We start from the raw sequence: 144179 nt of genomic DNA on the forward strand, positions 1-144179 counted from the left end.
GAGGCCGAGACGAGCGGATCACGAGGTCAACAGATTGAGACCATCATGGCTAACATGGTGAAACCCCGTCTCTACTAAAAAATACAAAAAACTAGCCAGGCGAGATGGCGGGCGCCTGTAGTCCCAGCTACTCGGGAGGCTGAGGCAGGAGAATGGCGTGAACCTGAGATCAGGCCACTGCACTCCAGCCCGGGCAACAGAGCGAGACTCCACCTCAAAAAAAAAAAAAAAAAGAAAAAAGAAATTATGGTTTCAGGAGTCTTGCAGCTGGAGCCTACAAGATTCTCACCCTTGCTAAACTGCTCCTAAGATCAGTGCTTGAAATATTTTGCAAGACCCTGTGCTTGGTCAGCTGGCACCACCCAGATCAATAAACTGGCTCATCTGATCTTGTGTTGCCCTCCTAGGAACTGACTCAGCCCAAGAAGGCAACTTCGACTCCCTATGACTTCATCCCTGACCAATGGGCACTCCTGGCTCACTGGCTTCCCCCTATCCACCAAGTTGAATGCTCAGAGAGACCAATTTGAGTAAATAATAAAACTCTGGTCTGCTGCACAGCTGGCTGTTCGTGAATTACTCTTTCTCTATTGCAATTCCCCTGTCTTGATAAATCGGCTCAGTCCAGGCAGTGGGCAAGGTGAACCCATTGAGCAATGATAGCTCACTGCAACCTCAGATTTCTGGGCTCAAGCTATTCTCTTGCCTAAGCCTCCCATGTAGCTGGGACTACAGGCAGGTGCTTCCATGCCCAGCTAATCTTTATTTTTTGTAGAGATGGATCTTGCTGTGTTACCCAGGCTTATCTCATACTCCTGAGATCAGGTGATCCTCCTGCCTCAGTGCCCTAAAGCCCTGGGATTACAAGTATGAGTCACTGTGACCGGCCTTGTACTATCATTCTTACTGGATATTTTAATCTTTTTACTATCCTACATAAAATGTTCTGATTATGTAGTATATAGGGCAATGTAAATAAATCAATCAGTACTTAAATCTCATTCCAGCTCTGCCACTGACTTGCCTCAACTATAAAATGGTGATAATTTATTTCAGAAATATGGTAAAGATCAAATGAAATAATGTATTCGATTTTATGAAAATGTATTACATAAACTATGAAGTATCATTATTTGACATTCTGATATTCTTGGTAATTCAATGTATAAATGTATTTCATTTAACTTATTTTTCAGTTAATTATATTTTTTGAAGCAAATGTATTTTAAAGCACCTACTTTTAAAAATCTAAAGTGGCTGAAAGTAGTGGTAAAGTAAAAAGGTAGCAACAATTGGAATTATGAAGTTAAGAGATTATTCTGGTCATTGTGGATAGTAAGTAGAAATGGTACGAATTTATAGCACTCATCATTTATACATGAAAATAATCAGGTTTACCAAATCAAATCAATGTGAAAAAGAAGAAAAAAAAATAGTAACCTGTTATTGAAGTAATATCACACTTCTCGATATGTACATATTCTTGTTGTGGATATCATATCTGTCTCTTGATTTGATGGTTAAAATAATCAGCTTTTGGCCAGGTGTAGTGGCTCACGCCTGTAATCCCAGCATGTTGGGAGGCTGAGGTGGGAGAATCACTTGAGCTCAGGAGTTTGTGATCAGCCTGGGCAACACAGTGGGACCCCATCCCTACAAATAAGAAAAACGGGCTGGGCACAGTGGAGCATGCCTGTAATCCCAGCACTTTGGGAGACCAAGGTAGGAGGATCCTTTGAGCTCAGGAGTTTGAGACCAGCCTAGGCAACATGGCCAAACTCTTTTTCTATTTAAAAATACAAAAAGAAAATTAGCCAGGCATAGTGGCACATACCTATAGTCCCAGCTACTCAGGAGGATCACTTGAGTCCAGGAGTTTGAGGCTGCAGTGAGCTGTAATGTTGCCATTGTACTCCAGCCTGGGCAACAGAGCAAGACCCTCCCTCAAAAAAAAAACAAACCAAAAAAAAAAGTCAAAAATACAAAAAAAATTAAAAGTTTTCTTACTAAAAGATATTAAAGGGCTGGGCACGGTGGCTTACGCCTGTAATCCCAGCACTTTAGGAGGCCGAGGTGGGCGGATCAGCTGACATTGGGAGTTGGAGACCAGCCTGACCAGCATAGAGAAACCCTAACTCTACTAAAAATACAAAATTAGCCGGGTATGGTGGTGAGCACCTGTAATCCCAGCTATTTGGGAGGCTGAGGCAGGAGAATTGCTTGAACCCAGGAGGTGGAGGTGGCAGTGAACCGAGATTGAGATCACGCCATTACAGTCCAGCCTGGGCAACAAGAGCAAAACTGTCTCAAAAAAAAAAAAAAGAAAAGAAAAGATATTAAATAAGACTTCGTTTTAAAAATCCAGGTGAGGTTTCTTATTCAATAAAATAAATAAATAAAATTAGCCATATGTAGTGGTGAAGTGGCATCGTTATTTGGGGCAAATACCTGCGGTTACTCATCTTGCGTCAAGATTAAGGTAATGGACACACACAAGGAGTGAGTTTAGGAGTTCAGGAGCAGAGGTGTAATAGGCAAAGAAAGAGAAAGGAGAACAGCTCTGTCTCTTGCAAGAGACAGGGGCGCCCGAAAGGGAATTCTGGTCTGGAATGAGAGTGCACCGAATTTTATAGGCAGGCTAGAGAAGGCAGTGTCCGATTTACATAGGGCCCAGAGATTGGTTATACCAGGTGTAATGTTTACATAGAGCACGGGGAAGGCTTGCCACTGCACCCTAATCTTATTATGCAAATTGCCTTTCCACTTGGCCAGCGCGGTGTTGTCGGCTCCTTTTTGTACGCGTGACTGGCAAAGAGAAGGGAACATGGAGCCACCATTCTGAACATGCCTAGTCCCAGGTAGCCTTTTCTATTGGCACAGCTGCCGGCATTCACCTGTGCAAGCTTCCAGCTTGCTTGTCTATGTCTGCAGCTCTTTGTTAGAAAAGAAAATTATTTTGGGGCTGCCTTTTTTTTTTTTTTTCTGAGATGGATTTTCGCCCTTGTTGCCCGGGTTGGAGTGCAACGACGCAATCTCAGCTTACCGCAACCTCCGCCTCCTGGGTTCAAGCGATTCTCCTACCTCAGCCTCCCAAGTAACTAAGATTACAGGCATGCACCACCAAGCCTGGCCAAGTTTTTGTATTTTTAGTAGAGACGGGGTTTCTCCATGTTGGTAAGGCTAGTCTCAAACTCCCGACCTCAGGTGATCCGCCTGCCTGGGCCTCCCAGAGTGCTGGGACTACAGGTGTGAGCCACCACGCCCGGCAGGGCTGCTTTTCATTAAAAGGAAAACCTTACGGAGGACTTCCTTACCCCTACTATCTGCCTAAAAAATTTCTTTTTAACTCCTACATCAGTGGTGCACACCTGTAGTTCCAATTACTTCGGAGGCTGAGGTGGGAGGATTACTTGGGCCCAAGAGCTCAGGGCTGCAGTTGAGACTCTGTCTCAAAAAAAAGAAGAAAAAAATAACAGCTTTTTCCAGTCTTAAGTTGAGAAACATCTAAGGTTGCTTCCCCTTGTTATCCTAAATTAGTAACATTAAAACTACAGTTTCCAAACTGCTGATTTGAAGCATATCTTCTATTTGCATAACCTAAGTTCTTCCACTTGTGGTATACTTTTCAGCAACAATTTTAGCATATGGCAACCACTTCTGTTCCATAAATGCAAAAATACTAGAGTCCTTGTCCTATCACTGAATGTGGGTGTGTCAGAGTGAATGATGGCACCTGGGTGTTGAAACGAAACTTAAATAGTGTTGCCATTGACGCCCAAAGAATACTAACACTTTTACTCCTTTAATGGGAATCTGAGTATAAAATAAGACCATTTTATTTGACAATGTTGAACTTAACCTGAAGGTTTAGGAAATCCCTTCATCTTTTTGTGTTCTAAAAAAATAGCTACTCCCCCATATGAGTTAGACAAGTTAGATAAGACTCAGGGATGCCTGCCTTGTTTAGCTATGACAGTGCCAGACACAGGCTCTCCAAATCTCCATTCCTCGCCTCACAAATAACTAGCTGAAATGTTTTGTCCTCACTGATCGACAGAAACAAAAAGTGTTTATTTCAGCCTGGCCAACATGGTGAACAATCCCGTCTCTACCAAAAATACAAAAATTAGCCAGGCGTGGTGGCACAACTGTAATCCCAGCTACTTAGGAGGCTGAGGCAGGAGAATCACTTGAACCCAGGAGGCAGAGGTTGCAGTGAGCCAAGACCATACCACTGCACTCCAGCCTGGGCAAAAAAGCAAGACTCCATCTCAAAAACAAACAAACAAACAAAAACTAACAGCTATTTACATAGCATTTCCATTGTATTAGGCATTATAATAAACTAGCAATGATTTAAAGTACATGAGGATGTGTGTAAGTTATATGTGAATACTACACCATTTTATATCACAGACTTCAGCATCCGCAGATTTTGGTGTGAAACCAACTTTTTCAAAACTATGACAGTAAGAGAAATCTGACATAGACCACTCAGCCTTGCTTCTGACACCATGGTCACTCCTGGGCATGGGCCAAGCTAACTCTGAGAAGAATTTATACTTTAACTTGAAAGCAAGGACAGTAATAGTCCTTCCCTAAAACTAATGCCCTCCTTGCTCAGGGACCAAAACCTACCACAAGAATAGGATTATGGGAGGGGCTTGAACTCTGCTATGCTTGAACTCTGCTAAAATGTAGGCATAGTTTCCAAACCCCTACTGCTCAGGAGTCACTTGGCCAGAGGTCACAAGATTTGTGACCTCCACAATTGCTCCTATAGATAACATCACTATTGTAGAACCTCAGATTGGTTTTATTTTTAGATGTTTTTCAGATGGACCCCACCTGTACTTGTGACTCATGACTCAACGGCTCCTGTGGCCCTACCCAGAGGTGGACTCAGTGCATGAGGACAGTGTTCCTTACATCTATGATTTCATCCCCAACCAGTCAGCAGTACCCATTTCCTAGCCCCCATTGCCCAGCAAATTGTCCATAAAAACCAGAGCCTCTGAGCCTTCTGAGAGACTGATTTGAGCGATAACTCCAGTTTTTTCCCATATGGGTCAGCCTTGTGTCAGTTATATTCTTTCTCTACTGCATTGCTGCAGTCTCACTGAATTGACTGTCTGTGCAGTGGGTGATTACAAGGTATGAGGGCAGTTGGGAGGGGGTACTAGAACCAATCCCCCATGGATACTGAGGGAGGACTGTAGCAGTCCTCTCCCCACCATAATAATTCTAATGGATTTGGTTTTTAGTTGGCATAGTCTATCTTTGTACGTAGAATTCTAAAAATTGATTGTATATTATTTTATTCTAAAAGGAGATCTTTTCTGAATACCCTACCTCTGCCTCTCCTATCCCTTGCCACTCCTCTTGTTCAGGGCCTTATTAACCTCATCTTTCCCCATCACATTACTATCTAGATTCCTCAGCTCCCATCTTAATTTCTTCCTGCCTCCCTCCCTCCCTCCCTTCCTCCTTTCCTCCTTTCCTTCCTTCTTTCTTCTCTCTCTTTCTCTCTCTTTCTTTCTCTTTTCTCTCTCCTCTCTCTCTTCTCTTTCTTTTTTTTCTTGTTGCTCAGGCTAGAGTGCACTGGTGCGATCTCGGCCCACTGCAATCTCCACCTCCTGAGTTCAAGCAATTCTCCTGCCTCAGCCTCCTGGGTAGCTGAGATTACAGGCGTCTGCCACCACGCCTGGCTAATTTTTGTATTTTTAGTAGAGATGGGGTTTCACCATATTGGCCAGGCTGGTCTGGAACTCCTAACCTCAGGTGATGCTCCCTCCTCAGCCTCCCAAAGTGTTGGGATTACAGGCTTGAGCCACCGCACCTGGCCTAATTTTTCTTATTGCTAGCAAATTAGTCTTCCTAAAGATTACTATGCCAATCTCAGCATTCTTTCATCCTCTTTTTGTTCCTTTTCGTAGCTCTCTGTTGCCAAAGAATAAAGTACAATTTTGTAGCATCGATTTTAAATTTTTCTGCAATGAGGTTTAACCTCATCTCTTCTTTCTCCCATGAACACTTTCAGCTGTTTTAAAAACCTACCTATTTCTAGTCTCACCATTGTTACCCTAATTAACAGAGGTTCTCTAAACAAAAATTATATTTATTTGGGAATAGGACATTGCAATGTGCCATAGTAAATGATGCATAGATGCATATTCAAGGAGGTAAATGAAGACAAAGGTTTTTTTTTTTTTAAACACACCTGTGCTTGCAAAAGATTTTTGTTTTTAATTTTTATTTTTTTATTTTTTATTTTTTATTTTTTATTTTTTATTTTTTATTTTTTATTATACTTTAAGTTCTAGGGTACATGTGCATGACGTTTATATCATGTATAACTCCCCAATGCAATCCCTCCCTCCTCCCCCCTCCCCATGATAGGCCCCAGTGTGTGATGTTCCCCTTCCCGAGTCCAAGTGATCTCATTGTTCAGTTCCACCTATGAGTGAGAACATGCGGTGTTTGGTTTTCTCTTCTTGTGATAGTTTGCTAAGAATCATGGTTTCCAGCTGCATCCATGTCCCTACAAAGGATGCAAACTCATCTTTTTATGGCTGCATAGTATTCCATGGTGTATATGTGCCACATTTTCTTAATCCAGTCTGTCACAGATGGACATTTGGGTTGATTCCAAGTCTTTGCTATTGTGAATAGTGCCGCAATAAACATACGTGTGCATGTGTCTTTGTAGTAGAGTATTTATAATCCTTTGGGTATATACCCAGTAGTGGGATGGCTGGGTCATATGGTACATCTAGTTCTAGATCCTTGAGGAATCGCCATACTGTTTTCCATAATGGTTGAACTAGTTTACAATCCACCAACAGTGTAAAAGTGTTCCTATTTCTCCACATCCTCTCCAACACCTGTTGTTTCCTGACTTCTTAATGATTGCCATTCTAACTGGTGTGAGATGGTATCTCATTGTGGTTTTGATTTGCATTTCTCTGATGGCGAGTGATGATGAGCATTTTTTCATGTGTCTGTTGGCTGTATGGATGTCTTCTTTTGAGAAATGTCTGTTCATATCCTTTGCCCACTTTTTGATGGGGTTGTTTGTTTTTTTCTTGTATATTTGTTTGAGTTCTTTGTAGATTCTGGATATTAGCCCTTTGTCAGATGAGTAGGTTGCAAAAATTTTCTCCCATTCTGTAGGTTGCCTGTTCACTCTGATGGTAGTTTCTTTTGCTGTGCAAAAGCTCTTTAGTTTAATTAGATCCCATGTGTCAATTTTGGCTTTTGCTGCCGTTGCTTTTGGTGTTTTAGACATGAAGTCCTTGCCCATGCCTATGTCCTGAATGGTACTACCTAGATTTTCTTCTAGGGTTTTTATGGTATTAGGTCTAACATTTAAGTCTCTGATCCATCTTGAATTAATTTTCGTATAAGGGGTAAGGAAAGGATCCAGTTTCAGCTTTCTACTTATGGCTAGCCAATTTTCCCAGCACCATTTATTAAATAGGGAATCCTTTCCCCATTTCTTGTTTTTGTCAGGTTTGTCAAAGATCAGATGGCTGTAGATGTGTGGTATTATTTCTGAGGACTCTGTTCTGTTCCATTGGTCTATATCTCTGTTGTGGTACCAGTACCATGCTGTTTTGGTTACTGTAGCCTTGTAGTATAGTTTGAAGTCAGGTAGCGTGACGCCTCCAGCTTTGTCCTTTTGACTTAGGATTGTCTTGGCAATGCGGGCTCTTTTTTGGTTCCATATGAACTTTAAAGCCGTTTTTTCCAATTCTGTGAAGAAACTCATTGGTAGCTTGATGGGGATGGCATTGAATCTATAAATCACCTTGGGCAGTATGGCCATTTTCACGATGTTGATTCTTCCTATCCATGAGCATGGTATGTTCTTCCATTTGTTTGTGTCCTCTTTGATTTCACTGAGCAGTGGTTTGTAGTTCTCCTTGAAGAGGTCCTTTACATCCCTTGTAAGCTGGATTCCTAGGTATTTGATTCTCTTTGAAGCAATTGTGAATGGAAGTTCATTCCTGATTTGGCTCTCTGCTTGTCTGTTACTGGTGTATAAGAATGCTTGTGATTTTTGCACATTAATTTTGTATCCTGAGACTTTGCTGAAGTTGCTTATCAGCTTAAGGAGATTTTGGGCTGAGACGATGGGGTTTTCTAAATATACAATCATGTCATCTGCAAACAGGGACAATTTGACTTCTTCTTTTCCTAACTGGATACCCTTGATTTCTTTCTCTTGCCTGATTGCCCTAGCCAGAACTTCCAACACTATGTTGAATAGGAGTGGTGAGAGAGGGCATCCCTGTCTTGTGCCAGTTTTCAAAGGGAATTTTTCCAGTTTTTGCCCATTCAGTATGATATTAGCTGTGGGTTTGTCATAAATAGCTCTTATTATTTTGAGGTACGTTCCATCAATACCAAATTTATTGAGCGTTTTTAGCATAAAGGGCTGTTGAATTTTGTCAAAAGCCTTTTCTGCATCTATTGAGATAATTATGTGGTTCTTGTCTTTGGTTCTGTTTATATGCTGGATTACGTTTATTGATTTGCGAATGTTGAACCAGCCTTGCATCCCAGGGATGAAGCCCACTTGATCATGGTGGATAAGCTTTTTGATGTGCTGCTGAATCCGGTTTGCCAGTATTTTATTGAGGATTTTTGCATCAATGTTCATCAGGGATATTGGTCTAAAATTCTTTTTTTTGTTGTGTCTCTGCCAGGCTTTGGTATCAGGATGATGTTGGCCTCATAAAAAGAGTTAGGGAGGATTCCCTCTTTTTCTATTGATTGAAATAGTTTCAGAAGGAATGGTACCAGCTCCTCCTTGTACCTCTGGTAGAATTCAGCTGTGAATCCATCTGGTCCTGGACTTTTTTGGTGGGTAGGCTATTAATTGTTGCCTCAATTTCAGAGCTTGCTATTGGTCTATTCAGGGATTCAACTTCTTCCTGGTTTAGTCTTGGGAGAGTGTAAGTGTCCAGGAAATTATCCATTTCTTCTAGATTTTCTAGTTGATTTGCGTAGAGGCATTTATAGTATTCTCTGATGGTTGTTTGTATTTCTGTGGGGTCGGTGGTGATATCCCCTTTATCATTTTTTATTGCGTCTATTTGATTCTTCTCTCTTTTCTTCTTTATTAGTCTAGCTAGCGGTCTGTCAATTTTGTTTATCTTTTCAAAAAACCAACTCCTGGATTCATTGATTTTTTGGAGGGTTTTTTGTGTCTCTATCTCCTTCAGTTCTGCTCTGATCTTAGTTATTTCTTGCCTTCTGCTAGCTTTTGAATGTGTTTGCTCTTGCCTCTCTAGTTCTTTTAATTGTGATGTTAGAGTGTCAATTTTAGATCTCTCCTGCTTTCTCTTGTGGGCATTTAGTGCTATAAATTTCCCTCTACACACTGCTTTAAATGTGTCCCAGAGATTCTGGTATGTTGTATCTTTGTTCTCATTGGTTTCAAAGAACATCTTTATTTCTGCTTTCATTTCGTTATGTACCCAGTAGTCATTCAGGAGCAGGTTGTTCAGTTTCCATGTAGTTGAGCGGTTTGGATTGAGTTTCTTAGTCCTGAGTTCTAGTTTGATTGCACTGTGGTCTGAGAGACAGTTTGTTATAATTTCAGTTTTTGTACATTTGCTGAGGAGTGCTTTACTTCCAATTATGTGGTCAATTTTGGAATAAGTGCGATGTGGTGCTGAGAAGAATGTATATTCTGTTGATTGGGGTGGAGAGTTCTATAGATGTCTATTAGGTCCGCTTGGTGCAGAGATGAGTTCAATTCCTGGATATCCTTGTTAACTTTCTGTCTCGTTGATCTGTCTAATGTGACAGTGGAGTGTTGAAGTCTCCCATTATTATTGTATGGGAGTCTAAGTCTCTTTGTAGGTCTCTAAGGACTTGCTTTATGAATCTGGGTGCTCCTGTATTGGGTGCATATATATTTAGGAGAGTTAGCTCTTCCTGTTGAATTGATCCCTTGACCATTATGTAATGGCCTTCTTTGTCTCTTTTGATCTTTGATGGTTTAAAGTCTGTTTTATCAGAGACTAGGATTGCAACCCCTGCTTTTTTTTGTTCTCCATTTGCTTGGTAGATCTTCCTCCATCCCTTTATTTTGAGCCTATGTATGTCTCTGCATGTGAGATGGGTCTCCTGAATACAGCAGACTGATGGGTCTTGACTCTTTATCCAGTTTGCCAGTCTGTGTCTTTTAATTGGAGCATTTAGTCCATTGACATTTAAGGTTAATATTGTTATGTGTGAACTTGATCCTGTCATTATGATATTAACTGGTTATTTTGCTCGTTAGTTGATGCAGTTTCTTCCTAGCCTCGATGGTCTTTACATTTTGGCATGTTTTTGCAATGGCTGGTACCGGTTGTTCCTTTCCATGTTTAGGGCTTCCTTCAGGGTCTCTTGTAAGGCAGGCCTGGTGGTGACAAAATCTCTAAGCATTTGCTTATCTGTAAAGGATTTTATTTCTCCTTCACTGATGAAGCTTAGTTTGGCTGGATATGAAATTCTCGGTTGAAAATTCTTTTCTTTAAGAACGTTGAATATTGGCCCCCACTCTCTTCTGGCTTGTAGAGTTTCTGCCGAGAGGTCTGCTGTTATTCTGATGGGCTTCCCTTTGTGGGTAACCCGACCTTTCTCTCTGGCTGCCCTTAAGATTTTTTCCTTCATTTCAACTTTGGTGAATCTGGCAATTATGTGTCTTGGAGTTGCTCTTCTGGAGGAGTATCTTTGTGGCATTCTCTGTATTTCCTGAATTTGCATGTTGGCCTGCCCTACTAGGTTGGGGAAGTTCTCCTGGATGATATCCTGAAGAGTGTTTTCCAACTTGGTTCCATTTTCCCCCTCACTTTCAGGCACCCCAATCAGACGTAGATTTGGTCTTTTTACGTAATCCCATACTTCTTGCAGGCTTTGTTCATTTCTTTTTCTTCTTTTTTCTTTTGGTTTCTCTTCTCGCTTCATTTCATTCATTTGATCCTCAATCGCTGATACTCTTTCCTCCAGTTGATCGAGTCGGTTACCGAAGCTTGTGCATTTGTCACGTATTTCTCGTGTCATGGTTTTCATCTCTGTCATTTCGTTTATGATCTTCTCTGCATTAATTAGTCTAGCTGTCAATTCTTCCACTTTTTTTTCAAGATTTTTAGTTTCTTTGCGCTGGTACGTAATTCCTCCTTTAGCTCTGAGAGGTTTGATGGACTGAAGCCTTCTTCTCTCATCTCGTCAAAGTCATTCTCTGACCAGCTTTGATCCGTTGCTGGCGATGGGCTGCGCTCCTTTGCAGGGGGAGATGCGCTCTTATTTTTTGAATTTCCAGCTTTTCTGCCCTGCTTCTTCCCCATCTTTGTGGTTTTATCTGTCTCTGGACTTTGATGATGGTGATGTACTGATGGGGTTTTGGTATAGGTGTCCTTCCTGTTTGATAGTTTTCCGTCTGACAGTCAGAAGGACTGTCTGTTGGTCTGTTAGAGATTGCTTGAGGTCCACTCCAGACCCTGTTTGCCTGGGTATCAGCAGCAGAGGTTGCCGAAGATAGAATATTGCTGAACAGCGAGTGTACCTGTCTGATTCTTTCTTTGGAAGTTTCCTCTCAGGGGTGACGCCACCCTGTGAGGTGTGGGGTATCAGACTGCCCCTAGTGGGGGATGTCTCCCAGCTAGGCTACTCAGGGGTCAGGGACCCACCTGAGCAGGCAGTCTGTCCGTTCTCAGATCTCAACCTCCGCGTTAGGAGATCCACGGCTCTCCCCAAAGCTGTCAAACAGAGTCGTTCGGGTCTGCAGCGCCCCGCTCTTTCCCCTAATGGACTGCAGCTGTGCGCTGTCCGCAGCGGTAGAGTCTACAGAGACAGGCAGGCTTCCTTGAGCTGCTGTGAGCTCCACCCAGTTCGAGCTTCCCAGCGGCTTTGTTTACCTACTTAAGCCTCAGCAATGGCGGGCGCCCCTCCCCCAGCCTCGCTGCTGCCTTGCGGATAGAACGCGGCAGACGGCTGTGTTAGCAGTGAGGGAGGCTCCGTGGGCGTGGGACCCTCCCGCCAGGTGTGGGATATATTCTCCTGGTGTGCCTGTTTCCTTAAAGCGCAGTATTGGGGTGGGAGTTACCCAATTTTCCAGGTGTTGTGTGTCTCAGTTCCCCTGGCTAGGAAAAGGGATTCCTTCCCCCTTGCGCTTCCAGGTGAGGCGATGCCTCGCCCTGCTTCAGCTCACGCTGGTCAGGCTGCAGCAGCTGACCCGCACCGATTGTCCGGCACTCCCTAGAGAGATGACCCCAGTACCTCAGTTGAAAATGCAGAAATCACCGGTCTTCTGTGTCGCTCGCGCTGGGAGTTGGAGACTGGAGCTGTTCCTATTCGGCCATCTTGCTCCGCCCTTGTTTTTAATTTTTTAAATTTATTTTATTTTGAGACAGGGTGTCACTCTGTCACCCAGGCTGGAACTCAGTGATGTGATCTCGCCTCCCTGCAACCTCTGCCTCCTGAGCTCAAGCAATTCTCCTATCTCAGCCTCCTGAGTAACTGAGACCACAGGCACTCACCACCACGTCCAGCTAATTTTTTTGTATTTTAGTAGAGACGAGGTTTCACCATGTTGCCCAGGCTGATCTTGAACTCCTGAGCTCAAGCCATTCATTTGCCTTGGCCTTCCAAAATGCTGGATTATAGGCACGAGCCATCATGCCTGGCTATTTTATTTTATTTTGAGACAATCTCACTCTGTCGCCCAGGCTGGAGTGCAATGACATGATCTCAGCTCACTGCAACCTCTGCCTCCTGGGTTCAAGTGATTCTCCTGCCTCAGCCTCCCAAGTAGCTGGGATCACAGGCATGCACCACCATACCCGGCTAATTTTTGTATTTTTAGTAAAGATGGGGTTTCGCCCTGTTGGCCAGTCTAAGCCACCGCACCTGGCCTGTTTTGTTTTTTAAAACAAGTAATCCCATATTGATTCTAACAACTTCAACACTGTGTTCACTCAATCTCGTTTTCTATGTCTTGAATGGTTTGCTTCCAAAATTTCCCCTCTGGGCTGGGCACTGTGGCTCACGCCTGTAATCCCAGCACTTTGGGAGGTGGAGGTGGGTAGATTGCTTGAATACAGGAGTTCGAGACCAGCCTGGACAACATGGTGAAACCCCGTTTCTACTAAAATAGAAAAATTAGCTGGGTGTGGTGGTGAATGCCTGTAATCTCAGCTAACAGGGAGCCTGAGGCAAGATAATTGCTTGAACCCAGGAGGTGAAAGTTGCAGTGAGCCGAAATCGTGCCACTGCACTCCAGCCTGGGCGACAGAGTGGGACTCTGTCTCAAACAACAACAACAACAACAAAAACCCCAAATTTCCCCCTCTAAATTTCTATTCAGCACAAATGCTATTTCTTCCCTGTTTGGGAAATAATCTCTTTGATTATTCTATTATTATTCCCCTGATACTGTGGCTGTGCTTCCATTAAAGCTTTTTTTCTTTCTCTCTTTTTTTTTTTTTTTTTTTTCTTTTTTTGAGACAGGGTCTCACTATGTTGCTCAGACTGGTCTCAAACTCCTGGGCTCAAGCGATCCTCCCACCTCAGCCTCCCAAAGTGCTGGGATTACAAGCATAAGCCACTGCACCTGGCCCATTCCCTTAAAGTTTTGACACAGTTGTTTTTCATTATAGTATGCTACGTATATTTTTAATCTGCCCTTCTGATTATGAGCTTCTTGAGGCAAGACAGTGTCTTATTCCTCTCTGTATCTTCTCTAGCCCTTACCCTAATACCTTGCATTTGGTAAGCATTCAATATTTGTTCTTTTCATTAAAATGAATGGAAAACAATTTCCTATTTGGCCTCACGTAACATTTTGTGTAACATATGTTTATTATATCTAAACTAAATATAATGTGAAAGTTCAAGACTCAGAAGTCAGTTGAATGTTGTTTGCTGTAAGGCAGAAGATGGAATTTCCTAAAATAGTGGTTACAAGTGAATAGAAAATATTGAACAGGTACTCTTAAGAGTTCTCAGGAGTTGGCTAAGCTTGGTGACTCATCCCTGTAATCCCAGCACTTTGGGAGGCCAATGTTGGTGGATCACTTGAACCCAAGGGTTTGGGACCAGCCTAGGCAGCATAGTGAGACCCTGTCTATTTTTATAAAATTATAAGGGCCGGGTGCGGTGGCTCAAGCCTGTAATCCCAGCAGGCTGAGGCAGGTGGATCACAAGGTCAAGAGATTGAGACCATCCTGGCTAACACAGTAAAACACTGTCTCTAATAAAAATACAAAAAAGTAGCCAGGCATGATGGGGGGTGCCTGTAGTCCCAGCTACTCAGGAGGCTGAAGCAGGAGAATCGCCTGAATCCGGGAGGCGGAAGTGGCTGTGAGCCGAGATCGTGCCAATGCACTCCAGCTTGGGCGACAGAGCGAGACTCCATCTCAAAAAAAAAAAAAAGAAAAGAAAAAGAAAAGAAAAAAATATATATATATGTAATATATATGTATATTCTTTCTTTCTTTTTTCTTTTTTTAAAGAAAGAGTTCTTGAGGGTAACATAGCTACTACATATGAGTGTGGACTCTAGTTTCTGAGTTCTGGCTCTACTAGCTACTAGATGACCTTGAATATATTCTTTAATGTTTCCATACCTCAAATTTTCATATGTGGGATGAGGATAGAAATAGTATCTACCATATAGTTGTGAGGATTAAGGTGGTTACTCTCTGCAAGGCACATCAGATAGTACCTGTCACATAAGTACCAATAAAGTTACCTTCATTATTAAAACTGGCTATCCAAAAAGAGAAAGCTTCACTTTCTTGTTGTTTTCTAATGATCATTTAAGTGAAATAATTCTAAATAATTGATTACCAAACAGCTCCTGAACATACTGGTTTGACCAGAACCTGTGGCAAATGTCAAATAATCAGGTTCAAACAAGTTTTAATCATTCTTCAGGCTTCAATATCTTTGTAGGGGAGTTGAATGAGAATGGACTTCTAAAGTTTATTCACTGATATTTATTCAATAAACATTTCTGGGCCAGGCACCGTGGCTTATGCCTGTAATCTCAACACTTTGGGAGGCTGAGGCAGGCGAATCACCTGAGGTCTGGAGTTCGCGATCAGCCTGACCAACATGGAGAAACCCCATCTCTACTAAAAATACAAAATTTGCCAGGTGTGGTAACACATGCCTGTATTCCCAGCTACTTGGGAGGGTGAGGCAGGAGAATCTTGAACCCAGGAGGCAGAGGTTGTGGTGAGCCGAGATGGCGCCATTGCACTCCAGCCTGGGCAACAAGAGCGAAACTCTGTCTCAAAAAAAAAAAAAAAAATTCTGGGTTAGAAATACAGAAATTGAGGACACAGTTCCTGTCTTTAACTAACTCATGAACTAATATAGAAGACAGTCTTGAAGGACTCACCCAGGTGAGAAATGGAAGGAAGTGAGTTCAAGACAGAGAAATCACAACCATAAAAAAGAATGAAGTAATGTCCTTTGAGGCAACATGGATGCAGCTGGAGGTCATTACCTAAGCAAATTAACACAGAAAAACACAAATACTGAATGTTCTCACTTGTAAGTAGGAGCTAAACCTTGAGTACACATGGACATAAAGATGGAAACAACAGACACTGGGGACTCCAAAAAGTGACGAGGAAGGGCTGAACACTAACGTGTACTATGCTCACTACCTGGGTGATGGGATCAGTTGTACCCCAAATCTCAGCATCATACAGTATAGTATACCCATGTAACAAATCTGAACAAGTACCCTCCAAATTATACATGTGTGTGTATATGTATATACAGACAAATAGTCTGAACACACAGAGCATGGAATATTCAGGGAACTTCATTTCAGAATAATTGAACATCAGGTGAGAATAACTGAATACAGCACAGTGGTAAGAAAGACAGGTGGAAGCAGGATGATGAAGACCTCACATGTGAGGCCTGGTTAGCACCTGGCTTCCCTCAGCTTGCATACCTCATGGCTTTGGTCAGGAAAACAAAAAGCCAGGCGGAAGCCAGGCACTGTTTTGTGTACCTGTCACCCAGTTACTCTGGAGGCCTAGGCAGAAGGATTGCTTGGGTCCAGGAGTTTGAGGCTTCGGTGCCCTGTGATTGGCCTATGAATAGCCACTACACTCCGGCTTGGGCAACAAGGCAAGACCCTGCATATATATATTTAAAAGTCAAAAAAGTGGGTAGCCAAAGAGCCTCTGTGAAATCAACGTTATGTGTAAATTAGACCTCAAGTACCTGCTGTTCCTCAGGTATCTTGAGAAACCTAAATTTAGTCCTTCATGAATGCCAAACAAAAATCAGAATTTCATCTTAAGGCAAGGGGAAACATGGAAGGGTATTAAGCAGGGTAGAACTGTGAGCAAGTTTACTTTTCAGAAAGCAGTTTTGAAAGCAGTGTGGAAAACAGATCTGAGGGGTGACAAACAGAGGCCGAGGTACAGAGAAGACAATGCATTCTGTCTGGAGATGCTGAGCTTGAGGTAATGGTGGACATTTGAATGGTTAAGATGTTAGGACCACAGTAAGACATCAGATTCAGTACTTCAAATACAGTTTCCAAGGTATATTCTGTTCTTAGCATACTCTCAGTCCAATTTCCTACAACTACTATGATTATATGTGTGTGGCTGTTAATTCACATTATAGTCTAAGAAGTTTTAACATAAAGAATGTCATTTTAGCCTTTTTCCATAATCCTACAAGGCAGAGAGGACTATTCTCCCCATTTTGCAGTGAGGAATTATATAATACCTGTGAGGCTGTACATGATTTATTTGCCTAAGATCACACAGGAATGAGGTGCAGTGGCATGCTCTCAGCTCACTGCAACCTCTGCCTCCTGGGTTCAAGTGATTCTCCTGCCTCAGCCTCCTGAGTAGCTGGGATTACAGGTGTGAGTCACCATGTCTGACCACAAACCTAGCTTTTCTGATTCAAGATAGTGTTTGCTCCATAACAGTGTACTGTATATACTTGTAGTATAACCCATCCGTGTCTGCTTTGCTCCCAGCACTATGTTAGTAAAAACTTTTTTAAAATTAGAAGATCAGGACGGGCCCTTGCCTCTGAGAAATAGCAGTATTGGCCAGGCACCATGGCTGAAACCTGTAATCCCAGTACTTTGGGAGGCTGAGGCCAGTGGATCACCTAAGACAAGAGTTTGAGACCAGCCTAGGCAACATGGTGAAATCCTGTCTCTACCAAAAAACACAAAAAATCAGCCAGGAGTGGTGGCAGGTGCCTGTGGTCCCAGCTACTTGGGAGGCTGAGGTGGGAGAATCGCTTGAACCTGGGAGGCGGAGGTTGCAGTGGACTGAGATAGCACCACTGCACTCCAGCCTGGGTGAGAGAGTGAGAGAGATCCCGTCACACACACACACACACACAGCAGTACTGGTTTTTGACAACACTGTACACTGACAATCAGATCTGGCTTCTGGTTCTAATTCTGCCTCTAACCACTTCTGTGATTATATTTTATTAGAAAATAACAGAAACTCAGCCGGGCACAGTGGCTCATGCTTGTATTCCCAGCACTTTGGGAGGCCAAGGCAGGCCAATCACCAGAAGTCGGAGTTCAAGACCAGTGTGACCAACATGGAGAAACCCCGTCTCTACTAAAAATACAAAATTAGCTGGGCATGGTGGCATGTGCCTGTGTAATCCCAGCTACTCGGGAGGCTGAGGCAGGAGAATTGCTTGAGCCCGGGAGGCGGAGATTGCGGTGAGCCTGAGCCAAGATCACACCATCGTGCTCCAGCCTGGGTGACAGACCGAGACTCCATCTTAAAAAAAAAAAAAACAGAAAAGAAGAGAAAATAACAGAAACTCAAGTCAAACAAATCTAAGTCAAGAGGGGGTTTATGGGCTCATGAAATCCAAGGAGGAATTGAACAATCAGGTGTCAAGAAAGGCAGGGCTGCCAGTGTGGTGGCTCACGCCTGTAATCCCAGCACTTTCGGAGGCCGAGGGGGGTGGATCACCTGAGGTCAGGAGTTCAAGACCAGCCTGGCCAACATGGAGAAACCCAGTCTCTACTAAAAACACAAAAATTAGCCAGGTATGGTGATGGGCCCCTGTAATCCCAGTTACTTGGGAAACTGAGGCAGGAGAATCACTTGAACCCATGAGGTGGAGGTTGCAGTGAGCTGAGATCACACCACTGCACTCCAACCTAGGCAACAGAGTCAGACTCCGTCTCAAAAAGGCAGGGCTAGCCTGGGCATGGTAGCTAACGTCTGTCATTCCAGCACCTGAGGAGGCTGAGGTAGGAAGGCTGTAATTCTAGCGCTTGCCCAGGAGTTTGAGACCAGCTTGGGCAATATGATGAAACCCCATCTCTATGAAAAATACAAAACTTAGCTGGGTATGGTGGTGCGTGCCTAACGGGAGGATCCATTGAGCCTGGAAGGTTGATGCTACAGTGAGCCATGATCAAGCCACTGCACTCCAGCCTGTGTGACAGAGCGAGACCCTGTCTCAAAAACAAAACAAAACAAAAAACAAACAAACAAAAGGCAGGGCTGCAGAGATGAAACAAGGGGCCCAAACCTTGTTAGGAGTCTTTCCAAGTCTTGTATCTGTTGCTTTTGGTATGGCAGTTTCACTTTCTCTCACCACTAACCAGCTTTCTCTAAAGGTAGGACATATGTCTACTATGTTTCTAAGTTTAGACTTAAAAGTTTTAACCATTGGAGAGAAACCACCCCAATCTCTCACTGTCTGAAAGTACAAAAATCTCAGGGAACCCACTCCCTGGCCCAGCAGAGGGTGGGAACCCAATCTGTGGTTACCCAGAGGAATGTATTCCACAGAGTTCTAGCAAGATCATCACAGGTGCCAGTTTTCTTCGGTATTATATGAAAGATATAAACCTTAAATACAGGGGATGATATAGTTAGGTAGGATAGAAAGCCATTGTTCCAGGTAGGGGAAAGAAGCCTTGAGTTAGTGATGTAGGTAGTCTATGAATGAAAAGACAAGTCTGATTGGAGGACAAGGCTGAGTCCTTGTTCTCATAGGAAATAAGCATGAATTGCTAGGGTAGGAAGTGATTATGATGGACCAAAAAGCTAAACATAGAATTCGTTTTATTTGAAGCAGCCATTATAGGTTTCTTGTACAGATTCAATTATGACTTCTGAAATCTCACTTCATAACAAAGAAATCTTGAATCACTTCCTAGAATACTCCTTCCTTGTCTTTTTTTTTTTTTTTTTTGAGACGGAGTCTCGCTCTGTCCACCAGGGTGGAGTGCAGTGGCGCTATCTCGGCTCACTGCAAGCTCCGCCTCCCGGGTTCCCGCCATTCTCCTGCCTCAGCCTCCCGAGTAGCTGGGACTACAGGTGCCCGCCACGGCGCCCGGCTTTTTTTTTTTTTTTTGTATTTTTAGTAGAGACGGGGTTTCACCGTGGTCTCGATCTCCTGACCTTGTGATCCGCCCGCCTCGGCCTCCCAAAGTGCTGGGATTACAGGCGTGAGCCACCACGCCCGGCCTCCTTCCTTGTCTTAACTGAATTTAGGTTAGGGTGGTAGCAGTGGGAATGAAGAATGGGTGAGGGAATTCAGAGAAGGAAAGCTAAAAAGACAACACGTGGTCTAATCTGGAACCTAGAAGGATAGCACTCTCAAAGACTATTTGACACAAGAATCTTGAAAGCAGGAGTTATATCTTATTAACATTGCATCTCCAAGAACCTAGCACAGTCAGCAAATACCACATTAATAAACTGAGTGACTCTCATAAAATTAGGAAATTAAGAAGATGACCTCTAAGCCCCTTCCAGCTCCACAAATCTTTCAGTCTGTTTCTCATCTTGATCTTAAAAGTCATGAAAGTCCTCAAATATCTACACACAAAAATGATAGGTTGTTAAAAAGGTTAAGATGGGTCGTGTTTGGTGGCTCACGCCTATAATCCCACCACTTTGGGAGGCAGAGGCCAGTGGATGGCTTGAGCTCAGAAGTTGGAGACCAGCCTGGGCAACATGGTGAAACCCTCTCTCTATACAAATAAATAAACAAACAAACAAACAAAACAAAAAATATGCAAAAGACCTGTAAATTATAGTATACTTACAAAAATAGGTATTCAAAAATATATTAAATACATTTTATAATGATTTTCACCAAGGACTAAAGTTTATTAAAAGTTTACATTCTTCAGAAAATTTAATTAACTAGAATATTCCATTCTCTTTTTGCAGGGTGGCCGGGGGAGCTTTCTGGTAAGCACCGTAAAGTCTGATGGGCAAATTCTAAAAGAGTTGTAACACTTAGAATATTCCATTCTGACTGAGAATTTACTCTAGTATATTCATTATTATAAACATCAAAATATTAGGGGCAAACTAACACCTACTAAGATGTCTAAATGGTGAATGTGCAGATGTGACTGGAGATTTCAAGACCTGAACTTAAAAAAAAAATCTTTTGAACCAGTAAGACATCTATATTTCCAATCATTGTTGGGGGGAAAAAAGGCATCAATCAGATTTTTTTTCACTGTTATAATAACTTTAATTTACCTTGCATTTTACAGAAGTCTATGAATGATTTTAAAAAAGCACCTCCTTACCCCATATCACTTTTCTCTGATAGTTACTAAGTAGGCAATGAGTATGTCAACAGCTTGAGCATCAGCATCTTGCAAGGATTTCAGACCAACCAACCACTCACCAAACAACTTGGCAGCTTTTTTGTCTTATTTTTAATACAACAGTATATCCACTGTAATGGCAAACCTGTCCAGCCACATCTCCACAACACGCTTTGCAAAATCAGTGATTAGCAAATTAGTTAGCTTTGGCACAGAGCTGTGCTCACTTGCCAGTGACAGCCTGGAAGCCGGTTTTGATACTGGCAACAGAACATCTAGAATGACAAGTTTCACGCTGTGGGAAATAGAGTCGCCTATCCTTCTGCCGGATTGCGTCTGGTGATTGGCATGTGTGACAAGTGACATATTCCTTGTTATATCTTCTCAAGACATTTTCTCTATTTCTGTTGGAATCTTTTTTTGATTACAAGTTGGTTATTACCATCTATAGAATCACTTGTACCCAATTCAGCCAACGAAAATGCAAGGAGATGTTTGGGCCGATGATGTAATAGTTAACAGATATCTGTTAAGTTGACAAAAGAAGTTTTCTTGGTTCCTACTCAGACGACCTTGGAGGTTTCATGACAGATTTCCTTTTTTCCCCGGCAACCATATCTAGATTCTTTTCCCTCAGGATGTTGAACACTCGATTCAGTAGCTCCTCATATGTGTAGTCTCTTTTTGAGCCTGCCCAAGCAGGGCCTGATTACTGAATGACACACCATCATCTTTTTTGCTGTCTTCATCTTCCAGAGTCTCACCTTTCTCTAGTATTTCATCCTTATCTGGGAACTTGACCTTCTTTTTCTTCTTTTTGTTGCCAAACATAATGTCAAGGTCATCCTCTGGTTCAGCTGATTCTTGAACACTACTTTCAATCTGAAGATCCTTTACACCTTCAGCTTCATCAATATCAAATATCTTTTGTTTTTTTCTTCTTTTTCTTTCGATTAAAGAAGTTCAAGTCATCTAGATCATCAGAAGCATATTTTTTCCTATTGTCCTCTTCATCAGCTTCCAAGTTTTTGTCCTCAGTTGGCTCTGGCTCCACTTCTTTTGTTTCTGAAGGCTGAGTTTCCTCTGTTTGGGTATCCCCTTCCTCATCTAACATAAAAGGCTTCTTCTTTTTCTTCTTACTCTTAGTAGGATCAAAAATCATGTCGTCCCCAGACATGGCTGCAGTTTGAGTGAGCTCGGCACGGACCGGAAGTCAGATGGGTCAGCTGGAGTGCAATGGAGTGATCTCGGCTCACTGAAACCTCCCTCTCCCGGGTTCAAGCCATTCTCCTGCTCCAGTCTCCCGAGTAGCTGGGATTACAGGCATACGGCACCACATCCGGCTAATTTTGTATTTTTAATAGAGACGGGGGTTTCTCCATGTTGGTCAGGCTGGTCTTGAACTCCTGACCTCAGGTGATCCACCCTCCTTGGCCTCCCAAAGTGCTGGAATTACAGGTGTGAGTCACCATGCCCAGCCCAGTCAGATTTTAAGAACAAGAAAAATACCAAGCCTGTAATCCCAGCACTTTGGGAGGCCGAGACGGGCGGATCACGAGGTCAGGAGATCGAGACCATCCTGGCTAATACGGTGAAACCCTGTCTCTACTTAAAAATACAAAAAACTAGCCGGGCGACGAGGCGGGCGCCTGTAGTCCCAGCTACTCGGGAGGCTGAGGCAGGAGAATGGCATAAACCCGGGAGACGGAGCTTGCAGTGAGCTGAGATCCGGCCACTGCACTCCAGCCTGGGTGGCAGAGCAAGACTCCGTCTCAAAAAAAAAAAAAAAAAAAAAAAAAAAGAAAAATAGGACTGAGAAGAGAATTGTTAACAAGGAAAGAGGAAAAATGTCTTAGGGAGTAATTTTCTTTAAAAACATTACAGAGTTTGGGTAAAGGAAAACAATATAAATGGTCTCTATGGTAAGGAAGAATTCCACGGTCAGCTCAGCCTATGTGGGCTAGAAATAAAGCGGGTGATGGGGCCATTTATTATCATTCATTTATTTTGTTCTATTTTTGCTTTTTGCCTGAGATGCTTTTAGACCATTTCTGTGTAAGGTACTTTCCCTTAGAATTTTACCTTGGGAGAAGGTGATTCAAACGTTGAGGCATAGAAACCTTAGAAGATAGAAAACTCATTATCCATTAATGATAAAATTTTATTAATATACATCACACATTTTATTTACATTTGTGCTATGACAGAGATTTTTGAGAATTCAGAGAAAATCCTATTTTTGAGAAATATAATAAAACTAATCAAAGATGCAGGATAAAATCATTAGGTGTATATATAAAGAATTTAATTAACATAGGTTTAATTTTTCAAAAATAACTTATTCATAATGAATATTTATTGATGCCCATAATGTACTATTGCTGATATCAACATATCACAAATATTCTAGTAATAGCCGAGTGCTATGGCTTGCACCTATAATCCCAGTTACTTGGGAGGGTGAGGCAGGATTGCTTAAGGCCAGGAGTTCAAGACTAGCCTGGGCAATATAGTGAGACCTGGTCCCTAAAAAAATAAAAATAAAACAATTCTATAATGGGCCGGGCACGGTGGCTCATGCCTGTAATCCCACCACTTTGGAAGGCCAAGGTGGGTAGATCATGAGGTCAGGAGATCGAGACCATCCTGGTCAACATAGTGAAACCCCGTCTCTACTAAAAATACAAAAATTAGCTGGGCATGGTGGCATATGCCTGTAATCCCAGCTACTTGGGAAGCTGAGGCAGGAGAATCGCTTGAACCTGGGAGGTGGAGACTGCAGTGAGCCAAGATTACATTACTGCACTCCAACCTGGTGACAGAGCGAGACTGTCTCAAAGAAAAAAAAAATCTATAATATTAACAATTTATGGCAAATAGTTTGCAATATATACATTTTATCATTTAATAATAAAAAATTAAATTAGGTTCCAGATAGGCAAAAGAAAACAAGTTAATGACAATAAATATTCAGTTTAAAATGAATATTATAATTTTGTTAAGTAAAATAGTTGTAAACATAGATTACTTAGAATGTATATTTCTAAAGATAAAGTTCTTTGACCTCATTGTAAAAGTAGTTGAATCAGTGATTTATCTCAATCCAACATAATAAGGTACAAATTTAATTTGCCTATGGAAGGTAAAATGCCCAAGTTAGCTAAGACTGCATATTGTTTCCTTACTACTTTTATGAAAGTTACATTAGAAATGACAGCAACATTTTACCTTTATAGAATATCTATGTCAAAAAAAATTTTACTAATGTATAAAATTAAACTGAGGGCTAGGCGAGGTGGCTCACACCTATAATCCCAGTACTTTGGGAGGCTGAGGCAGGTGGATCACGAGGTCAGGAGTTCAAGACCAGCCTGGCCAACATGGCAAAAACCGCGTCTCCACTAAAAATACAAAAATCAGCTGGGTGTGGTGGCACATTCCTGTAATCCCAGCTACTTGGGAGGCTGACGCAGGAGAATTGCTTGAAACCAGGAGGTGGAGGTTGCAGTGAGCCAAGATTACGCCGCTGCACTCCAGCCTGGGCGAAAGAGCAAGACTCCATCTCAAATAAAAATAAAAATAAAAATAAACTCAAGCACAGAGAAGGATATAAGAAAATCAACATGTTAATTATGAAGCATGGATATGACACAGTTCTCATATCATGGAATATTTTTATTTGGCTTTTGCAGGAAAGACACTGAATCATACCCAGGTAGTATATCCCTACTTGGCAGCAATATTTTTTCTTCAAAAAAATGTTTATTCACATTCTGAGAGAATGGAGAAAATAAACAAAAATTTAAAAAATTAAAATGTTATGCTTTGTGATAAAAATACTTGCCACAGAATGTTTATATTTGAATCTTTTAATATAGTTAATTTTTTTTGTTTTCTTTTTACTTTTTTCTTTTTCTTAGAGGCAGGGTCTCACCACATTGCCCAGGCTGGTCTTGACCTCCTGGCCTCAAGCAATCCTCCTGCCTTGGCCTCCCAAAATTTTGGGATTACAGGCATGACCCACGGTGCCTGGCCTATAGTTAAATTTCAATTAAATTTTAAGGTATTCTATTAGAAAAATTTCAGAGGGAATATGGATAGAAACCACCCAAACTACTATTCTTTATACCATGGCTCTTTGGTATGTAGGTAAGACCATGTCCCGCTCATTAACAATGATGTATTGCACCAGTGTCAGCTCCTTCAAGTTCTGTCAGCTTGTATTATTTTTCCTGTTTAGTGCAGTTATAGGTCAAATTTCCATTTCTCTATCATCTTTGTTCCCACTACTGTTAAAGAGAATATTGCATTCTGACAAAATATACCAGTGCTAAAGACTCATAAATCAGCCATGTGATATAATGATCACCTCTACTTTGTTTTACATACTTTCCTCTTTCTCTGCCATCTCTGGGATAAACAGTCCCTAGAATAGGAAATTCTTCAGATGAATCTGAATAATTCCCTTGTAAACAAATTATTTTGACGGAAAAGCACATGCACAATCCCTCAGCCTGACGCTGTTCTCCCCTTCTCTCTATAAACCAAGATGCTCCTTGTCTTCAAATGCCAACGAATCATCTGTTTCACAGAACCATTCGTAGAGAATCCAATGCCACCTCTCTGCTTACTCCACGGAGTGATTACTTTGTCTCATTTTCCAGAGCTGTTTAGTATACCTGGCTTTACACCTTCTTTTAATATGTTTGTATATTTTTCTCATGTTTTCTATCCTTCACTACATTGCTAATGCTTCAATATTAGATACAAGGGTTGGCCGGGCTCGGTGACTCATGCCTGTAATCCCAGCACTTTGGGAGGCTGAGGCAGGCAGATCACGAGGTCAGGAGATTGAGACCATCCTGGCTAACACAGTGAAACCCTGTCTCTACTAAAAATACAAAAAATTAGCTGGGCGTAGTGGCGGGCGCCTGTAGTCCCAGCTACTCAGGAGGCTGAGGCAGGAGAATCGCTTGAACCCAGGAGGCAGAGGTTGCCGGGAGCTGAGATCGCACTACTGTGCTCCAGCCTGGTGACAGAGCAAGACTCTGTATCAAAACAAAAAAAATTAGACACAAGTTTGTTCCAACCAGGAATGGACTAATATTTGCCTCCTGTAGTCCTATGAATTCAAATGAAACATTTTAATTTTTTCCTAGTTCCAAAATCTCATTCAAATCTATCCCCTCCCTTCCAACCCCCCAGGACCAAGGTCCTAGTTCAGGCTCTCATTGTTTCTCACCTGATGACTACAATAATCTTCTAATTATTTACCTAGCCTTCACTCTCTGACCTCTGACAAATCGTCTTGATTTCTTTCCCAGTTATCCTTCTAAAACACAGTTCTAATGGTGTCACTCCCTAGCCTAAAAGCCTTCCATGGCTCCCACTGTCTACAAAATTAAATCACTTTGGTATTCAAGGATTTACAAACTAATACTATCCTCCCTTTGTAATCCCACTTCCAATCACCCTTGCTACTCTATGCTATAAGCTACTTTTTTTTTTCATTTTTAAATTTTTACTGTTTGAGACAAGGTCTTACTCTGCTGTTCAGGCTGGAGTGCAGTGGTACAAATTGTAGCTCACTGTAACCTCTAACTCCTGGGCTCAAGCAATCTTTCCACCTCAGCCTTAAGAGTAGCAAGGACTATAGGCATGTGCCATCACACTCAGCTAATTTTTTTATTTTTCTTTATTTTTGAGACTGAGTCTAGCTCTATTGCCCAGGCTGGAGTGCAGTGGCACAATCTTGGCTCACTGCAACTGCCACCTCCCAGGTTCAAGCAATTCTCCTGCCTCAGCCTCCTGTGTAGCTGGGATTACAGGCGCCTGCCACCATGCCTGGCTAATTTTTGTAGTTTTAATAGAGATGGGATTTCACCATGTTGGCCAGGCTGGTCTCAAACTCCTGACCTCAAGTGATCCACCAGCCTTGGCCTCCCAAAGTGCTGGGATTACAGGTATGAACCACTGCACCAGGCCCCTACTAATTTTTTAGAAAATATTTTTGTAGAGATAGGGTCTTGCCATGTTGCCTAGGCTGGTGTCAAACCACTGACCTCAAGTGATCCTCTCACCTCAGTTTCCCAAAGTGCTGGGATCAAAGGAGTGAGCCACTGCACCTGGTCTCTATGGACTATTGTTTACCAAATACATTTTTGCCTATCACTATCTTCTTTCACTTTCTCTTCCCAAAATGGGCTTCTTCACCTATTCATATTTTGCTCTGTAAAACAATCCAGCTCAACAGGATCACCTTCTAACACCTTTCTTCCGTTCCTAGTCAAACTTGTCCTTCTCCTTTCCAAGGCATGCTGTTTATGTCTCTGTTTTACACTTGCCATCTGCTTCGTACTCTAGAAGTAGTCCTGTCTTTATCTCCCTTTTATACTGTGAACAACTTGAGAGCATGGGTGATGATTTATTCCTATTTCTATGGCCACAGCCTAGCAAGTGGAGTGGGAGGAGGAGAGTACCTGTCCCTGGGAAATGAAAATATTTTTCTTTTTTTTTTTTTTTTGAGATAGGGTCTCACTCTGTTACCCAGGCTGGAATGCAATGGCACAATCAGGCTTCACTGCAGCCTTGACCTCCCGGGCTCAAACAATCCTCCTGCCTCAGTCCCCCAGTTATCTGGGACTACAGGTGTGGGCCACCATGCCTGGCTTTTGTGTTTTTTTTTTTTTGAGATAGAGTTTCACTCTTGTTGCCCAGGTTGGAGTGCAATGGCGCGATCTCGGCTCACAACTTCCGCCTCCAGAGCTCAAGCAATTCTCCTGCCTCAGCCTCCGGAGTAGCTGGGATTACAGACATGCGCCACCCCGCCCGCCTAATATTGTATTTTCAGTAGACAGGGGGTTTCTCCATGTTGGTCAGGCTGGGCTTTAACTCCCGACCTCAGGTGATCCGCCTGCCTCGGCCTTGCAAAGTGTTGGGATTACAGGCGTGAGCCACTGTGCCCAGCCCTGCCCGGCTAATTTTGTTCATTTTTTGTAGAGGTGGGGTCTCCCTACGTTGCCCAGGCTGTTGTCATACTCCTGGACTCAAGCCATCCTCCCTCCTCGACCTCCCAAAGTGTTGGGATTACAGGCGTTAACTACCACGCCTGAAGGAAAACATTTCTGGTGTCTTCAAGGCATGGGGCAATTTCAAGCCTGTTTGTTGGAAGTAGTTCACATTCTTTAATTACAGACATTCACCTGACCATGGCTGGGTGTGGTGGCTCACACCTGTAAACCCAGCACTTTGGGAGGCCAAGGCAGGAGAATCACTTCAGCCCAGGAGTTGGAGACCAGCCTGGGCAATATAGCGAGACTCTGTCTCATCTCTCTCTCTCCAGATATACATAAAAGACATTCACCTGATTTGAGGAGTCCAGAGACCTTATAAACTGCTCTAGCTAGAAGTCAAGTTGGTAACTTGTGAGACAGGGAAGTTAAGCGTTTAAATTAACGTTATCAAACTTAAAAATCTATATACTGTATTCATTCTCTACATTTATTCTGTGCAAGCCCTCTAGGTATTAGAATCTATGAAAAGGAAATTTTACACTTAAGTCAAGAACACCTTTGCTCCCTTAACATATACCATAATATTTGATAAATGACACAGTATTTTGAATTTGTAGGTGGCTGGGTTTTCTTTTGCAGACCACACCTGTTAATATCACCTGGCCTGTCTTGGGATCTACATGTAGTCTTGCCAACACTGGTCAATTGGCACGTGGTTTTTCGAACATCAGTCGTCTGGGACAGCTCTGTAATTACTTGTTAATTACTTGAGTCGAATGATTCCGGATTCATCGTGGTTGCTTCGCCTTCATTGATCATTCACCATTTGGTTCTGTGCCAGCAGAATGTCCGGCTGCTTGGTCACAGGCATTGCACAAGCTGGCACCAGGATCGTGGCCTCTTCAAGTCAACGTCTGGCTGAGGGCATCCGGCGACACTAGCCAGCGTGGAAGAAGGGCTGAAGGTAGAGCAGGGAAACACGCCGCGTCCCACCAAACTAGCGCCGCGACGCCTGCTGGTGGTTATTACCGGGGACCTCAAAGCGGCCGCCTGCGGATCCTCAACGCCAAGCAGCCGCCGGATGCGCTCTGGTCTGAACCGCGCAGCCCGGCCCCTCAGGGAGCCCGGGTGGGGGCGGGGCGGGGCGGGGCGCGGCGCGGCGCGGCGCGCGCGCGGAGGCCGCGGGCGGTGGCGGGGCGCGCGCGGAGAGGGAGGGGCGCGCGAGGGCGCGCGAGGGCGCGCGGCGGCCGCAGCGGCCTGTGGCGCCGTCACCCGGCGCACTCCGAAGGATAGAGCGCGGTGCGGGTTCCGCTGCTGCTCGCCGAGAGCGCGGGGACAGTTCGGGGCTGGGCCGGGGACCGGCCAGCCTTCCCGGGGGTTCCGTTATCATGTCGCTGAGGCAGCGCCTGGCCCAGCTGGTCGGCCGTCTGCAGGACCCGCAGAAAGTGGCCCGTTTCCAGCGGCTGTGCGGGGTGGAAGCGCCGCCGCGCCGCTCGGCAGATCCAAGGGAGGATGAGAAGGCGGAGGCGCCCCTCGCCGGAGACCCTCGACTGCGAGGGCGGCCGCCGGGGGCGCCCGGAGGACCCCAACCGCCCGGGAGCGACCGCAATCAGTGCCCCGCCAAGGCGGACGGCGGCGGCGCCCCCAACGACGTGCGGAACGGGTTGGCGGCCGAGCTGGGCCCGGCCTCGCCGCGGCGCGCGGGCGCCCTGCGCCGCAACTCGCTGACGGGCGAGGAGGGCCAGTTGGCCCGCGTGAGCAACTGGCCGCTCTACTGCCTGTTCTGCTTCGGCACGGAGCTGGGCAACGAACTCTTCTACATCCTGTTCTTCCCCTTTTGGATCTGGAACCTGGACCCTCTGGTGGGCCGGAGGCTCGTGGTCATCTGGGTGCTGGTCATGTACCTGGGCCAGTGCACCAAGGACATCATCCGCTGGCCGCGACCCGCCTCGCCGCCCGTGGTCAAGTTGGAGGTCTTCTACAACTCCGAGTACAGCATGCCCTCCACCCATGCCATGTCCGGCACCGCCATCCCCATTTCTATGATCCTCCTCACCTATGGCCGCTGGCAGGTAAGGTTCCCTCTCGTCCTGTTCAGCCTGGGGGAGTTCAAAGAACTCGGAGTTCTCTTTGCTCTCTGCGTTTATTTTAATTCGGCCGTTCCCCTCCAAAGCCACTCTTTCCACAGGTTTTTACAATACCCTCAAACAGGCCCTTTCTGGGTTTTGAAAAATTAAGTGATTGGGGGAAACTAGAGACTTAGCCATTGAATTATATTTTAATATTAAATTCCCATTTAATGCCTTTCTTAGAACCCAAAGGACACACTTTTTCTAGAGTAATATATTGTCATTGGGCTTTGGTTGAGTTTTTAAAACGGCTTTAATTCTTGCAATGCACAGTGGAAGTGAAGTTTTTAAATAATTAATCGCTATGTAAACTAAGACCCAGTTTCACCGTAATATATGGTGCCTTCCCTGAAACTGATTGTTTCAGAAAGAGGTAAAGTCATTAGCTTTACCGTGAGAGTGTTTACAAAACCTTACTGTAATTCCAAAACAAACGTGCTAGTTTCAAGCAATGAAGTAATCGATTTTCAGCGAAATTCCCTTTATGGAAGTTAATGGAGCACAGTGTGAGTTCTATTTTTAAGGGGTGTGGTTGCTACTTTGCTGATAAAGTTTAATTATCTTCTGGATCACTGATCTGTAGTATCTAACAGTTGTTGAGCTACAACTGTAATACTATGGTATTATTACCTCATTAGCTCTAAAAGTGCATGGTTTAGAAGTTATTCTTAAAGATAGGGCTCTTGATCAGACTAGTTGGTTTATAAAAATGGCAAATGTGACAGCAGGTTCAGCCTGACAATCAGGAAGAGTTTTTTTTTTTTAATCCTCTGAAAACTGCCAAGGGAAGAGTTTTTTATGGTAATCGTTTTTATTTTGCTTACTTCTTTTGTCCTTCCAATGTTTATCTGTCTTTGAATTGTAAGATTTGTTAATCCTGCAGACCAGTCCCTTATTTTAAGAATAAAGTGCGTAATTATGGAGACTCTAAGGAAACAAACTTCCTCTATTTTTCCCCTTTACTTCACAAAATCATTTTACATTGAGAAATACACATTCTGTGTAAAACTCCATTATGGTAAGCTTACTTATCCCACATTAAATTTCAGTGTAGATAAAATTTTGTCCCCATGGATAATTCTGTGTAGTGCATCTCTCTTACAGTACATGGAAAATACGCATTGTACATAGTAAGAATGGCAGAATTAGGAGGAAAGAGTACCATGGGAAGTTTTTTTCTGTTTAACCAAAGGAGCTATACGGTGACGTTCAGATTGTGAAGCAGTGCTAACCTGTTTTGCGTGATAGATAAATATCTCGAATTTTTCATTTAATCTAAGCATTTACGAATTTAAAATTTTCAGTGAGCTGTGTTTGGCCTGATGATGTTAGCTGATGATGTTTCTCTTATTTTCATGAGACTTTTAGGATTCTGTAACAATAGAGCCTTTTATGATGCCTTCTCAGTGAGTAGCTATTTTGTATGCTATTAGTATTAGCAGTCAAAGAGAAAATAGCTATTTTTGCTCTTTATTTGTTCTGGACACATACTAACGGGAAGTCTGAAAACAATACTGCTGAATCGTTTATGGGATATTGATATCCTAACATTTCAGAGTTATTTGAATTATCAGAATAAGCTTAGATTTTAGTTTTTAAACAACCTAGTTTATTTAATTCAAAGTTTAAGGAATTTGAGTATCATAGAATTTTAGACTTTGAAGCAGACTGGATGTTAGAAATCACCTAGTTTCAAACTCTTATTTTACAGATGTGCAAACTGACCAGTTACATTAAAATTAATCTTGTAATGCTTTAAATTTCTTGTTTTACATTTTTTCACTCTAAATTTGCATAATTTTTTGGTTAGCTGTTCTGAAAGAAAGCTTCCTGACGGAGTCTTGCTCTATCGCCCAGGCTGGGGTGCAGTGGTGTAAGTCTTGGCTCACTGCAACTTCCGCCTCCCGGGTTCAAGCAATTCTCTGCCTCAGCCTCTGGAGTAGCTGGGATTACAGGCGCCCACCACAATGCTGGCTAATTTTTTTAGGATTTTTAGTAGAGACAGGGTTTCACCGTCTTGTCCAGGCTGGTCTTGTACTCCTGACATCAGGTGATCCACCCGCCTTGGACTCCCAAAGTGCTGGGATTACAGGCGTGAGCCATCGCACCTGGCCTAAGCCTCCCTTATATGAAACTTCTGTGTTTATAAATGTTTGTAATAATCCAGTACAAAAAACAAGATGGCTTTTTAACCTTTTTCCTTTTTTTCCCCTAAGACTCGGGGGTCTCACTATATTGCCTAGGCTGGTCTCAAACTCCTGGGCTCAAGTTCCAAAGTGCCACCTTCCTCGGCCCCTTTTCCTTTTTTTTAAGATCCTTGTTATCTATTGAAAACAAAAGTACCTTCCTTTGCTTCAGTTGTTTGGGTCCTCTGCTCTGTCAATTAGTATTGTACTGCATTGGAGGCTTACATAGAAAGCCTTTCCTCTAGAAACTGGGGGAAGAATTAAACAATGAAAGCCTGATGTTTTTCTAAGAAGTTTTGGTTGGCAGTCTTGCCTATCTGCTGTGCCTCAGCTGCTTATTTGGTACAGGTATGGTTACTTATATATGCCTAGGATGCTGAAACATCTTTCGAAACTGAGTTCTCTTACATATACCATTCCTTTGTCTTGGCTTTACTGCTTCACTCCTCCCTACTACTTAATGTTTCTCCCCTCATTGAAATTTGCTCAAGATTCACCACCCAGAACGTTTTAAATTAACCCTTTCTGTTTCATTATTCCTCACTTACACTTAAAATGACAGTACATGGCCGGGTGTAGTGGTTCACCTCTGTAATCCTAGCACTTTGGGAGGCTAAGGCGGGAGGATCCCTTGAGCCCAGGAGTTGGAGACCAGCCTGGGCAATATAGTGAGACCCTGTCTCTGCAAAAAAAAAAAAAAAAAAAAAAAAATCAAAAATTAGCTGGGCATGGTGGCGTATGCCTATAGTTCTAGCTAAAATTAGCTGGGCATGGTGGCATATGCCTGTAGTTCTAGCTACTAGGGAGGCTGAGGTGGGAGCATCACTTGAGCCTGGGAGGCTGAGGCTGCAGTGAGCTGTGATTGCACCGCTGCATTCCAGCCTGGGTGACAAGGCAAGACCCTATCTCAGAGATAAACAAAGACAAGTGTACAAACTCGGGGGTTGTTTAAAAATGCAGATTTCTACATTTCCCAGGGTAAGTTTCCCAGCGATTCTGATCCATTAGATAAGTGAGGAGTTGTATTTCTTCAAGATTGTTGTCTCAGCTTCTTTGAAATTCCAGTCTTTGATTTTTTTTTTTGAAGACGAAATCTCTCTTTGTCGCCCAGGCTGGAGTGCAGGGTCGTGATCTCAGCTCACTGCAAACTCTGCCTCCTGGATTCAAGCAATTCTCCTGACTCAGCCTCCTGAGTAGCTGGGACTACAGGAGCACACCACCCCCCCCCAGCTAATTTTTGTATTTTTAGTAGAGATGGGGTTTCACCATGTTGGCCAGGATGGTCTCGATCTGTTGACCTCGTGATCCACCCCCCTCAGCCTCCCAAAGTGCTGGGATTACAGATGTAAGTCATTGTGCCCCACCTGAATTTTTTTAAGGTACCGTTATAAGACAAAGGAGAGGTTGGAATAGTGTAGCTCCAAGTAGTTAGAGTTTTCTGTATATATTTTATGGTGATAGATAATGGAAAATGTTATGACCTTTTTCCAAGGATTAAATAACTTGAGATCCATTGCATAGGATAATGATTATTGCTCTTATATTATTCATTGGGATTTTTTGTAGCCCAAATTGGAAAACAGATTAAGAAAAAAAGGAGCATCTGATATAAAGACAATAAATAGCCCTTTGAAGAATAAGATAAACAATATGACTTTCCTTTTCCATTTATGTTTGCATGTTCTTTTCAAAAATAAAATTTCTTAATTTTTAGAGCTCTGACTTGAATTAATTTAATTTTTAAATAATATGGAATGTAATCAGTTCTAATTGTATACTTTGTTTAATCATAAGGTTTTAGATTAGTTTCATTTTTTAAAAATTAGTCTTTTTTTTTTTTTTGAGACAGGGTCTCATTCTGTCGCCCAGACTGGAGTGCAGTGGCACAATTCTGGTTCACTGCAGCCTCAACCTCCCAGGCTTAAGTGATCCTCCCACCTCAGCCTCCCAAGTAGCTGGGACCACAGGCACACACTGCCATGGACAGATAATTTTGTTTGTTTGTTGTAGAGACAGGGTTTTGCCATGTTGCTTAGGCTGGTCTTGAACTCCTGGGCTCAAGTGATCCTCCCACCTCAGCCTCCCAAAGTGCTGGTATTACAGGTATCAGCAACCTTGCCCGGCCAAAAATTAGCCATAGCACTTACTTCGTAGACAACTCATTGCCAACTAGTCTTTCACTTTATGTGCTTTTACTACTTTGTATTATAGTAACTTATATTTTATAATATTAATTGTATTAGTAATGTCATGATAACATTGTTAGTATTTATTTATTTTGAGATGGTGTCTCACTCTGTTGCCCAGGCTGGAGTGCAGTGGTGCAGTATTGACTCACTGCAACCTCCGCCTCCTGGGTTCAGGTGATTTTCCTGCCTCAGCTTTCTGAGTAGCTGGGATTACAGGCACCCACCACCACGCCCAGCTAATTTTTTTTTTTTTTCTCAGTAGAGACGGTATTTCACCATGTTGGTCAGGCTGGCCTCGAACTCCTGACCTTGTGATCCACCCACCTCGGACTTCCAAAGTGCTGGGATTACAGGCATGATCCACTGTGCCTGGCTGTTAATATGTATTTTTAAGCACTTACTATGAATCTGACGTTGTTTGAAATGTCTTTTACCTCATTTACTCTTCTATAGTAATATCCCAATGTTTGATCCTGTTATTAGCATGGGTTTACAGATGAGGAAACTGAGGTTCAGGGAGGTTATATTATATAACTTAAGCAAAGTAACATAGCCAGTAAGTGACAGGGGCTCAGACTGACTCAGGAGCTTATATAGAAAATTCATTTTAAATCACACTTTGTGTGTGATTTTTAAGTATGCTTGCAGTAATATTATTTTTGAAATATATGATTGTGTTCTTAAAATACAAGAATAGCTTTTATATACCTTGAGAAGATAATTTGTGTTTGTGTATATACATATATATGCAACATCCGCAAATATTTGTGTTTTAAACATGTATTAAGATGTTGACTGAAATCAAATGCTGATTTGTCACCTAATATAAATAAAAATTTTGATAAACGTAGTAAGAGCTTTGGAAAAGAAAGACACGTAAGAATATTCTGTCAAAACGTGGTTTACTGTAAATAGAGGAAGCTATCTGTGAGGTCATGAAAAGATAAATGGAAGAAAGGCAAAAAGTAAGAGTTACAAAAGTAGGTCACAATAAAGACCAGAGGAGGCTGCAAGATCCAAGAAAAATTGATCACTATGGTAATTCTGGAAAGAAACACAGTTTATTAAAAAATTGAATTGGTTTCCCTCTTTTTTTTTTTTTGTTTTTTGAGACGGAGTCTCGCTCTGTCGCCCGGGCTGGAGTGCAATGGCCAGATCTCAGCTCACTGCAAGCTCCGCCTCCCGGGTTTACACCATTCTCCTGCCTCAGCCTCCCGAGTAGCTGGGACTACAGGCGCCCGCCACCTCGCCCGGCTAGTTTTTTGTATTCTTTAGTAGAGACGGGGGTTTCACCATGTTAGCCAGGATGGTCTCAATCTCCTGACCTTGTGATTTGCCCGTCTCGGCCTCCCAAAGTGCTGGGATTACAGGCTTGAGCCACTGCGCCCGGCCTGGTTTGCCTCTTTTTTACTGAACATGATACTTGTGTTTGAAATTCACATTTTCCTGAGTTTATAAGTGCTTATTACTGATTCTTTTTTTCTTTTTTCTTTTTTTTTTTGGATATGGAGTCTTCTTCTTGTCACCAGGCTGGAGTGCAGTGGCATGATTGTGGCTCACTACAACCTCTGCCTCCTGTGTTCAAGTGATTCTTCTACCTCAGCCTCCTGTGTAGCTGGGATTACAGGTGCGTGCCACCACACCCAGCTAATTTTTGCATTTTTTTTGAGATGGAGTCTTGCTGTGTCGCCCAGCCTGGAGTGCAGTGGCACGATCTTGGCTCACCCACCACATGCCCGTCTCTTCTAAAAATACAGAAATTAGACTGGGTGCCGTGTACAGACTCACGCCTGTAATCCCAGCATTTTTGGAGGCTGAGGAGCATGAATTGCCTGAGGTCAGGAGTTCAAGACCAGCCTGACCACTATGGTGAAACCCTGTCTCTACTGAAAATATAAAAATTAGCTGGGTGTGGTGGCGGGTGCCTGTGGTCCCAGCTACTTGAGAGGCTGAGACAGGAGAATTTCTTGAACCTGGGAGGCAGAGGTTGCTTGAACCCTGGTGACAGAGCGAGACTCCGTATTAAAAAAAAAAAAAAAAGAAAAAGAAAAGAAAAAAAAAAACATGAAGAGGAGAGAACATTTCTTTATCTGCCCCACAGCTTCTAGGGCCTTTTTTCTAAAGGATTCAGTGTTAGACTATTTCTTGTTTAGCTTCCCAGAGAAGTCCCAGCTACTCGGGAGGCTGAGACAGGAGAATTGCTTGAACTGGGAGGCAGAGGTTGCTTGAACTCTGGTGACAGAGCGAGATTCTGTCTCAAAAAAAATATGAAGAGGAGAGTACATTTCTTTCTCTGTCCCACAGCTTCTAGGGTCTTTTTTTAAAGGATTCAGTGTTAGACATTTCTTGTTTAGCTTCTCAGAGGTAGTCTCTACTTTTGCAGACATACATTTATATAGTTGTTTGTTTATTTTGAGACAGAATTTTGCTTTTGTTGCCCAGGCTGGAGTGCAGTGGCACGACCTTGGCTCACTGCAACCTTAGGCTCCCAGGTTCAAGCAATTCTCCTGCTCAGCCTCCCAACTAGCTGGGATTACAGGCGCCCACCACCACGCCCGGCCAAGTTTTTGAATTTTTAGTAGAAATGTGTTTTCAACATGTTGGCCAGGCTGGTCTTGAGCTCTTGACCTCAGGTGATCCACCCGCCTTGGCCTCCCAAAGTGCTGGGATTACAGGCATGAGCCACCGCACCCGGCCTATATAGTGTATTGTTCATACACAAGGTGACGTACTGTACTGTTCTGGATCTTGCTTTTATCACTTAGTAATGTATTGCAAAGACCTTCCTTCCCCTCCCTCCCTCCCGTTCTTCCTTCCATCCATCCATCTTTCTTTTCCTCTTTCTCTTTCCTTCCCATCCTTCCTTCCTTTCTATTTCTTCTTTTTTTCTTACCATTTTTGTTTTTACATAGGTTTTACCATGTTGCCCAATTTGATCTCAATCTCCTGGGCTCAGACAATCCCCCTGCTTCGGCCTCCCAAAGTGCTGGGATTACAGGCATGAGCCACCATGCCCAACCTTTTTTTTTTTTTTTAAGATTCAGGCTCCCTCTGTCGCCCAGGAGAGCCATCTTGGCTCACTGCAGCCTCCACCTTCCGTGTTCAAGCAATTCTCCTGCCCCAGCCTCCCAAATAGCTAGAGTTACAGGCACCCACCACCATGCCCAGCTAATTGTATTTATTTATTTTTTTGTATTTTCAGTAGAGATGGGGTTTCACTGTATTGGACAGGCCGGTCTCCAATTCCTGACCTTTAGTGATCCACCCACCTCTGCCTCCCAAAGTTCTGGGATTATAGGCGTGAGCCACCGTGTCTGGCCCTTTTTTTTTAAATTCCAGCAATTAATGAATACTAATTATGTGTCTGTGATATTTTAAAATGCCTTACATAAATCTTTCCTTTTTTTTTTTTGAAACCGAGTTTCGTGCTTGTTGCCTAGGCTGGAGTGCAGTGGTGCGATCTCAGCTCACTGCAACCTCCACCTCCTGGATTCAAGTGATTCTCCTGCATCAGCCTCCTGAGTAGCTAGGATTACAGGCGCCCACCACCATACCCAGCTAATTTTTCTTTTTCTTTTTTTTCTTTTTGAGACAGAGTTTCACTCTTGTTGCCCAGTCTAGAATGCAAAGGCCCGATCTCAACTCATTGCAACCTCCACCTCTCAGGTTCAAACAATTCTCCTGCCTCAGCCTCCTGAGTAGCTGGGATTACAGACGTGCTACCACGCCCGGCTAATTTTTGTATTTTTAGTAGAGATGGGGTTTTGCCATGTTGACCAGGCTGGTCTCGAACTCCTGGCCTCAGTGATCCACCTGCTGCAGCCTCCCAAAGTGCTGGAATTACAGGTGTGAGCCACCATACCCGGCCTAAATTAATTCTTTTAATACTCATGAAATCCTGTATTTTCACTAGTTTGCAAAAGAAACTGAGGCAGAGGACGGTTGACTAACTTGCTGGAGATTACTCAGCAAGTACATACCTTACAGAGCCTGGATTCAAACCCAGGCACTTTGACTGCAAAATGATGCTTTACTACTGATCATGTTGCTGCTTCTCTCTGTCTCTCTCTCTCTCTCTGTCTCTCTCTCTTTCTGTCTCTCTCTCTCTCTCTCTCTCTCTCTCTCTATGTATATATATATATATATTTTTTTTTTTCTTCTTCTTTTCTTTTCTTTTCTTTTTTTGAGATGGAGTCTCACTTTGTCACCCAGGCTGGAGTGCAGTGGTGTGATCTCAGCTCACTGCAACCTCCATCTCCCGGGTTCAAGCAATTCTCCTGTCTCAGCCTCCTGAGTAGCTGGGATTATAGGCACGTGCCAACATGCCTGGCTAATTTTTGTGTTTTTAGTAGAGATGGGATTTCACCATGTTGGCCAGGCTGGTCTTGAACTCCTGACCTCAAGTGATCTGCCCACCTTAGCCTCTTAAAGTGTCCATATTAATACATTTTATGTGTGTATATATATATATGGAGAGAGAGAGAGAGGGAGAGGGAGAGGCAAACAGAGAAGGAGAGAGAAAATGCTATCTAATTTTTGTCACATTTGCATGCTGTTCCGATATATTAATATGACATAATTTAATAAGTTGACTATTTCCATACATGTATTTATATATTTATTTATTTTCCCAGAGCTCCCCTCAAGAAATATTCCAATACCTTTAGTTCTCCAGTCGTTTGCTAGTATAATGACACAGTGACTGTTTATTGGAACACATTACTATGTCAAAGAATATATAGGCATTTAAATTTTAACAGATAATGTAAAATTGCCTGTCATAAAGACTACTAACTTACATTCCTCCCGGAAATGTATGAGAGTATCTGGTTTCCTATGCTCTTACTGTTGCAGTATGTTATCAAATTTATTGATCTTCCTCAAAATAATTTTTCTGAAATTTTTTTTTTTTTTTTAATTTAAGTTCTAGGGTACATGTGCATGACGTTTATATCATGTATAACTCCCCAATGCAATCCCTCCCTCCTCCCCCCTCCCCATGATAGGCCCCAGTGTGTGATGTTCCCCTTCCCGAGTCCAAGTGATCTCATTGTTCAGTTCCCACCTATGAGTGAGAACATGCGGTGATTTTCTCTTCTTGTGATAGTTTGCTAAGAATGATGGATTCCAGCTGCATCCATGTCCCTACAAAGGACGCAAACTCATCCTTTTTTATGGCTGCATAGTATTCCATGGTGTATATGTGCCACATTTTCTTAATCCAGTCTGTCACAGATGGACATTTGGGTTGATTCCAAGTCTTTGCTATTGTGAATAGTGCCGCAATAAACATACGTGTGCATGTGTCTTTGTAGTAGAGTAATTTATAATCCTTTGGGTATATACCCAGTAGTGGGATGGCTGGGTCATATGGTACATCTAGTTCTAGATCCTTGAGGAATCGCCATACTGTTTTCCATAATGGTTGAACTAGTTTACAATCCCACCAACAGTGTAAAAGTGTTCCTATTTCTCCACATCCTCTCCAACACCTGTTGTTTCCTGACTTCTTAATGATTGCCATTCTAACTGGTGTGAGATGGTATCTCATTGTGGTTTTGATTTGCATTTCTCTGATGGCGAGTGATGATGAGCATTTTTTCATGTGTCTGTTGGCTGTATGGATGTCTTCTTTTGAGAAATGTCTGTTCATATCCTTTGCCCACTTTTTGATGGGGTTGTTTGTTTTTTTCTTGTATATTGTTTGAGTTCTTTGTAGATTCTGGATATTAGCCCTTTGTCAGATGAGTAGGTTGCAAAAATTTTCTCCCATTCTGTAGGTTGCCTGTTCACTCTGATGGTAGTTTCTTTTGCTGTGCAAAAGCTCTTTAGTTTAATTAGATCCCATGTGTCAATTTTGGCTTTTGCTGCCGTTGCTTTTGGTGTTTTAGACATGAAGTCCTTGCCCATGCCTATGTCCTGAATGGTACTACCTAGATTTTCTTCTAGGGTTTTTATGGTATTAGGTCTAACATTTAAGTCTCTGATCCATCTTGAATTAATTTTCGTATAAGGGGTAAGGAAAGGATCCAGTTTCAGCTTTCTACTTATGGCTAGCCAATTTTCCCAGCACCATTTATTAAATAGGGAATCCTTTCCCCATTTCTTGTTTTTGTCAGGTTTGTCAAAGATCAGATGGCTGTAGATGTGTGGTATTATTTCTGAGGACTCTGTTCTGTTCCATTGGTCTATATCTCTGTTGTGGTACCAGTACCATGCTGTTTTGGTTACTGTAGCCTTGTAGTATAGTTTGAAGTCAGGTAGCGTGACGCCTCCAGCTTTGTCCTTTTGACTTAGGATTGTCTTGGCAATGCGGGCTCTTTTTTGGTTCCATATGAACTTTAAAGCCGTTTTTTCCAATTCTGTGAAGAAACTCATTGGTAGCTTGATGGGGATGGCATTGAATCTATAAATAACCTTGGGCAGTATGGCCATTTTCACGATATTGATTCTTCCTATCCATGAGCATGGTATGTTCTTCCATTTGTTTGTGTCCTCTTTGATTTCACTGAGCAGTGGTTTGTAGTTCTCCTTGAAGAGGTCCTTTACATCCCTTGTAAGCTGGATTCCTAGGTATTTGATTCTCTTTGAAGCAATTGTGAATGGAAGTTCATTCCTGATTTGGCTCTCTGCTTGTCTGTTACTGGTGTATAAGAATGCTTGTGATTTTTGCACATTAATTTTGTATCCTGAGACTTTGCTGAAGTTGCTTATCAGCTTAAGGAGATTTTGGGCTGAGACAATGGGGTTTTCTAAATATACAATCATGTCATCTGCAAACAGGGACAATTTGACTTCTTCTTTTCCTAACTGGATACCCTTGATTTCTTTCTCTTGCCTGATTGCCCTAGCCAGAACTTCCAACACGATGTTGAATAGGAGTGGTGAGAGAGGGCATCCCTGTCTTGTGCCAGTTTTCAAAGGGAATTTTTCCAGTTTTTGCCCATTCAGTATGATATTAGCTGTGGGTTTGTCATAAATAGCTCTTATTATTTTGAGGTACGTTCCATCAATACCGAATTTATTGAGCGTTTTTAGCATAAGGGCTGTTGAATTTTGTCAAAAGCCTTTTCTGCATCTATTGAGATAATCATGTGGTTCTTGTCTTTGGTTCTGTTTATATGCTGGATTACGTTTATTGATTTGCGAATGTTGAACCAGCCTTGCATCCCAGGGATGAAGCCCACTTGATCATGGTGGATAAGCTTTTTGATGTGCTGCTGAATCCGGTTTGCCAGTATTTTATTGAGAATTTTTGCATCGATGTTCATCAGGGATATTGGTCTAAAATTCTCTTTTTTTGTTGTGTCTCTGCCAGGCTTTGGTATCAGGATGATGTTGGCCTCATAAAAAGAGTTGGGGAGGATTCCCTTTTTTCTATTGATTGAAATAGTTTCAGAAGGAATGGTACCAGCTCCTCCTTGTACCTCTGGTAGAATTCAGCTGTGAATCCATCTGGTCCTGGACTTTTTTTGGTGGGTAGGCTATCTGAAATTTTTAAAAAATAATTTTTACGTGGCCGGGTGTGGTGGCTCATGCCTGTAATCACAGCACTTTGGGAGGCTGAGGTGGGTAGATCACCTGAGGTCAGACATGGAGAAACCCTGTCTCTACTAAAAGTACAAAAACTAGCTCGGTGTGGTGGCAGGCACCTGTAATCCCAGCTACTCGGGAGGCTGAGGCAGGAGAATCACTTGAACCTGGGAGGCGGAGGTTGCAGTAAGCCAAGATCATACCACTGCACTCCAGCTTGGATGACAGGAGCAAAACTCCATCTCAAAAAAAAAAAAAGGTGTGTGTGTGTATATATATATATATAATATATATAATATGTATGTTATATATAATATATATTATATATAATGTGTATGTTATATATTATATATAAAATATGTATGTTATATATAATATATTATATATAAAATATATAGTATATAGTATATATAATATATAAGTAATTTTAACATTGTATTTAATTTGAATTAATCTTATGAGTAAAGTTGAAGAACATTCCATAGGTTTATTGACCACTTATGTTTCCTTTTCTGTGAGCTGTCTATTCAAAGCGTTTCCCTTATTTTTTTCAGTTAGATTATTGGTATTTTACTTACTGCTCTTTACAGATTTAAAAAAATTTTTTATTTCTATGGGTACCTAGTAGGCATATTTTTATAGGGTACACATTGATTTTTAAAAACTGTATCTTTTTTAGTGGTTGCTTCACCTTAAAATAATACTATACTAGTTCAAGTATAGCATCAGAACCTTGCAACAGTATGTTTCCACTTTTCCCCGCCCTGCCTTTGTCATGCATTTATATCTAAATATGTCCTAAGACTCACAATTCATCATTATTATTTTTGTATAATGTTCCAGTATATGATATAGAATGTCCTAATATGGTTTTGGAATTATAAAACCTAATACAGTTTTATACTTTTTCTCCTACCTAAAGAGCCTCTTTTCACATTTCTTCTACTACAGATCTGCTGATGATAACATTTCCTTAGCTCTTTTATTTGAAAAATATTTTGAATTAATTTTTGGAAAAATATTTTCATGAGATACAGAATTCCAAAAATGAAGAGATACAGAATTCAGAATTCTAGGTTGATAGTTTTGTTTTTTCTCTTGGCACTTCTTTTTTTTTTTTTTGAGATGGAGTCTTGCGCTCTTCCCCAGGATGGCATGCAGTGGCCTGATCTTGGCTCGCTGCAACCTCCACCTCCTGGCTTCAAGCAGTTGTCCTGCCTCAGCCTCCCAAGTAGCTGGGACTACAGGTGAGCACTAACATGCCTGGCTAATTTTTTTGTAATTTTAGTAGACATAGGGTTTCACCGTGTTGGCCAGGCAGGTCTCAAACTCCTAACCTCAAGTAATCTGCCCGCCTCAGCCTCCCAAAGTGTTGAGATTACAGTTGTAAACCACTGTGCCCAGCCACTTTTGGCACTTTAGTACTATGTTGTACCATTGCCTTCTGGCTTGCATAGTTTTTGGCAGAAATCTGCTGAAATTCTTATTTGTGATCCCCAGTACTTAATATGTATTGTTTATTCTGGCTGGTTTTAAAAATTTCTCTTTTTCCCTAGTTTTGAGCAATTTAAAAATGATGTGCTTTAACATGCTTTTTTCTTTATATTTCTTCTGCTTTGAGGTCATTGAGCTTGAATCCGTGGGTTTGTAGTTTTCATTATATTTGGAAGATCTTCAGCATTATTTTTAGAATTTTTTTCCTCTCCCTTCCCCACTTCCATTCTCTTCTTTTGAAATTCCAATTTCAGGCTTAGTGGGATGGCTCACACCTGTAACCCCAGCACCTTGGGAGGCCGAGGCTGGTGGATCATGAGGTCAGGAGATCAAGACCATCCTGGCTAACACAGTGAAACCCCGTCTCTACTAAAAATACAAAAAAAATTAACTGGATGTGGTGGCGGGCGTCCTAGCTACTCAGGAGGCTGAGGCAGGAGAATGGCGTGAACCCAGGAGGTGGAGCTTGCAGTAAGCCGAGATCACGCCACTGCACTCCAGCCTGGGTGACACAGTGAGACTCCGTCTCATAAAAAAAAAAAAAAAAAGAAATTACAATTTCATGTGTTTTAAACTGTTCATTCACAGGTCACTGAAGCTCTATTCTTTCTTTTTCTTTTTTCCAGCATTTTTGCTTTCCCTGCTTCCTTTTTTACAGTTTCTGTTGCTGTGGCTTTAAGTTCACTGACGTGTTCTTTTGCAATCTCTAATTTTCTGGTAATTTTATCAAGTAGGATAGTGTATAATTTCAGATTCTGTGTAGTTTATATCTAAAAATTGCATTTGGGTCTTTTAAAAAATCCTCAATTTCTAAGCTCATTATATTTCTATATTCTTGAGTAAGTTCAGAAGATTTTTAAAAATTATAATTGGGTCCTGGGCACAGTGACTCACACCTGTAATCCTAGCACTTTGGGAGGCCAAGGCAGGCGGATCACCTGAGGTCAGGAGTTTGAGACCAGCCTGGCCAACATGGAGAAACCGCATCTCTACTGAAAATGCAAAAATTAGCTGGCATGGTGGTGGGTGCCTGTAATCCCAGCTCCTTGGGAGTCTGAGGCAGGAGAATTGCTTGAACCCAGGAGGCGGAGGTTGCTGTGAACTGAGATTGTGCCACTGCACTCCAGCCTGGGTGACAGCGTGAGACTCTATCTCAAAAAATATATATATATTATTGGGTACAGAGTCTCACTGTCACCCAGGCTGGGGTTCAATTGGGAGATCTTAAACCCAAGAGCCTCAAACTCTTGGGTTTAAGGGAACCTCCTGCCTCAGCATCCAGAGTAGCTAGGACTGCAGGTGCGTGCCACCATGCCTCATTTTTTTTAAATTTTTTAAATTTTTTATTTCTAATTTTTTGGTTTGTTTTTTTGAGTCAGAGTCTTGCTCTGTTGCCCAGGCTAGAGTGCAGAGGTGTGATATTGGCTCACTGCAACTTCTGCCCCCCAAATTCAAGTGATTCTCCTGCCTCAGCCTCCCAAGTAGATGGGATTACAGGCGCTCGCCACTGCGCCCAGGTAATTTTTGTATTTTTAGTAGAGATGGGGTTTCACCATGTTGGCCAGGCTGGTATCGAACCCCTGGGCTCATGCTGTCCTCTCACCCCGTTTTCCCAAAGTGCTGGGATTACAGCACCTTGCCCAGACAATTTGTAAGATGTTTTATAGCAGTCTTAAGGTATTTATCTTCTAATTCCATCATATTTGTCATCTTTCTGTGTTTCTAATATTTCTCCTGATTATAGATCATATTTTCCTAACTCCTTGCTCGGTAATTTTTATAGAGTTTTGGATTTTGTTGTGTTTCTTTACATAGTCTAGGACTTTGTTCTGGTGAACAGTTAAATTACTTGTCAGTTTAAATCCTTCTAGGTTTGATAGGATGGTCCAGAATAATCGTAGGCTAAGGCTAATTTAGCCTCACTGCTTACATGATAACCTTCTAACCATTCTACCTAATTCCCTCTTCACTGCTTGATGGGAAAGCAATTGCAAGCTTATATGAGCTTTGGGAATTGTTTGGCCTGCTCCTCTCCAGTAGTTTTTTCTCCACTCTGGTGGACTTTCTCCCCATGCATGCACAGATTAGTACTCAGCCAGCAACCCAGCAACTTCATGAGTTCCCTCTACACATCTCCAGGGCTCAGTCTCTGAGATTTATCTCTCCAGTACTCTGTCCTGCAAATTACAGCCTTTTTGGCCTCTGAGAATACTAGTCTTTCTCCCCTTAACTCAGGGAAACTCTGGACTCAGTTTTGATTCTTCCTCCTGTGCTCTACAGCCTGGAAACTGCCTCTAGCAGCAGGATAATGCAATCACAGGGCTCATTGTTTCCCGTTTCTCATGGATATGAGTTTCACAAGAAAAACTCTCAAAAAAAAAAAGGGAGGATTTATTCGAAAAACATATAAACACACAACAGAATGCTTCATAAGTCACTTTAAACAATAAAATAGGCAATAATAACATATTTTTATAAGCATACTCAGGTATACTAATGACAGTTGCACAGGTACAACAGTTATGAGCAGATGAACTGTATTCATAAAGAAGGTCATTGGCTGGGCGTGGTGGCTCACACCTGTAATCCCAGCACTTTGGGAGGCTGAGGCAGGCAGATCACCTGAGGTCGGGAGTTCGAGACCAGCCTGGCCAACATGGTGAAATCCTGTCTCTACTGAAAATACAAAAAATTAACTGGGTGTGGTAGGCGCCTGTAATCCCAACTACTCGGGAGGCTGAGGCAGGAGAATCACTTGAACTCAGGAGGTGGAGGTTGCAGTGAGCCAAGATCACACCATTGCACTCCAGCCTGAGCAACAAGAGCAACACTCCGTCTCAAAAAAAAATAAAAATAAAAAAAAGGAGGTCGGCCGGGAACAGTGGCTCATGCCTGTAATCCCAGCACTTTGGGAGGCTGAGGCAGGAGGATAACTTGAGCTCAGGATACCAGCCTGGGCAACATGGTGAAACCCCATCACTACAAAAAATACAGAAAGTTAACCAGGCATGGTAGTGTGTGCCTGTAATCCCAGCTACTCTGGAGGCTAAGGTGGGGAAAATCACCCGAGGCTGCAGTGAGCTGTAACCACATCACTGTACTCTAGCTTGGGCAACTGAGTGAGACCCTGTCTCAAAAAAAAAAAAAAATAGAAGGAGGTCAAGGCTGAGCATGGTGGCACCTGCCTGTAATCCCAGCACTTTGGAAAGCCAAAGCAGGAGGATCACTTGAGGCCAGGAGTTCGAGACCAGCCTGGGCAAAAAATCAAGACCCTGTCTTTACACAAAATTTAAAAATTAGCCAGGTGTGGTGGTATGTACTTGTAGTCCCAGATATGGAAGCTGAGGTGGGAGGATCACTTGAGCCCAGGAGTTGGAGGCTGCAGCGGACTATGATCATGCCACTGTGTCTTAGCCTGGGAGATAGAACGAGACCCTGTAAATAAAAAAATGAAAATTTTAAAAAATAAAGAGTTAAAAAAGTGAAGTACAAACGTGTATCACTATGGCTGATAATTGTGTGCACTCCACTTTATTGACTGTGATCATCATCTGAAATACCATGATAAACAACCTGAGCCTTTTGATGAGATCCATCAAAAACCACATGGGCCAGCTACCACACGTGCAGTCACCCAAAGAGTCAAGATCTCAAGAAATTTTATCTTTCACAAGTGCAGATGTACATCACTTCATTTATTAAGTTTCTACATTTTTACCTTGAGAACCAGGGAAGCTGATGGTGTAACTCCCAGTCCATGGCTGAAAGCCTCAGGATCTGGGTGGTTGCTGGTGTAAGTATGTGCTGGAATCCAAAGGCTGATGAGCCTGGAGTTCTGACATCCAAGGCAGCAGAAGAAAAGCCTGTCCCAGCTCCCAAAGAATCCAGTTCACCTTCTGGATGTGTTCTCTCTGGGCCTCCTGCAGATTAGATGGTGCATGCCAACACTGAGGGCAGATCTTTCCCATCTGGTCCACTCTGACTCATACACTAATCTCCTCTGGAAACATGCTCACAGACACACCTAAAATGATACTTTACCAGATTTCTAGATATTTCTTAATCCAGTCAAGCTGACACCTAAAATTAAGTCCAAAAATTCAAACCCTGTCAACTTCACACCTATATGTATGAACTATACACAATTCCATGTAAAGACAATGGCAAGAAAATACTTCACCTAACATGATATAGCTACCCCATGTGCAACCAAAAATGTGCTAATTTTTTCCCTAGAATTTGGCTTTCAACTTCCAGGATTTTAATATTTGGGGTTTGTAATTTTCAGGATTTTAGATATTAGAGATTTTAGACTTTAGAGATTTTGATCTTTCAGGATTTCAACATTCAGGATTGTGTCTTTTGGGGTTATGACTGACATCAGTTCTGACATAGACTGTTTAGGCCACAGAGCCTAAATAGTTGCTATCAGGCTCTTTACAGAAAGCTTTGCTAAGTCCCTGACTTAGATAGTGTCAATGACAGTAGAGAGAAATGGGTGAATTTGATAGCTATTAAGAGGTAGAATTGACAAAACATGGTGACTAATTGGATATATCAGTAAGAAGGAAAAAAGTATTGTTCTGAGGTTTCCTGCTTGGCAAGCTGAGAAGTAGTAGTTTGGTTTATAGAAATAGCAAATATTGAAAGTGGGTCAGATTTGGGGAAAGTGGCAAGGGCATGGAGATGACTTCAGTTTTAGGTATGTTGAGTTTGAGGTATCTGTAAGTCATCTGGAGCTGTCCAGGAGATGGTTCTATACATGAAAGATCAGGACTGGTTTCGTGTCATCAGCATATAGGTGCAATATGAGGTGGTGAGAGTGGATAATATTACCCTGAAAGAGTACACACAGAAGAAGAGAGGGTCTGCTGGGCACAGTAGTGCACGTCTGTAATCCCAGCACTTTGGGAGGCTGAGAAGGATGGATTGCTTGAGCCCAGGAGCTGAAGACCAGCTTGGGCAACATGGTGAAACCGCCCCCCTCCCTTTTTTTTTTTTTTTGAGACAGTTTCATTCTTGTTGCCCGGGCTGGAATGCAATGGCACAATCTCAGCTGACTGCAACCTCCACCTCCAGGGTTCAAGTGATTGTTCTGCCTTAGCCTCCTGAGTGACTGGAATTACAGGCATCTACCACCATGCCTAATTTTTTGTATTTTTAGTAGAGATGGGGTTTCGTCACATTGGCCAGGCTGGTCTCGAACTCCTGACCTGAAGTGATCCACCCATCTCAGCCTCCCAAAGTTCTGGGATTACAGGCATGAGCCACTGTGCCCAGCCAAAACCCCATTCTCTATGAAAAATACAAAAAAATTAGCTAGGCATGGTGCCATGTGCCTGTAGTCCCAACTACTTGGAAGGCTGAGGTGGGAGAAACACCTGAGCCTGGGAAGTTAAAACTACAGTGAGCCATGACCGCGCTAACTGCACTTCAGTGTGGGGAATGGAGTGAGATCTCTTCTCAAAACAAATAGCAGAGGGTTGAGGAAAAGAATCTTTAAAGATATCAATATTCAAAGAATGGATAGAGTAAAAAGAACCTGAAACAGTCTGGATGTGGTGGCTCATGCTTGTAATCCTAGCACTTTGGGAGGCCGAGGCTGGAGGATTGCTGGAGCCCAGGAGTTCAAGACCAGCCTGGGCAACATAGTGAGACCCGGGTGCTACAAAAAAAAAAAAATTAGCCAGGTGTTGCAGCCCATGCCTGCAGTCCTAGCTGCTAAAGAGGCTGAGATGGGAGAATCCCTTGAGCCCAGGAGGTCAAAGCTGCAGTGAACTTTGAAGGCACCACAGCACTCCAGCCTGGGCAACAGAGTGAGACCTTGTCTCAAAAGAAAACAGAAGAAAACCTGTAACAGAATATGAAAAATAGCAGTTTGAGAGGTAAGACTATATCTTAGGGATAGTCTATGTGTGTGCTGGGGGTTCTAGTAAAAAACTTATTTGGACTAGCTTAAGCAAAAAGAAGACATTTATTTGAAGGCTAGAAGGGGCATCTCATGGAAGCCAAGGGTAAGAAAGTGCTTTTGGACCTTCTGAGGGATTGGAACCAGACTCTGGACCCCTATCAGAACTAAAGGTCCACTCAATCTTTGTTTCTTAGGGTTGCATGGTCTCTTATTTCTGCTGCTTTCTTCTCTCTCTCTCTTTTCATACACACATGTCTGCCTCACTCATAGCTCCATTTTTATAAGTTCAAGCACACAGTAGAGACTCTCTTTCTGACTTTATTTGCAGCTACTTTTAGAAAAAAGTATCTGATTGGCTCAGCACAGCCAATGGTTTTGCTTCCCTAGGGCCAAGTGTCCATTCCTGATCCAAGTAGCTGTGGTCAAGGGAGCAGGATCACAGGGGATGGTCATGTCTCCAGGGCCACGCTGCTGGGTCCAAGTGGGGGAAGTTTTCAGAAGAGAGGGGTGTAGATTGGACAGTATCATAAAAAGAATATGGTACAGAGGGAAGCTAGAAGTGAAAGTAAGAGAGAGGGTGTTTCTAGAAAAGAAAAGTAGTTAACATTGGTATTCTGCTAAGAGAACAAGCAAGATAAGTACTGAAATTTATAGAAGACTTAGAAAAATGTAAAAATTAAAAAAAAAATTTAAATTAAAAAAAAGAAAAAGCTAATGTTAATTTTTCATTTCCTTACAATTTGGAAATAGTTGGGACCATATTATATGTGGAGTTTATTATTTTTATTTAATATTATATGTGATTATTAATTTTATATATCAGTTTATTTGAGTAAAGCTACTCAGATTTTTTTTTTTTTTTTTTTTTTTTTTTTTCCAGATGGAGTCTTGTTCTGTTGCCCAGGCTGGAGTGCAGTGACGTGATCTTGGCTCACTGCAACCTCCGCCTCTCAGGTTCAAGCCATTCTCCTGCCTCAGCCTCCCCAGTAGTTGGGATTACAGGCGCCTACCACCACGCCTAGCTAAGTTTTGTATTTTTAGTAGAGATGTGGTTTCACCATGTTGGCCAGGCTGGTCTGGAACTCCTGACCTCAATTGATCTGCCTGCCTTGGCCTTCCTGGGATTATAGGCCTTGACCACCATGGCCAGCCAAAGTCCTGAGATTTTTTATCAAAAATGATCAAAACATCTATTCTAGATGTTTTTCTGAAGGTAGTTTTTAGATGAGTTTAACATTTAAATCAGTGGACTTTGAGTAAAGCAGATTACCCTCCATAATGTGAGTAGGTCTTATCCAATTAAATGAAGGCCTTAAGAGAAGAAAGACTGACCTCCCCCAGAGAAGAGTGAATTCTGCCAACAGAATGGTTTCAGACTTGAGCTACACATTAACTCTTTCCTGGGTCTTCAGCCTTTTGGCCTGCCCTGCAGATTTTGGACTTGCCAGCCTCTACAATTGCGTGACCAATTCCTTAAAACAAACTTTTCTTTGTATATGTAGATATACATATCCTATTGGTTCTGTTTCTCTGGAGAACCTTGAGTGATACATTATGTAATGAATTTTTCTAGGAGTATAAATTCCTAGAAAACAGTCTTAATGGCTAGGCACAGTGGCTTACACCTGTAATCCCAGCCCTCTGGGAGACTGAGGTGGGTGGATCACCTGAGGTCAGGAGTTCAAGACCAGCCTGGCCAACGTGGTGAAACCCTGTCTGTACTAAAAATACAAAAAATTAACTAGATGTGGTGGTGGACACCTGTAATCCCAGCTACTCGGGAGGCTGAGGCGGGAGAATCCCTTGAACACAGGAGACAGAGTTTGCAGTGAGCCAAGATTGCACCATTGCACTCAAGCCTGGGCAACAAGAGCGAAACTCTGTCTCAAAAATAATAATAATAATAAAATCTTAATGAAACAAAATCTTAACGAAATTTTAAAAATATTCCTATGAAATAGTTTTTATACTGTAGGGTTATGATTATTATAGGTCTCAGTATCCCCATTTATAGATGAGGAAACTGAGATGTAAAGAGATTATGTGACTAGCCCTAGCCCATGGTCCTACAACTGAAGTAGCTTTTGAGGTGTCTGCCTAGTTTGCAACTCTCTAAAAGCTCCCTTACCTATAGGGAAGCTGTATTTTCTTTACATGATCTCATCCCTTAGGATTTGAGAAGAGGTACAAAGTCTGAGCTGGTTTTCTCAATGAGGAAGTAAATTCAGAAGCCTTTGTCATGTGGACTGAAAGGCAGAGAAGCTGGTCTGCAGAAAAAGAAAAATGAAGTGGAAATACAGAAAGAAAAGATGGTCCTATGACTGTTCTGTTTATAGTTGTAGTTTCTTCTCCAAGCTTAGCCTCATCCCACCTTAGGGTTCTGCGAGACACTGTCTATCCTTTTAATACATCTCCTTTTTTCCTTCTTAAAATAATCTAAATTGGTTTCCGTTATCTGCATATTTGGAGTTCCAATATAATGCATGAAGTAAATGGTGATAGCTCTATAAATTCATATTTTAACTACTACATTATAACCAATAAATTTGATTTATAATTATCGTATGTTATTAATTTTATGACAAACATTTAGAAATATGAATCCTTACCCATGTTTCTATGTCCTTAGTATAGAATTCTAGGATTGCTGGGTCGATATATATGAACATTTAGAGCTCTTCTGTGTATTGACAAAATACTTTCCATAAAGGTTGTGTCAGTTTTCATTACACTAGTAATGTATGAGAACAAGGCATGTCTATCTTTAATGTGCTATTATTGTCATCTGTTTACATGTATACTATTCATTCCTAGAATTGAACAGAAATTCTTTCCTGTGCCTGCCTCCCGTATTTAAGTGACTCTGAAAATTTTAAATTGTATTAAAGACAGTTTTTATAATTGTTTTAATTGCAAGTGATTTTATTGACTTAATTTACTATCTTCAATGAATGTAAATGGAACATGCTAAAATATACAAAGTAATTCTTACTATGTATAACAGTGAGAAAAGTATATCAGAAAGATAAAAGCCCTTTGGTAGAGTAACTGAAGGAAACGTTTAATAAATTTTTTTGTGATCAAGGATGTGCAGTGAAAAGATTAGATAGTGGTATGAAATTTAAAACATCTAGGATGTCATGTGATCTGTTTTGAGTTTGGTACATTTTTATGTATTTGAAAATAATGTGAAGGACTTGTAATTTTTACTTTCTACTCTCTTTATAAGATCTACAGATTTAATTTCAGTAAAAACATTAGAGGAAATACATAAATGCCACAGATACAGCTCAACATTGTCTATGAAAATGAAAACCGAAGCCAGGAAACCCCTGCCAAACTTAAAATTATTACCCATTTTTGTAATGATAAAAGTATAAAGTAAGAAGCATGATAAATTGGAAAAAGAATTAGAATAGGTCACTAGAATGTAATACTAAATGTTACTTAGCATCCATAGGTCTGTTCTTTAACTGTAAAGAGAGAAGAATAGAATTAATAGCTTTTTTTTTTTTTTTTTTTTTTTTTTTTGAGATGGAGTCTCACTCTTGTTGCCCAGCCAGGCTGGAGTGCAATGGCATAGTTTCAGCTCACTGCAACCTCTGCCTCCCGGGTTCAAGTGCCTCCTAAGTAGCTGGGATTACAGGCCTCCACCACCACACCCGGCTAATTTTTTGTGTTTTTAGTAGAGACGGAGTTTCACTATGTTGGCCAAGCCGGTCACGAACTCCTGACCTCAGGTGATCCACCCACCTTGGCCTCCCAAAGTGCTGGGATTACAGGTGTGGAACCACCATGCCCAGCCAGAATTAATATCTTTAAGATCTCTTCTATCTCTAATTAAATGAAATTTTTATTTCGCCTTCATTCTAAATTTAAAAATATTTGAGTGATACTCTGCTTGATCCTAAGGATAAAAGACATTAAACAACACACTTTGAACAACTTTATATATGAAGGGCAGCATAGTATAGTAGTTAAGAGCTCAAGACTCAGGAATCAGACTTCCTGTACTTGAATCACAGATCCATAACCTGATAGCTGATTGACTTTGGGCAAAAACTTGACCCCTCTGTGCCTCAGTTTCATCTATGAAATGAGGTGAATTAGAATAGATGCCCCATACAGTTGTTCTGATGATTACATGGATTAATATTTATAAAGATTTTAGAATAGCACCTGGTATGTAGTAAATTGTATGTCAAATAAAAATTATTAACCTCTCAGTAAATAATAAATTCATATTCATTTCTCCTATGTCTGCCTAGAATTGAATTTTAGTTTAAAAAAAAGTGTAGCCAAATTAACGGTCAGAAATAAAGGTTTGCTGGCTGGGCGTAGTGGCTCACACCTGTAATCCCAGCACTTTGAGAGGCCAAGGCGAGCGGATCATCTGAGGTCAGGAGTTCGAGACAAGCCTGGCCAATATGGCAAAACCCCTTCTCTACTAAAAATACAAAAAAAAAATACTAAAAATACACCTGGTGTGGTGGCGGACACCTGTAATCCCAGCTGCTCGGGAGGCCGAGGCTGGAGAATCATTTGAACCCAGGAGGCGGAGATTGCAGTAAGCTGAGATGGGACCATTGCACTCCAGCCTGGGGGACAAGAGTGAAACTCCGTCTCAAAGAAAAAAAAAAAAAAAAGGATTGCTGCTATAGCCAGTGAGTTCCAAGAAAAAAAGAAAGATTGGGTTAGGTAGGAATAGAAAAGAAGTGGAGGGAGTTTCTCATACAAATATGTATCAGAAACAAGAGAAAGGTCAGTTAGATTGCTATGACTGAGGAATGGGGGGAAGAGATAGTCCCCCTAGTTCTGACTTTTTATAAAATAGAAACTAAGCTCTTACAGAATTGCTAAATTTACTAATGTGGAAAAGGCAGAATTTGAGTTTGCTATTATAATGCGTTTTGCATTTTGAAAATTATTGTACTTAATGAGCTTACCACACTCACTTTTTCCTGAATGCCAAGGCAGCTATACAACTGTTGTCACCACAGACTAGATTTGTTCTCAACCCTGGAGGTTTGAATAGGGATTAAAAAAAAATCTGCACAAAATCCACACAAGACATTGGAGAAGTTTTCTCGAGCCTCGAAGATGATGAGGCTGGATTATCCAAGACATTAAAAAAATACTTCAGTAAGGGCCTGGTGCAGTGGCTCTTGCCTGTAATCCCAGCACTTTGGGAGGCCAAGGTAGATGGATCACCTGAGGTCGGCAGTTCAAGACCAGCGTGGCCAGCAGGAGAATCGCTTGAACCCAGGAGGCAGAGATTGCGATGAGCTGAGATCGCGCCATTGCGCTTCAGCCTGGGCAACAAGAGAGAAACTCCATCTTAAAAAAAAAAAAAAAAAAAATCAGTAGATAATGAAGAAGTACTAATGACTTGGAAACTGCCTGGAAGTCTATATTTATTGGTTTCTGGAGAGGGAATCAGGAATTTCTTCCTCATCATCTGGAATGCTGGGGCCTGTCTGCAGCTCTGACATGTTGCAAACCTTACTCTTTCATCACAGATCCTTTCCTTCATAGGAACTGGAACACGGGTCCTGTTTTTTTAACGTAAGATTATATCAACTAGTATGGTAGTAAATAGCACTTCCCTTATTATGGTTTTTGATATAAAATATATGTTATGTTATGTTATGTTATGTTATTTTGAGACAGAGTCTCGCTGTCGCCCAGGCTGGAGTGCAGTGGCGTGATCTCGGCTCACTGCAAGCTCCGCCTGCCAGTTTCATGCCATTTTCCTGCCTCAGCCTCCCGAGTAGCTGGGACTACAGGTGCCCGCCACCACACCCGGCTAAGTTTTTTTTTTTAATTTTTAGTAGAGATGGAGTTTCACTGTGTTAGCCAAGATGGTCTCAATCTCCTGACTTCATGATCCGCCCACCTTGGCCTCCCAAAGTGCTGGGATTACAGGTGTGATATAAAATATGTTTTTAATTATAATGTGTATGTGGTGAGTTCAGTTGCTAAGTTGATTCTTTGTAACTTAAGAGTTCAAAAGAGAAACAGTAATAACACTGACATCAGATGCGAATAGGTCAAAACCATAGATTGAGAATGTTTCAAATTATATTTTTCTCATTTAATGTGTACATTAAATGATTATATATAGGTCAGTTTTTTTGTTGTTTTTGTTTTGTTTTGTTTTGTTTTTGAGAAGGAGTCTCCCTTTGTCGCCCAGGCTGGAGTGCAGTGGCATGACCTCATTCATTGCAACCTCTACCTCCCAGGTTCAAGTGATTCTCCCACTTCAGCCTCCCAAGTAGCTGGGATTACAGGCACATGCCACCAGGCCCAGCTAATTTTTGTATTTTTAGTAGAGACAGGGTTTTGCCACGTTGGCCAGGCTGGTCTCAAACTCCTGACCTCAGGTGATCCACCCATCACAGCCTCCCAAAGTGCTGGGATTCTGTTTCTTAAGTTTACTCAAAAGGATTTTCAGATTGCAGTTTATTATGGTGGGTTTCACAGATGCTGTTAGAACTAAGGATTAACACAGCCCATGTTTCAGGCCAGGAACTGAATGATACTTTGGCCTTTGACACTATGTTTTCATGAATATAATATGGTAAGACTGGTGGCTGAAGGCTGAAGGCTTATGTTTACTTCATTCAACAAGTATTAATTGACTGCCTACTATGTGCCAGACACAGAGTAATACAAGCAGGAGAGAATTGCTGGTGGCTTAGAGCAGGTAATAATGGTAGCGTTAGAAGTGGTCACATTCTAGATATGTTTATTTTTGTTTTTTTTGTTGGTGGTCGTGGTGTTTTTAACTTGAGGTAAAACTTACATAAAACTAATAATTTTTTTTTTTTTTTTTTTTTTTTTTGAGACGGAGTCTCGCTCTGTCACCCAGGCTGGAGTGCAGTGGTCGGATCTCAGCTCACTGCAAGCTCCGCCTCCCGGGTTTACGCCATTCTCCTGCCTCAGCCTCCTGAGTAGCTGGGACTACAGGCGCCCGCCACCTCGTCGAGCTAGTTTTTCGTATTTTTTAGTAGAGATGGGGTTTCACCGTGTTAGCCAGGATGGTCTCAATCTCCTGACCTTGTGATCCACCCGTCTCGGCCTCCCAAAGTGCTGGGATTATAGGCTTGAGCCACCGCGCCCGGTCTTCTTTACCTATTTAATAGTCTTGACATTCTTATTGAAAATCAGTTAACCATAGATATATGGGTTTAGTTTGGGGGCCACAATTCTATTTCACTGGTCTGTATGTCTGACCTTATGTCAGTACCACACTGTTTTGAATACTGTAGTAAATTTTGAAATCGGAAAATATGAGTCCTTCCACGTTGTTGTTCTTTTTTTTTCTTTTTTTTTTTTTGAGACGGAGTCTTGCTCTGTCGCCCAGGCTGGAGTGCAGTGGCCGGATCTCAGCTCACTGCAAACTCCGCCTCCCGGGTTTACTGCCATTCTCCTGCCTCAGCCTCCGAGTAGCTGGGACTACAGGCGCCCGCCACCTCGCCCGGCTTGTTTTTTGTATTTTTTAGTAGAGACGGGGTTTCACAGTGTTAGCCAGGATGGTCTCGATCTCCTGACCTCGTGATCCGCCTGCCTCGGCCTCCCAAAGTGCTGGGATTACAGGCTTGAGCCACCGCACCCGGCCTCATGTTGTTCTTCTTTTTTAGTATTGTTTTGGCTCTTCAGAACTTTTTGCAATTCCATATAAATTTGAGGATCAGCTTTTCAGTATCTGCAAAAATGCAATTAGAACTTTGACAGAAAGGCTGGGCATGGTGGCTTAGGCCTGTAATTCCAGTGCTTTGGGAGGCTAAAATGGGAGGATCACTTGAGCCCAGGAGTTGAACCCAGGCAACATAATGAGACCCCCATCTCTATAAAACATTAAAAAATTAGCAGGGTATGGTGGTGCACCCTGTAGTCCCAGCTACATGGGAGGCTGCAGCAGGAGGATCGCACGAGTCCAGGAGTTGGAGGCTATGGTGAACTATGATTGAACCACTGCTAGATTATACTCCAGCCTGGGTGATAAAGCAAGACTCCACTCCCCACCCCCAACCAAAAAAAAAAACTTCAATAGGGATTACGTTGACTATAGATCACTTTCGATAATAGTGCTATCTTTTTTTTTGAGACTGAGTCTCACTCTGTCCACCAGGCTGGAGTGCAGTGGCGCGATCTCGGCTCACTGCAAGCTCCGCCTCCTGGGTTCACACCATTCTCCTTTCTCAGCCTCCCTAGTAGCTGGGACTACAGGCGCCCGCCACTGCGCCCGGCTAATTTTTTGTATTTTTAGTAGAGACGGGGTTTCACCGTGGTCTCGATCTCCTGACCTTGTGATCCGCCCGCCTCGGCCTCCCAAAGTGCTGGGATTACAGGCGTGAGCCACCGCGCCCAGCCAATAGTGCTATCTTAACATATTAAGTTTTAATGTATTATGTCTTCTAATCCATAAACATGAGATGTCTTTTCATTAATTAGGTCCTTTTTTTTAAATTTTGAGACAGAGTCTCTCTCACTCTGTTGCCAGGCTGGAGTGCAGGAGTGCAATCTCAGCTCATTGCAATCTCCGCCTCCCGGGTTCATGCAGTTCTCCTGCCTCACCTTCCCAAGTAGCTGGGATTACAGGCACACGCCACCATGCCCAGCTAATTTTTGTGTTTTTAGTAGAGATGGGGTTTCACCAGATTGGCCAGGATGGTCTTGATCTCTTGATCTTGTGATCTGCCCGCCTCGGCCTCCCAAAGTGCTGGGATTATAGGTGTGAGCCACCGTATCTGGCCTTAATTAGGTCTTTAATTTCTTTCAGTAATGTTTTATAGTTTTCAATGGACAAACCTTTCACTTCCTTAGTTAAATTTATTCCTAGGTATAGGTATTGTATTCTTTAGGATGCTACTGAAAGTGGAATTATTTTTCTTACTTTCATTTTAGGATTTTTTTATTGCTGGTGTATAGAAACACAGCTGATTTGTGAGTGTTGATCTTACACCCTGCAACTTTGCTGAATTCATTTATTAATTCTAATATGTTTTCTTTATGGATTATTTGGATTTTCTATCTTTAGGATCACTTCATCTGTGAATAGGGATGTAGTAGCCCCCCTCATCAGCAGAAGATATGTTCCACGACCCCCAGTAGGTGCCTGAAACTGTGGATGGTACTCAACCCTATATATACTGTTTTTTTCCTGTACATATGTATCTATGGTAAAGTTTAATTTATAAATCAGGCACAGTTAAAAAAAAAAAAAGAAATATCACTTTATCTAATTTGTTATTTCCTTTAGTCATTAAGATCTGTAATCTTTTTTGTCTGCTTACTGATGAAATTCTTTACTTTGACACTTAAAAGTTCAGAATTCTATTATTCAATGGGGAGTAAATATGAAAGTCATGTCAAAACTGGATCAAGTGTTCCCCAAAATGTTTTGTTTTTTTTAAAATTAATTTAATTTTTTTTTTTTTTTTAAAAGACAGAGTCTCACGTCGTCACCCAGGCTGGAGTGCAGTGGCGTGATCTCGGCTCTCTGTAACCTCCGCCTCCCAGGTTCAAGTGATTCTCATGCCTCAGTCTCCCAAGTAGCTTGGACTACAGGTGCATGCCACTACACCTGGCCAATAGTAGAGAAGAGGTTTCACCCTGTTAGCCAGGCTGGTCTTGAGCTCCTGATCTCAAGTGATCCACCTGCCTCGACCTCCCAAAGTGCTGCTGAGATTATAGGCATGAGCCACCATGCTTGGCCCCAAAATGTTTTTTTCCATAAAAAAATCTAGAGAACCTATCATAAAGGTAGAGACTAATGACCGAAAAAAGTCAATCAATAAAAATGACTTATTTTGTTTTCTTTAATTACCTCATCCCAGTGAAATCTGAAGGTGCCATGGAGCAGAGGAAAAGAAAGCCTCAGCTTCTTTAGCCTCTGCATCTGGCTTGAGAACATTCCAACTCTCCTTTTTAAACACCTTGGACATAGTAAAAGTGAATAAATGTGGGTTAAGTCATACTTGGTTTCATTGCTCCTATTGAAAAGCTCTACCTTTCCCCTCCCTACCTTCAGCTCTAGCTTCTGAGACTCTATAGGTGATTTTTTCTTGAGTCTGTTGTGTATAAAGAACTCTTATCAGTAATTTTGTACATTTTTACTTCCTTATAGGGTCCAAGTTAAAAAAGAGAAGGAAGCGTAGAAAGATTTTTTTTAAGTTGATTTTTTTTTCTTCTTTAGTTCTCTCTTTTTTTTTTTTTTCTGCTGTCAACAGCTTTTTAAAAATTAGATTTTAAAGATTTTTAAAGACTTTAAAGGTTCAAGTCCCTGCTGTAGAGACAGACACCACTGTTATCTCTCACCCAGATTATACCAACAGCCTCCTAACTGGTCTCCCTGTTTTCAGCTTGCTCTCTTAAAATTTAATCTCTACATAGCAGCTTTACTCAAAACCCTGCAGTGGCTCCCCATTTAACAGTAGAAGCCAGATTTCTTATGGTGGCCTCCCAGGCTCTGCTTGATCTGGCCACCCATTACCTCCCTAACCTCTTCTACTTGCTCTCTCTACTGTGGCCACAGCTAGCCTCAGCTAGCCTCCTTGCTAGTCATACTTGGTGATCAGATACTTTGTTCACTGATTCCCCTGCCTAGTATATGCTATTCCCACAGATAATCTGCTTGGCAAGTATACTCACCTCACCTCCATTCCGTCTTGCCTCAGTCTCAACTTCTCAATAAAGCCTATGCTGACTATCTTCTGTTTAATACTGTAACCTGCCCCATTTGCACTCTGAAACTCGACCCTATTTTTATTTCTGTTTTAATTAAGATAGGCTTATTTACACTGTGGCAATGACTTAATCCCCAAATTGCAATGACTTAACACAACAAAATCTTGTATCTTGGCCAGGAGTGGTGGCTCATACCTCTCATCTCGGCACTGTGGGAGGCCAAGGCGGGTGAATCGCTTGAGCCCGGGAATTTAAGACCAGTCATGGGCAACATGGTTGACCCTGTCCCTGCAAAATATTAAAAAAAAAAAAAAAAATTAGCTGGATGTGGTGGCACACTCTAGTCCCAGCTACTCCATAGGCTGAGGTAGGAGGATCACTTGAGTCTGAGAGGTGGAGGTTGCAGTGAGCCAAGATCACGCCACTGCACTCCAGCCTGGGCAACAGAGCGAGACCCTGTCTTGGAAAAAAAAAAAAAAATTCTTGTGTTACAAATCCATTATGCGTTGGCAAACAGCTTTTTCCACTTTGACCCACAAGGACGTAGGCTGATGGAAGCTTGCCCATCTTGTGATGCATCTCAACATGTGGTTTCCCAGGGTCACATATATAGGAAAGAAAGAGTTCAAAGGAAGATTGAAAGTGGCATAAGTCACTTTTTTCTGCAGCTCACTGACCAAAATTAGTTGCATGACGCTAATGTAAGTGAATCCAAAATGTAGGAGGAGCACAAGGAATATTAATGAGCATCACTATTTCTCCAACACATGTTCTCTTTTTATTTTTTCCATACTACCTATCAGGTTTTATTATATGATTTATATGTTTTATGTAACACATATTTACATATCATATCATTTGCATACTTTTGTGTTTATTATTTAGCGCCTCCTCTAGCAAGAATAGAAACTTATGCTCCCAGAAAAGAATATAATTATTCTCCCAAGGAATATTTAGAATGTAGAATTAGTAAAACTTGATTATTGGTTGAATACAATGGCTAAGGAAAATATTTGGGATAATTCATGTTTCTCATTTGGATTACATGGTTTTTGGTGTTTCTAAATGAAATAGGGAATATCAGAGGAGGAACAAGTGTGGGTGATAGGACATGAGTTTGGTTTGAGGTGTAAATGGGTTTACCGCCATAGGGACCTCAAGGTGGAGATAATGTGCAGAGTTGGATATATGGTTCTTAAACCCAGGGAAATGGGTAGGTCTTCAGCATGCCCAGTAGTAGTTAAAAAATAAGAAAGGGGGCCAGGTGCATTGGCTCACTGCGCCTGTAATCTCAGCACTTTGCAAGGCCAAGGTGTGTGGATCGCTTGAACTCAGGAGTTTGAGATCCCATCTGTAGTCCTAGCTGCTTGGGAGCCTGAGGCAGGAGGATCACTTAAGCCTGGGAGGTTGAGGCTGCAGTGAGCCATGATTGTGCTGCCGAACATCAGCCTCGGTGACAGAGTAAAACCCTGTCTCAAAAAAAAAAAAAAAAAAGAAGAAAGAAAAAGGTAAGACTGTCAGTAACTACTAAGGACAGAATCCTTCTTTATACTAATGTTTAAAGAACAAAAAGAGGAAGATACGCTCTTGTGTTGGAAATGCAACAAAAAAATGGTGAAAGGGGAACCAGGGGAGTATGAAGCTATGACTATCAAGGATATTTAGAGTTTCAAGGAGAAAGTGAGGGACCATGTTAAATGTAGTAGATATGTAAACAACAACAACAACAACAAAACAACTCTGCCTGTAGTTCCAGTTACTCAGGAGGCCAAGGCAGGAGGATCACTTGGGTCCAGGAGTTGAAGGTGGTAGTATGCTATTATCACACCTGGGAATAGCCTCAGTACTCCAGCCTGGGCAACATAGACCTTGTCTCTCTAAAAAACAAAACAAACCACCAAACAACAACAATTGTGTACTAAATATTTTCTACTTTAGTTACAAGCTTACTTAACTCCTTTGCTCCTTTATTTCAACCCAACTTCCCTAACCACCTTGGCTTCAGTTTCATTGAGAAATTTGAAGTCATCAGGCATAAAGGGCCCCAAATGTGCCCTCCCTTCTTCCCTTTACAAACTTACCATCATGCCCATCCATCCTTTCCTCTTTCCCTCCAATCTCAGGACATTTCACAGCCAACTCTTCCACTAGTGCCATTGATACCAAGAATTGTCTACACTTTCTGTTTATGCTTTTTCCCTTTTATGATTTCTGCTCCTAGTATTCCACGAAAATTTTTCTCAGTAAGGGGACTATTTGAAATTTTAGTCGATGGGCGAAAGTGAAAAGCTAAGTACAAAGTGTTGAATACTGAATACAAGGTAGGGGAATAGCAATATAAATTGCAGATAGCAGTCACTGATGAAGTGAGAGGGAGATAATGCCAATCCTCCTCCCCAGACAACTGAAGACATTTACATGGACCAGATTCAGGTACTATTCCAGAGGCCCTTTCATTTTGGCGGCCATATTAAAAGTATGTCTCTTACCTGTCCTCCTCCTCCTATACCATGCCAGTGATTGAATCTTCATTGTAGAAGCAGAAATGAGCCAGTTCCCACAATAAAGAATGTAGACACATGAGATTTCATTCATCTGTGCAAAAGTATTTCTTGAATGTCTGCTATGTGCCATACTCAGGGTTAGGTGCTGGGAATATAAGGGGGAGTGAAAACACAAATTTCTTGTTTTAGTGGAGTTTACAGAATAGTGATTTGATTTGTCTTTTATTTGTTTATATCTAACTTAAATTTGTTTAACTAATGTTACTTTTTTTCCCCTTTAGTATCCTCTTATATATGGACTGATTCTTATTCCCTGCTGGTGTTCTCTAGTTTGCCTAAGTAGAATTTACATGGGAATGCACTCCATTCTGGTAAGGAAAATGTTGTCTTCTTAATACTTTGTTTTTTATGACATTGACAGTCAATTTTATAATTTTTAATCATTTGCAAACTTACCTGGAGCCTAAATGAGAAAATATTGTAAGTCTTCTGACTTTGTTTTGTGAAAATATCAACATGATAGTTTATGAAGTATTAATGTAGTAGTCACATATTTCATAGAAAGTTTCCAGCAATCACAATAGCCAAGTATAATAATCAAAATAAAATTTCTTCCTCCTTCCAGTCTCACTTGCATTTTCCTTCACAATCTTTTCTGTGTCTCTCCTATCACTGAGTCAGAACCAGCAATGTGGCTACAGAAACCAAGGAGAGCTCCTAAGTATTTTTGAAGAACCAGTGACTAGAAACTATGTGAACCTAAACTTTCCAGGTGCCATTTGTATTTACATATTAAACTCTGCTTTTCTTTCCCATCAGTATGTTAGGACTCACAGTGGACGTTGTGTTTTGAGAATGCAATTCGGTTCCCAAAGCAGCAGCACAGGGACCCTGTACTATTTGCAGCCACACCCATTCACTTTTCTTCCTCTCTGTCCCTACTGACACCCCCTTAGCTCTGGCCTGCAACATATCTGACTAGATTACTGTGATAGCGTCTTAATTAGTAGCCAACTTCCAGTTTGACACTGCTCCACCAGTATTCAGTCTGTTTAATAGACTTTCCAAAACACAAATATGATGCCATACTGAATTATTAGGTTTCCTCCAATGCAAAGGGTTTCTTAACTCCATAATTTTACAAATGCTATAACATTTACTTGGAATGTCCTTTTCACTTTCTTTACCTTAACTATCCCATTCATTCTTCAAGACTCACTATAGATGTTCTTAACCCCTCAAAGCCTTATTACCTTCCCCATCTTCTCTTTCTCAAGACTTGTGAGGTAACCCTTCCCCACTTATCCTAAATTGCAATTGCTTTTTTCCTTATCTGTCAAGTATACTAGACTCCAAGTTCCTTGAGAACAGCAACTGTGTGTTTTAACTCTACCTTTAGCATCCAACGTGGTGTCTCATGAGGCATCTATGAATGAATTATGTATTATCATGGAGATAAAGGATCAGAAAAAGAGGTGGAGAAATTCATGGAATTCTAGTTTCTAATGGGTAATATCAGTTTTTTTCTTGTCTTTAACAACTTAACATTTTTAGAATTTTTTTCTCATATTATTTCATTTGCTTATTTCATAGCTATAGAAATGTTGGTTTCTATTTCTCAAATTTCTTGCTTCCAGCACCTGCTCCTTCACAGATAAATTTCTAGAAGTCCCAAACACTATTTTATTTTGTTGGGAGGCAGGGTGTGCTGTAATTTTTGGGTTGGTCATTGTTTCTAGGTTTTTAAAATTTTAATTTTAGATTCAAGGGGTACATAAGCAGATTTGTTTTCCAAGGTATATTGTGTGATGCCAAGATTTGGGCTTCTATTGATCCTGTGACCCAAATGGTGAACGTTTTACCCAACAGGAAGTTTTTCAGCCCTTTCCTCCCTCTCTCCCTCCTTTTGGAGTCCCTACCAAACACTTTTTTTACTTTTAGAAGCAGAGTCTTGCTCTGTCGCCCAGAGCAAGGCAGACAGTGACGTAATCTCGGCTCACTGCAGCTGTCTCCCAGGTTCAAGCGGTTCTTGTGCCTCAACCTCCTGAGTAGCTGGGATTACAGGCACGTACCACCACACCCGGCTAATTTTTGTATTTTTAGTAGAGACAGGGTTTCACCATGTTGGCCAGGCTGGTCTCGAACTCCTGACCTCAAGTGATCTGCCCGCCTCAGCCTCCCAAAGTGCTGGGATTACAGGTGTGAGCCACCATGCCAGGCTGATACTGTTCTTTTTTAAAAATGAAATGTTTAGTTGGGTTAGTCAAATATCCAGGATGGACAACATCTGTTCTTTTTTGTTTGCTTGCTTTTTTAGAGACAAGGTCTGTCTCTAAAACAGACAGCTCTGTCACCCAGGCTGGAGTGTGATGGTGCGAACATAGCTCACTGCAGTCTCGAACTCCTGGGCTCAAACGATCCTCCCACCTTAGCCTCCTGGGTGTCTAGGACTACAAATATGCACCACCATGCCCAGCTAATTTTTAAATTTTTTGTAGAGATAGGGTCTAGCTATGCTGCCCAGGCTGGTACTAAACTCCTGGTCTCAAGTGATCTTTCCACCTCAACCTCTCAAGGTGCTGGGATTACAGATGTGAACCACTATGTCCAGCCTAACACTAAGAGTTTTAACAATGGTTATTGTTAGGTAAAAAATGCTTGTTATTGTTTATAATTTTTACTTTTTCTGTAGTGAGCATGTATTAAATGTGTATTTTAAAGAAAGAAGATAGATACTTCAAAAGTCATGCCTAATCATAGCTTTTATAATAAAAAACAATGCATTATAACAATACATTTTGTTGTCAGAAACTCTGTTGTCATCACTGTCATGTTTCACCTGGAACCAGGACACCTGAAATACATTATAGTTAAAATAAAAACAAAAAAGCCATTATGAGATAGGAGACCTGAATTTCAGTCTCAGCAAATCACTAGCCTCTCTAGGTTTGATCACTAGAAATGAAAAAAAAATTCAAATTTAATACGTAATGAATCTTCATTAAATGTATGGTATTTAATATCGTCTACCATAAATTGATGATAACCTGGAGTATTCCTTTTAGATCTGTAATTAACAACTTTTAGGGTATCAGAGTTATTTATAATAATAAATAGCTAAAATTATTTGCTAAATTTCCTTTTAGAAAATTTGCTACTTTGAGCTCTTTGTTACCTTTAACATTAATTGTTCTTTATTGCATACTTTGTGCTGTAATACTTAAAACCACTTAGTTATGTATTTTAATGTTATCCATTATATTGATATGAAAATGATAGCCAACATGGTTATGTCATAAATTTGAATGTTTCTTTTTCTGATTCTATTGGATAGAAGTTCAATATACCCTATCTAGGGAAATATAAACAATTTAAAACTCTAACAGAAAAGGAAGCAGATTTGTATAGTTTCGTAGCAATCTAAGTTTTGTTTTGTTTTTTTTCCTGATCAGACAAGGTGTGGAACAATCTAAGTTTAATACTCATGAAGCTATACATAAAAAGTAGAGGACAGCAAATATTGGATTTTTTATGTCAGTTGATACATGAGAAGTTACTATTTTAAAGAATTCTTTTTTTTTTTTTTTTTTTTTTTTTTTTTTTTGAGACGGAGTCTCGCTCTGTCACCCAGGCTGGAGTGCTGTGGCCAGATCTCAGCTCACTGCAAGCTCCGCCTTGCGGGTTCACGCCATTCTCCTGCCTCAGCCTCCCGGGTAGCTGGGACTACAGGTGCCACCACCTCGCCCGGCTAGTTTTTTGTATTTTTAGTAGAGACGGGGTTTCACCGTGTTAGCCAGGATTGTCTCGATCTCCTGACCTCGTGATCCGCCCGTCTCGGCCTCCCAAAGTGCTGGGATTACAGGCTTGAGCCACCGCACCCGGCCAATTTTAAAGAATTCTTAATGTTAAAGAGATCAAACATAACCATTTAAAGATATTTAATGAATTTTTTCCTTTTTTTTTTCTTTTTTTCTGAGACAGGGTCTTCTTCTGTTACCCAGGCTGGAGTGCAGTGGCATAACCTCTGCTCGCTGCAAGCTTTGCCTCCTGGGCTCAAGCAATCCTCCCATCTCAGCCTCCCAAGTAGCTGGACCACCATGCCCTGCTGATTTTTGTATTTTTTCTTTTTCGAAGAGACAGGGTTTGGCCATGTTGCGCAGGCAGCTTTCAAACTCCTGAGCTCAAGCGATCCACTTGCCCTGACCTCTCAGTTTGCTGGGATTATAGGCATGAACCACTGTGCCTGGCCAATTTTTTCATTTTTTAAGGTACTATAAGAGAAACGTTTTACAGAATTGAACATATGCTTATATCTATATTATGAAAAATACATAATTTTTAAAAATACCTGACTGGGCACAGCAGCCCACACCTATAATCCCAACAATTTGCAAGGCCAAAGCGGGAGGAGTAGTCCCAGCTACTCGTGAGGTCAAGGTGGGAGGATTGCTTGAGCCAGGAAGGTTGAGGCTGTAATAAGCTGTGATGTTGCCACTGTACTCCAGCCTGGGCAATAGAGCAAGATCCTATCTAAAAATAAAAATAAAAATAATTAATAAAAAGCTAACTTCAGAACTGTTAACCCTTCCTTTCACTTAACCTTAGAGTAAATATGTATGGCTTCATATAAATAACTCATCAATTGTCATTTGTCTAAAACATCTGACTTGATATAAATTCTATGTGAAAAGTACAAAGTTTAGAATATTTTCACTTTAGCATATAACATGAAATTTTAAATCACTCATGAAATTTAAGATAAAAAATAAAGCAACAGCTTTTATTTTTGTAGCCAAAATCCTATGGGTATTTCCCAAGACTTGTACCTTTAATTACAAGGTAGACAAGTAAGGGTAAGATAGCAAAGAAAGGGAATATAACCTCATAAGATTAAATTATTTTGGCAATTTGTGCTCTGGAATATGAAGAATTGGCCAGGTGCAGTGGCTCACGCCTGAAATCCCAACACTTTGGAAGGCCGAGGCAGGTGGATCACTTGAGCCCAGGATATCTGGATCAGCCTGGACAACATGGCAAAACTCCATCTTTATTAAAAAATAAAACAAAAAAACAAAAAGTTAGCCAGGTGTGGTGGTGTGCGCCTGTGGTCCCAGCTACTTGGGAGGTGGGAGGATCACTTGAGCCCAGGAAGTCGAGGCTGTGGTGAGCCATGATCTCCACTTCAGCCTAGGCCATGGCCATAGAGTGAGATCCTCTCTCAAAAAAAGAAATATGATGAATAGAGGTTTGACAGTCACATCATTTGAGATCTCCATATCCAAATGCGTGGTCAGAGTTTGAGTCACTTGTGGAATCTTTGAGTAACTGAAATAAAATCCAGTTGATCAGAATTCTTCGGTAATTTTTAGTATGTATCAGTGAGTTTTCTCAGAAGGCATCCTGTTCAAAAAAAAATGTCGAGGCTGGGTGTGGTGGATAATGCCTAAATTCCAGCTTTGGGAAGCTGAGGTGGGTGGATCACTTGAGCCCAGGAGTTCAAGACCAGCCTGGGCAACATGGGGAAAGCCTGTCTCTACAAAAAAATGCAAAATATTAGCCAAGTGTGGTGACTTGCACCTGTAGTCCCAGCTACTTGGGAAGCTGAGGTGGGAGGATCAATTGAGCCCAGGGGGTTGAGGCTATAGTGAGCTATGATCACACCACTATACTACAGGCTGAATGACACAGCAAGACCTGTATCCAAAAAAAAAAAAAAAAAAAAATTCAGTTTCTCTTCACTCCCAATATTTAATTTCTGATTCTCAAAATGTTAATTTTTGTAACAACTGTGTTAAGTACCTTCAGTGTAAGAGGTTAAATAAGCAGGTGTGTGACCTTACTCCAGTTTTCATTATTTAAAAACTGGTTGATTAAGGTAACCATAAATTTCCATCATATTTGCACACTTTTGAAAGGGAAAAAGGTGCTTTTAATACCTGTCCTGGGGACAAGAGCAAAATGGCACTCTCAGAGGCAAGCTGTTTCATGCTGATTGTTATGATTAAATGTGACAATAATTGTAAAGTATTGAAGCGGTGTTTTTAGTACAGAAAGTTATTATTCTCCAAAAATGCCTTAGGCCTGGTTCAATAAATTATATATCATCTGCTTCTCTTATAGAGCTCTTCTCAGGTAGGATTACGTAGTCAATGTGATGAGTCTAAAGAATACCTTGTCTTTTTCTTTCTTCCTTTCTTCTTTTTTTTTCTTCCTCTTTTTGTTTTTTATTTTTAAAGAATTACCTTAACTGTCTTAATTTAACTAACCAAATATTTATTTCCTGCTTACTTATTTTTCATGCACTGAAAATATATGTATAAATAAGGCAACGTCTTTGCCTTTGAGTAGTCACAATCTGAATATGCAATATGTAATAAAACAACGTAATGCAGTTGTTTTCAACCAGGGGTGTACATTAGAATCACCGGGGAGATTTTTTAGAAATACTGATGCCCCCCACCCCCACTTCAGTTCAATCATAATCTCTGAATATTGTCCCAGGTATCAGTATTTTTATCAAGTTCTCCACTTGATTTTAATATACAGCAAAGGTTATGAACTTTTGGTTTCCTGGAGAAACAGACAAGCAAAGAATGGAAAACTGTCATACCAGGTATGTGGAGGATGCAGTGGAATCAAAGAAGAGAAAATTTCTTATTACATGGTAGGAAAAGAAAGTTTATGGAGAAGGTAGATGCCTGAGGAGAATCTCAAAGAATATATAATAGTTTGCCTGAAATATAGGTAGGAAAGATAATTCTAAGACAAGAAGAAATAGTCTATAAATACATTTTGGGATCTAGCATTAAATTAAACTTAATGATAGGCAAAATTCAGTTATGAAATGCTTTATATGTCCTTCTAAGAGTTGGAATGCACACATGATATTTATTGCTTTAGTTGATACTTTCTTAAACATTTTGTTAATTGATCACCTCTCAGCCTTTTGGCTAAGATTAAGTGTAAACATTTTGTTAATTGATTGTGTAATATCTTTCCTTGACCTGTTATAAAAGGAATCATTTATTGAAATAAAGAGAACACAATTTTAATTTTAAGTAACTTTACTTACTATTGTAGAAGAGGAGACTATCAGCCAAAACGTGTTTTATATCTAAATAAATTTTTAAAAATGTTTTTCATGGCTGGGCGCGGTGGCTCACACCTGTAACTCCAGCACTTTGGGAGGTCAAGGTGGGCAGATTACGTGAGGTCAGGAGTTCGAGACCAGCCTGGCCAACATGGTGAAACTCCGTCTCTACTAAAAATACAAAAATTAGCTGAGTGTGGTTGGTGGCGCACACCTACAATCCCAGCTACTTGGGAGGCTGAGACAGGAGAATTGTTTAAAGCCGGGAGGTAGAGGTTGCAGTGAGCTGAGATGCTGCCACTGCACTCCAGCCTGAGGGACAGAGTGAGACTCAGTCGCAAATAAATAAATAAAAATAAATAAATCAATAAATATTTTCTTATATCTGTAATGTAATACATCATTTAAAAAGAGGAAAGATATTCATTTGCAAGTAATTTGGTAGATTCTGCTAGATGAAACAAATTCATGTGAAGGATTTGTTCATTCGTCCATCCAAAAAATATTTGAGGTTGAATAAAACATAATCTATTTCCCCAACATTTTATAGTTGAATGTTCAACTGTATTCTCTTTCATAATTATCTGTATCTTCTTCTCCAGCTATTCTTTTTTTTTTTTTTTTTTTGTGAGTCAGAGTGTCACTCTTGTTGTCCAGGCTGGAATGCAATGGTACAATCTCGGCTCACCGCAGCCTCCGCCTCCCAGGTTCAAGTGATTCTCCTACCTCAGCCTCCCGAGTAGCTGGGATTAGAGGCATGCACCACTACGCCCGGCTGATTTTTGTATTTTTAGTAGAGACAGAGTTTCTCCATGTTGGTCAGGCTAGTTTTGAACTCCTGACCTCAGGTGATCCGCCTGCCTCGGCCTCCCAAAGTGCTGGGATTACAGGTGTGAGCCACTGCACCCAGCCCTCTCCAGCTATTCTTATATTCCAAAGTATTCTGATTTGGAGTTATATATCTTTTTGAACAATGGCTTCAAGCACTGCAACTGCGGACCCTGTCATTTCATGACACAGTTTTTATTGCATAGAAAAGGAATAGCCCAGCCAGGCACAGTGGCTCACACCTGTAATCCCAACACTGTGGGAGGCCGAGGCAGATGGATTGCTTGAGCTCAGGAGTTGGAAACCAGCCTGGGCAACATGGCAAAACCTTGTCTACAAAAAATGCAAAAATTAGCCTAGCAGGGCATGGTGATGCATGCTTGTAGTCCCAGTTACTCAGGAGGCTGAAGTGGGGAGGACAACTTGAGGTGGAGGTTGCAGTGAGCTGAGATTGTGTCACCGCAGTCCAGCCTGGGCGACAGACCCTGTCTCAAAAAACAAAACAAAACAAAACAAAAAACAGAAGCATTCAAGTTCAACCGTCATCAGTTAACTAATCTAAAAGCTGAAAACAACTTAAATGACCATAAGTGGGAAAACCGATAAATTGTATAATCATGCAGCAAAATATTACATGATTGTGACAGTGAATGACCAGTAACTACATATAATATAATGAATGAATCTTAAGTTTGAAAAGCAGATCAAAATAGACTGCTATAACATTTTAGCAAAGCTCAGAAAGAAGCAAAACTAGATGAGTTTTTTTTTTTTTTTTGAGACAGAGTCTTGCTCTGTCGCCCAGGCTGGAGTGCAGTGGTGTAATTTCAGCTCACTGCAGCCTCCACCTCGCGGGTTCTAAGCGATTCTCCTGCCTCAGCTTCCAGAGCAGCTGGGATTACAGGCACGTGCCACCACACTCGGCTAATTTTGTATTTTTAATAGAGATGGGGTTTCACTGTGTTGGCCAGGCTGGTCCAAACTCTTGACCTCAGGTGATCCTCCCACCTTGGCCTCCCAAAGTGCTGGGATTACAGGCATGAGCCACCGTACCAGACCAAACTAGATACTATTTTGCTTGAAGATATGTGGTAAAACTATTTTAAAAAATAGATATTTATGGCTGGGCCCAGTGGCTCATACCTGTAATCCTAGCTCTTTGGGAGGCCAAGGTAGGTGGATCACTTGAGCCCAGGAGTTCAAGACCAGTCTCGGCAACCTGGTGAAACCTGGTATCTACAAACACAAAACAAAACAAACAAAAAATCCCAGGTATTTATTAAGCCAAAATTCATGCTTGCAAATTGCCTCCAGGGAGGAATGCAGAGTGATAGGTTGAGAAATAGCACAACAGTAGATTTGACAATACTTGTAATATTATAGTTCTTTTGTTGGGAAGTGATTTCATAGATAGGAATTTTATAGTTTCATATACATTCTACGTGTATTTTGCTATGTATCAAATCCTATGTAATGAAACATTTTAAGACAAAAACATTAAGCAACTAGTCTGTTGCTTACCTTTATTGAATATTGTTCAGAAATGACCCAGAAATGACCTGGCCGTGGCCGGGCGCGGTGGCTCACGCCTGTAATCCCAGCACTTTGGGAGGCTAAGGCGGGCGGATCACGACATTAGGAGATCAAGACCATCCTGGCTAACACGGTGAAACCCTGTCTCTACTAAAAATACAAAAAATTAGCTGGGTGTGGTGGCGGGTGCCTGTAATACCAGCTACTCAGGAGGCTGAGGCAGGAGAAAGGCGTGAACCTGGGAGGCAGAGATTGCAGTGAGCCTAGATCACGCTACTGCGCTTGAGCCTGGGCGACAGAGCAAAACTCTGTCCAAAAAAAAAAAAGAAAAAAGAAATGACCTTAATGACCTGGCTGGGCGCAGTGGCTCAGGCCTGTAATCCCAGCACTTTGGGAGGCCGAGGCGGGCGGATCACGAGGTCAGGAGATCGAGACCATCCTGGCTAACACGGTGAAACCCCGTCTCCACTAAAAATACAATAAAAACAGCCGGGCATGGAGGCGGGCACCTGTAGTCCCAGCAACTCTGGAGGCTGAGGCAGGAGAATGGCGTGAACCCGGGAGGCGGAGGTTGCAGTGTGCTGAGATTGCGCCACTATACTCCAGCCTGGGCGACAGAGCGAGTCTGTGTCTCAAAAAAAAAGAAAAAAAAATGACCGTTGTTTTTGAAGACCACTAGTATCCATGAAAAAAGTGGTTTCAGTGTAGTGGTGAGTTTAGAGAAAAATCGAAGGCAAGGAAGTGGAGACAGTGAATATAAGCATTGATAAGTTTTTCAGTAATAGAGAGTAGATCATAGAGTTTTGTTTTGTTACAAGATAGAAATAGGGAACATTTTTGTATGTTGTCAGGAATGATTCAGAAAGTTATTTAATAGCTTTGTTTCCTCAAGTAAACCATCTATCAAATCTACACAGTTGCTCCTGCCTAAAACTGGGAACCATCTTTGATTCCTCTTTCTTGCTCTTTTTCACATTCAATCCATCGTCAGGTTACACTTGTCAGTTCTTTTTTTTAATTTTTGTTGTGTTTTGTTTTTCGAGATGTTGTCTCGCTCTGTCACCCAGGCTGGAGTACAGTGGCGCCATCTCGGCTCACTGCAACCTCCACCTCCCAGGTTCAGGCAATTCTCCTGTCTCAGCCTCCCAAGTAGCTGGGATTACAAATGCGTGCCACCATGCTGAGCTAATTTTTATATGTATGTAGTTATGTATTTATTTATTTATTTTCAAGATGGAGTTTCGCTCTTGTCCAGGCTGGAGTGCAGTGGTGTGATCTCGACTCCCGGGTTCAAGCAATTCTCTTGTCTCAGCCTCCCGAGTAGTTGGGATTATAGGTGTGCACCACCACACACAGCTAATTTTCTTTTGTATTTCTAGTAGAGATGGGGTTTTACCATGCTGGCCAGGCTGGTCTTGAACTCTTGACCTCAGGTAGTCCACCTGCCTCAGCCTCCCAAAGTGCTGGGATTACAGGGGTGAGCCACTGCACCCAGCCTCACTTTTTATTCTTAAGAGACGAAGTCTCACTATGTTGCCCAGCCTGGTCTCCAACTCCTGGGCTCAAGCAGTTTCAACAAAGTGTTGGGATTATAGGCATGAGCCCCTGCACCCAGCTCCTATCACTTTTGAAATGAAATCCACTCTCTTACCTAGCCTACAAAAGCCTTTGTACTTGATATTCCCTCTACCTGAAACACATTTCTTCTGCCTCTAAATATAGGCTCCCTTTAGAATCAGATCAGTGCTCAAGTGTCACCAGCCTCAGATAGGCTTCCTTAATCAGTACTCTAATTGGGTCCTTCATCATACTATTCTATTGTCCTGTTTTAGTTTCTTCATAAGATTCATAACAATCCGAAATTGTAGTATTTATCTGCTTTCTTATGTGGTTATTGACAGTCTCCCTCTGTTACTCACGCTGGAGTGCAATGGCATGATCTTGGCTCTCTGCAACCTCCACTTCCTGGGTTCAAGGGATTCTCATGCCTCCATCCCCAAGTAGCTGGGACCACAGGCTAGAGCCACCATACCTGGCTAATGTTTGCATTTTTAGTAGAGACAGGGTTTCACTATGTTACCCAGGCTGGTCTTGAACTCCTGGCCTCAAGTGATCCACCCGTCTCAGCCTTCCAAAGGGTTGGGATTACAGGCGTGAGCTACCGCGCCCAGCCACATTCTTGTCATTTTTTTAAAGCAGTGTATCCTCAACCCCTAAAATAGGGGTTGGTACTCATGAATATTTGTTCAATGAATGAATGAATGAGAAAAGAAAATTACTTTGGCTGTATATCCTCTGTGGTCATGGAGATAATTACATACATAAACATGAAAATGAAAACCATTTCTTTGAATAATAAGTTTACTTTTCCCCAGAAATCAAAACTACACAATTTTAGCATAGTTTGTTGTTCAGAATTTGAATATACATTTGTGGATGTTATATATGTAGTTAGTTTGTAAAAGGGTAGAATTATGAAAATATAAATCTTTTTACTATTAATACAGTTTTTAGTGCCTCCTATATGGTTCATTAATAAAGTTTACTTTGAGAATTTGACAACTTAAAAAATTTATATATATTCAACATTTGTTTTTTGTTGTTGTTTTTTTTTTTTGAGACGGAGTCTCGCTCTGTCGCCCAGGCTGGAGTGCAGTGGCGCGATCTCGGCTCACTGCAAGCTCCGCCTCCCGGGTTTACGCCATTCTCCTGCCTCAGCCTCTGGAGTAGCTGGGACTACAGGCGCCCGCCATCTCGCCTGGCTAGTTTTTTGTATTTTTTAGTAGAGACGGGGTTTCACCGTGTACACCAGGATGGTCTCGATCTCCTGACCTCGTGATCCACCTGTCTCGGCCTCCCAAAGTGCTGGGATTACAGGCTTGAGCCACTGCGCCCGGCCAACATTTGAAATGTTAAATATAAATTATTTTTTAAATGCCAAAAATGTTCAGTATTATACTAAACAACAATACTTTTATCTTTTCCTAGGATATTATTGCTGGATTCCTATATACCATTTTAATCTTAGCTGTCTTCTATCCATTTGTGGACCTGATTGACAACTTCAACCAAACTCACAAATATGCTCCGTTAATCATCATCGGGCTTCATTTAGCCTTGGGGATCTTTTCTTTCACTCTTGACACCTGGAGCACGTCCCGAGGAGACACAGCTGAGATTCTAGGAAGTGGTGCTGGAATTGCATGTGGATCTCATGTTACTTATAACATGGGTCTAGTATTAGATCCTTCTCTAGATAGATTACCTTTAGCTGGGCCCCCCATTACTATGACTGTGTTTGGAAAAGCCATATTGCGGATCCTCATAGGGATGGTATTTGTACTAATAGTCAGAGATGTAATGAAAAAGATCACCATTCCTTTAGCCTGCAAAATCTTCAGTATACCGTGTGATGATATTCGAAAAGCAAGACAGCACATGGAAGTTGAACTTCCTTATCGGTATATTACCTATGGAATGGTTGGTTTCTCCATCACATTTTTTGTTCCTTACATATTTTTCTTTATTGGTATCTCTTGATGGAGAAATATTGTTTATGATAAGAAAGGAGGGTATCAGTTACTGATACCTAAAAATATATTCCAGGTAAAAGCCAGGTCAGAATTAGACTTTTGCAGGAATTTAACTTAATTATTTAAGTAAATTCTTAAGAGTCAGTGCATTTTATCATTGCACATCCAGATACTGATTTAGGTGAGCTGAGCTATTTCAATACTGAGAAAATGATAAATATCCATTTAGAATGTTCATGTAATGTTTGGAGAGTTTTGTATTATGGATTCAACTTATATATAATATATATAAGGTACATAATATGCAATTATATATCTGATATATATTATATATAAAATAATATACCTAAGTGTTTTTTTAAACTATGGGAGTGTATTATAAAATCAATAATAATATGCAAACAGTTGTGCCTGTGTATTTGAACTAAATACAGGTATGTTGTTATTAACAGATATATTTAACATTTATTTACTGTGGGAGCCATTTCCTAATTGAATAGCGTAATTACTAGAGCAGAATGCATATGCTACTATACATTGATTTACTGCCTGTTTTTACACTGCCATTACCTTTCATGTTACCCATGATGTTGAACGTGGGAGGCATTTTTAATGGACCAAATTTTTGAAAAAATAAGTTTTTGGATTCTTTTTTTTTAAGTTCTGTGTACTGTTTTGAATGTACTTTATTTGCAACTATTCTGGACGTCAGTTTAATAATTCAGGTACTGAATTTTATTGCTTGCTAATTGTGCCTTTCTGTTGCTAAATTAAGAAATGCTATGTATACTGTGATGTAAAAATAAGACATTAACTTTATCTTAAGTTACATATAATCAAGCAAATATTTTAAAACGTGTGTCAAGGCGACAGGCATAAAAGTAAATTGCCCTTAACTCTTTAGCCTTTATTTGGAAAGAAATGTGGAATGGGCTAAACTTTCTCACCAATTTATTATAAAGCTAAATGGATAAAGACTTCCCTTTTTGTAGGTATTTTTCTGTGCATTGTAAGTTATAGGAACAGGATATATTTTTTGTACATTGTCTTGATTGTTTATATTGCAGGTAGGTATTTCCAGTGAATGGAAACGTAGTTGAAATTTATAGATGGGACAATGCACATACTTCATATGTAAAGAAAGCATTTTTCTAAATAATTTGGAAAGGATTGGATTTAGCACTGTTAACTTTTAATACCCATTTATTGGCTACTTAAGGTAAATTATAAAACCTAAAATTAGTATCAGTATTTTAGATCCTATTATTTTTTCAACTTTCTATTATTTTCACAGTGGAACATTTGTGTATAGTATTAAACTATTCTTTTTTCTGTCTGTGCCTTTATATTTTTAAGTGTGGTTGTACTTATGTTAGCATTAAGTGTATTTATAGAAAGTTTTTCATAAAGAAGAGGATTAACTTTCCATATAAATGAATACCAGGTATGAAATTACTGATTTTAGTGCAATATCTATATGATTATCCAGAACTATCACTTCAGATGTTTCTATTTTGGGCACCATAACTATTTGAGCTCATATTTTTATAATTCTGATTGAGAATTTAGGGGCATGGTAATTTTTATCAAAACTGAAGCTGATAATTTTAAGTAAAGCAACTAAATTTACACTTATTAGTTAAAAGGAAACCAAGGCATGTAGGAAAATGTCGGCACCTTGGAAAATGTGAAAAGAGCTTTACTTTCAAAATGTATGTTTAATGAGTTGAATTTTGGGGACTGTTTCCCATAATTTGGGCCAATGCTATCCTGTTGATTTTTATGTCTAGCTTAAAAGGTATTTGAAAATGTTCCATTTCTTTGTGTTTTATTATTTTCTGTCCTATGACACTTCTATGCTAAGTGTATTTTAAAATAAAAGCCAAATTGAAGATTGAAGGTTTTGCTTTGTTTTGTTTGCCTTCCAGGCAATTGTTCCTGTTTTATCTGGTAGAGATTTAAAAAATATGTCTTGGATTTTCATTCTAGCACATATTTCCTCTGAAGCGTTTTGTTCAAAATCAAAGTGCTATTTTGGCAATAGAAGACATTGAAGAAATTCTTTGAGGTACAAACTGACTTTGGCTCCATTTATGATTGTTTCTAACATTGTACTTTTAGTAAAAAGTTTCATAATATTTCTTTTTAAAAGCTTATGCACAAAACCAAAAAATTTTTGAAAATTTAAAAAGGAAATAAAAAGTTAAAAAGCTTATGGACAAAAATGTTTCAGTAAAATGTGACTAATAGTATTGTAGGTAGTTTACTGCTTTTCCATGAATGTCAAGGATTAATCATAAAACTAGGAACAGGTACTTTTTCAAGCAGAATAAAACATATGGACATTTTATTTTATAATTTTAAAATGCCATGATGCATGAACTGCAAAAACCAGGTCTGCCAGAAACTAATTATATGAGCTAATATAAAACAATGTACTTCAAGATTGACACAATTATTTTTATTTTATTTTGTAGCTTTCTTTACAAGTAGTGTTTATTAAATATATATTACAAAGACAATATAAAAATGAATTCAGTGAAATGAATAGAATTTAAAAGCAAATTTTCCCTCACCCTCCCTGTCATTCCCTTAAAGGCAAATTTTAACAGAGCATTAAGTAAAGATGAGTAAATACTAAAGTGGTTTTTTAAAATATATAATCACAAAAATTTTTAAAGGCTACTCAAGTGAAGCAGTGGGAGTGGAGAAAGATACAATCACACAATTTTATATGACAAAGGTTTTTTATTGATAAAACTATTTTATTCTTGTTAATAAGGAACGTTTATTCAAGATTTAAAACCTAACATGTGGCCAGATTTGGTGGTTCATGCCAGTAATCCCAGCATTTTGGGAGGCCAAAGTGGGAGGAACACTTGAGGCCAGGAGTTTGAGACCAGCCTGGGCAACATAACAAGACCCCATCTCTACCCTCCTACGCCAACACACACACCAAAGGTTTGCTGGACCTGGTGGCATAGGCCTGTAGTCCTAACTACTTGGAAGGCTGAGACAGGAGGATGCTTGAACCCTGGAGTTTGAGGTTACAGTGAGGTATGCTCACACCACCGCACTCCAGCTTGAGCAATAGAGGGACATCCTATCTCTAAAAAGGAGGGGGGGTTTAGACAGAGTCTGGCTCTGTCACCCAGGCTGGAGTGCAGTGGCACCATCTCAACTCACTGCAACCTCTGCCTCCCGGGTTCAAGCGATTCTCCTGCCTCAGCCTGCTGAGTAGCTGGGACTACAGGCACAAGTCACCACACCCGGCTATTTTTTGTATTTTCAGTAGAAATGGGGTTTCAACCTGTTGGCCAGGCTGTTCTCAAACTCCTGACCTCAAGTGATCCGCCGACCTCCACCTCCCAAAGTCCTGAAATTACAGGCTTGAGCCACCGCACCAGGCCACTAAAATGTTTAATCTGGACATCAATAAGGATCAGTTTTTATTTTTATTTTTTATTTTTTATTTTTATTTTTATTTTTATTTTTTTAGTTTCTGTCTGTACGTTTATTGCCTATATCTGAAAAATCATATTGTTTGGTTTAGCTCTCAGCAGCCCGCTCCTGAGCTCTGAGGAAGCTTGCCTTCTTTTGAGCTACCCGATCCTTTTTCTGAGCAAGAGACATTTTGGGACGGTTCCACCTCTTCTTTTTAACTTCTTTCTTGGGCTTCTTTTCATAGACTGGATTCTCTCGTATAGCAGCATGAGCTTTCTTATACATCTCCTCCATCATGTCTGGAGTTACACTGTTCTTTATGTATTGAGAGAACTGTTTCTTGTAAGCATCTTCATCTTCTTCCATTAAGTAGCGCATATAATCTGCAACATTCTGGCCCATGATGTGCTTCCGGTGTACTTCTGCATTAAATTCCTTGCTTTCAGAATCATAACCAGGGAATCGTTTGGTACTGTGAGGGATAGACAAGCCTCCATCCACAGCTCCCTTCAGGGCGCCAAAAACTTTATTGCCAGTGGTCGTTCTGGCAAGGCCTGCATCCAAATAGCAGGTAAAGGCACCTGGCTGACCATCAATGCTTTCCACATTGTATTCATCGCCAGTCACCTCCACGTGGCCTTCATAGATCTTGTCCATGCCAAACCTATTGAGAAGCCTGCGGGCCAGCAGCAGGCCAGTACAATATGCTGCAGCACAATGTGTCAGGCCAACCTTCACACCATATTTTGGCAGTTCGTGTGCATATGCTGCGCAGACTATCATATCCCCCTCTATACGGGCATAAGCAATCTGACAAATGATATCTCTGTTTGTTACACGAACTATCATCCTGTATTTGGGTGTGTTGTATTTATTTTTATCCTGTATCACCAAGCGTTTCCGAGCATAGTAATCAGTTTTACCCTCTCGTCGTCTTCTAAATTTCACTTGGTATCTCTTAAAGTAGGCCTTATTCTTAACAACTTTAACAAACCCCATCCTGCGGAACAGAGACCCGCGTCCGCGGCTCGACAGAGACCTGCAGGCCCAGCGGCGCTGGGGGTGGGGGGGGGAAACAGGATCAGTTTTTAACATTTTACTTTATAGCTGCATTAGATTTTCTGAAGAGGGTTTTTGTTGTTTGATAAAGTTTTTTAAGAAAGGGAAGAGGTGGCAGTTTGAGAAAAAGTAATTAAACTTAGTAGATATTACTGTGCTGGGTATTTTCTCGTTATTTGGTCAAGTTCTTCCATTCCTTTTGAAATACATATGTAAGTTAAAAAGAAAAAACTTGGCCAGGCATGGTGGCTCACGCGTGTAATCCAACACTATGGGAGGCCGAGGCGGGCAGATCACTTAAGGTCAGGAGTTTGAGACCAGCCTGGCTAACATGGTGAACCCAGTCTCTACTAAAAGAAAAAGACAAAAACAGCTGGGCATGGTGGCACATGCCTGTAGTCTCAGCTACTCGGGAAGCTGAGATGGGAGGATTACTTTAACCCAGGAGGTGGAGGTTGCAGTGAACTGACATCACACCACTGCACTCCAGTCTGGGTGACAAAGCAAGACTCCATCTTAAAGAAAAAAAGGAAAGAACTTTTACATTTGAATTCTGATTGTGGTTACATAAATTATACATAGCACAATAAAAATGTTAACGTACTAATTGTGAAGGACTTTTAGAAAGCTCTTCATTTTTAGGCCCACCAGATAACTTTATAAGGAAATAGGCCTTCCTTGTGAGATACACAGGAGGCAATATTCAAAGAAAAATAAACTTTTTAAAAAATAAAAATGTTTAAGGAAATATATGTGTTTATTTGTTTTTTTAGAGGTAGGGTCTTGCTTTCTCACCCAGGCTGCAGTGCAATGGCATGATCACTGCTCACTACAGCCTCCACCTCCTGGGCTTAATCCATCCTCCTGCCTCAACCTCCCAAATAGCTGAGACTACAGCCATGTACCACCATGTCTGGCTAATTTTTCTGTTTTTATAGAGATGGGGTCTCACTATGTTGTCTAGACTGGTCTTGAACTCCTGGGCCGAAGCAGTCCTCCAACCTCAGCCACCCAAAATGCTGGGATTATAGGTGTGAGCCACTGTGCCAGGCTAAAAATGTTAATTCTTAAATCTCAACTAGCTGACTTTTCCTAATTTGCCCTTCCCTTGCTTCCTTTCTTTCCCAAATATGGGATTCTACGTCTGATAACAGCAACCTATGAGCAGAATAAAATATACTTTGATAACTATTATACTGACCTCATGCCTTAGTGATTGTGAAACCTCTCGCATATAAATATGAAAATCAGATTTTGGCCGGGCGTGGTGGCTCAAGCCTGTAATCCCAGCACTTTGGGAGGCTGAGACGGGCGGATCACGAGGTAAGGAGATCGAGATCATCCTAGCTAACACGGTGAAACCCCGTCTCTACTAAAAAAAAAATACAAAAAACTAGCCAGGCATGGTGGCGGCCACCTGTAGTCCCAGCTACTCAGGAGGCTGAGGCAGGAGAATGGCGTGAACCCGGGAGGTGGAGCTTGCAGTGAGCTGAGATCCGGCCACTGCACTCCAGCCTGGGCGACAGAGCGAGACTCCGTCTCAAAAAAAAAAAAAAAAAAAAAAAAATGCCCAAGACTGAGTAATTTATAAAGGAAAGAGGTTTAATTGACCCACAGTTCTGCATGGCTGGGAAGGCCTCAGGAAACTTACAATCATGGCAGAAGGCACCTCTTCACAGGACGGCAGGATGAAGTAAGAGTGAGTGGTGAGCAAAGTGGGAAGCCCCTTGTAAAACCATCAGATCTCATGAGATCTCACTATCACGAGGAGAGCATGGGGGAATTGCCCCCATGATTCAAGTATCTCCACCTAGTCTTGCCCTTGACTTGTGGGGATTATTACAATTCAAGGTGAAATTTGGGTGGGGACACAAAGGCAAAGCATATCAGTCACAATCTGTAATTATGTATTATTTACTTTTTAAATTTTCTGTCATTATCCCTATGATGTAAGCTTCATGAGGAAAAAGACCTTGTGCATCTTTTTACTTCTGGATCCCTGGGACACAATAGGCATTCAATTAGGGTATGTTGAATGAATTACGTGATTATTCAGTCTTTAGGCTTTATATGTGCATTTTTCTGGGGAAAATTTTACAACATCAGATTCTCAAAGAGATTAATGATCTAAAAATGTTAATATTGCTTAATAGTCTACCTATATTTTAAAAGTTTAGGTTGTAAATGAATGCTTCCAATTTAGTAAGGATTTTGTCACTTTTCATGCAATATTTAAGGGCTAATAATTTAATTCTAGGAAAGTTTTGTATGTAATTACTATAGTACCCCATTGTATGAATGTGATTTGTATTCAAATTAGTTTTAAGATTTTATTTTTTTTAAACTTGAAATCAAATCTGAAAAGAAAATATTCTGTATATACAGGGATATACCTTTTAGTTTCTGATAATAAATAAATGTGTTCCTGAGAATATTATTTTGTACAATTGATCTTTAATTTTTCATATAACCAACTACTTCATTTAAATATTTTAAGTGATGTTTATAATTAAAATTTTGATAAAATATATTCAGAGCTTAAATATCAAGTGTTTTTTTTACTTCAGTGAAGTGAAGGCTACCCTGGTCTCCAAAGGTCTCCAGGCCCAAATTCAGAGGATCAGTGGGGTTGGTGACAATAAGATGGATTTTAATTTTCCTACTATTTGAGGGTTTTTCTCCTTTTTCATCTGGGTTAATTTAAGGGGGAACATTCACCAAACTCATTTTAATGCACAGTATTTTTGCTCATTTTTGGTATGGTTTGGATTCGTGTCCCTATCCAAATCTCTTGTCAAATTGTAATCCCAGTGCTGGAGGAGCAGCCTGATGGGAGGTGACTGGATCATGGGAGCAGATACCTTTCTGGCTGTTCTCCTGATAGTGAGTTTTCATAAGATCTGGTTGTTGGCCAGGCATGGTGGCTCACGCCTCTAATCCCAGCACTTTGGGAGGCCAAGGTAGGCGGATCACCTAAGGTCAGGAGTTCAAGGCCAGCCTGACCAACATAGTGAAACCCCGTCTCTACTGAAAATACAAAATTAGCCTGGCATAGTGGCACATGCCTATAATCCCAGCTATTCAAGGGGCTGAGGCAGGAGAATCACTCGAACCCGGGAGGTGGAGGTTGCAGTGAGCCAAGATTGCACCACTGCACTCCAGCCTGGGCAATAAGAGCAAAACTCCGTCTCAAAAAAAAAAAAAAAAAGATCTGATTGTCTAAAAGTGTGTGGCACCTCCCCCTTCACCCTCTCTTCCTCCTGCTCCAGCTATGTAAGACGTGCCAGCTTCCCCTTTACCTTCTGCTATGGTTGTAAGTTTCCTGAGGGCTCCCCAGCCAGGCTTCCTGTACCACCAGTAGAATTATGAGCCAATTAAACCTCTTTTTTTTTCTTTTTCTTAAATACCCAGTCTCCAGTAGTTTTTGTTTGTTTGTTTGTTTTGTTTTTTTTCTTGTTCTTTTGAGATGGAGTCTTGCTATCACCCAGGCTGGAGTGCAGTGGCATGATCCGCCTGCCTCAGCCTCCCAAAGTGCTGAAATTACAGGTGTGAGCCACCGCACCCGGTCTCCAGTAGTTTTTAATAGCAGTGCAGGAATAGACTAATACACTGGTTGAAATCTGTGATAACAGTCTTAAAAGTAAAAAAACAATAATAATCCTGCAACATTTGTCACCATAAAATGTTTTAAATAGCTTTACAAATAAGAATTTTTAAAATTTGCTTCTCAGCAGTATATTCTCAAAATCGTATTTAAAGTATTCATGAACAAAGGGTGTATATTTTTAAATAACAAATTGATTTGCCCGGGCATGGTGGCTCACACCTGTAATCCGAGCACTTTGGGAGGCTGAGGTGGGCAGATCACAAGGTCAGGAGTTTGAGACCAGCCTAGCTAACATGGTGAAACCCCGTCTCTACTAAATATACAAAAATTAGCCAGTCGTGGTGGCAGGCGCCTGTAGTCCCAGCTAGTTGGGAGGCTGAGGCAGGAGAACGGCTTGTACCCAGGAGGCAGAGGTTGCAGTGAGCCGAGATTGTGCCATTGCACTCCAGCCTGGGCGACAAGACCAAAACTCCATCTCAAAAAAGAAAAAGAAATTGAATGAACCAAAGCACGGAGATGGGAATGTGTTAGACATGTTTGGCAAACAAATAGTAGTTTGTCTGGAGCATCAGGGTACCTGCAAGAGAGTAGTAAGATTAAAGTTGAAAAGCTTGTTAAAATACCCAGTAAACAATGGGTGTGGTGAAGTGTTGTCTTTATTTGCCAGTAGAAGGGCTGCACTATTACTCACTTAGCTCACTCTTAGCTCATGAGTGAAATTACACCTAACTTGAAGGTAATCAAAAGTATTTTTTGATATATACTTCATTATTAAGTGTTTGGTTTTTTGTTTTTTTAAAATTTGTGACAATTACATGTTTACTTATTAAGAGGAAAAATAAGGCAATTTACATATTAATCCTAGATTTTATATGAAAAAATTCCAAAGCGGTGAATTTTGGTGACATGGTATCATGACTGCTATAACTGCTATTATTTAGAAGAGGAGTCCCCAGGAAGTTAGGAGAACTTTGGATGTGAAGCTCCCCTCACCTTCCAAGCCCTCACAAGAAGGTTGTATAACAGATTAATGACATACCTGGAAACCTACGCACAGGCCATGAGGATTGACGTCATTAGGTTAAGAGTCTGCAGACCTGGCTACTTTTATTACAGACTAGGAATTTACAATGTGTTCTACAAGGAAGATGAGCTTCCAAGATACTCCATCTAGGATTTGCAGGTATGCTCTGGGAATAAAGTTGGTGTTTGTAGGAAAATAGCCTGTTGCATGGCAAGAGTGATACCATCTTGAAGTGAAACCTCCATAATGACTAATGTTTGACTCTGCATGCCAAAGTGTTCTGCAGTAAGTTCTCTAAACAATGCCTGTAACAACCCTCATAAAGATGCTTATCTGACCTCCCCAGTGGTCACAAGTTTCCACAAGAAAGTAACAGCTGTACATGTCTTTATCCTAAAGGCTTTTTTTCTTTTCTTTTTTGAGACAGGATCTTGCTCTGTCACCAAGGGTGGAGTACAGTGGCATGATCTCGGTTGACTGCAAACTCCGCCTCCCAGGTTCAAGTGATTCTCATGCCTCAGCCCACTTGAATAGCTGGGATTACAGGCATGTGCCACCATGCCCATCTAATTTTTGTATTTTTAGTACAGACAGGGCTTCGCTATGTTGGCCGGGCTGGTCTCGAACCATCTTGACCTCCAGTGATCCGCCCACCTCAGCCTCCCAAAGTGCTGGGATTACAGCCGTGAGCCACCACGCCTGGCCCAAGGCTTGCTTTCTAAAGGATAATTTCTGGAGGACTGGTGTGAGGATCCACCATCTCGCAGTTGTCCAAGACATTGCTTATGTTTTCAAATCTCTGTGAAATATTTTCTTTGCGAGAAACTGGATTTGTCAGCCTTATTCTTTGGGCTTTATAGATAGGTTTGAATATACCTGCTGCTCACTGTGGAACCGTATTCTTGAACTTATTTCTTATCCCACCATACTTAAGAGACCATGACATTCCCTTTATGCATTGAGATCACACGTGACCACACATCTGGCTAATCTCAACTGCTGGTGAAGACTGGCATGGGTGTAGGAAGAATGTTTTCTAACACAATCACAGAGATACTCCGAATATGTTCTGCATCTGTGAGGTAATCCACAATACACCCATAACCACCTACTTTCTTCCTGATTCAGTATTATTCCAGAGAGGCTCATGGCTTCCTCATTAGTTTGTCTATTACCTATAAAAAAAGACATGATGACCACACTGCCTTACATTTACCTTATAATTGGCCCACAAACATGCCACTAGCCATTGCCAATCTGTAAAGATAGCCATTCCTTATGTATCAACCTGAAACTCCCATTTCAAAGAAACCTTTGGTGACTCTTCCATGAGATAGTTTCCTAAGTAGGGGGGAAAGATTACAGATTTCTGTCTTTGGGAGGTTTTAAGCTTTTCCAAGTCATGATATGTTATACCATATTCTTGCCCTTGCTGGTCTGTCATAAAACAGACTTCAGATTTATGCTTGCAAACAGTGGCATTTCCCAAATCCTGACATACCACTTTATTGACTTCTTGTGAAAATGTTTGCATTGAATCCTGTTGTTTGTGAAGATGCTGGTGCCAAACCTGTACTGACTTTCATGTTCTCATTCTGTGTCTTTTTTTTTTTTTTCCTAAAAGATACATTGAGGCTGGGTGGAGTGGCTCATACCTGCAATCCCAGCACTTTGGAAGGCCAAGGAGGATGGATCGCTTGAATCCAGGAGTTCAAGGCCAGCCTGCGTGACACAGTGAAAATCCATCTGTACTAAAAATACAAAAATTAGGCGGACATGGTGGCACATGCCTGTAGTCCCAGCTACTTCGGGATACTAAGGCAGTAGAATCCCTTGCGCCCAGGAGGTGGAGTTGCAGTGAGTCCAGATCACACCACTGCACTCCAGCCTGGGTGAGAGAAGTGAAAACCTGTCTCAAAGAAAAAAAGTGTTTAACTGAAGTCAGAGGACCAGGATTTTTGTCTTGACTTTGTTTTGTCTTGGGCTATAATTGTAAGTTCCTTCAACTAGGTACTAGCACCAGAATGATAAATGGTTTCCTCACAGATAAAATGAAGAGGTAAGACTTGATGTTCTCTAGCCCTTTCACTGTTAAAATTTAATCAACTCTATTAGATCAAGTGTACAAAAAGAAATGGAGTATGTTTGTTTCTATTAGGATTCTGGAATTTAACAAAAAGAATTTTAATGCACCTTCAGTGAGGGAATAGAGTTGGGAGAGCATGTCTTGTCCCCAAAGCAACCTTCCCCTCTTTTCCTGTCTATAAAAAGTTTGTATATACACCCCTCTAAGGAAATTAACAAGTTTCACCAAAGAAAGGCAATGAGGTAATTGCTTTAGAAGAGTCATAACTTTTGTTTAAATCACAAGGTTTAAAGTAGCTAATAGGTCACTTCACCGAAGTAACCTAATCCAACCTACTATCTAAACAGTTCTGAGCTGAAGTGGCTCTAAACAGATAGTTCTTTCTTTAAAAAAAAAAAGTGGGGGAGGGGGAGAGGGACAGATTAGACACCAAAGACCTCAGTAATTCTAGAATTCATTCAAATCTTGCCAGCTACAGAGATGGATATGTAAAGGAAAAAAAGAAGAAAATCTCTCCTTTAGAAATCTCATTCAGAACTAAGAAAAGAGAAACTGGAAAAAGAAATGTAAAACTACTTTATAAAACTCTTATGAACTTTACAGAATCCTATTTTAGAAAACGAGATCCTCATAATAAATTAAATCTTTAAATTGCAAATCATGTTATTCATAAAGGTTTTTAAAAAATAAGCAGAACATTGGGACGCTGAGGCAGGCAGATCACCTGAGATAACGAGTTCGAGACCAGCCTGAACAACATGGTGAAACCCTGTCCGTACTAAAAATACAAAAATTAGCCGGTTGTGGTGGTGCATACCTGTAATCCCAGCTACTCAGGAGGCTGAGGCAGGAGAATTGCTTGAGCCTGGGAGACAGAGGTTGTGGTGAGCCGAGATCACACCACTGCACTCCAGCCTGGGCAACAGAGCGAGACTCTGTCTCAAAAAAAAAAAAGCTGAACAAAAAATCAGTACCTTTATTAGAACATTTCTAGAATGTAACAGTGCCTATTGCAGAAAGTCTTTTTTTTTTTTTTTTTGAGACGGAGTCTCGCTCTGTCACCCAGGCTGGAGTGCAGTGGCCAGATCTCAGCTCACTGCAAGCTCCGCCTCCCGGGTTCACGCCATTCTCCTGCCTCAGCCTCCCGAGTAGCTGGGACTACAGGCGCCGCCACCTCGCCCAGCTAGTTTTTTTATATTTTTAGTAGAGACGGGGTTTCACCACGTTAGCCAGGATGGTCTCGATCTCCTGACCTTGTGATCCGCCCGTCTCGGCCTCCCAAAGTGCTGGGATTACAGACTTGAGCCACTGCGCCCGGCCAGAAAGTCTTTTTTTAATTTCATAAGAAATTCTGCTAGAAAACATGAGGTTATTCTTGAATGTCAGTCAGCTGTTTTCTTATATAGGGAAATTATTTCATGGAAATGAGAAGTTACTTGCCACGAAAAATTACACAAGATATCTATAGATACATTGCTGCTTTTTTTTTTTTAATTCAAATGGCACGAACAGCAAAATCCTCTTTTTAGTATACCCATTATGGAAAACAGTGTGGAGATACTTAAAAACTAAGAATAGAACTACCATATGATCCAGTAATCTCACTACTGAATATATATTCTAAGGATTTGAAATCAGTATATCAAAGCAATATCTGCACTCTCCAGTTTATTGCAGCATTACTTATAGTAGCCTAAGTGTCCATCAATGAATGAGTGGAAAGAAAATTTCAGACAAGAGGAATAAGTGCAAGAGATCTATTTTAACTCATGATGACTATAGTTAATAGCAATATATTATATACTTGGGAAAAAAGTCCTCCTTTGCCCACTATAATAATTGTATTCTCTTCTCAGAAGTAACTACTGTTGCCAGTTTGAGGTGTATGTTCTGTGTGTGTGTGTGTGTGTGTGTTTTATTTATGTATGTTGAAATATATAATTGTGTTATATAAAGTTTAGGTTTTTAAAATAAAAATATATTGTACGTATACTGCAAGTCCCCTCCCCACACTCCCATACTCCCCTTTTTTAAAAAAATTAATGATACCTCTTGGAGTTCATATAGGATTTCTCTCCTGAAGTTATCTTTATCGTGAAACATCAACTTTTCCCAGTCTACTAAGTCACTCCTAACAGCACACAGACATGCTCTACTCCCATTTCTCTGTTCTCCTCTACTACCTTTTTTTTTTTTTTTTGAGATGAAGTCTCGCTCTTGTCACCCAGGCTGGAATGTGGTGGCACAATCTCAGCTCACTGCAACCTCCACCTCCCGGGTTCAGGCAATTCTCGTGCCTCAGTCTCCCTCCTGGTAGCTGGGACTACAGGCATGTGCCACCAGGCCCAGCCAATTTTTGTATTTTTAGTAGAGATGGGGTTTCACCATGTTGGCCAGGTCGGTCTCAAACTCCTGACCTCAGGTGATCTCCCCGCGTTGGCCTCCCAAAATGCTGGGATTACAGGTGTGAACCACGGTGCCCGGGCTGGAGATAGTTTGGAGCCTTCACAACACGTTTCATCCCACAGACAAACACCAATCAACTGAGAGCATTTTCCTGCTGGGTTATGCTGTGAAGCCCTAGGAGTGCCATGATCAGTTAATGATGTCTGCCTAGGGAAAGGGGGAGAGGAGATAGAAGACGATGGAGACAATGAAAAGGTCCCTAAAATCCACACTGGTAGGGAGAAGAGAGTTTTCAGAACAAAGTGATCAATAAATAATATCAAACACTAGTGGAGAGATTCAGGCTGAAGGCAGACATCTTATATGAGTTTCTAGTTTACCTCTAAAAGAACAATTTCAATGGTATATGTGGTAGTGGTAGTAGTCAGATTGTAATGAATAAAGGGAAAAAGGAATTAGGGAATGAGATGGTAAGTATGTATCTGAGGTTAAGATTTATGAAGTAGGTAGATAGTACATGCTAGAACTAATTTTATTATACACAGTTTTTTAAAAATTCTCATTGAATCTGAGATCAGACTATCTGAATCAAGACGAATGCAAAACCTAAAGTGAACAATAACTCCCACATGACTGTAGCACCTGATCTTAAGTAATAAATTTTAGTACCATTAATCTACTTTTTCTTCTTTTCATTCATTCATTTGAGATAGGATGTCACTCTGTTGCCTAGACTGGAATGCAGTGGTGCAATCTCAGCTTACTGCAGCCTCCTCCTCAAGCCATACTCCCATCTCAGCACCCCCAAGTAGCTGGGATTACAGGCACATGCCACCACGGCCAGCTAATTTTTGTATTTTTAGTGGAGACAGTGTTTCACCATGTTGCACAGGCTGCTCTTGAACTCCTGGGCTAAAGCGACCTATCTGCCTCAGCCTCCCAAAGTGCTGGGATTACAGGCGTGAGCCACCGCACCCAGTCATTAATCTACTTTTTATCTTATGTTTGTCAAACAACAAAGATATTAGGGAACCATGGCAAGGGAATTAGCTGAACTACCTGGAGCAGTGATTCTTAATATGCATCATCAGTATCACCTGGGAATGTATTAGAAATGCAGACTCCTGGGACCCATCTGAGGCTTACTGAATCAAAAGTGTGGGGGCCAAAGACCAAGCAATTTGTTTAACAAGCCCACTAGTTCATTCAGATGCACACTCAAGTTAATGTCTTGTAACAGCAGTTTCTCATTAAATCAACCACGTAGTTATTAAGTTACTAATCCACTTCTTGGCCTGACCTAGATTCTCTAACGCTAAACCCTTTCAAGTGGTCGGGGTGGACTAACAGTCTTTTAAGGGTATTGAGGACCAGGCTGACCAGCTGTGATCTATCATTTGAGCTGGAAAAAATACCATCTTTTCATATGGAGGACCTAAAATTTCCCTTTGAAATCAGCAATCCCCACAAGTGAGAGGACCTCCTCTCTCTCTATGACTTGAACTCAGAAGTCTCAGGCATGCAGAGCCAATGCCTAACATGTCAAAACTGCACACAATAATTTATGACATGTTTGTGAGGAACATAGTTTTGTTAATTTTTGGCTCACTACACATTTGCAGCACCTGCCCTGCAAAATAAATAAATAAATAAAAATCTTCTCTTTTTAAAATAAGTTTATATTTACATCTCTTACATTGCTCCATTACATATTACACTGCATTTCAAAGTAATCAGATCCCTTAAAAAGATCCCTTCACCTAGAAAGCATGCTATTTCTTGCTGAGTTCTGGCTTTCAGTCTTGTGACTGTTTAAGGTCTTAAAGTAAGTAAAATCTAGCCTCTTCATATAATGTCAACGCAGGGTCAGAAAACAGGCTATTTAGTCAGTATTGACATGTCATAGGGCTGACTTGGCTGAACCTGTGCTCACTACCCAAGGCCCTCCCTTACCTTCTCTGCTGACTGTCATTTGGTCCTTGTAATTTCCACCAGTCAGTCTGTGCTATGGGCATGAAGCTGGCAGTGGCAGCTTTGCATTTCTCAACATTGCATGGGCAAGGGAAGGTCTAAGACAGAACCCCACCATGTAGATCAATAATTGTGTGATTTTGTGTTAGTATAACTGGCCAAGATCATTGATTTTTCTTTTTTTTTTTAAGATAAAAATTGAAAATGCTCTTTAGTAATCAACATTTTATTTATAATGAAAATCGTAGTACTGGTATAATAAACATCTGCACCATCAGTTTCAAAGCATTTTTTACACCCTTAAGAGTGACATCTTAGTTCCTCCTCCTAAATTTACTTTGTCTTTAATTTGTCTTGTAACTGTATGACTCTTTAAATGACCCATGCTTAAGAATTATCATGTAACTCTGAAATGGTTGATGGTGTTTATGATTCAGTTTTAAATTCATGTCTTTAACATATTTGTAATTCATTTTTAATTTTCTAATATGTTTTAAATTTATTGCCACCAATAAAAGGCAGGTGCATTATTCTTTTTCTTTCCTAAATCCAAATTTTAATTAATGCTGAAAAATCACACATCACTAATGATAATTAATAATTGTACAATAGCATAAACTACCATTTTCCAAATAATCTTCTAAACGTTGATCAACATTTAAATTGACAGTGTTTTACTGAGGCACTGCCAATATAAAACAATAATTTCTCCTTTCTCAAAAATAATGCTTATAAATAATTTGGTTTAAAAGGAGAGAGACACTTTGGGAGGCCGAGGCGCATGGATCACTTGAGGTCAGGAGTTCAAGACCAGCCTGGCCAACCTGGTGAAACCCCATCTCTACTAAAAATACAAAAATTAGCCGGGTGTGGTGGCGTGTGTGTATCCCCAGCTACTAGAGGGGCTGAGGCAGGAGAATCGCTTGAACCCAGGAGGCAGAAGTTGCAGTGAGTCGAGATCACACCACTGCACTCCAGCCTAGGCAACACAGCGAGACTCTGTCTCAAAAAAAAAGATATTTTTGTTGCAGAATAAAACCCCACTAATTTGTGCCGTAATAATTATAAAAGTGAACAGCTGGAAAGAAATGCACAACTCTCATGCTATGGGAGCTTAAGATTCCCATGAGGAATCTCATCTACTCAAGGACTGAGCAGAGGTGAAGAATGTTTTTCCAGGTCTAAAATCAATAGCAAGAGGATGAAGACTTTCCAATTGTTAATTATTAATTACTGGTTCAAACTATAACAGTCTGAAATGTATTACATATTACCAGCCTTTGTTGCCAGACGTCCACAGTTCTTCTTGCTCGAAAGAGGGCGTGACTAATGCTTTATAGGTATTTCCAATATTACCTCCCAAGTCATCATTAGGAATATTGATGGATTTTTTTTTTTTTTTTTTTGAGACAGAGTCTCACTGTGTTTCCCAGGCTGGAGTGCAGTGGCCCAATCTCGGCTCACTACAACCTCCGCCTCCTGGGTTCAAGCGATTCTCCTGCCTCAGCCTCCTGAGTAGCTGGAACTACAGGCGTCCACCACCACCCCCGGCTAATTTTTGTATTTTTAGTACAGACGGGGTTTCACCATATTGGCCAGGCTCATCTCGAACTCCTGACCTTGTGAGCCGCCCGCCTCGGCCTCCCAAAGTGCTGGGATTACAGGCGTGAGCCACTACGCCCGGCCGGAATATTGATGGATCTTAACCTACATAACTTGCCTTTTTCAAAGCTCTCAATATATAAATGTTTCACAAATAAATGCTCAATACAAATTCTGTTGCTAGAGGTTGGCATTTTTAAAAAAGATTGTCCCATTTATCTATATGGTATTTCTAGAATAGGAATCTGATATTTTTATAAAGAGTGTTCTCAGTAGAATGAAAACTACATTTATTTTCTGAAAAATTGGTAATATGTGTAAGCACAAAAGAGAGGAATAGTAGCTTTCCCTGGGGGAAAAAAACTAATTTACATATTCAAGTGTATTGATATATAGTTAAAATTAACCACATGCTTTGAGATGAAGTATTTGATTTATTTTTTAATTAGGTGAGTATTAAAAAGGAAGCCCCTCTTGATGGAGGTCTTTTTATTTTTACACATAAATACTTCACAACCTAGTAATTAGACTTTAATTTTCTTTAGACAATGGAGAGTCTAATCTCTCCTTACAGTTAATATCTGAAACAACAAGTTTTTATGTGGTATTTATTCTGTTCAGAGACCCTACTCTCAGAGTTTCGAGGCAGTTTTTTTGTGAAGGGGGACTGCAGCAAAGATTTCTGACTGGGTACATGACATTTTCATGTAGCTGTTTTATGTGGCCATTTTGATGTATTAATACTTTAAAACTTTATCATAAATTAATAAAACTCATAGTTAAATAAAAAATTAAAACAAAAAGAAAACTAAAATGTCCCCCCACCGAGTCAAATAATCTCATTCCTCCCAGGTAACCACTGTTAATCAGTTCTTCCATAGACTTTTAAAAAATACATGAAGTGACATATATATGTATTATATATGTATATATGTTAGTGTATATATACATACATGTATATGTGTATGTGTGTGTATATATACATGTATATGTGTATGTGTGTGTATATATACACACACATATATATGTCCTTTTAAAAGTTAAATAAAAGTGAGCTATATATATGGCTCTGTACAGTTTTTCTCACTTAGAAATGTATCTTAAAGATCTACCTAATTTTAATAGCTGTATATTATTGTATTCTTTTTGAGACAGCATCTCGCTCTGTCGCCAGGCTAGAGTGCAGTGGCGCAATCTCGGCTCAGTGCAGCCTCTGCCTCCTGGGTTCAAGTGATTCTCCTGCCTCAGCCTCCTGAGTAGCTGGGACTACAAGCACGTGCCACCACGCGTGGCTAATTTTTGTATTTTTAGTAGAGACGGGGTTTCACCATGTTGTCTAGGATGGTCTCTATCTCTTGACCTCGTGATCTGCCCGCCTTGGCCCCCTCAAAGTGCTGGGATTACAGGCATGAGCCACCATACCTGGCCTATTACAGTATTCTTATTAGACATTTTAGCTAGTATTCTATTTGTATATTTAGGACACTGCAAGGGTTTTTTCTTTCTTTTTTTACTCTTTTTCTTTCTTTCTTTCTTTTTTTTTAATGATATGGCAAGGTTTTTTGAAAGTTACAGTGAGCTAAAAAGTTGACCAAATAGAAGTAGGGAGTGGAACAGTGGTAACTAGAGGCTGGGATGGATTAGGGGGAAGAAAGAAATAGGGAGAAGTTGGTTAACAGATACAAAATTACAGTTAGATAGGAATAAATTCTAGTGTTCTATAGCACTGTAGAGTGAATATAGTTAAAAATAATTTATTCATATTTTCAAATAGCTAGAAAAGAGGATTTTGAATGTTCTCAACATAAAGATATGGTAAAGGTTTGAGGTGATGCATATACTAATTACCCTGACTTGATTATTATGCATTGTATACTATAAAAATATCACATTGTACCTCATAAATATGTGCAATTCTTATGTGTTAAAGAATATAGATTCTGGGCCAGGTTCAGTGTGTCAAACCTGTAATCCCAACACTTTGGGAAGCTGAGACAGGCGGATTGCTTGAGCCTAGGAATTCAAGATCAGCCTGGGCAAAATGGTGAAACCCTATCTCTAGAAAAAATTCAAAAAAGTAGCCAGGCATTGTGGTTGCCCCTGTGGGCCCAGCTACTTAGGAGGCTAAGGTGGGAAGATTGCTTGATCCCGGGATGTTAAGGCTGCCATGGGCTGAGATTGCACCAGTGTACTTTAGCCTGGGTGACAGAGCGAGACCCTGTCTCTTTCTCTCTCTAGAAATACACTAAAAATAAAAGTTACAGCGACAGAGTGACATCCTTGCATATACATCTTTATGCATTTGTGGGAAGTGAAATTGATTAGTCAAAGCTTTAGTGAATTTTTTATGTTGATAAATATGGTCAAATTGCCCTCTAGATAGATTGTATCAATTTATAGTATCACTAATGGCATATGAGAGGACTTGTTTCTCCATTTTTCTAAAGAAATTGATCATTCAAATTCAGCCTTTTTAAAAATGGCTTTCTTATTTCCCCAAAACTTTTTGTTGAATAAGCCATCTTTTACCCATTGAGTTGAAATGTCATCCTTATCATATACTAAATTCCCATATAAATATTAATCTACTTCTGGACTTTTTATTCAGCTTCATTGATTTATTATCTAGCTACAGTGTTTCAAGTAGCTTTATAATATGCTTTAATTTCTAATAAGGCATCTTTTATTTCTCTTTAAGTGCTTTTGGGGTTATTCTCATGTTTCTGGATAATTTTTTTTTTGCCAGCCAGATTTTTTTATTGTGGTAAAATTTATATAGCATAAAATTTACCATCTTCGGCCAGGCGCAGTGGCTCACGCCTGTAATCTCAGCACTTTGGGAAGCCAAGGCGGGTGGATCACCTGAGGTCATGAGTTTGAGACCAGCCTGGTCAACATGGAGAAACCCCATCTCTACTAAAAATACAAAATTAGCTGGGCATGGTGGTGGGCACCTGTAATCCAAAGTACTCGGGAGGCTGAGGCAGGCAGAATTGCTTGAACCTGGGAGGTGGAGGTTGCAGTGAGTCGAGATTGCGACATTGCACTCCAGCTTGGGCAACTGTCCCAAAAAAAAAAAAAATTTACCATCTTAACTATTTTACATATGCTGTTCTGTGGCATTAAGAGCATTCACATTGTTGTGCAACTATTTGCAACTCTGGAATCTAGATAAATCCTAATACTAACATTTTGTCAAGTTTCAAAAAATACTGCTGTTGGCTGGGCATGGTGACTCACATCTGTAATCCTAACACTTTGGGAGACTGAGGCGGGGGATCATTTGAGGTCAGGAGTTCGAAACCAGCCTGGTCAACATGGTGAAACCCCGTCTCTACTAAAAATACAAAAAAATTAGCTAGGCATGGTGGCAGGTGCCTGCAATCCCAGCTGCATGGAAGGCTGAGGCAGGAGAATTGCTTGAACCCAAGAGGCAGAGGTTGCAGTGAGCTGAGATTGTGCCATTGTACTCCAGCCTGGGCCACAGAGCGAGATTCGGTCTCAGAAACAAAACAAAACAAAACAAACTGCTGTTGCTATGTTGCTATTCTAATTGTCATTATAATCCGTGTACAGATTAATTTACATAGATATAACTTTAACAATACTTTTACAATATTGTCTATGAAGCACAGTATGTATGTATATATATATATATATATATATTTTTTTTTTTTTTTTTTTGAGATGGAGTTTTGCTTTTGTTGCCCAGGCTGGAGTACAATGGAATGATCTCGGTTCACTACAACCTCCACCTTCCTGGGTTCAAGCAATTCTCCTGCCTCAGCCTCCCATGTAGCTGGAATTACAGGTATGCACCACCATGCCCGGCTAATTTTGTATTTTTAGTAGAGACAGGGTTTCTCCATGTTGGTCAGGCTGGTCTCGAACTCCCGACCTCAGATGATCCGCCTGCCTCGGCCTCCCAAAGTGCTGGGATTACAGGTATATATTTTCCTCTCATTCGTTCATTCAAATATTTATCGAGTACTTATTACACCAGGAACTCTGCTAAGCATTAGAGAGATAAATGTAATTAAATTAATGTATCTGTAATCATGGATCTTTAAAAAATCCAGAAGAGGAGATAGAGATCAAGCAAATAATTGCACAAATAAATGGAAAGTTGTGAAGTGCTAAGAAGGAGAGAGATGTGGTGATATGGTGTGCTTATAATAAGTGATTTTATCTAACTGCGGGGGTGGGGTGTGTGTCTGGGCAGTCTTCCCTGAAGTAAGAACTGAGCTGACTCTGGGAAAATACACTCAAGTCATCTGAAATAGCCTCCAGTTGGCTCCATACAGGCTCTGCACATTTCTTTGGCTTGTTCCTGAGTATATAACCTTTTTTCTTGTAATGATGTAAGAGCTCTTGTACTCGTTTTATTTTTAACCATTTTTTTATTTATGGGAAAGCTATTGATTTTCATATATTATATATGTAACCAGCTACCTTTAGGATTTTCTTGTTTTTGAGGGAACCCATTCTCTCATTCTTGTACATTTTTGCTCCAGCTAATAAGTTAGGAATATCTGTCAAAACTTCTGCCCTCTTGGAAGTTCGAAAGCGGAAGCTGCTGTCTTCTCCCCGCCTCTGTGAGTACAAGAGTGATTTACCTGTTTTTATTTTTATTTTATTTACTTTGCCCTAGGATATAGATCCTAATGACTTACCTGTTTGGTGAAATGGTGAGAATATGACATCCACCGAGTCATCTTTCTGTATTGAGTGGAATTAATATGTGAAAGACCAAGGCTCATATGTGGCACTTCTCTTTTGACTCTCTATTATAGTCAGGAAGTAAGGGAGACTCCAACTACTTTATTTATTAATAACTTTCCAATATTTTGCTACCATTATAAATAGTAATCATTAAAGTTATTTACTTAAGAAACAGTGTCTCATTCTGCCACCCAGGCTGGAATACAGTGGCATTATCACTGCAACCTTGAACTCCAATGGCCTCAAGTGACCCTCCTGCCTCCAACCTCCCAAGCACTGGGATTTTAGGTGTGAGCCACTGGGCCGGCCATCATTAGATTTTTTTAAAAATCTTGGTTTAATATCATGGAAATAAAGATACTTGAAGGTCTGGTTTTATTTTTTTTGTATTTTTATTTTTTTACATAAGTTCTATGGATCTGCTGAGGAGGTATGGGTTTACATTCAATTTATTTTAATTATTGGTTTCAGTGTCTATCATAGATGAGAAACATAACTGAAAAAGATGCCAAGATTCAAAGAAGTATTAAAAAATCAGGATACTCATTTTTTCAGTCCTATACCCTATTTATAGAACAATTTTTATTGAAATTCCACTGGAAATACCTATCTTCCTTAATATCAGAAGATACTGCCTTTTTAAAAATTTTCTTGAGACAAGGTCTCACTCTGTTGCCCAGGCCAGAGTGCAGTGGCGCCACCATTGCAACCTCACGCTCCTGAGCTCCAGCGATCCTCTCACCCAGATTGTAGCTGGAACTAGAAGTACACACCACCATTCCTGGCTAATTACAATTTTTTCTTTTTTCTTTTCAGTAGAGATGAGGTATAAAAAAATAGCTGGGTGTGGTGGTGGGTGCCTGTAATCCCAGCTACTCAGGAGGCTGAGGCAGGAAAATCATTTGAACCCGGGAGGTGAAGGTTGTAGTGAGCCGAGATTGAGCCACTGCACTCCGGCCTGGGTGACAAGGTGAGACTCAACTCAAAAAAAAAAAAAAAAGACATAATACTAACAGGCTTTATACACATTTCCCTGCTCCACCTGTCTCCAGTTCTGTTGACCAGGCAGCTGTCCTCAAGCTTTCTAGCTTTACCTACCTAAACAGCCATATTTCTAAACAATGTTCTGTAGAGGAATTTTTGACTTGGGTAATTTTATTTTATATTTGTTTATTTTTTGAGACAGAGTCTCACTGTGTCACCCAGGATGGAGTACAGTGGGGTGATCTCAGCTCACTGCAGTCTCTGCCTCCCGGGTTCAAGTGATTCTTGTGTCTTAGCCTCCCAAATAGCTGGGATTACAGACATGCACCACCATATCTGCCTAATTTTCATATCTTTAGTAGAGATGGGGTTTCACCATGTTGGGCAGGCTGGTCTCAAACTCCTGGCCTCATGTGATCTGCATGCCTTGGCCTCCCAAAGTGCTGGGATTACAGGCGTGAGCCACCATGCCCGGCCTGACTTAGTAACTTTGGATATTGACTTCCCATCATAGCAGATGAGGACTTTGTTCTACCATAGCCCATCCTCTCTGTTATTTTGAATGCCTTTTTCTGTCTTCTCTGTGGGCCTAAGATACTGATATTTCACATTATGTATCTTAGTGGGCACACAGTGGAGACTCATGTCCTTCTGTTCTAGGACATGTTCTTGTATTGTTTCTTTGACAAATGTGTATTTTCTCTCTTCTTTCTGGATGTCACATTAATTAAACCTCCTGAAGTAATCCTTTAAAAAAATTTTTTCGGCTGGGCGCAGTGGCTCACACCTGTAATCCCAGCACTTTGGGAGGCTGAAGCAGATGGATCACGAGGTCAGTAGATCAAGACCATCCTGGCCAACATGGTGAAACCCAGTCTCTACTAAAAATACAAAAATTAGCTGGGCATGGTGGCACGTGCCTGTAGTCCCAGCTACTTGGGAAGCTGAGGCAGGAGAATCGCTTGAACCAGGGAGTCAGAGATTGCAGTGAGCTGAGATCGCACTACTGCACTCCAGCCTGGGGACAGAGTGAGACTCCGTCTCAAAAAAATAAAAATAAATAAAAAAATAAATGTTTTTCTTCTTTTTTATGTCTCTGCTTTCCATACATTTTTTATTTTTATTTTTATTTTTTCAGACAGGTTCTGGCTCTGTTGCCCAGGCTGGAGTACAGTGGCATGATCAGAGTTCACTGTAACCTCAACCTCCTGGGTGCCAGCGATCCACCAGCCTCAGTATCCCAAAGTGCTAGGATTACAGGTGTGAGCCACTGCACCCGGCCTGTCTTCTATAAATCTACTAAAATCTCTTCTCTCATTTGCTTTGTCCTTCTGGGTTTTTTTGTATTTGTTTTTTCCTTTGAGACAGAGTCTCACTCTGTTGCCCAGGCTGGAGTGCAGTGGCGCCATCATGGCTCACCGCAGCCTTGACCTCCTGGGGTCAAGCAGTCCTCCTGCTTCAGCCTCCTGAGTAGCTAGGACTACAGGCATGCACCACCATGCCTAGCTAATTTTTTAATTTTTTGTAAAAATAGTGTCTCATCACGTTACCAGGCTGGTCTCAAACTCCTTGGGCTCAAGTGATCCCCCCACACTGGCCTCTCAAAGTGTCAGGATTAACAGGTGTGAAACACTGTGCCTGGTCCTTCTGGGTTATTAGCCTTTTAAAAATTCAAAGCCAAGCTGGGAATGGTGGTGTGCACCTGCAGTCCCAGCTACAGAGGAGGCCCAGGTGGGTGGATGACTTGAGCTCAGGAGTTTGAGACCAGCCTGGACAAAACAGTAAGATCCTATCTCAAAAAAAGAAAACGAAAAGAAGAGAGGGAGAGAGATGGAGGGGAGGGGAAGGAAAGGGAAGAGAGGGGAGGGGAAAGTGAAGGGAAGGGGAAGGGAAAAGAGAGAAAGAGGGAAGGAAGGCAGGCAGGCAGGCAGGCAAGCAAGGCTAGGTAACATGGCAAAACCCCATCTCTACTAAAAATACAAAAATTAGCTGGGTGTGGTGTTGCACACCAGTAGTCCCAGCTACTTGAGAGGTAAGGTGGGAGGATCACTTGAGCCCCGAAGGTGGAGTTTGCAGTGAGCCCAGGTTGCGCCACTGCACTCCAGCCTGGGCGACACAGCGAGACCCTGTCTCAAAAAAAAAAAAAAAGAAAATTTTTTATGGTCACCTTAGAAAATGAGAGTAAAGGCTGGGTGCAGTGGCTCATGCCTGGGTTCCCAGCATTTTGGGAAGCCCAGGTGGGCAGATCACAAGGTCAGGACTTTGAGATCAGCCTGGCCAACATGATGAAACCCCATCTCTACTAAAAGTACAAAAATTAGTGTGGCATGGTAGCAGACACCTGTAATCCCAGCTACTCGGAAGACTGAGGCAAGAGAATCGCTTGAACCCAGGAGGCAGAGGTTGCAGTGAGCCAAGATCGCACCATTACACTCCAGCCCGGGTGACAGAATGTGACTCCATCTCAAAAAAAAAAAAAAAAGTCCAGGTGTGATGGCTCACACCTGTAATCCCAGCACTTTGGGAGGCCGAGGCAGGCAGATCACGAGGTCAAGAGATCGAGACCATCCTGGCCAACATAGTAAAACCGCATCCCTACTAAAAATACCAAAATTAGCTGGGCCTGGCGGTACAAGCCTGTAGTCCCAGCCACTCAGGAGGCTGAGGCAGGAGAATTGCTTGAACCCGGGAGGCGGAAGCTGCAGTGAGCTGAGATCACGCTACTGAACTCCAGCCTGGTGAGAGAGTTATATTATTATTTATAAATAAATAAATAAATAAATAAATAAGAATATGGGAGAAAAGCCAGAAGCAGCGGCTTACACCTGAAATCCCAGTACTTTGGGAGGCTTAGTTGGGCAAATCACTTGAGGTCAGAAGTTTGAGACCAGCCTGGCCAACATAGTGAAACCCTGACTCTACTACTCGGGAGGCTGAGGTAAAAGAATCGCTTGAATCGGGGTGGGAGGTTGCAGTGAGCCAAGATCATGCCCCTGCACTCCAGCCTGGGTAACCAAGTGAGACTCCGTCTAAAAATAAAAGAAAAAATAAAATGGGAGAATGAAGCGAGACGCTCTTACAGTACTCCACTATTTAAACTAAGAGTTCATTGCAGGAGAGTTAAGGAGTTCATCTTTATTTTTATTTATTTATTTATTTATTTTTATTTTTTTGAGACAGAGTCTTGCTCTTGTCACCCACACTGGAGTGCACTAGCGCGATCTCGGCTCACTGTAACCTCTGCCTCCCAGGTTCAAGTGATTCTCCTCTCTCAGCTTCCCGAGTAGCTTGGACTACAGGCACACACCACCACGCTCGGCTAATTTTTCTGTATTTTTAATAGAGGCGGGGTTTTACCATGGTGGCCAGGTTGGTCTTGAACTCCTGACGTCAAGTGATCCGCCGGATCTTTTAAGGCATTAAACATTGGTGCCTTAATACAAAAGGCTGGAAGAGGTGGAAAATGGAGGCATGCAAAGTTGGTTTCAAGCTATTGTGAAATCCAAACAAATCTGAAATAGGGTGTTATCCAGAGGGGGCGTAAGAGTGCATGAAAATGCTTTTTCTCCCCCCCACAGTGCTATGAATGTGTGACTAAGAGCAGAGGATTAGGTTGAGGGTCAAAAGTGATGTTAAGTCTTTTAATGTGGTTGACTGGGATGGTGAAGCCACTAAAAGAGGGAACACAGAAGTTTTTTGTGGACTTTGGGACACTTACATTTAGGAGAATCAAAGGGACTGAAAGAGAAATGGGATGGAAGAGAATTAGAGGATAGTGTGGTGTTTCCCAAGACATCCCCTGCTCTTGCTATCCCAGCATCTCCTAGACCTTCCCAAGATCAAGCAACTGGAAGTATAACACTAGTCACAAGAAGGCTAAGGTTGGCCTATATTCTAACTGCGGGTGATGTGGGGGTAAGATAGGGAGTATATGGGAACACAATCACAAACTAAAGCTGATATACTAACACTTTTTTGGGAAGTTCAATGTCAAGGAAGTTGCAGTTAGCAGGAAAGGGAAGTGAGGCAGGAAGGAAGAAAGCAAACACAAGAGAGAACATGAGGATGTGATACCAAGCTGGCCATACCTGTGTTAAATATTTTGAATATCCCACCCGGCAGCATACTTATCACTGGCTGAAATTACCTTATATTGTTTTTAATAAAAATAATAGATATTGTCTGTTTGCCCACGAGAAAATAAACTACATGAGGACAGGGACTTTGTTAAATGTCTCTCCAGGACTCAGAATATACGTGGTGCATAATAGGTGATGAATAACATCTCTTGAATGAATCACGTTAAAGAGAAATATATTTCTAAATAAAACACATTCCATGTAATGTATTACTTTATGTTATTTGTGCAGAGTGGTTTCCGTTCCTCATTTTTTATCCTCCAATTACCTAATCATGCCCAGAGGCCTACTTGCACATAAGGAATGAGAACCATAATGATAGTTTCATGTTACAGAGTCTTCTATCTGCAGGGCTATCATCTAATACTCAAGGACCCAATCCTTGCTTTTCCTTATCTTAGCTGATCAAATAGGTAGTTAAGGCATCTGTATGGGGAAAGAGGGAGATTTATCTTCTGCCCTGAGCACTCTCGCAGGGGCTGAGGACAAAGGATATAATTTATCCCACTTATACTTAGGTATATATTTATGATTTTGTTTTTTGAAAGAAACAGTTTTCTTTCCACTGCGCATTTTGCTTTAAGAAGTAGTCAAATAAGGTTTTTTTGTTTGTTTGTTTTTTTTTTTTATTTTTTTATTTATTTTATTTTATTTATTTATTTATTTTTTTTGAGACGGAGTCTTGCTCTGTCACCCAGACTGGAGTGCAGTGGCCGGCTCTCAGCTCACTGCAAGCTCCGCCTCCCGGGTTCACGCCATTCTCCTGTCTCAGCCTGCCGAGTAGCTGGGACTACAGGCGCCAGCCTCATCGCCCGGCTAGTTTTTTGTATTTTTTAGTAGAGACGGGGTTTCACCGTATTAGCCAGGATGGTCTCGATCTCCTGACCTCGTGATCCGCCCATCTCGGCCTCCCAAAGTGCTGGGATTACAGGCTTGAGCCACCGCGCCCGGCCTGTTTGTTTTATAGACAGAGTTTCACTCTTGCCCAGGCTGGAATGCAGTGGTGTAATCTTGCAATCTCTGCTCACTGCAGCCTCCGCCTCCCAGGCTCAAGCAATCGTGCCTCAGCTTCCCCAGTAGCTGGGACTACAGGCAAGTGCCACCACACTCAGCTAGTTTTTTGTATTTTTTGTTGAGTCTGGGTTTCACCATTTTGTCGAGGATGGTCTTGAACTCCTGACCTCAAGTGATCTGCCCACCAGGGCCTCCCAATATGCTGGGATTACAGGCGCGAGCCACCGCGCCCAACCCAAATAAGTTAGTTTTTTTTTTTTTTTTTTCTTAAGACGGGGTCTCGCCCTGTTGCCCAGGCTGGAGTGCAGTGGCACAATCTTGGCTCACTGCAGCCTCCACCTCCCAGGTTCAAGCGATTCTCCTGCCTCAGCCTTCTGAGTAGCTAGTACTACAGGTGCGCGGCAGCACGCCTGGCTAATTTTTGTATTTTTAATAGAGATGGGGTTTAGCCATGTGGGCCAGGCCGGTCTGGAACTCCTGACCTCAGGTGATCCACCCACCTCAGCCTCCCAAAGTGCTGGGATTACAGGCGAGAACCACCACACCTGGCCAAGTTTTTTAATGTATTTTTTTAATGTAGGAAAAGATTTGTGGGAAAAAAATTATTACATGCTGCAAGCTTGGGTGAGAAATGACTATCAAAAGTAGTAAATTTTGTATTACAAATCAACTCTCACGTATCAATTTTGATATTTAAATTCAAAGGTAGGAAAATGTTAATTAGGTGAATATATTCATGATTGAGACTATAATCTACTTAATGTTCCTTTTATCATCTACTCAAACCTAGGAGTAAATTTCACTTCATTAGCCTCATAGCAATCATCTGTAATCATCTGATTACAAATGTACTCAAGCTGCAGGCTTTCACTGTGACTCTGTATTTTATATCCTTCATCATCAAAACATGTTTTTAAAAATGGGAGAAAACATGGCTTTGTTTCAATGCGTTATCATTACTGCATAGATAATACATTCCTGGCAATCATCAGATCCATCTTTATAATGCTTGGCTTATCTTAGGATATCGTGTTATCTAGCATAACAAATTTAGCCTAATGCTTAGAAAATTAAATCCAACTCTTTTTTTCTTTTGTTGTTTTGCTCTTTCACCCAGGCTGGAGGGAAGTGGCACAATCTTGGCTCACGGCAACCTCCGCCCCCAGGATTCAAGCGATTCTCCTGCCTCAGCCTCCCGAGTGGCTGGGATTATAGGCGCCCGGCACCACACCCAGCTAACCTTTGTATTTTTAGTAGAGACCGGGTTTCACCATGTTGGCCAGGCTGCTTTCCACCTCCCGTCCTTAGGTGACCCACTCGCCTCAGCCTCCCAAAGTGCTACGATTACAGGCATTAGCCACCACCTGGCCAGATCCAACTCTTACTAAATACTTTTCTAGGATATGAGATGAGAAAGTCAAATGTGTAAATCCAAAAACAAGCAGGCAATGAGTAGGGATATTGGTATGATTAGGACTCACTGGTATCTGAGTCTGAGGCAAAGTTCCAGAAGGCCTACAAAACAGAAGCCTTTCATATTTCTTTTATAGCTCAGATAGTTTTGTATTACTGTGTCACATACATCAGTTAGAGATCATATGATAAAAAAGAAAAGCCGGCCATCTCAAAAAAAAAAAAAAAGAAAAAAGAAAAAAGAAAAAATCCTAAAAATACCACATTAGTCTGGTAGTCTTTTTTTTTTTTTTTTGAGATGGAGTTTTGCTCTGTCACCCAGGATGGAGTGTAGCGGCGCAATCTTCTGCAACCTCCACCACCCAGTTTCAAGCAATTCTTCTGCCTCGGCCTCCTGAGTAGTTGGCATTACAGGTGCACCACTACACCCAGCTAATTTTTGTATTTTTAGTAGAGATGAGGTTTCGCCACGTTGGCCAGGCTGGTCTCAAACTCCTGACCGGAGGTGATCCTCCCGCCTCAGCCTCCCAAAGTGCTGGGATTACAGGTGTGAGCCACTGCGCCTGGCATTGGTAGTCTTATTTCACATAAATTCATATCAACTTCACAATAACTCTCTTTTAAGTATTAAAGAAATCTGTATTTCTTTGCCTATAATGTTCTTCTTTTTTGTTTTGAGACAGGATCTGACTGTCACCCAGGCTGGAGTGCAGTGGAGCGATGTGGGCTCACTGCAACCTCTGACTCCTGGGCTCAAGCAATCCTCCTGCCTCATCCCCCAAGTAGCTAGGAGTACAGGCGTGAGCCACCATGCCCTGTTAATTTTTGTATTTTTCTGCAGAGATGGGGTTTCACTATGTTGCCCGGGCTGGTCTCAAACTCCTGAGCTCAAGTAATCCATTGGCCTTGGCCACCCTAAGTGTTATGATTACAGGCGTGAGCCACTGCACCCAGCCTGCCTATAGTTTTCATCCATTGCATTTAAACTTTCTTAATTCTACTTCCTGGCTGGTGTACATTCCTAGTCCTGTCATTAATTTTTCTTTTTTTCAAGGATCATTTTCAACAATTAAAGGGCTCAGCAAACATACTTTTTTGGGCTGGGTGCAGTGGCTCACGCCTGTAATCCCAACACTTTGGGAGGCCGAAGTGGGTGGATCACTTGAGGTCAGGAGTACGAGACCAGCCTGGCCAACACGGTGAAACCCTGTCTCTACTAAAAATACAAAAATTAGCTGGGCGAGGTGGCAGGCACCTGTAATGCCAGCTACTCAGGAGGCTGAGGTAGGAGAATCACTTGAACCTGGGAGACGGAGGTTGCAGTGAGCTGAGATTGTGCCACTGCACTCCAGCCTGGGCAACAAAGGGAGACTCCATCTCAAAAAAACAACAAAGGTCAGGCGTGATGGCTCATTCCTGTAATCCCAGCACTTTGGGAGGCTGAGGCAGGTGGATCACCTGAGGTCAGGAGTTCGAGACCAGTCTGACCAATATGATGAAACCCCATCTCTACTAAAAATACAAAAATTAGCTGGGCTTGGTGGCATGCACCTGTAATCCCAGCTACTTGGGAGGCTGAGGTAGGAGAATCACTTGAACCTGGGAGGCGGTGGTTGCAGTGAGCCAAGATTGCACCACTACACTCCAGCCTGGGCAACAAGAGTGAAACTCCGTCTCAAAAACAAAAAACAAAAAAACCCCACCATATCCTTTTTTGTCATCCTTCCTGTAATCTCACAAAGTAAGGGGTATACGTAGAGGAAGGGTTGGAACTTCAACTAATAATTCCTGAATGCCTACACTGTGCTATTTTTTTGTTTATTTTGTGCTTATTTTTATTGTTACTTAATCTTCATAAAATCCCTGAACAGGAGGCATTATCACTTGAGTAATTTGGAGTTTAGAGGAAAATAAAGTAACTTGTTCAAAATCACATATCTGGCTTTGAGTAATAGTGCTTATTGAAACATCTGCTTTGGGCCTGCTATGATGGCTCATATCTGTAATCCCACCACTTTGGGAGGCCAAAGAGGGAGGATCGCTTGAGCTCAGGAGTTTGAGATCAACCTGAGCAACACAGTGAGACCTCGTCTCTATTTAAAAAGATTTTTTTTAATTAAAGTGTTCATGATATCATTTTTTTCTACCTTTTTTCTACCTTTTCTACACTAAAAAAGATTGTAAAAGTAAGCAGCCTGACAAATAGAATTAGAATAATATAGGTGCAAGGAGAGAGCAGAAAAAAAGAAAGTGTAATTGGTTGAATTTAGCTTAGCAATAACTTTCTCATCTCTTAGTTTATGTATATTTAGAACCAATCTTGTAGCACATGCTCCAAATCAACTACATATGAACTGGCAAATAGATACTTTAAAATCTTTTTTTTTTTTTTGTCTGAGACGGAGTCTTGCTCTGTCGCCTGGGCTGGGATGCAGTGGCACAATCTCGGCTCACTGCAACCTCTGCCTCCTGGGTTCAAGGGATTCTCGTGCCTCAGCCTCCTGAGTGGCAGGGACTACAGGCATGCACCACCATGCCCAGCTAATTGTTCGTTGTATTTTTAGTAGTGACGGGGTTTCACCATGTTGGCCAGGCTGATTTTGAACTCCTGACCTCAAGTGATCTGCCCACCTTGGCCTCTCAAAGTGTTGGGATTAAAGCCATGAGCCACCTCGCCCAGCATAAAATCTTAATTAAGAAAGACGTGAACGTGTTTTCACAGTATAAGGATCCCAAGCTGCTCCTTTTGGATCTGGCCGGGCGCGGTGGCTCACCCCTGTAATCCCAGAACTTTGGGAGGCCGAGGCGGGCAGATCACCTGAGGTAGGGAGTTCGAGACCAGTCTGACCAATATGATGAAACCCCATCTCTACTAAAAATACAAAAATTAGCTGGGCTTGGTGGCATGCACCTGTAATCCCAGCTACTTGGGAGGCTGAGGTAGGAGAATCACTTGAACCTGGGAGGCGGTGGTTGCAGTGAGCCAAGATTGCACCACTACACTCCAGCCTGGGCAACAAGAGTGAAACTCCGTCTCAAAAACAAAAAACAAAAAAAACCCCACCATATCCTTTTTTGTCATCCTTCCTGTAATCTCACAAAGTAAGGGGTATACGTAGAGGAAGGGTTGGAACTTCAACTAATAATTCCTGAATGCCTACACTGTGCTATTTTTTTGTTTATTTTGTGCTTATTTTTATTGTTACTTAATCTTCATAAAATCCCTGAACAGGAGGCATTATCACTTGAGTAATTTGGAGTTTAGAGGAAAATAAAGTAACTTGTTCAAAATCACATATCTGGCTTTGAGTAATAGTGCTTATTGAAACATCTGCTTTGGGCCTGCTATGATGGCTCATATCTGTAATCCCACCACTTTGGGAGGCCAAAGAGGGAGGATCGCTTGAGCTCAGGAGTTTGAGATCAACCTGAGCAACACAGTGAGACCTCGTCTCTATTTAAAAAGATTTTTTTTTAATTAAAGAAAAATGTTCATGATATCATTTTTTTCTACCTTTTTTCTACCTTTTCTACACTAAAAAAGATTGTAAAAGTAAGCAGCCTGACAAATAGAATTAGAATAATATAGGTGCAGGCCGGGCACGGTGGCTCAAGCCTGTAATCCCAGCACTTTGGGAGGCCGAGACGGGCGAATCACGAGGTCAGGAGATCGAGACCATCCTGGCTAACACAGTGAAACCCCGTCTCTACTAAAAAATACAAAAAACTAGCCGGGCGAGGTGGCGGGCGCCTGTAGTCCCAGCTACTCGGCAGGCTGAGGCAGGAGAATGGCGTGAACCCAGGAGGCGGAGCTTGCAGTGAGCTGAGATCCGGCCACTGCACTCCAGCCTGGGCAACAGAGCGAGACTCCGTCTCAAAAAAAAAAAAAAAAAAAAAAAAGAATAATATAGGTGCAAGGAGAGAGCAGAAAAAAAGAAAGTGTAATTGGTTGAATTTAGCTTAGCAATAACTTTCTCAGCTCTTAGTTTATGTATATTTAGAACCAATCTTGTAGCACATGCTCCAAATCAACTACATATGAACTGGCAAATAGGTACTTTAAAATATTTTTTTTTTGTCTGAGACGGAGTCTTGCTCTGTCGCCTGGGCTGGGGTGCAGTGGCACAATCTCGGCTCACTGCAACCTCTGCCTCCTGGGTTCAAGGGATTCTCGTGCCTCAGCCTCCTGAGTGGCTTGGACTACAGGCATGCACCACCATGCCCAGCTAATTGTTGTATTTTTAGTAGTGACGGGGTTTCACCACGTTGGCCAGGCTGATTTTGAACTCCTGACCTCAAGTGATCTGCCCACCTTGGCCTCTCAAAGTGTTGGGATTAAAGGCATGAGCCACCTCGCCCAGCATAAAATCTTAATTAAGAAAGACATGAACGTGTTTTCACAGTATAAGGATCCCAAGCTGCTCCTTTTGGTCCTGGCCGGGCGCAGTGGCTCACCCCTGTAATCCCAGAACTTTGGGAGGCCGAGGCGGGCAGATCACCTGAGGTAGTGAGTTCGAGACCAGCCTGACCAAAATGGAGAAACCCTGTCTCTACTAAAAATACAAAAATTAGCTGGGCGAGGTGGCAGGCACCTGTAATGCCAGCTACTCAGGAGGCTGAGGTAGGAGAATCACTTGAACCTGGGAGACGGAGGTTGCAGTGAGCTGAGATTGTGCCACTGCACTCCAGCCTGGGCAACAAAGGGAGACTCCATCTCAAAAAAACAACAAAGGTCAGGCGTGATGGCTCATTCCTGTAATCCCAGCACTTTGGGAGGCTGAGGCAGGTGTCAGGAGTTCGAGACCAGTCTGACCAATATGATGAAACCCCATCTCTACTAAAAATACAAAAATTAGCTGGGCTTGGTGGCATGCACCTGTAATCCCAGCTACTTGGGAGGCTGAGGTAGGAGAATCACTTGAACCTGGGAGGCGGTGGTTGCAGTGAGCCAAGATTGCACCACTACACTCCAGCCTGGGCAACAAGAGTGAAACTCCGTCTCAAAAACAAAAAACAAAAAAAACCCCACCATATCCTTTTTTGTCATCCTTCCTGTAATCTCACAAAGTAAGGGGTATACGTAGAGGAAGGGTTGGAACTTCAACTAATAATTCCTGAATGCCTACACTGTGCTATTTTTTTGTTTATTTTGTGCTTATTTTTATTGTTACTTAATCTTCATAAAATCCCTGAACAGGAGGCATTATCACTTGAGTAATTTGGAGTTTAGAGGAAAATAAAGTAACTTGTTCAAAATCACATATCTGGCTTTGAGTAATAGTGCTTATTGAAACATCTGCTTTGGGCCTGCTATGATGGCTCATATCTGTAATCCCACCACTTTGGGAGGCCAAAGAGGGAGGATCGCTTGAGCTCAGGAGTTTGAGATCAACCTGAGCAACACAGTGAGACCTCGTCTCTATTTAAAAAGATTTTTTTTAATTAAAGAAAAATGTTCATGATATCATTTTTTTCTACCTTTTTTCTACCTTTTCTACACTAAAAAAGATTGTAAAAGTAAGCAGCCTGACAAATAGAATTAGAATAATATAGGTGCAGGCCGGGCACGGTGGCTCAAGCCTGTAATCCCAGCACTTTGGAGGCCGAGACGGGCGAATCACGAGGTCAGGAGATCGAGACCATCCTGGCTAACACAGTGAAACCCCGTCTCTACTAAAAATACAAAAAACTAGCCGGGCGAGGTGGCGGGCGCCTGTAGTCCCAGCTACTCGGCAGGCTGAGGCAGGAGAATGGCGTGAACCCAGGAGGCGGAGCTTGCAGTGAGCTGAGATCCGGCCACTGCACTCCAGCCTGGGCAACAGAGCGAGACTCCGTCTCAAAAAAAAAAAAAAAAAAAAAAAAGAATAATATAGGTGCAAGGAGAGAGCAGAAAAAAAGAAAGTGTAATTGGTTGAATTTAGCTTAGCAATAACTTTCTCAGCTCTTAGTTTATGTATATTTAGAACCAATCTTGTAGCACATGCTCCAAATCAACTACATATGAACTGGCAAATAGGTACTTTAAAATATTTTTTTTTTGTCTGAGACGGAGTCTTGCTCTGTCGCCTGGGCTGGGGTGCAGTGGCACAATCTCGGCTCACTGCAACCTCTGCCTCCTGGGTTCAAGGGATTCTCGTGCCTCAGCCTCCTGAGTGGCTTGGACTACAGGCATGCACCACCATGCCCAGCTAATTGTTGTATTTTTAGTAGTGACGGGGTTTCACCACGTTGGCCAGGCTGATTTTGAACTCCTGACCTCAAGTGATCTGCCCACCTTGGCCTCTCAAAGTGTTGGGATTAAAGGCATGAGCCACCTCGCCCAGCATAAAATCTTAATTAAGAAAGACATGAACGTGTTTTCACAGTATAAGGATCCCAAGCTGCTCCTTTTGGTCCTGGCCGGGCGCAGTGGCTCACCCCTGTAATCCCAGAACTTTGGGAGGCCGAGGCGGGCAGATCACCTGAGGTAGTGAGTTCGAGACCAGCCTGACCAAAATGGAGAAATCCTGTCTCTACTAAAAATACAAAATTAGCCAGGCGGGGTGGCACACGCCTGTAATCCCAGCTACTTGGGAGGCTGAGGCAGAGGAATTGCTTGAACCCGGGAGGCGGAGGTTACGGTGAGTGGAGATCATGCCATTGCACTCCAGCCTGGGCAACAAGAGCAAAATTCCATCTCAAAAAAAAAAAAAAAAAAAAAAAAAAATCGCCACAAAAATAAAGTATCAAGACCATATTTTCAGGGATCATTTCTACAGTTCATTCATTACTAGAGAAGTTTCTCTGAACATGCAGGGCACCGGAAACCATGAGGAAGAGGCACAGCATTCTCTTCTGAGCCTGAAGCCGGCTTTTCTTGCTTCACTGCACCTGCCATTTGCCATTCATGATCATTCTCTTCCTGCAGGAGAGTAAGAGAGAAAGAATGCAGTCTGAGTGATTCCTGTCTAAAAAGTAATAAAATAAAATAAAAGTATGGTCCTAATTCTCATGTTTTGTTTATTTGTTTTTTTTTCTTTTTGAGATAGAGTCTGTCTCTTGTTTCCCAGGCTGGCGTGCAATGACACAATCTTGGCTCACTGCAACCTCTGCCTCCAGGGTTCAAGAGATTCTCCTGCCTCAGCCTCCCAAGTAGCTAGGATTACAGGTGCCCACCACCACGCCCGGCTAATTTTTGTATTTTTAGTACAGACGGGGTTTCACCATGTTGGTCAGGCTGGCCTTGGACTCCTGACCTCAGGTGATCCACCTGCCTCAGCCTCCTAAAGTGCTGGAATTACAGGAGTGAGCCACCGCACCTGGCCTCTAATTCTTAACTAGAAGACCCAGACACTGGTTTGTCAGATAGTCTGTCCTTTTTTTCTCCTCTGAACTCCATTTAGTGTAGCTATTTTACTATCTGTTCACTCTTTTAGCTTGAAAGTGGCGGGAAGAAAAAAAAGAAAAAGAAAAAAAGAAAGTGGCATGAAGAGAACATACAGCTTAAACCAATCAATTTACCACTTTCAGCAGCTCTGTGAAAAGGTTTTCTGGAGGTGGGTAGGATTTTTGATTAACATAATTATCGGTTTCAGTGCTAGCCCTGCTTCTTCAACTTTTATCTTTCTAAACTAAAAAGGGTAATAATAGTAAAGTGCATCTTAAAACTGGAGGAATTAAAACAGCACCACCTCTTATCTTTAGAGGAGCAGTTTGGCACACTGACTGGTATAAACCAGCTGGCACCCTTCACAGGATGTTCTCACCACCACCCACCCTCTGGTTTCAAAGGCAGTCTTGTTGACGTTTTCAGAAACTCTAGAGCTGGTGGCTTCCAGAAGTCCTCATTATATAGTAGAGGCATGCATGCATGCCTAGGAGTGGGCCTTACATGTATTGGGAAACCTTCAAGAGGCCCTGGGATTCCAGATTTGGGCAAAGGAATATGGTGCTTAGGATTGGAGCCAGAGACTTCAAAAAGAGAGTATTAGGTCAGGGTCTTAAGGACTAGCCAGTGGAATGAGGCAGAAAGTTAGAGAGCCAGGCTGGAATGGAATGTGAGGTTAGGGCTGTTCCTGGTAAATGTATTTTATCAGAGGGGGATTAGTGAGCCAAGATTGCACCACTGCATTCCAGCCTGAGCTATGGAGCAAGACCCCGCCACAACAACAAACAAAAAAAAAAAAAAAAAGAGGGGAAAACAGGATTAGCTTGTACATCTTGTATGCTTATACTGACCCACTCCCACAAATATAAGACTGTCAAACTAAAGGAATTGAGGTAAAAATTAATATAAGTAGAGTTTATTTAGGTCAAATTTGCAGCCTGGGAGACATAGATTCAAGTTGCCTTGAACATATGCTCTGATTAGCAGCACATATTCAGGTGGGTTTTAAAAAATGGGGCAGTTCCTATATTGGTTCATTAAAATAACATAAGCTATTGATTGGCGATACACTGTTCTTTGTATCACAAATTCCAGGAACATGAAGATAATGGGTGAGGGTCCTACTCTGCAACTTTAACATTTTAGGTAATTTATCAGCTAGTCTGGCAACTACAGGGAAAAAAAGAATAAAATGTGTTTATCACATATATATACACGATATATATACATGCTATATATATACACGTGTGTGTGTATATATATATCACTATGACAGAGCCTCGCTCTGTTGCCCAATCTGGAGTGCAGTGGTGCCATCTTGACTCACTGCAACCTCCGCCTCCGTGGTTCAAGTGGATTCTCCTGCCTCAGCCTTCCGCGTAACTGGGATTACAGGCGTGTGCCACCATGCCCGGCTAATGTTTGTATTTTTAGTAGAGACGGGGTTTTACCATGTTGGTCAGGCTGGTCTCAGAACTCCTGGCCTCAAGTGATCCACGTACCTCGCCTCCCAAAGTGCTGGGATCATAGGCGTGAGCTGCCACACCTGGACAGAATAAAATGTCTTTAAACAGTTGCCCCTGGGTGTTGAAACAATCTTTGCAAAATTACAACTGATGAAATTATACCTGAGGAAATTATGATAGTGAAAAAAATCAGACCTAACCGATTCCATCTTGCTTCTAACCTTTAAGCTGTCCTTGTTCATTCTTGCACGCAGGCCAAGCTAACTTCGGGAAGGAATTCAGTTCATAGTTTGACTATGAAACAAAACTGCCGGGCGCGGTGGCTCAAGCCTGTAATCCCAGCACTTTGGGAGGCTGAGACGGGCGGATCACGAGGTCAGGAGATCGAGACCATCCTGGCTAATACGGTGAAACCCCGTCTCTACTAAAAAATACAAAAAAAAACTAGCCGGGCGACGAGGCGGGCGCCTGTAGTCCCAGCTACTCGGGAGGCTGAGGCAGGAGAATCGCGCAAACCCGGGAGGCGGAGCTTGCAGTGAGCTGAGATCTGGCCACTGCACTCCAGCCTGGGCGGCAGAGCAAGACTCCGTCTCAAAAAAAAAAAAAAAAAAAAAAAAAAGAAACAAAACTGATGACATGGCCGGGTGCGGTGGCTCACGCCTGTAATCCCAGCACTTTGGGAGGATGAGGCAGGCAGATTACTTGAGGTCAGGAGTTCAAGACTAGCCTGGCTAACATGGTGAAACCCTGTCTCTACTAAGAATACAAAAATTATCTGGGCATGGTGGCAGGCACCTGTAATGCCAGCTGCTCAGGAGGCTGAGGTAGGAGAATCGTCTGAACCTGGGAGGTGGACGTTGCAGTAAGCTGAGATCGTACCACTGCACTCCAGCCTGAGTGACAGAGCAAGACTCTGTCTCAAAAAATCAAATAAAATAAACTGATAACAGCCCTTTCCTATAAAGACCCCCTTCTTGCCTGGGGACCAGTCTGCCTTTGCAGGAGTAACAAATTAGCTATGAGATTAGAAATTACAGGGCCGGGCAGGGTGGCTCACACCTGTAATCCCAGCACTTTGGGAGGCCGAGGCGGGTGGGTCACCTGAGGTCAGGAGTTCAGACCAGCCTGACTAGCATGGACAAACCCCGTCTCTACTAAAAATACAAAATTAGCTGGGCTTGGTGGCAGGCACCTGTAATCCCAGCTACTCAGGAGGCTGAGGCAGGAGAATCGCTTGAACCCAGGAGGCAGAGGTTGCGGAGAGCTGAGATCGTGCCATTGCACTCCAGCCTGGGCAACAAGAGCGAAACTCCGTCACACAAAAAAAATTAGAAATCACAGTTTACAGGTCAAGCAACCTTGGGCTCCGCTGAACTTCCTCAAATTGCTCCTGGGGATAACATCACTTTTGTAAAACCTAAGATCACTGCTTGAGATATTTTGCAGACGCTGCACTCCATGGATCAGCTGACACCACCCAGACCCAGACCAGTAATCTGGCTCAACCAGTTCTGCCATCCCACCCAGGAACAGAAGACAGTAAGAAAAACTCCCTTCGACCCCCTATGAGTCCATCTCCAACCTGACCAATCAGTACTTCCCACTTCCCAAGCCCCACCTGTCGAATTGTCTTTAAAAACTCTGATCGCAGAATGCTCAAGGATAGTGATACTCGTCTCCCGCACAGCCGGTTCTACGTGAATTACTTTCTCCACACAATTCCCCTGTGTTGATAAATCAGCTCTGTCTAAGGCAGTGGGGAAGGTGAATCCACTGGGCAGTTAGTGTGGGTTGGCGGGGTTGGGAGATGATTGAGGTCTCAGTCATGTCTCTGTAAGCGTAACAAGTTTTGCACACTTCATATAGCTTAGGCTGCTCTGAGTTGCTTTTCCTTTTCTTTTTTTTTTTTTTTTGAGATGGAGTCTCGCTGTTGCCCAGGATGGAGTGCTGTGATCATAACTCACTGCAGTCTTTAACTCCTGGGCTGAAGTAATCCTCCTGCCTCAGCCTCCCGAAGTGCTGGGATTACAGGCATGAGCAACTTCGTCCAGCCAAAATTCTGCTTTAGACTGCAGCTTCAGCTCATGCCTGAGTTCCAGCCTGCCTTTCCTGACGGCCCGCTCTACCGATTTTACACTTACCTAGGGAGCTGCCACAACTGTATGTCAACTCCTTGACAAAAAACCCTTAATATATGTCTCCTATTGATTTTATTTTCCTGACGGAGCCCTGATACAGTGATTGAGCATGAGAACTTGCAAGTAGTATGACATACAATTCGTTTTTGGTTTTTTTTGAGACGGGGTCTTGCTTTGTTGCTCAGGCTGGTCTTGAACTTCTGGGCTCAAGCGATCCTCTTGCTTCAGCTTCCCAAGTAGCTGGGATTACAGGAGTGCACCACTGCACCCAGCTCATTTTAAAATTATTTAGTTATTTATTTAAGTATTGTGTATAATTTGGACTTCATGGCGTATTTTAGCAATATATGTGAGTGTATGTGTGGGTATATATAATTTTTAATGGTAAATAGTTTCTTAATGACTTAAACCCTTAACACTGCCATTTAAAACCATTTCCTTACATTTTTTTTTCATGGTAGTATCAACCTAAAAGGAAGAAGTTGAGGCAAAAGTAACTTTTGAGGGGCTTAAGTCTGAGGACTGCATTTCAGGACACTTCCAAGTTGCCTTGAGTGCTCCAGAGAACAAAATAGAGGCTCAAGTTTTGAAGAAAATAGGATGAATCAGGAGAAGGGACAATTATAAAACTTGTTCATTAGGAATTCTCATTGGTTTACAGAAATAACATTGGCTAGTGATACACTGTTGAACTACAGGATGCATGGCATTCTATGGCTACTTGGCTGTCAGTCTGGAGACTATATAACAAATGGCTTCAAGAGTAATTATTTAGTTCAACAGAGAGTGAGACAAGAATGCTGTTACATTTCAAATGCCTCCCTGGGCCTGATAATTTAAAGGGTCTTGCATTCTTTTTTTTTTCTTTTGAGACACAGTCTCGTTCTGTCACCCAGGCTGGAATGTAATGGCACAGTCTTGGCTCACTGCAACCTCTGCCTCCCAGGTTCAAGCAATTATCCTGCCTCAGCCTCCCGAGTAGCTGGGAATACAGGCACCCACCACCACACCTGGCTAATTTTTGTATTTTTAGTACAGACAGGGTTTCACCATGTTGGTCAGGCTGGTCTTGAACTGCTGACCTTGTGATCCACCCACTTCGGCCTCCCAAAGTGCTGGGATTACAGGCGTGAGCCACCGCGCCAGGCCAGGGCTTGCATTTTTCAGATAAAAAGTTTTGTTTTGTTTTTCCTAAGTAGCTCTTAAGTGACAAATTAAAGAATAGCATTCAGCCTCTCTCCGTTTTTTTCTACTTTAGATATAAGAACTCAAGTTTTCCCTCATATCAGCAATACATTCTGCAAACCAAGCAGTAACTGAGACGAGCCCCATCCATTTAGGAAGTTTATTTTGCGAAGGTTAAGAATGTGCCCATGACAGCCTGAGGAGGTCCTGAGGACATGTGCCCAAGGTGTTCGGGGCACAGCTTGGTTTTATACATTTTAGGGAGACGAGACACCAATTAATACAAGTAATGTACATTGGTTCAGTCTGGAAAGGCGGAATAACTTGAAGTAGGGAGGAAGTCCACAAGGAATTTCCTTGTGGCAAATTGTGATGAAGGAGGTAAGCAGTTGTTTTATTCTTGCAGCTATCTCATTGAGGAATAGAATGGGAGGCAGGTTTGCCCCACACAGTTCCCAGCTTGACTTTTCCTTTTGGCTTAGTGATTTTGGGGTCCTGAGATTATTTTCTTTCCACAGTTTTAACCACCTGAGCTAACTGGCCAACACCATTCTTTCATATCAGATACTAATTAAAACATTTGTGTGTTTTTCTTTGACTTCTCCCCTCCCAAGACCTTTAAACTGCAGTTGTCATGTCCTAAATCACTGACCTCCAAATACAGTTTTGATCACATACTTCTCAAAAAAATTTTACCATTTACTCAATACATATATATTTTTACATATACATTGCAAAAATGGCCAGGCTTGGTGGCTCATACCTGTAATCCCGGCACTTTGGGAGGCCGAGGTGGAAGGATCCACTTGAGGCCAGGAGTTTGAGACCAGCCTGGCCAACATAGTGAGACCCCGCCCCTATTAAAAAAAAAAAAAAGGCGGGGGGCTAGGCATGGTGGCTCACCTGAGATCAGGACTTCGAGCAGCCTGACCAACATGGAGAAACTCTGTCTCTACTCAAAATACAATTAGCCAGGCGTGGTGGCGCATGCCTGTCCCAGCTACTGGGGAGGCTGAGGCAGGAGAATCGCTTGAATCCGGGAGGCAGAGGTTGCAGTGAGCCGAGATCGCACCACTGCACTCCAGCCTGGGCAACAAGAGCAAAACTCTGTCTCAAAAAAAAAAAAAAAAAGATTTAAAAAAAAACTTATATTGTTATACACAAAAGTTTTAAAAACACAGAAATGTAAAGAAAAATGTTGAGAATAAAAAGGATATACAAATAAGGGTTGTAGTATTCTCTTCCTACATCTCAAGAGCCATTTCATTCATCTCACTTTGAGTTTACTTGGTTCTTTTGTTTTGTTTTGTTTTGTTTTGTTTTAGACAGGGTCTCACTCTGTCATCCAGGCTGGAGTGCAGGGGCAAGATGATGATTCATTGTAACCTCTGCCTCCTGGGCTGAAGCAGTCCTCCCATCTCAGCCTCCCAAACTGCTGGGATTACAGGTTTGCACTACCATACCCAGCCTGAGTTCACTTCTTAAAACTATTTCCCAACAGAGTACAAAGTTGATTCATAGGTTCACACTGTTAAAGGTAGTAATGGTGCCTGTTTAAATATGTTTTTTATTTTTTTATTTTTTTATTTTTTTTTGAGGCGGAGTCTCGCTCTGTCGCCCGGACTGGAGTGCAGTGGCCAGATCTCAGCTCACTGCAAGCTCCGCCTCCCGGGTTTATGCCATTCTCCTGCCTCAGCCTCCCGAGTAGCTGGGACTACAGGCGCCCGCCACCTCGCCCGGCTAGTTTTTGTATTTTTAGTAGAGACGGGGTTTCACCGTGTTAGCCAGGATGGTCTTGATCTCCTGACCTCGTGATCCGCCCATCTCGGCCTCCCAAAGTGCTGGGATTACAGGCTTGGGCCACCGCGCCCGGCCTAAATATGTTTTTTAAATTCTCAACATAATAATTTTTTTTCTTTAAAATAGAACATTTTGGCCAGCTCAGTGGTTCACACCTGTAATCCCAGCACTTTGGAAGGCCAAGGCAGGTGGATCTCTTGAGGCCAGGAGCTCAAGACCAGCCTGGCCAACATAGCAAAACAGTATCTACCGAAAATAGAAAAAATTAGCTGGGCGTGGTGACGCACCTGTAATCCTTGCTATTTGGGAGGCTGAAGCATGAGAATTGCTTGAACTGGGGAGGTGGAGGTTGCAATGACCCGAGATTGTGCCACTGTACTCCAGCCTGGTGACAGAGGGAGATTCCATCTCAAAAATAAATAAATAAATGAAACATTTTAGAAGCTTCCAAAAGTGCCGAGAGAACAGTTAGAATATAAATCAGCCACATGTGGCCACAGTTTAGTCACTCAGCTGATCTATCATTCAGCTGAACAGTGCTAACCACAGTAGCCTTGATTCAGTTTTTAATGGTGTTTATTCTTAGTTATATGACATTTAATTAACATGTTAAATGAACTACTGATTTAAAATAAGAGGCAAAAGGAAAACACCATTAAAATGCTAGCCAATGAAAAGCATTAAAAATGACAATTCTGCTTTTTTGCCACAGTCATCTTCACCACATCCATACATTTCACCTACTACATCATATAGAATATTAAAATATATATTAAATATGTTATAAATTTGTTATAAATGTATATTATAAATTTAATATATTTGTTTTATTTTAATATTTATATTTATTATATATAATATATAATGTATTATATATTATATATCATATCATATACATATATATCTACATATAATATATAATGTATTATATAATACAATGTATTATACAATGTATAATACATTATATATTATATGTATAATATATACATTATGTATTATATAATACATTATATATGTTATATAACATACATATTATATATTATACATTATAGATAACACATATATTATACATTATATTATATAACACATTATATAATATATACATTGTATATTTATTATTTTCATTATTAAATATATAAACTTATGTTATAAATTATAATATAATTTATATTGTATTGTATATTTTTATAATTTATATTATAAATTATAAATATGATTTATATTATAAATTTAATATAATATACAATATATTTAATATATTTAATGTTATATATTTAATATATATTTAATATGTATATTAAATATATTGATGATTTACACCCAATTTTGCTCTTCATTTATTGGGAATAAAAAGGAGCATGAGCTTGTAATCCCAGCACTTTGGAAAGCCGAGGCAGGAGCCTCGTTTGAACTCAGGAGTTCGAGACCAGCCTGGGCAACATAGGAAATCTCTGTCTACACAAAAAATACGGCCGGGCGCGGTGGCTCACGCCTGTAATCCCAACACTTTGGGGGGCTGAGGCAGGTGAATCACAAGCTCAGGAGTTCGAGACCATCCTGGCTAACACGGTGAAACCCCATCTCTACTGTAAATTTGTATTACATGTAAAGTAGGAAAAAAATACTAAAATTTTTCGAAAGCGAAAAGTCTACTCAGGAAGTTTTTGGTATTTATTAATGGTTTTACTTTTGCTAGACACAAACATGAAATACTGCTAAATTAGCTCCCAGAAGAGTTCAGGATTCTATAGAGTCAGGAAAAGCCTGTCCTAAACTGTTTTAATAAAGGCTGAAAATAGACATTATAATACAGTCTTTAATAATACACAATGTGTATTCCTCCTGATGGTGGTCTTGCTTGACATTTTAAGCATAGCCCTATTTTCCTGTGAAGACAGCAGCCAGTTCTGCTTCATGTCATATCAACACTTGACTCATGTAAGCAGCTGCTACTCATGCCATCGCAGTACACATAATCGCTAAATGTAAGGGTTCAAATAATCGTAAATGGACACTAATATGAAAATCTGACTGTTCTGTTGTAACAGCAAAAGTTTTAGAAATAAATAATTTTAGTATCTACTTAGTACAGTAATCAGGAACATACAGCATAGAGCCAGGCACAGCAGTAAATTGTTGGAAACACTAACATTTATTGTTTAGGAACATACATGCAGTGTTTACACATTTCTTAAATGTTGTCTTTAATGCTGCTGATAAACCAAAGGATAAAAAGTCCAACGGAACACATCAAAACCACAATAAATGTCAACAGGTGTTATTAACAATATGGAAGAACTCTAGTAACAACCACATTTAAAGCGACAGGACGCGAAAGTTCCGGACTACAAATCCCAGAGTTCCCTAGAGTCGAGGCGGAGCTACCTTCAAACTGATAGCTTTTTCACCCAACGAGAGCCAGAGAATTCCTAAACCACTTTCAGCCCGGCCTGAAGAGCTGGTTTCTTCGCGTGCGAACACTAAGGTATTACGTAGACTTTCTGAACACGAGTGGCAGTTTCAGGGCCTGAGTCTAACTACTAAATTATTTCTCCCCGCATTAGTCTCCTAATGACCTTAATAACTCTCTACCCAACTCTGGATCGGTGGAAACTCGAACGTCTAAATGCTAAAACTCACGTACATCAGTACCAGCGGATGAATGTAGTCAACCAGGAGAAAGGAGGAAACGGCCTTATTCTTGCCTTTTATTGGCCACGCATCCCACCAATGGGGCCATTACACTTCCGCTAACGAAACGTATGGCGTGGTGGTGTGAGAGTTGTACGTACGCTGGGTCTACGAAGGGGCAGCTGTTCTGCTCTCATCCAATCGGAAGCCAGCAAGAATTCCCCGGGCCTCTATGCCCCACTGCTTTCGCGTCGCGTTACGGCCCGCCTCTCTGCAGCCGACCAATCCTCTTGATTTTCTTGTGTGCATTACCCAATCAGAGAGGTCGAGGCGGGGTTTCAGTTGACCGTTCTAAGCCGCCGCGCAGCCTGCGTTTTCTCCGGTACAGGTTGAGGGCTGGCTACTGAGGTATATTTTGCTGGGCCAGGCTGGGCCGGGTCCCCGGGATGGGCAGCCCTCTCGACGAGCGGCTATGCCGTGGTTGAGTCTAGAAAGCTAAAGTCGCTGGACATCTATCGCGGGAGCTAGGAGGGACGTGGGAGGTCTGGTCGGAGCGTGCACGTGTTGGAGGTCTCGCTCCGCAGTGGGAGTCACCGGGTCAAACCTGTGCTGGCCCTGGCCAAAGAACCTTATGCGGGTGAGGCTCCTGTTGCCGTTGCCGTTCCCAGCACTTCCTCTGGGGCATTTTTCAGTAAAAGCCAAACGCCCTTGTTCATTTTCAGGGAAAGACCTGTTTCCTCCTGCTCTTCACTCTCCGCGGATACTCTCTCCACCACCTTCTGAGTTTAGTGTAATCCTTTCGTAGGCCAGAAAGCAGATTTTCTCTTGGAAAGAGACCTCCGTAGTATGGGATTTGGTAGGATACCAGCAACTGGTTTATTATATCGTTTAAACCACATTGCTATCTAAAGAGGTAGGTACTGTGAGTGTTATTTTCACAGGAAGAAGCAGTGTTAGACGTTACTCATTCTTGTGTTTTCTTTAGCTTGTCTCTGCCAAATTGCAGCCTTCAGCTTCCATGGATGTAAAATTAAAAGATGGTATAACTTGTAAAATGTTACTCCTGTTTTTCTTTCTTTCTTTTCTTTCTTTTTTTTTTTTTTGTGATGGAGTTTCGCTCTGTCGCGCAGGCAGGAGTGCAGTGAGGCTGTCTCGGCTCACTGCAACCTCCGCCTCCCGGGTTCAAGCGATTCTCCAGCCTCAGCATCCCGAGTAGCGGGTTTATAGGCGCCTGGCACCACGCCCGGCTAATTTTTGTGTTTTTAGTAGAGACGGGGTTTCTCCATACTGGTCAGGCCGGTCTCGAACTCCTAACCTCAGGAGATTCACCTGCATTTGTCTCCCAAAGTGCTGGGCTTATAGGCGTGAGCCACCGTGCCCGGCCGTTTTCTTTACTAATTTGAAATTATTTAAAAAGTCAATAAAAGCCTGGCTGAGTAAAACAGTAGTAACTTTACTTTTTGAAATTGTTTAAAAAGTCACTAAAAGCTATGGCCGAGTAAAACAGTATTAACTTGCAGTCAAGTACGGTTTAAGTGAGAAATGTTTATGGACCACTTATTTTTTTGCTCAGTATTCAGGAAAGTATTCCCTGTGAGTGCAGCTATGTTACGTATCTGGTTTGTATTCTTACCTTAGATTGCTGTAGCTATTGTAAAACAAAAGTAAAATCAAGCCCATGTAAGTACTTTGTGGGTTCTTTTCTCTCACTTTGTATTATGATCCATGCAGGGTGTTTTTCCAGACGGGAGTGCGGTGGCGCAGTCTTAGCTCACTGCAGCCTCGAACTTCTGGGCTCAAGTGATCCTGCTCGAGTCTCAGCCTCCCAAGTGGCAGGGATTACACACGAGCCACTGTGCCAAACCCATGACGTTTTTGAGTTGTGTTTTTGTACTGAAGTCATGACTGCTAATTTCTGCAACTGACACTATGAACTGCAAACACGACTGAAGATACTACCGCTTTTTTGCTTTTTCCTTATGTGCTTTAAAGAACTGCATTTTCAGTGATTTCTGTGTATTTAAGATCTTTTCATTTACTCGGTAGAAAATACAGGAGAATTTTGATAAATCTGAACTGGAATGGCCTTTATGTTAATTCTGTTCAGTATTTTAGGGCAGATTATGTGCAGATTATCGCTGAACTGTCAGAAGGCTGTATTTAGTTCATATAGCTACTGTCACAAATTACAACAAATTTAGTGACTTCGAATGACACACATTTATTCTTTCTGCCTTTGTTTCTTTCTCTTTTTCCCCTTTGGTGAAAAGTACACAAGAAAGGGGAGTGCAGATGTACTCAAGAGAGTCACCTCTTCCTTTTTTTTTTTTTTTTTTTTTTGTAGAGATGAGGTCTCACTATGCTGCTCAGGCTGGTCTCAAACTCCTGGGCTCAAGCAGTCCTCCCACCTTGGCCTCCCAAAGTTCTGGCATTACTGGCATGAGCCACCTGCCCAGCCTCATTTATTCTCTTAGTTCTGGAGGTCAGAAGTATGAAATCAGTTTCACTGGGCAAAAGTCAAAGTGTTGCAGGCCCAGTTCCTCCTGGAGGCTCTGAGAGGAAGATCCATTTCCTTACCTTTTTCAGCTTGTAGTGGCTGCCTGTCTTCCTTGGCTTGTGGCTCTTTTCCGCACAGCACATCACTCTGTCATCGTATCACTTTCTCATCTGTAGTCACATCTTCCTCTGCCTCTCTTATGAGGACACTTATGATTATATTAAGGATCCCCCAGATAATCAAGGATACTCTCTCCATCTCAAGATACTTTCGTAAAGCCCCTTTTTTCATATCATGAAACAGTCACAGGTTCCAGGAATTAAGACCTATGTATCTTTGAGGGCCAGTGTTCAGCCTACCACAGGAAGGTATAAAGAAGAGTAAAACATCCTATGCCATGAAGTTTCATAGGGACGATAAGAGAAAAAGAAATTCACAGTAAATGGTTGCTGAGTTAGACGTTTTTATTACTGTGAAAATAACCTAAGTCACCATAGGTTGGAGCTTCTCAAACTTTTCCACTGGAATATCTTTAATAACAAAGGTAAATGAATATTCCTGTGATATTTGGAAACAAAACCTAAATTAATTTTTTTTTTTTTTTTTTTTTTTTTTTTTTTTTTTTTTTTTTTTTTGAGGCGGAGTCTCGCTCTGTCTCCCGGACTGGAGTGCAGTGGCCGGATCTCAGCTCACTGCAAGCTCCGCCTCCCGGGTTTACGCCATTCTCCTGCCTCAGCCTCCCGAGTAGCTGGGACTACAGGCGCCCGCCACCTCGCCCAGCTAGTTTTTTTGTATTTTTAGTAGAGACGGGGTTTCACCGTGTTAGCCAGGATGGTCTCGATCTCCTGACCTCGTGATCCACCCGTCTCGGCCTCCCAAAGTGCTGGGATTACAGGCTTGAGCCACCGCGCCCGGCCACCTAAATTAATTTTAAGGGTAAAATTTCTTTGAATTCTAATCTTATAATTTAAAATTTTTTGTGACTTCTGCATTCAGTTTTATATGTTCATAGTTGATGCGTTTTGAAGTATATCAAAGCATTGCTGTTCTAGAGAAGAGACTGTTTATTCTGTAGTTTCGTTACTATTTTACTTTTAAATTTATTTTTAGAGTTGGGGGTCTCACTATGTTACCTATGCTGGACTCAAACTCCTGGACTCCAGTGATGTTCCCACGTAAGCCCCCTGAGTAATTGGGACTATGGGCATGCAGCACAGTGCTCAGCTAATGTAGCTTCTTGTAATTTTCCTCTTTGGAGGGGGCAGTGACTTTTTTTTAAAAAATTATTTTTTGGCCAAGCACCGTGGCTCACGCCTGTAATCTCAGCACTTCAGGAGGCCGAGGCAGGTGGATCATCTGAGGTCAGGAGTTTGAGACCAGCCTGGCCAACATGGCGAAACCCTGTCTCTACTTAAAATACAAAAGTTAGCCGGGGATGATGGTGCATGCCTGTAGTCCCAGCTACTAGGGGGGCTGAAGCAGGAGGATCACTTGAACCTGGGAGGTGGAGGTTGCAGTGAGCCGAGATCATGCCACTGCACTCCAGCCTGGGCAACAGAGGGAGACTATTTAAAAAAAAAAAATTATTTTTCCATAAGTTATTGGGGTACAGGTGGTATTTGGTTATATGAGTAAGTTCTTTAGTGGTGATTTGTGAGATTTTGGTGTACATATCACCTGAGCAGTATACACTGCACCATATTTGTAGTCTTTTAATCCCTTGCCCCCCCACCCCTGGCCAAGTCCCCAAAGTCCATTGTATCATTCTTATGCCTTTGTGTCCTCATAGCTTAGCTCCCACATATCAGTGAGAACATATGACGTTTGGTTTTCTATTCCTGAGTTACTTCACTTAGAATAATAGTCTCCAGTCTCATCCAGGTCATGGCAAATGCTATTAATTCATTCCTTTTTATGGCTGAGTAGTATTCCATTATATATACATACACACACACACACACACACATGTGTATACATATATACACAGACACATACACACACACACACACACCACAGTGTCTTTATCCACTTGTGGATTGATGGGCATTTGGGCTGGTTCCATGATTTTGCAGTTGTGAATTGTGCTGCAATAAACGTGCGTGTGCAAGTATCTTTTTCAAATAATGACTTTTTTTCCTCTGGGTAGATACCCAGTAGTGGGATTGCTGGATCAAATGTTAGTTCTACTTCTTAATTCTTTAAGGAATCTCCACACTGTTTTCCATAGTGATTGTACTAGTTTGCATTCCTACCAGTAGTGCAGAAGTGTTCCCTGTTTACTACATCCATGCCAGCATCTACTGTTTTTTGATTCTTCAATTATGGCCATTCTTGCAGGAGTGTGGTGGTATCATTTTGTGGTTTTGATTTGCATTTCCCTGATGATTAGTGATGCTGAGCATTTTTTTCATAGGTTTGTTGGCCATTTGTGTATCTTCTTTTGAGAATTGTCTCTTCATGTCGTTAGCCTACCCACATTGTGATGGGCTTGGTTTTCTCTTACTGATTTGAGTTCGTTGTAGATTCTGGATTAGTCCTTTGTCAGATGTATAGATTGTGAAGATTTTCTCCCATTCTGTGGGTTGTCTGTTGACTCTGCTCACTGTTCCTTTTGCTGTGCAAAGTCTCTTTAGTTTAATTAGGTCCCAGGTATTTATCTTTGTTTTTATTGCATTTGCTTTTGGGTTCTTGGTCATGAAATCCTTGCCTAAGCCAATATCTAGAAGAATTTTTCCAGTGTTATCTTCCAGAAATTTTAGTTTCAGGTCTTAGGTTTAAGTCCTTAATCCATCTTGAGTTTATTTTTGTATAAGGTGAGAGATGAGGATCCAGTTTAATTTTTCCTACATGTGGCTAGCCAATTATCCCAGCACCATTTGTTGAAAAGGGTGTCCTTTCCCCACTTTTATGTTTTTGTTTGCTTTGTCAAAGATCAGTTGGCTGTAAATACTGGGTTTGTTTCTGGGTTCTCTATTCTCTTCCATTGGTCTGTGTGCCTATTTTTATAACAGTACTATGCTGTTTTGGTGACTGTGGCCTTATAGTATAGTTTGAAATCAGTTAGTGTGATACCTCCAGATTTGTTCTTTTTGCTTAGTCATGCTTTGGCTTTGCGGGCTCCTTTTTGGTTCCATATGAATTTTAGGATTGTTTTTTCCAGTTCTGTGAATGATGATGGTGGTATTTTGATGGGGATTGCGTTGAATTTATACGTTGCTTTTGGCAGCGTGGTCTTTTTCACAATACTGATTCTACCCGTCCGTGAACATGGGATATGTTTCCATTTGTTTATGTTGTCTATGATTTCTTTCAGCAGTGTTTTGTAGTTTTCCTTGTAGAGGTCTTTCAACTCCTTTGTTAGGTATATTCTTTTTTTTCTTCTTCTTTCTTTTTTGAGATGGAACCTTGCTCTGTCGCCCAGGCTAAAGTGCAGTGGCACGATCTCGACTCACTGCAACCTCCACCACCCGGGTTTGAGCAGTTCTCCTGCGTGAGCCTCCCAAGTAGCTGGGACTACAGGCATGCACCACCACATCTGGCTGATTTTTTGTATTTTTGATAGAGATGGGGTTTCACCATCATTGACCAGGCTGGTCTCGAACTCCTGACTTCAAGTAATCCACCTGCCCTGGCCTCCCAAAGTGCTGGGATTACAGGCTTGAGCTACTGCCCAGCCTGTTAGGTATATTCCTAAGTTTTTGGTTTTTTGTTTTTGGTTTTTGGGTTTTTTTGCAGCTATTGTGATAGGGGTTGAGTTCTTGATTTGATTCTCTGCTTGGTTGCTATTGACTGTATAGAAGAGCTCCTGATTTGTGTGCATTAATCTTGTATCCAGAAGTTTTGCTGAATTCTTTTATCAGTTCTGGGAGCTTTCTGGAGGAGTCCTTAGAGTTTTCAAGGTAATTGACCATGTCTTCAGCAAACAGTGACTGTTTGACTTCCCCTTTACTGATTTGGATGCCCTTTATTTCTTTCTATTGTCTGATTGCTCTGGCTAGGACTTCCAGTACTATGTTGAGGAGGAGTGGTGAGAGTGGGCATCCTTGTCTTGTTCCAGTTCTCAGAGGGAATGCTTTCAACTTTTCCCCATTCAGTATTATGTTGGCTGTGGTTTGTCATAGATGGTTTTTATTACATTAAGGTATGTCCCTTATATGCTGATTTGGCTGACAGTTTTGATCATAAAGTGATGCTGGATTTTGTCAAATGCTTTTTCTCCATCTATTGAGATGATCATGTAATTTTTGTTGTTAATTCTGTTTATGTGGTGTATCACATTTATTGACTTGTATATGTTAAACCATCCCTGCATCCCTGGTATGAAACCCACTTGATCATGGAGGATTATCTTCTTGATATGTTGTTGGATTCGGTTAGCTAGTATTTTGTTAAGGATCTTAGCATCTATGTTCATCAAGGATATCGGTCTGTAGTTTTGTTTTTTGGTTATGTCCTTTCCTGGTTTTGGTATTAGTGTGATACTGGCTTCATAGAATAAATTAGGGAGAGTTCCTTCGTTATCTTGCAGAATAGTGTCAAAAGGATTGGTACCAATTCTTTGAATGTCTGGTAGAATTCTGCTGTGAATCCATCTGGTCCTGAACTTTTTTTTTTTTGAGATGGAGTCTTGCTCTGTCTCCAGGCTGGAATCTTGGCTCACTGCAACCTCTGCTTCCTGGGTTCAAGCATTCTCCTGCCTCAGCCTCCCAAGTAGTTGGGACTACAAGTGTGCACTACCATGCCCAGCTGATTCATTTTTTTATTTATTTATTTATTTTTTTGAGATGGAGTTTCGCTTTTGTTGCCCAGGCTGCAGTGCAATGGTGTGATCTCGGGTCACTGCAACCTCTGCCTCCTGGGTTCAAGCAATTCTCCTGCCTCAGCCTTCCCAAGTAGCTAGGATTATAGGCATGCGCGACCATGCCTGGCTAATTTTGTATTTTTAGTAGAGATGGGGTTTCATCATGCTGGCCAGGCTGGTCTGGAACTCCTGATCTTAGGCAATCTGCCTGCCTTAGCCTCTCAAAGTATTGGGATTATAGGCGTGAGCCACAACACCCGGCCTTGTTTTTTCTTTAAGCTATATATTTCCTTGAATATTTCTCCCTTCACGTCTTTTTTTTTTTTTTTTTTTTTTTTTTTTTGAGAGGGAGTCTCACTCTGTCGCCTAGGCTGGAGTGCAGTGGCGTAATCTCGGCTTTCTGCAACCTCTGCCTCCTGGTTCAAGCAGTTCTCCCTGCCTCATCTCCCTGAGTAGCTGGGATTACAGGCACCCACCACAAGGCCCAGCTAATTTTTGTATTTTTAGTAGAGACAGGGTTTCACTGTGTTGGTCAGGCTGGTAACGAGCTCCTGATGTCAGGTGATCCACCCGCCTTGGACTCCCAAAGTGCTGGGATTACAGGTGTGAGCCACTGCCCCTGGCCAGTTTTTGTGTTTTTAGCAGAGACAAGGTTTCGCCATGTTGGCCAAGCTGGTCTCAAACTCCTGGATTGAAGTGATACACCTGCCTCAGCTTCACAAAGTGTTGGGTTTTTAGGTGCGAGCCACTGTGCCCGGCCTGAAATTTAAGTAATTATTAATATGTTAAACGTCTTTCTATTTGGAGATTGGAATTATGTCCTTATGATTTTTTACAGTTCTCGTAATTTTAATTTTTGGACCTTCTGCTAGATGGCAGTAGTAATCAATGCCAAGGGCCAGGAAGGCAACCTTTAAAACAATTTGATATCTTAAGTGTAATTCTTTTTTTTTTTTTTTTTTTGAGACGGAGTCTCGCTCTGTCGCCCAGGCTGGAGTGCAGTGGCGATCTCGGCTCACTGCAAGCTCCGCCTCCTGGGTTTACCCATTCTCCTGCCTCAGCCTCCCTAGTAGCTGGGACTACAGGCGCCCGCCACCTCGCCCGGCTAGTTTTTTGTATTTTTTAGTAGAGATGGGGTTTCACCGTGTTAGCCAGGATGGCCTCGATCTCCTGACCTCGTGATCCGCCCGTCTCGGCCTCCCAAAGTGCTGGGATTACAGGCGTGAGCCACCACGCCCGGCCGCTTAAGTGTAATTCTTTTTTTTTTTTTTTTTTTTTTTTGAGGCGGAGTCTCGCTCTGTCACCCAGGCTGGAGTGCTGTGGCCGGATCTCAGCTCACTGCAAGCTCCGCCTCTCGGGTTTACGCCATTCTCCTGCCTCAGCCTCCCGAGTAGCTGGGACTACAGGCGCCCGCCACCTCACCCGGCTAGTTTTTGTATTTTTAGTAGAGACGGGGTTTCACTGTGTTAGCCAGGATGGTCTCGATCTCTTGACCTCGTGATCCGCCTGTCTCGGCCTCCCAAAGTGCTGGGATTACAGGCTTGAGCCACCGCGCCCGGCCAAGTGTAATTCTTAAGTTTAGTAAGTTACAGCTGATTTTCAGTTTTTTTAATCCTTCATAATCTGATCTGTAAAGCACATGTGAACTTTTTATCCTCTTAATATCCATTTTGTTCTGGATAGTTCAATAATTAAGCCTTTTGTTTGTTATTTCTCTGATATCAGGGTCTTTTACTGTGTTGAGTAGAGAGGAAATGAGTTTAGAACTTAGTAGGTTCTGATCTTCCCACATTATAACACCAAAATGGTTAAAAGAACTAGTTCTGCTATATCTTTATATAAGTATTATACAGGCTGTAAATATTTACGTTTAGGGATTTGTTTTGATTTCTCTTTCAATGTAGGCCTTTTGAATGGTCTCCTCATTTGGAAAATTAAATAGTGAATCAGCCTCAAAATGCAAAACAGAGTCTGTAGCTGTCAGTAAATATTTAAAATATTGCTTTATTGTCTTGAGAGACATGTTTACATGATTATAAACTATCCAGTGTCAGAAAAAGCCTCATTCAGGCTTAATCTTATTTCATCTACCAATTAACAGTGGAAATTTTTAAAATCATTAATATGTTGAAGTGTCTTTCTGCTTGATGAATTAGGGTAGCATTTTTAGGGGAACATTTGTATTGTGAATTCACCTTGGAAGCATCTAGTCTATACACGTACATAAATATATATATACTTACACACATATTTATATATAAAAGGGTTAGAAATCCGGTCAAATACTAGTTTATTCTACAGGTTATCATTTGACAGTACATATTGCATTTCTTTGACATTCTCTATACTCCCACCTAGTGGTATTTGAGAGCTGCTTTTCCACCAGGCACCATTCTGAGCACTTAACGTGGTAATTAATTTATGAAACCCTATGGCTTTGATATTGCTATCTCCTGTTTAAACTATAGGAAACTGAAACATACAGCTTGTAAAGCCAGGATTTGCGCTCTGGCAGTCTGACTCTACATCCATTCTCAGCTATCATGCAATATCTGTCTCAGCTTCCTCATCTAAAACATTGTAATAAAAGGACTATCTTTTAGGGTTTTGGGGAGGGTTCAGTGAAGCAATTCATGTGAAGAGGCTGACACCGTAACCTAGAATGGTAATGATCAGTTAGTATTAGCTGTCATTTGGCTACTTTTCTGGTTTTCTTCCATTCTTCTTTCATTTTTCTCTATTATAGGATGGTTGGCCTGCTGCTTGTTATCATTCGGTATAATTCATCTGTAGCAGGCACATCCAGTTTCCTAGTTTGGTTTTTTGTTTGTTTGTTTTGTTTTTTGTTTGTTTGTTTTGAGACGGAGTCTTGCTCTATCATCCAGGCTGGAGTGCAGGCTGTGATCACGGCTCACTGCAATCTCCGCCTCCCAGGTACAATTGATTCTCATGCCTTAGCCTCCCTGGTAGCTGAGAGTACAGGTTAGTGCCACCACACCTGGCTAATTTTTGTATTTTTTTAAGTAGAGACAGGTTTCACCATGTTGGCCAGCCTGGTCTTGAACTCCTGGCCTCAGGTGATCCACCCACCTCAGCCTTCCAAGGTGCTGGGATAACGGGCATGAGCCACCATGCCTGGCCTACTTTCCTAGTTTTTAATTGCTGATACTTCCTATAGTCTGATAACAGAATCCCATATTTTCCCTCTGAGTTATAGAATGATGTATACAAATGTTTGCTGCACATTTGCCCTTGGCCATCCCCAGAAGTCCCTCAGGCTTATATGAGTAAAACTAAGGCATTTCTGTTTTTTTCCCCCATTTTCTTATTTTGGGATTTACTTTTTTTTTTTTTTTTTGAGTCAGAGTCTCGCTCTGTCGCCCAGGCTGGAGTGCAGTGGCGCCATCTCGGCTCACTGCAACCTTCACCTCCTAGATTCAAGCAATTCTCCTGTCTTAGCCTCCCAAGTAGCTGGGATTACAGGCATGTCCCACCACACCCGCCTAATTTTTCTATTTTTAGTAGAGATGGGTTTTCGCCATGTTGGCCAGGTTGGTCTCAAACTCCTGGCCTCAGGTGATCTGCCTGCCTAGGCCTCCCAAAGTGCTGGGATTACAGGCATGAGTCACCGCACCTGGCCCGGATTCACTTTCTGACTCAGCTCCACTTGGTCATCCAATGCAAGAATCAGACTGGATTCCTTCTCCACCTGCTCCTCCCCAGTGCTTGCAAATCGAGTCAGTGCCAGGCTTCACTAATGTTAACTTCCCAAATATTTCTCTGGCCAGGTATGGTGGCTCACATTTGTAATCCCAGGTATGAGAGGCTGGGAGGTTGAGGCAGGAGAATCACTTGAGCTCAGGAGTTCAGGAACAGCCTGAGCAACATAGCAAGACTTCATCTCTACTAAAAATTTTTTTTTTTAAAGCTTTTTTTTTTAATTGGCCAGGCATGGTTATGTGCACCTGTATTTTCAGCTATTTGGAAGGCTGAGGTGGCACAATCGCTTGAGCCTGGGAGGTTGAGGCTGCAGTGAGTGGCAGCTGCACCACTGCACTCCAGCCTGGGCCACAGAATAAGACTCTGTGCAAATAAATACATAAATTGTCAAACTATAATAATAGTATTGATAGTGAATAGAAGCAAAAAAAAGAAAAGAAAAATGTTTCTCAAATTTACCTTTTTTTCCCATTCCTACTGTTGGGAACTCCATTATCTCTTTTAGTTTGATTTTTAATTGACACATAATGTATATATTTCAGGGGTATAGTGTGATGTTTTGATATACATATACTTTGTGTAATGATCAAATCAAGTTAATCAGTGTATCTATCATCTCACATGTTGATCACTTTGTGGTGAGAACATGCAACAGTCCTCTCCTATCTGTTTTGAAATAGACCTTACAGGCTGGGCCCAGTGGTTCCCACCTATAATCCCAGCACTATGGGAGGCTGAGGCCAGAGGATTTTTTAAGACCAGCTCTGGCAACATAGTGAGACCTGTGTCTACAAAAAAATATATTAAAAAATTAGCTGGGCATGGTGGCATGCACCTCTTGTCTGGACTTTTTAATGACCTTTATGGTCTCCCAACCTTCAGCCTTACCTCTCTCTATTTAAATCCATCTTCTACATTGTAAATGTGAGCAATTGAGTATGTGACTCTGGGTTGGGCGCAGTGGCTCACGCCTATAATCCCAGCACTTTGGGAGGCCGAGGTGGGTGGACCACGTGATGTCAGGAGTTTGAAACCAGCCTGGCCAACATGGCGAAACCCTGTCTCTACTAAAAATACAAAAATTAGCTGGGCATGGTGGCATATGCCTATAGTCCCAACTACTTGGGAGGTTGAGGCAGGAAAATCGCTTGAACCTGGGCAGTTACAGTGAGCCAAGATCACACTATTGCACTCCAGCCTGGGTGACAAAGTGAGACTCCATCTCAAGATAAAAAAATGTGTATATGACTTTGAGTATGTAATATTTTTCTACCGACCCCTTCCAGTTCATTTATTTAATCAAATAGTTTAACATAGCTGCTCTAGGTTAAAATAAGATACTGCTTTAGTCATTCCCTATAACCCACTGAATGTTCTAACTCCTTTCTTACTGAATTGGTTCTGTGAGAAGAAATAAAAAAAAAAAGAAAGCTTGACGTTTTAGTTGGGTATACAAGATAGAAAACTCTAAGATCTGCCCTGCTACTTTCTTCAACATCATCTCCTTTCCCATCCAGCATCACACATTATGATCAGCAATACCAAACTTTCTCCTCTTCCCTTGCTTCCACTACTTTTCATGCCTGTCCTTCCTCATATGCAGCGTATTCAAATGTTCAGTGACCAGATCATTTTGACAAAGCCGCAGAGCTCATGAGTAACAGACATTGTGGATTGTGGAAGATCCTGAATGCCAAGCCGAGAAAGTAAACTGTTCCTGAGGGAGAAAGGAAGAACCACAGATTGTCAGACTTTGCTATCATTCATGGAAATTGGGAGCATGGGTTGAAGAGAGAAGCTAATGAAGTAAATTTTGGATAATCTGAATTTTAAGTTCTGGCAGCACATGTAGCAGGCATTTAACAATACTAGAGCTTCAGAAAGAGATTAAAGACATGAAATTTGTAGATAAAGATCTGGAAGTGATTACTAAAGGCTTTTGATCCGGTATATGCAAAATTAATGTTTCAAAATGGAAAGACACAAATGTTCCTAAATCCACTAATGTTTTGAGGGCAGAATCAAGTTCTAGTTATCACTGTCTCTCTAGCACCTAGAAGAGTGCCTAACACTGGTGTTTAATTATTAAACATTCTGCTAAGCTTGGGTTGCAGTGGGATTCAAGGAGAAGGGAACCCAAGAAAGTGACAAAGGGAAGAACATTTTAGGACATCACTAGGGATGGAGAGGCAGTATTTCAAACTTTGACTAATAAGAGTTTGTGTAAAGTCCTTACTACAGGCAAACATCCTTTTTGTTTTTTTTTTGAGACAGGCTCTCACACTGTCACCTAGGCTGGAGTGTAGGCGCTGTCTTGGCTCACTGCAGCCTTAGCCTCCCAGGCTCAAGCGATCCTCCCACCTTAGCCTCCCAAGTTGCTGGGACCACAGGCATGCACCTCACCATGCCTGGCTAATTTTTTGTGTTTTTGGTAGAGATAGGGTTTCACCATGTTGCCCAGGCTGGTCTCAAACTCCTAGGCTGAGGCAGTCCTCCAGCCTCGGCCTCCCAAAGTGCTGGGATTACAGACATGAGCCACCTCACCCGGCCAGTGGCCTTTCTTTTATTATTATTTTTTTCTTAAGGTTGACATCAAATTGCTAGGATCACAGCTACTTCTCCAGAGATTTGCGTTGCTCACTTTTTAAATTAGGGTGTCTCCCCAGATGTTACATCTCTAGGGTCTGTCCTAGCCATCTTATCTAAAAGATCTTGACCCCATCTTATCTCTTCTCATGTTACATACCTTAAACTCTCGTTTATTTTTCTTCATAGAGCTTGCCATTCTTCTTGTTATATATTTATTTCTTTATAGCTGAGTTGAATAATGAATGTTGCAGCCTCAGAATAACAGTCAACTCATTAAAACTGTTGGAGCAAAATTATAGCATTTCTTTGGTCAGCAAAAATTCTCTTCAGATATTTTATGAGTAAAGTTATAAATTCTAAAAAAGAAACTAAGTTTTTAAACTATTTTAGATTTTTTTTTTTCTTTTTTTTTGAGACTAGATTTTGCTCTGTTGCCTGGACTGGAGTGATCATGGCTCACCTGATTGATCGCATAGCCTCAACTTCCCAGGCTTAAGCAATCCTTCCTCCTCAGCCCCCAAGTAGCTGAGATGACAGGTGCACACCACCATGTCTGGCTGATTTTTAAACTTTTTGTGGAGAGTAGGATCTCACTATGTTGCCTGGACTGGTCTCAAACTCCTGGGCTCAAGGGATCCTCCCACCTGAGTCTCCCAAAGTGCTGGGCTTACAGGCATGAGCCACTGTACTCAGCCTGTTAGAGAAATTTAATCAAAAAAGTTATTAAAATTTCCAGTCAAGTATTGAAATAACTTTCTCTACTTGACCTCCTGGGCTCAAGTGATCCTCCTACCTCACCTTTCTGGTAGCTGGGACTGCAGGCATGCGCCACCATACCCAGCTGAATTTTTTTTTTTTTCATACAGTGGAATTTAATTCAGTGATAGTCAGTTATAAGAAGAAATGAGCTTTTAAGACACTGAAAGACATAGAGGAAACCAGAAAAGGCCACTTGCCTTATGATTCTAACTATTTGACATTCTGGAAAAGGCAAAACTAAAGAGACAGTAAAGAGATCAATGGTTGATAAAAGTTCAGGGTGAGCAGAGGGATGAATGGGCAGAACACAGGATTTTTAGGGTGGTGAAAATTTTATAATGGTGGATTCCTTACATGTATTTGTCAAAACCCATAGAACTGTACAAAACGAAAAGTAAACCCTAAGGTAAACAATGGACTTTAATTTTTTTATAAAAGCTACTTAATGTTGTTTTATCTGGCAGTATTCTAATTTGACCACTTCCCAATTAATAGAGATTCAGGGTGTTAGGTTTTTTTTTTTTGTTATTACGATTCTATAATAAATATCCTTCCTTACATACACATATATTTAATTTTGGATAGATGCTTATGGGAGATTGTTGGATTCAAGGAAACACATATTTCTAGTTTTATTATATAGTACCAGAATACTTGTCAAAAACTTTTTTTTTTTTTTTTTTAGTAGAGACGGGGTTTCACCGTGTTAGCCAAGATGGTCTCGATCTCCTGACCTCGTGATCCACCCGTCTCGGCCTCCCAAAGTGCTGGGACTACAGGCTTGAGCCACCGCGCCTGGCCTTTGTCAAAAACTTTAACAGAGGGAGGGAGGGAGGGAGGGAGGGAGGAGGGAGGGAGGGAGAGAGAGAGAGTGTGTGTGTGTGTGTGTGTGTGTGTGTGTGTGTATATGTGTGTGTGTGTGTGTGTATGTGTATGTATGTGTTTAGAGACAAAGTCTCATTCTGTCACCTAAGCTGGAGTGCATTGACACAGTCATAGCTCACTGCAGCCTGGAACTCCTAGCCTCTAGTGATCTTCTAACCTCAGCTTCCTGAGTGGCTGGGCCTACAGGTGTACGCCATCACACCCAGCTAATTTTTGTATTTTTTGTAATGACGGGGTCTCTTTGTGATTCCTCAGGCTGGTCTCAGACTCCTGGTCTCAAAGCGATCCTCCTGCCTTGGCCTCCCAAAGTTCTGGGATTACAGGTGTGAGCCACCGTGCCCAGCCTAGAATGTTTACAAATGCCCATTTCCCCATACCCCATCAGCATTGATGTTATCAATGTTTTTAATTTTTGCCAACCTGATAGGTGAAAATGGCATCTTATTTCCTCAACTGTTAGTAATATTGAACTTTTTTTTTTTTTTTTTTGAGACAGTTTCACTCTGTAGTCCAGACTGGAATATAGTGGTATGATCTTGGCTCACTGCAATCTCTACCTCCCGGGCTCAAGCCATTCTCATACCTCAGCCTCCCAAGCAGATGGGATTACAGGCGTGCACCACCACGCCCAGCTCATTTTTGTATTTTTAGTAGAGATGGGATTTTGCCGTGTTGGCCAGGCTGGTCTCAGACTCTTGAGCTCATGTGATTGTGTTCTGCCCCCCTTGGCCTCCTAAAGTGCTGGTATCACGGGCATTAGCCACTACACCCGGCCGAGATCGAACATCTGTTTTCGTTTCTTGTTCATTTGAATTTTCCCTTTTATGACTTACTGCTTCTCTTAGCTATTATTTTATGTTCAGATAAATTCCTTGCATAGTAAGGGTATTAACCCTTAATTGTGTGTTATGAAAATTTTCTTCCAGTTTCAGTTTTCTTTTAACTATATTTTCAATGTATTTTACCTTATTTTAGTTATGTTTTTGTCTAATCAGATCTCTCACTTTTTGCCTTCATGGCATCTGGGTTCCAGTTTTGCTTTAAAAGTCCTCTTTGGCTAGGTGCGGTGGCTCACGCCTGTAATCCCAGCACTTTGGGAGGCCGAGGTGGATGGATCATGAGGTCAGGAGATCAAGACCGTCCTGGCCAACATGGTGAAACCCCATCTCTACTAAAAATACAAAAATTAGCTGGGTATGGCAGCAACATGCCTGTAATCTCAGCTACTTGGGAGGCTGAGGCAGGAGAATCGCTTGAACCTGGGAGGGAGAGGTTGCGGTGAGCTGAGATTGCGCTGCTGCTCTCCAGCCTGGTGACAGAGCTAGACTCTGTCTCAAAAAAAAAAAAAGAAAAAGTACTCTTCTACTCCAAAATTGTATGTTTTGCTTCTTTGTGTTTAAAATGTGGTTTTCCACATTTTCTACAATGAGCAGTTAAAATAGCACTAATTATTATTTATTTGTACTTATTTATTGAAATATAACTACTGTAAGGTCTACAAGTCTGGGGTAGAGCTCGGTGAACTTTTACAAACTGAAGACATCTGTGCCAACAACACTCAAATTGGTACCAGCACCCAAGAAGCCTCTTGAGGCCGGGCGTGGTGGCTCACACCTGTGATCCCAGCACTTTGGGAGGCCAAGATGGGTGGATCACCTGAGGTCAGGAGTTCGAGACCAGCCTGGCCAATATGGTGAAACCCCGTCTCTACTAAAAATACAAAAATTAGCTGAGCATGGCGGTGGGCGCCTGTGATCCCAGCTACTCAGGAGGCTGAGGCAGGAGAATTGCTTGAACCGAAGGGGGGCACGGAGCCCCCCTTTGGTTAAAGTGAGCCATCGTGCCACTGCACTTTCAGCCTGGGCGACAGAGTGAGATTCTGTCTCAAAAAACAAAAAAAAAGAAACCTCTTGGATGCCCCTTCCCAGTCATTCCCACTAAAGATAACCACCATTCTAATTTCTATCATCGTACATTAGTTTTGTCTATGATTTTTATGTTTTGTTTGCCTTTGGGCATGGGAGATCAGGTTTGTTGAAGTGTAATTTACATTCAATAAAATTTACCTTTTTAAACTTTGTAAGTATGTACTTTGATGAGTTGACACGTGTGTGTACCTACACAGTTGTGTAACCAGCACCCTAATTAAGATATAGAATATTTTCATCACGCAAAAAGTTTCCTTGTGCTGCTTAATAAACAATGCCCTCCCCCACAACCTCGGCCCCTAACAACCAGTTCCTATCATTTTGCTTTTTCCAGAATGTTATTGAAGTGGAATCATACAACATATACTCTTTTAAGTTGCATGTATCTCTGGTTCCTTTTTTATTGCAGAGTCAGATTCCATTATATGTATATGCCACAATTTGTTTTTCCATTCAGTAGATGATAGTTATTTCTGGGGGAGGGAGGGTCTTTGTTGTTTATTTTTTTCTGTGCTTAAGCTTACCCATATTTCTGGTTTTTTTCTAGGTATTTGACTGTTACAGATAAAATGGTGATGAACACGTGTACAGGTGTTTGTATGGACATAAGTTGTCATTTCTCTTGAGTAAATACCTAAAAGTGGGATTGCTGGGTAAGTGTATATTTAACTTTTAAATAAACTGCCAAACCACTTTCGAAAGTGGCTATAACATTTTACCATCAGTGTATGAAAGTTCCTGTTACTTTTGCATTTTTGCCAGAACTTGGTATTGTTAGTTCTTTTCAATTGTAGGCATTTTAGCAAATGTGTAATAATAGGTAATTATTAATATAATTTGCATATCTCTGATGACTAATATTATTGAGCTTCTCGTGCTTATTTGTCATTCATATATTTTCTTTGGTGAAGTATCTGTTCAAATATTTTCCCATGTTTTAATTGAATTATTTGTCTTATAATTTGGTTGCAAGAATTCTTTATATATTCTGGATATAGCAACTTTATCAGATTGTGATTTGCAAATATGGTCTCCCAGTCTGTAGTTGGCGTTTTCTTTTTTTTAATTTTCTAGTTTTTTTTTTTTTAATATTTATTTTTGTTTGTTTTGTTGTGGGCTTTTTTGTTTTGTTTTGTTTTTTTGAGACAGGGTCTCACTCGGTGACCCAGGCTGAAGTGGCAGTGACGCAATCTCGGCACACTGCAAGCTCCACCTCCCAAGCTAAAGTGATCTCTCCATCTCAGCCTCCTGAGTAACTGGAACTATCGGCATGCGCCGCCACGCCTGGCTAATTTTTGTATTTTTTATGGAGACGGGGTTTTGCCATGTCACCCAGGCTGGTCTTGAACTCCTGGACTCAAGCCATCCACCCCCCTGGGCCTCCCAAAGTGCTGGGATTATAGGCATGAGCCACTGTGCTGGGCCTGTAGTTTGCATTTTCTTGACTGTTCAGAGCAGGTTTTACATTTTAATTAAGTCAAAATTTTCTTTTGTGGTTTGTACTTTTTGTATTTTAAGAGATCTTTGCCTAACCAAAGGTCATAGATTCCCTTTTTTCTCTTACAAGTTTTGTAGTTCTTGCTTTTACATTTGGGTCTGTGATTCATTTTGAGTTCATATTCTATGTTCTGACTTCTCATTTGTCTCATATTAGTAAACCATTGCAGCTTTCTCTTTATTAATATTTGCATGGTATATCTTTTTTCTATCCATTTCCTTTTAACCTATCTATGGCTTTATGTTTAAAATGGGTTTCTTTTAGATAGCATATAGTTGGGTCTTGCTTCTGTCTCTCCACCACCCACATCCTGACTATCTCTGTCTTTTAAATAAGGTGTCATATTATTTATATTTAACGTAATTGTTGGTATGGTTGGATTTTTTTTCTTTTCCCCCGAAACGGAGTCTCACTCTGTCTCCCAAGCTGGAGTGCAGGGGTGTGAGCTTGGCTCAATGCAACCTCTGCCTCCCGGGTTCAAGAGATTCTCATGCCCCAACCTCCCGAGTAGCTGAGATTACAGGCACATACCACCACACTCGGCTAATTTTTGTAATTTTAGTGGAGACAGGGTTTCACCATGTCGACCAGTCTAATCTCAGACTCCTGACCTCAAGTGATCTGCCCACCTCACCCTCGCAAAGTGCTGGGATTACAGGCGTGAGCCTCTGTGCCCGGCCAGGTGTAGTTGGATTTAAATCTACCTTCTTACTAGTTGTTTTTGTATTTTCTGTTTTTCTCATCAGTTCTTTATTTCTTTTTTCATCTTTTTGATTGGGTGGTTTTTCTCTATGATTGGTTTTGGTTTGTGAATTTACTGTTTAGTTTTTTGTGTGTTTGTTTGAAGTGGTTGGTCTAGGGTTTACTATATGCTTTTTTTTTTTTTTTTTTTTTTTGAGACCTGGTTTTTCTCTGTCACCCAGACTGGAGTGCAGTAGTGTGATCTGGGTTCACTGCCACCTCTGTCTCCTGCTCAAGTGATCCTCCCACCTAAGCCTGAGTAGCTGGGACTACAGGCACCTGCCACTATGCCTGGCTAATTTTTATATTTTTTGTAGAGATTGAGTTTTGCCATTTTGCCCAGGCTGGTCTCGAACTCGTAGGTTGAAGTGACCCACCCACCTTGGCCACCCAAAGTGCTGGGATTATAGGCATGAGCCACTGTGCCCGGCCCATTATATCCTTTTTGAGTTGTTAAAATCTAGCTTCAAATAATGTGATACCATTTTATGGTATAAGAATCTTAGAACATTATCCTTCCACTTCCCTCCTCCCATTCTCTCACTATTATTGTCATGCGTTTTATTTATTTACTTATTTATCTAGAGATGGAGTCTTGATCTGTTGCCCAGGCTGGAGTGCAGTGAGCTGATCTCAGGCAGCCTCCGCCTCCCAGGTTCAAGCAATTTTTGTGCCTCAGCCTCCCGAGTAGCTGGGATTACAGGCACCCGCCACCATGCCTGGCTACTCTTTTTTTTTTTTTTTTTTTTTTTTTTGAGATGAAGTCTCGCTCTGTTGCCCAGGCTAGAGGGCAATGGCATGATCTCGGCTCACTGCAACCTCCACCCCTTGGGTTCAAGCGATTCTCCTATCTCAGCCTCCCAAGTAGCTGGGGTTATAGGCATGTGCCACCACGCCCAGCTAATTTTTTTGTATTTTTCTATAGATGAGGTTTCACCATGTTGACCTGGCTGGTCTCGAACTCCTGACCTCAAGTGATCCACCCGCCTCAGCCTCCCAAAGTGCTGGGATTACAGGCGTGAGCCACCACGCCCAGACTGCCTGGCTACTTTTTTTGTACTTTTAGTAGAGACGTGGTTTCACCATGTTGGCCAGGCTGGTCTCGAACTCCTGACCTCAGGTGAGCCACCCACACCCGGCCAATGCATTTTACTTTGACATGTCATAAATCCCTTGGTTTATTATTACTAGTTTTTACTTTCTTTTTTTTTTTTTTTTTTTTGAGACGGAGTCTCGCTCTGTTGCCCAGGCTGGAGTGCAGTGGCGGGATCTCAGCTCACTGCAAGCTCTGCCTCCCGGGTTTACGCCATTCTCCTGCCTCAGCCTCCCGAGTAGCTGGGACTACAGGCACCAGCCACCTCGCCCGGCTAGCTTTGTGTATTTTTTAGTAGAGACAGGGTTTCACCGTGTTAGCCAGGATGGTCTCGAACTCCTGACCTCGTGATCCGCCCGTCTCAGCCTCCCTAAGTGCTGGGATTACAGGCTTGAGCCACCGCGCCCGGCCTAGTTTTTACTTTCGACAGCAATTATCTTTTAAGGAAAAATTTAAAAGGAAAAATTGTCCTGTATTTACCCTCATGTTTACCATTCCCAGTGTTCTTTATTTCTTTGTGTCAATCCGGATTTCAGTTTGTTATCATGCTCTTTCTGCCTGAACAACAATTTAACAGCAATAGTTCTGCTGGCAGTGAATCTTCTCAGTTTGTGTTTGTCTGATAATATTTCTTGTTTGTCTTTTTGAAGACTAACAAGTGCAGTAGTGAGAAGAGGGGAGGAGTGGAACAGGGAGTTTGACCTGTAGCTGACTATGAGCAATCAGTTGGGATAACTCACTACCTTTGGACCAGACCGATAGTCTTTGTTTTATACTCTTTTTCAGAAGATGTTGCTGGGTACAGAGTTTTGTGTTGGTAGGTTTTTCTATCCTTTCGGTGTTTAAAAGTGTCATTCCTTTCTCCTCTGGCTTGCATAGTTTTTGATGCGAAGACTGAAGTAATTCTTTTTTTTGAGACAGTCTTGCTCTGCCAGCCAGGCTGGAGTGCAATTGCATGATCTCATCTCACTGCATCCTACATACACCTCCTGGGTTCAGGCGATTCTCCTGCCTCGGCCTCCCGAGTAGCTGGGATTACAGGTGCCCACCACCACTCCCAGCTAATGTTTGTATTTTTAGTAGAGATGGGGTTTCACCATGTTGGTCAGGCTGGTCTCAAACTCCTGACCTCAGGTGATCCACCTGCCTCAGCTTCCCAAAGTGCTACAAAAAGCAGAGGTTGCAGTCACCCGAGATTGCGAGATTGTGCCACTGCACTCCAGCCTGGGCAACAGAGTGAGACTCTGTCTCGAATAATAATAATGCTACTATGAAATTTATTTATAAGTTTTTATATGAACATATGTTTAGCTTTATGGGAAACTGCCAAAGTGTTTTCCATAGAGGCTGCTACATTTTACATTTCCACCAGCAATATATAAGGGTTCCAGTTTCTTCACATTCTTTTTTGAAAAATGTATTTTTTAATTGACAAATAAAAGTTGTATATATTTATGGTGTACAGCAAGATGTTTTGATATGTGTACACATTGCGGAATGACTAGATCTAGCCAATTAACATACCCACTGCCTTACATACATTTTTTTGGATGTGGTGAGAACACTCAAAGTCTAGTCTCTTAGCAACTCTTGGCAGGTTTTTTTTTTTTTTGAGATGGAGTCTCGCTATGTCACCCAGGCTGGAATGCAGTGGCACAGTCTCAGCTCACTGCAACCTCTACTTCCCAGGTTCAAGTACTTTTCGTGCCTTAGCCTCCTGAGTAGCTGAGACTACAGGCACTTGTTACCATGCCCAGTTGATTTTTTTTTTTTTTTTGTATTTTTAGTAGAGACAGGGTTTTACCATATTGGCAAGGTTGGTCTCAAACTCCTGACTTCAAGCAGTCAACCTGCCTTGGCCTCCCAAAGTGCTGAGATTACAGGCGTGAGCCACTGTACCTGCCCCCTCTTAGTAATTTTCAAGTATACAGTACGTTGTTACTAACTGTAGTCACCATATTGTACATTAGAGCTCTTGAACTTACTCCTCTTGCCAAGTGAAATTTTAGACCCTTTGATCTACATCTCCCCAGTTCTCCCTCCTTCCCAGCCCTGGTTAACCACCTTTCTACTCTCTGCTTCCATGGGTTTGACTGTTTTAGATTTCACATATAGATATGTATGTTTGTATACATGCACACATCTAGATGAGATCATGTGATATTTAGCTTTCTATATCTGGTTTACTTCAGTTTATAATATAATGTCCTGCAGATTTATCTGTTTCACAAATGACAGGATTTTGTTCTTTTTTAAGGCTGAATAGTATTCCACTGTGTATATACACAAATGTATACCTGAGTAGCTGGGGAGACAGGTGCACACCACCATGCTTGGCTAATTTTTGTATTTTTACACCACATTTTCT

The 144179-nt window shown here is 41.6% G+C and overlaps 3 protein-coding genes, 1 non-coding gene and 1 pseudogene across 9 annotated transcripts in view; 3 read left to right on the top strand and 2 right to left on the bottom strand.

Annotated features, from left to right (window-relative positions):
• Window positions 1-20742: 20742 nt before the first annotated feature.
• LOC117071160 lies at window positions 20743-21815 on the bottom strand (annotated as a pseudogene).
• Window positions 21816-28824: 7009 nt separating this feature from the next.
• On the top strand, window positions 28825-77142 carry SGPP1 (sphingosine-1-phosphate phosphatase 1). Its single transcript, XM_033187777.1, has 3 exons — window positions 28825-29693; window positions 62541-62630; window positions 74699-77142. The coding sequence occupies exons 1-3, from the start codon at window positions 29010-29012 to the stop codon at window positions 75248-75250; spliced, it is 1326 nt and encodes a 441-aa protein (XP_033043668.1). The 5' UTR covers window positions 28825-29009; the 3' UTR covers window positions 75251-77142.
• A 1591-nt stretch (window positions 77143-78733) lies between these two features.
• On the bottom strand, window positions 78734-79776 carry LOC117069490 (60S ribosomal protein L5-like). The gene has a single exon (XM_033187778.1). The coding sequence runs from the start codon at window positions 79684-79686 to the stop codon at window positions 78793-78795; it is 894 nt and encodes a 297-aa protein (XP_033043669.1). The 5' UTR covers window positions 79687-79776; the 3' UTR covers window positions 78734-78792.
• Window positions 79777-111441: 31665 nt separating this feature from the next.
• On the top strand, window positions 111442-111655 carry LOC117071941. The gene has a single exon (XR_004432661.1). It is a non-coding gene; the product is annotated as a small nucleolar RNA U3 (small nucleolar RNA).
• A 9856-nt stretch (window positions 111656-121511) lies between these two features.
• The window catches only part of WDR89 (WD repeat domain 89), a 43789-nt gene continuing 21121 nt past the window's right edge, over window positions 121512-144179 (top strand). Inside the window, exons 1-3 of one of the 6 annotated variants that reach the window (XM_033187782.1) lie at window positions 121512-121937; window positions 122023-122213; window positions 139027-139132. The gene's annotated coding sequence lies outside the window, so the exon portion shown is untranslated. Of the gene's footprint in view, window positions 122214-139026; window positions 139133-144179 lie in introns of all 6 variants that reach the window. The other 5 variants (XM_033187784.1, XM_033187785.1, XM_033187780.1 and 2 more) reach the window with 5 other exon arrangements.

The sequence above is a fragment of the Trachypithecus francoisi genome, unplaced genomic scaffold, assembly GCF_009764315.1.
Source record: "Trachypithecus francoisi isolate TF-2019V2 unplaced genomic scaffold, Tfra_2.0 Lachesis_group3, whole genome shotgun sequence".
NCBI classification, from domain to species: Eukaryota; Metazoa; Chordata; class Mammalia; order Primates; family Cercopithecidae; genus Trachypithecus; species Trachypithecus francoisi.

Coding starts and splice junctions, on each gene's coding strand:
- SGPP1 (XM_033187777.1), top strand. CDS start 29,010: ATGTCGCTGAGGCAGCGCCTGGCCCAGCTGGTCGGCCGTCTGCAGGAC. Junction 29,694..62,540: donor TCACCTATGGCCGCTGGCAG/GTAAGGTTCCCT, acceptor TTTCCCCTTTAG/TATCCTCTTATATATGGACT. Junction 62,631..74,698: donor TGGGAATGCACTCCATTCTG/GTAAGGAAAATG, acceptor ATCTTTTCCTAG/GATATTATTGCTGGATTCCT.
- LOC117069490 (XM_033187778.1), bottom strand. CDS start 79,686: ATGGGGTTTGTTAAAGTTGTTAAGAATAAGGCCTACTTTAAGAGATAC.